At 46.0% G+C, this 144,179-nt stretch overlaps 1 long non-coding RNA gene across 1 annotated transcript; it reads right to left on the reverse strand.

Moving 5' to 3' along the window:
• Positions 1-6,970: 6,970 nt before the first annotated feature.
• On the reverse strand, positions 6,971-68,700 carry LOC138360863 (uncharacterized). The gene is made up of 2 exons (XR_011226694.1): positions 68,434-68,700; positions 6,971-7,307 (listed from the first exon to the last, which is right to left on the reverse strand). It is a non-coding gene; the product is annotated as an uncharacterized lncRNA (long non-coding RNA).
• Positions 68,701-144,179: the final 75,479 nt, after the last annotated feature.

The following is a 144,179-nucleotide window of genomic DNA, read 5'->3' on the forward strand; positions in this document are numbered from 1 at the left end:
GAGAATTGATTTTTGAATTACCACCAACAGTGAAAAGAAATGTATGAAAGATTGAGAAAATTCGTGTTAGAATTATTAATCTTACTTTTTCGGTCATATTTAATAATATATGTCTACAGGAAAGACTGCTACCAAAATATACTAATATATATATATATATATATATATATATATATATATATATATATATATATATATATATATATATATACATATATATATATATATATATATATATATATATATATATATATATATATATATATATATATATATATATATATATATATATATATATATAAAGAGAGAGAGAGAGAGAGAAGAAAGTATGTAATTATATGTCAGCAGTTTAGGTATATGTGCATTGTTGGAGATGGGAAAAATTATTACAGACTATTTTACCTGTGCTATGATGTGAATATAATGTATATGTAGGAGAAGTGTTGTGAGTCATGTCGGGGAAAATTTTAATTTATTTCATCGTGTGTATGATGAACTTATTGGATGATTTTTTAGTTGTACATATATGGTGGGTGCATCCTCCAGGTCCTTGCACTAATGGAACAATGATGCATATGGGGACATATGCGTGTTTAAGGAGGGGAGTGGTGTTGTAATCCACAAGTTAGTAGGAATTATTAGCTAGAGGATCATTACTACAACACTTAACGAATGATGATTGGAAGTACATGTTAAGTAGACAGACTATGGATCACATATCTAAGAAAATAAAATAAAATAAAAATAAAATAAAATGTTTATTTAGGTAAGGTACATACATACTATAAATTTTTACAAAGATTGGTTGACTTATAGGTAGAGCTAGTACATACAATGCCTAAAGTCACTATTACGCAAAGCGTTTCGGGCATGATAAACTTAAATGACAAGCTTAATACTAATTGAGCATAATGAGTAGAATGAAAACAAGAAATGAAAACATAGATGAAAAAGCAGCACAAATACAATTATGTCGACAAACTGCGCTCTTTAAAAAAACAGACATTGGTTGACAATAGAAGGGTAAGGTAGGTTACAGGGAATTTATTAGGTATAGCTTTGTTTGTAACTTAAACTGGTTGAGAGAGGTACAGTCTTTAACATGGTTGGAAGGTCATTCCACATTCTGGGCCCCTTGATTTGTAGAGCATTTCTAGTTTGATTAAGTCGTACTCTAGGAATATCAAAACTGTATTTATTTCTGGTGTGGTGCTCATGGGTTCTGTTACATCCTTCTATGAAGCTTTTGAGATCAGGATTGGCATTATAGTTTAGCGTTTTATATATGTATAATACACATGAGAGAATGTGCAGTGACTTAATGTCTAACATATTCAGAGATATGAGTAGGGGTACCGAGTGAAAGGTCAATGGATTAAGACCGAAGCTGTTTAGCCAAATTAATAATTCCTGGAAAGAGGAATTATTCTTCGTCAGGCTTCTAGGAACAAGATTACCGATTCTAGGGATAAGGTTAATCGGATTATACCTTCCTTGAGAGGCGTGGTGAAATGTTTGAGGCCATGGTTGGCTAAAGTCAGTCTGATTGTGGGAGTTGAACTGAGAAGTCCTCTGGATCTCCGTTGTGGCAGCAGCGAAGTGTACCAGACAGCTATGCGAGAACCAGAGTCTATTCTTTGTAATTAAATGACAAAACCCGACGGCCTTTAAATACCTTCCATATGTTCATTCATTGTGTTCCAGTACAAACCGAGTGGTACGCCTCAAGGGTCTGGTGTGTGTAGGAGTATAGGTGGTAGTAACGGTTGCTGAGGCAAGGTGTTATGTGTTGTGTAATCGCTGTGTTCGGAATGAACCGGGGTTCAGCGTCACGACACTCTTCCTTTTTTTTTTTTTTTTTTTTTTTTTGCTTTATTGTGTATTTAAAGGTTACAAAGCATACAAGACAAGTTACAAGACAAATGCCTAAAGGTTATGGATCTCTTGAAGCTCCTCCACTTCCGAACAGGAACCGAGGACGCAGCAAGCATTTCCCCTCTGGATCGCCACACTGAGGCGCTGAAACAAAAAACTGGAAGCCCTTGGGTCTCTGGTGACGTCAATGAGCTTGGAACCCAATTCCTTGAGAAATCCCAAGGCACTCTTGCCCCAGGGGTCATGCGTCTCAAACGCTATGGGAACAAAGAGGTATTGACCTTCCAGTCGCCTGTACTTGAGTGATTTTGCTGTTTCCCTGTGGTTGGCCGCCCCACCTGCTTGATCAGCTCCGAAGTGTACATAGGTGTCAGCCAGGGTGGATACACACGTGTACTCCCACACCAACTGTCTACCCTCCTTCCATGAGTATATGGTGATACCATCAGGGCGAAGTGCGGGGAAATCCGGGTTTTGGACCCCTAGGATGCGAGGTTCTCTCTCCGCTGGGCACCTAGCTGAGACGAGGCTTATTATATATATATATATATATATATATATATATATATATATATATATATATATATTATTAAATATGACCGAAAAAGTAAGATTAATAATTCTAACACGAATTTTCTCAATCTTTCGTACATTACGCTTCACTGTTGGAGGTAAATCAAAAATCACTTCTCCAAAATTCATTTTTATTTCTAGTCTGACGCGACACGGGCGCGTTTCGTAAAACTTATTACATTTTCAAAGACTTCACAAATACACAACTGATTAGAACTTACGTATCTCTGATTTTATATCTACATTTGAGTGAGGTGGGAGGGGTGATGTGGCATTAACACAAGACAGAACAAGAGGGGATATTAATAGGGTATTAAAAGTATCAACACAAGACAGAACAGAAACAATGGGTATTGAATAGAAGTGTTTGTAGAAAGCCTATTGGTCCATATTTCTTGATGCTTCTATATTGGAGCGGAGTCTTGAGGTGGGTAGAATATAGTTGTGCAATAATTGGCTGTTGATTGCTGGTGTTGACTTCTTGATGTGTAGTGCCTCGCAAACGTCAAGCCGCCTGCTATCGCTGTATCTATCGATGATTTCTGTGTTGTTTACTAGGATTTCTCTGGCGATGGTTTGGTTATGGGAAGAGATTATATGTTCCTTAATGGAGCCCTGTTGCTTATGCATCGTTAAACGCCTAGAAAGAGATGTTGTTGTCTTGCCTATATACTGGGTTTTTTGGAGCTTACAGTCCCCAAGTGGGCATTTGAAGGCATAGACGACGTTAGTCTCTTTTAAAGCGTTCTGTTTTGTGTCTGGAGAGTTTCTCATGAGTAGGCTGGCCGTTTTTCTGGTTTTATAGTAAATCGTCAGTTGTATCCTCTGATTTTTGTCTGTAGGGATAACGTTTCTATTAACAATATCTTTCAGGACCCTTTCCTCCGTTTTATGAGCTGTGGAAAAGAAGTTCCTGTAAAATAGTCTAATAGGGGGTATAGGTGTTGTGTTAGTTGTCTCTTCAGAGGTTGCATGGCTTTTCACTTTCCTTCTTATGATGTCTTCGATGAAACCATTGGAGAAGCCGTTATTGACTAGGACCTGCCTTACCCTACAGAGTTCTTCGTCGACTTGCTTCCATTCTGAGCTGTGGCTGAGAGCACGGTCGACGTATGCGTTAACAACACTCCTCTTGTACCTGTCAGGGCAGTCGCTGTTGGCATTTAGGCACATTCCTATGTTTGTTTCCTTAGTGTAGACTGCAGTGTGGAAACCTCCGCCCTTTTCCATGACTGTTACATCTAGAAAAGGCAGCTTCCCATCCTTTTCCGTCTCGTAAGTGAAACGCAGCACGGAACTCTGCTCAAATGCCTCCTTCAGCTCCTGCAGATGTCTAACATCAGGTACCTGTGTAAAAATGTCGTCAACATACCTGCAGTATATGGCCGGTTTCAAGTTCATGTCGACTAAGACTTTTTGCTCGATGGTACCCATGTAGAAGTTTGCAAACAGAACACCTAGGGGAGAACCCATGGCGACCCCATCTACTTGCTTATACATGTGCCCATCCGGGCTCAAGAAGGGTGCCTCTTTAGTACAAGCTTGGAGTAGTTTCCTCAGAATACTTTCTGGCATGTCAAGAGGAGTACAGGCTGGATCACGATACACTCTGTCGGCTATCATTCCGATTGTCTCGTCCACAGGTACGTTGGTAAACAGCGATTCTACGTCCAACGAGGCTCTTATCCCTGTGGCCCGTGTGCCCCGCAGTAAGTCCACAAATTCCTTTGGAGACTTCAGGCTGAAGGCGCAAGGAACATAAGGAGTCAGCAGGCCGTTGAGTCGCTTCGCCAGTCTGTACGTGGGTGTGGGTATCTGGCTAATGATTGGCCGAAGTGGGTTTCCAGGCTTGTGCGTCTTGACATTTCCATACGCATATCCAGGTTTATATTCCCCAATGATCTTTGGCAGGTGGAGTCCGGATTTCTTGGCGTTCACAGAAAATGAACATCATACTCTCTGACCAAACTAAGTTCCAAAGGGTAACGAAGGACACTACAGCCGAATTAAAAGCAAAGGTCAACAAACTGATCGAAACTGTGAACGCCAAGAAATCCGGACTCCACCTGCCAAAGATCATTGGGGAATATAAACCTGGATATGCATATGGAAATGTCAAGACGCACAAGCCTGGAAACCCACTTCGGCCAATCATTAGCCAGATACCCACACCCACGTACAGACTGGCGAAGCGACTCAACGGCCTGCTGACTCCTTATGTTCCTTGCGCCTTCAGCCTGAAGTCTCCAAAGGAATTTGTGGACTTACTGCGGGGCACACGGGCCACAGGGATAAGAGCCTCGTTGGACGTAGAATCGCTGTTTACCAACATACCTGTGGACGAGACAATCGGAATGATAGCCGACAGAGTGTATCGTGATCCAGCCTGTACTCCTCTTGACATGCCAGAAAGTATTCTGAGGAAACTACTCCAAGCTTGTACTAAAGAGGCACCCTTCTTGAGCCCGGATGGGCACATGTATAAGCAAGTAGATGGGGTCGCCATGGGTTCTCCCCTAGGTGTCCTGTTTGCAAACTTCTACATGGGTACCATCGAGCAAAAAGTCTTAGTCGACATGAACTTGAAACCGGCCATATACTGCAGGTATGTTGACGACATTTTTACACAGGTACCTGATGTCAGACATCTGCAGGAGCTGAAGGAGGCATTTGAGCAGAGTTCCGTGCTGCGTTTCACTTACGAGACGGAAAAGGATGGGAAGCTGCCTTTTCTAGATGTAACAGTCATGGAAAAGGGCGGAGGTTTCCACACTGCAGTCTACACTAAGGAAACAAACATAGGAATGTGCCTAAATGCCAACAGCGACTGCCCTGACAGGTACAAGAGGAGTGTTGTTAACGCATACGTCAACCGTGCTCTCAGCCACAGCTCAGAATGGAAGCAAGTCGATGAAGAACTCTGTAGGGTAAGGCAGGTCCTAGTCAATAACGGCTTCTCAAATGGTTTCATCGAAGACATCATAAGAATGAAAGTGAAAAGCCATGCAACCTCTGAAGAGACAACTAACACAACACCTATACCCCCTATTAGACTATTTTACAGGAACTTCTTTTCCACAGCTCATAAAACGGAGGAAAGGGTCCTGAAAGATATTGTTAATAGAAATGTTATCCCTACAGACAAAAATCAGAGGATACAACTGACGATTTACTATAAAACCAGAAAAACGGCCAGCCTACTCATGAGAAACTCTCCAGACACAAAACAGAACGCTTTAAAAGAGACTAACGTCGTCTATGCCTTCAAATGCCCACTTGGGGACTGTAAGCTCCAAAAAAACCAGTATATAGGCAAGACAACAACATCTCTTTCTAGGCGTTTAACGATGCATAAGCAACAGGGCTCCATTAAGGAACATATAATCTCTTCCCATAACCAAACCATCGCCAGAGAAATCCTAGTAAACAACACAGAAATCATCGATAGATACAGCGATAGCAGGCGGCTTGACGTTTGCGAGGCACTACACATCAAGAAGTCAACACCAGCAATCAACAGCCAATTATTGCACAACTATATTCTACCCACCTCAAGACTCCGCTCCAATATAGAAGCATCAAGAAATATGGACCAATAGGCTTTCTACAAACACTTCTATTCAATACCCATTGTTTCTGTTCTGTCTTGTGTTGATACTTTTAATACCCTATGTATATCCCCTCTTGTTCTGTCTTGTGTTAATGCCACATCACCCCTCCCACCTAACTCAAATGTAGATATAAAATCAGAGATACGTAAGTTCTAATCAGTTGTGTATTTGTGAAGTCTTTGAAAATGTAATAAGTTTTACAAAACGCGCCCGTGTCGCGTCAGACTAGAAATAAAAATGAATTTTGGAGAAGTGATTTTTGATTTACCTCCAACAGTGAAGCGTAATGTACGAAAGATTGAGAAAATTCGTGTTAGAATTATTAATCTTACTTTTTCGGTCATATTTAATAATATATGTCTACAGGAAAGACTGCTACCAAAATATACTAATATATATATATATATATATATATATATATATATATATATATATATATATATATATATGCGGGAAAACCACATTTGAAAAATAGAGAATACCTAATGCATTTTTGTCTAATTAGCCTTCATCAGAGCAAAGTAGAATCCTACTTTGGATTATTCCAAAGTTAGTCTACTTTGTTCTGATGAAGGCGAATTAGCCGAAAACGTGTTAAGCATTCTCTATTTTTCAAATGGGATTTTTCTTCATACTTGGATCAGTGTTTTTGTGATCACTGTTGCATATATATATATATATATATATATATATATATATATATATATATATCCTCAGAGGAAATCACACATAATGCAATAGAGGGAATGTTTATGTCCCCTTGAATACAGTTTCTGTGTGCTTTTCTCCTACCACCCTCTTCCTTTTGTGTTTTGTTGTCTTTTATTAGATATTTAAAGGTTACAATATGTACATTAGTTAATACAATTAGCGCTTAAAGGTCATGGATCTCTTGTTAAAAAACACATGGGTATTAATAGTTGTTTTATTATGTAAAATAAATATAAAAGGCCCAAGGGCCATGTAGGAACAAGAATGCAAGGCCGGCAGAAGCTGCCATAAGTCTGGGAAGACAGAAGATTCTTTTGCTTTGAAGAAATTAGAAGACCCTGCTTCTCCATCCTCCTGTTTCCAAGATGGCGGCCACACCCTGCTTGCCCTGGACAATCATCATATGGAGAAGGACTGTGTGTTTACTGTGAAGAGAAGGTCAACAAATGCAGTGCCAGCATGAGTCAGTCTTGAAAGGTAAACGGTGATGGCACCCTCCCAGTAACACAAAAACCAAGCAGGCCCAGTGAGGAAGACCTGTTGAAGGGAAAGAAGGAGAACTTGTAGTCATACATTTTTATTATATAAGATTCCTAAATATTAGAGTGATATAAATTTGTGAGAGTATTCTGAGCATTTTGAATCATCTTGAGTCTTCTCCTCCCTAAGCAAATAAACTGTCAAAAGATTAAACAACCCCTGGCTCACAAGTAGCATACCCATCAATGCTTACCAATATAATACAAGGAGCCAAAGCTTCCTTTTATGAGAATAGATTTAAAGAAGCAAAATGAAATATGAACATTACATGGAAAGCCATCTCTAACATCCTAGGGTCTAAACAACAATCACATACCAAGCAGATAAAACTCTCCAAAGACGGTTACACACTTGCAACAGACTTAGATATTGCAACTAATTCCAATAGCTTCTTTTCATCAATTGGTGCAAACCTTGCCAGAAAAATTCCGGAGACCCAGACACAATATACTACATATCTCATAGGTAGCTAACTCTCTATTCCTTTTACCAGTCTGCCTGACAGACATTATATCCATAATTCAATTACTTAAAACCAAAGCTTGGAACATTAATAAAATACCATCTATGATATATAAGAGTGCTGCCCCTGTTCTTGCAACACCCATTCCTCTGCTATTCAACAAATCTCTAGTATCTTACTTTTCCTGATATCCTTAAAAAAGCAAGAGTGGTGCCAGTTTATAAAGGAGGCGAGACAACTGACAATTACAGAATAATATCACATCTACCTATACTTTCAAAAATTGTTTTTTTTTAAACAGCTCTATTCCTACTTCGTAAAATCTATATACTAAGTCCCTGCCAGTTTGGCTTTTGTTTCCAAATGAGTATCAATGATGCCATCATTAGACTGATATAATCTACACTGCCCTTGACAAAAATGAGTTCTCAATTGGCCTCTTCATTGACTTGAGAAAAGCCTTTGATACTATAAACCATAATTACCTCTTATTTAAACTTCACCACTATGGTATTCAAGGCCTTGCTTTGGACTATATTCGTTCCTATCTAAGTGACAGGAACTAATATGTACTCATCAATAGCATAACTCCAACTTTTGGACAAAAGTCCAACTTTTGCCTTATTCAAAAATAAAACCAAAAAGTACCTAATTTCATCTTCATAGTTTTCTACCTAGTACTTTATGTTCACACTGTATCTAGTGCTACCTAATCCCCCAACTTTTGTACCTAAGCCATATTACTTTACCACTGTAATCTTAGATATCATCTGATATCATGGTTGTTGTATTGAGTGCATATTCTACTGCATTATTCCTTGAGATTTTTCCTTGAAACGATCCTCATATTATGCTTCAGTGAACCAACGTATAACCCTGAAATGTTATCCTCATGTACCTAGTAATCCTTGTTTTATTATTGTGTATTGTTATTATTGCGTATTGTTATTATTGTGTATTGTTATTAATAAAAATATTAAAAAATTATCCATTAATAAAAAACATGACCTTGAGAAGAAGTATAGGTTAGGAACCGTCTCCAAAGAATTCTCTAAGAATTACTCGTTATTGCTATCTAAAATAATTAGACGAGCCAAAACTAAATACTACGAAGATAAATTTACCCAAATAAAGAGCAACATTAAAAAAACTTGGAGCACAATTTCACAAATATTGGGATCAAAGAAGATTTTAAATAACAAACCAACAGTCCTGTCCAATAACGATGGTCAGCTTTCAGCCTCTGATTCTGCTATTGAGTTCAATAGGTTCTTCTCTTCCATTGGGTCATCCCTTGCAAATGATATTCCATCTTCCAGTACTGATGTTAAGGACTATCTTACAGGTAACTATCCACAGCCTCTGTACCTAAAGCCTACAAATTCCACTGACGTTAATGAGATAATCCTTTCCCTTAAAACCAAGTCTAGTGCCCTTGAGGAGATACCAACTTTAATTTACAAAAAAGCCTCCAGATTTTTAGCCTCTGCTATTGCATTGCTCTTCAACAAGTCACTTGAACTCCAAATCTTTCCAGATATTCTAAAAAAAACGAGAGTAACCCCTGTCCACAAATGTGGTGATCTCACAGATGTTAACAACTACAGACCTATATCAATCCTGCCTAACTTGTCAAAAATATTTGAAAAACTAATCTACAAGCAGATTTACTCTTATCTAGCCAAACACAATATACTTAGCTCTTGTCAATATGGCTTCAGACCCAAAAAAGCACTAACGATGCACTTATTAGTATGATTAACTTGATTCATGCAGCTCTTGATAAAAATGAGTTCCCTGTTGGGCTATTTGTGGACCTGCATAAGGCTTTTAACACTGTCAACCACCAACACCTTCTTAAATTACATCATTATGGAGTCAGAGGACGCTCCCTGCAATACCTCAAATCTTACCTTACTGACAGGCTCCAGTATGTTTCTGTGAATAATTAAATTTCTCCCACCCTACCCATCAACATTGGTGTTCCCCAGGGCAGCATACTTGGCCCTCTCCTCTTTCTCATCTACATTAATGACCTTCCAAATCCCTCCCAACACCTCAAACCAATTCTATTTGCTGACGACACAACCTTCATTTACTCCAGTCCTGACCCCCTTGCTCTAAATGCCACAGTAAATACTGAGTTAAATAAAGTCCATCTTTGGCTACCTGCCAACAAACTCACCCTTAACATTGACAAAACTTTCTATATTCTGTTTGGCAATAAATCCTCTAATCAAATAAATCTCAGAATAAACACTACCCAAATTTGTAACAAAATAGATGGCAAATTCCTAGGCGTTCTCATTGACCATAAGCTGAATTTCCAGGGACACATTCTAAATATATCAAAAAAAGTTTAAAAAACTGTTGCCATTCTTTCTAAGATCAGATATTATGTTCCCCGCCCTGCCCTGGTGACGCTCTATTACTCCCTCATCTATCCATATCTCAACTATGGTATTTGTGCTTGGGGTTCTACTACCCAAAATCATTTACGTCCTCTAATCACTCAACACAAAGCTGCTATTACGATAATATCCAACTCTGGCCCCAGACATCACTCGGTACCCCTACTCAAATCTCTGAATATGTTAGATATTAAGTCACTGCACATTCTCTCATATGCATTATACATATATAAAACGCTGAACTGTAATGCCAATCCTGACCTCAAAAGCTTCATTGAAGGTTGTAACAGAACCCATGAGCACCACACCAGAAACAAATACAGTTTTGATATTCCAAGAGTACGACTTAATCAAACTAGAAATGCTCTACAAATCAAGGGACTCAGAATGTGGAATGACCTTCCCAATCATGTTAAAGACTGTATCTCTCTCAACCAGATTAAGATAAAAGCGAAGCACTACCTAATAAATTCCCTGTAACTACCTTACCCCTATATTGTCAACCCATGTCTGTTTTTTTAAACAACGCTGTTTGTCGACCTAATTGTATTTGTGCTGCTTTTTCAGTCATGTTACCCCCCTTTTTTATCATTATTTTAATTTGTTCTCAACACATTCTATACTTTAAACTCAACTTGTATTAAGTTATAGTCTTTAATGTTTTTCCTTCCCGAAACGCTTTGCGTAATAGTGGCTTTAGGCATTGTATGTACTAGCCCTATCTATAAATCTAGAAATTTTTGTAAAATCTGTTGTATGTATGTACCTTACCTGAATAAACATTTATTTATTAATTATTTATTATTGTGTATTGTTGTTATTCTAATCTGCTTTTGTGTCAAATTTCTTCAATGTACCTGTAAACATTTTTTTGTTAATTTTACTGTAATTCTTCTACTTAAAATTATCTGTACAGGTAAAGTAAATCTGTAAAGTACCTGTAAACATTTTTTATCAATTTTACTGTTAATTTATGTAAAAAATTTCTGTTAGTTTAAGGACTTGCCCGAAACGCTATGCGTGCTAGTGGCTTTACAAGAATGTAAATTCAATTTAATTTCTGTATTCTCTGTTAACCCCCAATGTACCTTCTTGTATATAAATAAATAAATAGCCTCCCCCTACTCTACCATTGACAGTAGGGGGTGCCACAGGGCAGCATCTTGGGACCTCTCCTATTTCTTATACATTATATATATATATATATATATATATATATATATATATATATATATATATATATATATATATATAAGCCTATACTTGCATAAACCACAAGTGAAGATTAAATAATCTTTGGACAACACCCACCAGTGGGACTCGAACCCAGAAAGCACAACTACCTTCCAGTAGCAGGCATAACTAGTATGCTTTAACCCACTACACCATCAGACCTTTCAAAAGAAGTAGATAGTTCGAGATATATATATCTCAAACATCTCTACTTCCCGAAGGCACCAGATGAGTGTGGGGTCAGTCTGCATTTTCCATCAAGCCACTGTCAATGTGAGAGAACTCGTGTCCAGCTTATAAGCCTATACTTGCATAAACCACAAGTGAAGATTAAATAATCTTTGGACAACACCCACCAGTGGGACTCGAACCCAGAAAGCACAACTACCTTCCAGTAGCAGGCATAACTAGTATGCTTTAACCCACTACACCATCAGACCTTTCAAAAGAAGTAGATAGTTCGAGATATATATATCTCAAACATCTCTACTTCCCGAAGGCACCAGATGAGTGTGGGGTCAGTCTGCATTTTCCATCAAGCCACTGTCAATGTGAGAGAACTCGTGTCCAGCTTATAAGCCTATACTTGCATAAACCACAAGTGAAGATTAAATAATCTTTGGACAACACCCACCAGTGGGACTCGAACCCAGAAAGCACAACTACCTTCCAGTAGCAGGCATAACTAGTATGCTTTAACCCACTACACCATCAGACCTTTCAAAAGAAGTAGATAGTTCGAGATATATATATCTCAAACATCTCTACTTCCCGAAGGCACCAGATGAGTGTGGGGTCAGTCTGCATTTTCCATCAAGCCACTGTCAATGTGAGAGAACTCGTGTCCAGCTTATAAGCCTATACTTGCATAAACCACAAGTGAAGATTAAATAATCTTTGGACAACACCCACCAGTGGGACTCGAACCCAGAAAGCACAACTACCTTCCAGTAGCAGGCATAACTAGTATGCTTTAACCCACTACACCATCAGACCTTTCAAAAGAAGTAGATAGTTCGAGATATATATATCTCAAACATCTCTACTTCCCGAAGGCACCAGATGAGTGTGGGGTCAGTCTGCATTTTCCATCAAGCCACTGTCAATGTGAGAGAACTCGTGTCCAGCTTATAAGCCTATACTTGCATAAACCACAAGTGAAGATTAAATAATCTTTGGACAACACCCACCAGTGGGACTCGAACCCAGAAAGCACAACTACCTTCCAGTAGCAGGCATAACTAGTATGCTTTAACCCACTACACCATCAGACCTTTCAAAAGAAGTAGATAGTTCGAGATATATATATCTCAAACATCTCTACTTCCCGAAGGCACCAGATGAGTGTGGGGTCAGTCTGCATTTTCCATCAAGCCACTGTCAATGTGAGAGAACTCGTGTCCAGCTTATAAGCCTATACTTGCATAAACCACAAGTGAAGATTAAATAATCTTTGGACAACACCCACCAGTGGGACTCGAACCCAGAAAGCACAACTACCTTCCAGTAGCAGGCATAACTAGTATGCTTTAACCCACTACACCATCAGACCTTTCAAAAGAAGTAGATAGTTCGAGATATATATATCTCAAACATCTCTACTTCCCGAAGGCACCAGATGAGTGTGGGGTCAGTCTGCATTTTCCATCAAGCCACTGTCAATGTGAGAGAACTCGTGTCCAGCTTATAAGCCTATACTTGCATAAACCACAAGTGAAGATTAAATAATCTTTGGACAACACCCACCAGTGGGACTCGAACCCAGAAAGCACAACTACCTTCCAGTAGCAGGCATAACTAGTATGCTTTAACCCACTACACCATCAGACCTTTCAAAAGAAGTAGATAGTTCGAGATATATATATCTCAAGCATCTCTACTTCCCGAAGGCACCAGATGAGTGTGGGGTCAGTCTGCATTTTCCATCAAGCCACTGTCAATGTGAGAGAACTCGTGTCCAGCTTATAAGCCTATACTTGCATAAACCACAAGTGAAGATTAAATAATCTTTGGACAACACCCACCAGTGGGACTCGAACCCAGAAAGCACAACTACCTTCCAGTAGCAGGCATAACTAGTATGCTTTAACCCACTACACCATCAGACCTTTCAAAAGAAGTAGATAGTTCGAGATATATATATCTCAAACATCTCTACTTCCCGAAGGCACCAGATGAGTGTGGGGTCAGTCTGCATTTTCCATCAAGCCACTGTCAATGTGAGAGAACTCGTGTCCAGCTTATAAGCCTATACTTGCATAAACCACAAGTGAAGATTAAATAATCTTTGGACAACACCCACCAGTGGGACTCGAACCCAGAAAGCACAACTACCTTCCAGTAGCAGGCATAACTAGTATGCTTTAACCCACTACACCATCAGACCTTTCAAAAGAAGTAGATAGTTCGAGATATATATATCTCAAACATCTCTACTTCCCGAAGGCACCAGATGAGTGTGGGGTCAGTCTGCATTTTCCATCAAGCCACTGTCAATGTGAGAGAACTCGTGTCCAGCTTATAAGCCTATACTTGCATAAACCACAAGTGAAGATTAAATAATCTTTGGACAACACCCACCAGTGGGACTCGAACCCAGAAAGCACAACTACCTTCCAGTAGCAGGCATAACTAGTATGCTTTAACCCACTACACCATCAGACCTTTCAAAAGAAGTAGATAGTTCGAGATATATATATCTCAAACATCTCTACTTCCCGAAGGCACCAGATGAGTGTGGGGTCAGTCTGCATTTTCCATCAAGCCACTGTCAATGTGAGAGAACTCGTGTCCAGCTTATAAGCCTATACTTGCATAAACCACAAGTGAAGATTAAATAATCTTTGGACAACACCCACCAGTGGGACTCGAACCCAGAAAGCACAACTACCTTCCAGTAGCAGGCATAACTAGTATGCTTTAACCCACTACACCATCAGACCTTTCAAAAGAAGTAGATAGTTCGAGATATATATATCTCAAACATCTCTACTTCCCGAAGGCACCAGATGAGTGTGGGGTCAGTCTGCATTTTCCATCAAGCCACTGTCAATGTGAGAGAACTCGTGTCCAGCTTATAAGCCTATACTTGCATAAACCACAAGTGAAGATTAAATAATCTTTGGACAACACCCACCAGTGGGACTCGAACCCAGAAAGCACAACTACCTTCCAGTAGCAGGCATAACTAGTATGCTTTAACCCACTACACCATCAGACCTTTCAAAAGAAGTAGATAGTTCGAGATATATATATCTCAAACATCTCTACTTCCCGAAGGCACCAGATGAGTGTGGGGTCAGTCTGCATTTTCCATCAAGCCACTGTCAATGTGAGAGAACTCGTGTCCAGCTTATAAGCCTATACTTGCATAAACCACAAGTGAAGATTAAATAATCTTTGGACAACACCCACCAGTGGGACTCGAACCCAGAAAGCACAACTACCTTCCAGTAGCAGGCATAACTAGTATGCTTTAACCCACTACACCATCAGACCTTTCAAAAGAAGTAGATAGTTCGAGATATATATATCTCAAACATCTCTACTTCCCGAAGGCACCAGATGAGTGTGGGGTCAGTCTGCATTTTCCATCAAGCCACTGTCAATGTGAGAGAACTCGTGTCCAGCTTATAAGCCTATACTTGCATAAACCACAAGTGAAGATTAAATAATCTTTGGACAACACCCACCAGTGGGACTCGAACCCAGAAAGCACAACTACCTTCCAGTAGCAGGCATAACTAGTATGCTTTAACCCACTACACCATCAGACCTTTCAAAAGAAGTAGATAGTTCGAGATATATATATCTCAAACATCTCTACTTCCCGAAGGCACCAGATGAGTGTGGGGTCAGTCTGCATTTTCCATCAAGCCACTGTCAATGTGAGAGAACTCGTGTCCAGCTTATAAGCCTATACTTGCATAAACCACAAGTGAAGATTAAATAATCTTTGGACAACACCCACCAGTGGGACTCGAACCCAGAAAGCACAACTACCTTCCAGTAGCAGGCATAACTAGTATGCTTTAACCCACTACACCATCAGACCTTTCAAAAGAAGTAGATAGTTCGAGATATATATATCTCAAGCATCTCTACTTCCCGAAGGCACCAGATGAGTGTGGGGTCAGTCTGCATTTTCCATCAAGCCACTGTCAATGTGAGAGAACTCGTGTCCAGCTTATAAGCCTATACTTGCATAAACCACAAGTGAAGATTAAATAATCTTTGGACAACACCCACCAGTGGGACTCGAACCCAGAAAGCACAACTACCTTCCAGTAGCAGGCATAACTAGTATGCTTTAACCCACTACACCATCAGACCTTTCAAAAGAAGTAGATAGTTCGAGATATATATATCTCAAACATCTCTACTTCCCGAAGGCACCAGATGAGTGTGGGGTCAGTCTGCATTTTCCATCAAGCCACTGTCAATGTGAGAGAACTCGTGTCCAGCTTATAAGCCTATACTTGCATAAACCACAAGTGAAGATTAAATAATCTTTGGACAACACCCACCAGTGGGACTCGAACCCAGAAAGCACAACTACCTTCCAGTAGCAGGCATAACTAGTATGCTTTAACCCACTACACCATCAGACCTTTCAAAAGAAGTAGATAGTTCGAGATATATATATCTCAAGCATCTCTACTTCCCGAAGGCACCAGATGAGTGTGGGGTCAGTCTGCATTTTCCATCAAGCCACTGTCAATGTGAGAGAACTCGTGTCCAGCTTATAAGCCTATACTTGCATAAACCACAAGTGAAGATTAAATAATCTTTGGACAACACCCACCAGTGGGACTCGAACCCAGAAAGCACAACTACCTTCCAGTAGCAGGCATAACTAGTATGCTTTAACCCACTACACCATCAGACCTTTCAAAAGAAGTAGATAGTTCGAGATATATATATCTCAAACATCTCTACTTCCCGAAGGCACCAGATGAGTGTGGGGTCAGTCTGCATTTTCCATCAAGCCACTGTCAATGTGAGAGAACTCGTGTCCAGCTTATAAGCCTATACTTGCATAAACCACAAGTGAAGATTAAATAATCTTTGGACAACACCCACCAGTGGGACTCGAACCCAGAAAGCACAACTACCTTCCAGTAGCAGGCATAACTAGTATGCTTTAACCCACTACACCATCAGACCTTTCAAAAGAAGTAGATAGTTCGAGATATATATATCTCAAACATCTCTACTTCCCGAAGGCACCAGATGAGTGTGGGGTCAGTCTGCATTTTCCATCAAGCCACTGTCAATGTGAGAGAACTCGTGTCCAGCTTATAAGCCTATACTTGCATAAACCACAAGTGAAGATTAAATAATCTTTGGACAACACCCACCAGTGGGACTCGAACCCAGAAAGCACAACTACCTTCCAGTAGCAGGCATAACTAGTATGCTTTAACCCACTACACCATCAGACCTTTCAAAAGAAGTAGATAGTTCGAGATATATATATCTCAAACATCTCTACTTCCCGAAGGCACCAGATGAGTGTGGGGTCAGTCTGCATTTTCCATCAAGCCACTGTCAATGTGAGAGAACTCGTGTCCAGCTTATAAGCCTATACTTGCATAAACCACAAGTGAAGATTAAATAATCTTTGGACAACACCCACCAGTGGGACTCGAACCCAGAAAGCACAACTACCTTCCAGTAGCAGGCATAACTAGTATGCTTTAACCCACTACACCATCAGACCTTTCAAAAGAAGTAGATAGTTCGAGATATATATATCTCAAACATCTCTACTTCCCGAAGGCACCAGATGAGTGTGGGGTCAGTCTGCATTTTCCATCAAGCCACTGTCAATGTGAGAGAACTCGTGTCCAGCTTATAAGCCTATACTTGCATAAACCACAAGTGAAGATTAAATAATCTTTGGACAACACCCACCAGTGGGACTCGAACCCAGAAAGCACAACTACCTTCCAGTAGCAGGCATAACTAGTATGCTTTAACCCACTACACCATCAGACCTTTCAAAAGAAGTAGATAGTTCGAGATATATATATCTCAAACATCTCTACTTCCCGAAGGCACCAGATGAGTGTGGGGTCAGTCTGCATTTTCCATCAAGCCACTGTCAATGTGAGAGAACTCGTGTCCAGCTTATAAGCCTATACTTGCATAAACCACAAGTGAAGATTAAATAATCTTTGGACAACACCCACCAGTGGGACTCGAACCCAGAAAGCACAACTACCTTCCAGTAGCAGGCATAACTAGTATGCTTTAACCCACTACACCATCAGACCTTTCAAAAGAAGTAGATAGTTCGAGATATATATATCTCAAACATCTCTACTTCCCGAAGGCACCAGATGAGTGTGGGGTCAGTCTGCATTTTCCATCAAGCCACTGTCAATGTGAGAGAACTCGTGTCCAGCTTATAAGCCTATACTTGCATAAACCACAAGTGAAGATTAAATAATCTTTGGACAACACCCACCAGTGGGACTCGAACCCAGAAAGCACAACTACCTTCCAGTAGCAGGCATAACTAGTATGCTTTAACCCACTACACCATCAGACCTTTCAAAAGAAGTAGATAGTTCGAGATATATATATCTCAAACATCTCTACTTCCCGAAGGCACCAGATGAGTGTGGGGTCAGTCTGCATTTTCCATCAAGCCACTGTCAATGTGAGAGAACTCGTGTCCAGCTTATAAGCCTATACTTGCATAAACCACAAGTGAAGATTAAATAATCTTTGGACAACACCCACCAGTGGGACTCGAACCCAGAAAGCACAACTACCTTCCAGTAGCAGGCATAACTAGTATGCTTTAACCCACTACACCATCAGACCTTTCAAAAGAAGTAGATAGTTCGAGATATATATATCTCAAACATCTCTACTTCCCGAAGGCACCAGATGAGTGTGGGGTCAGTCTGCATTTTCCATCAAGCCACTGTCAATGTGAGAGAACTCGTGTCCAGCTTATAAGCCTATACTTGCATAAACCACAAGTGAAGATTAAATAATCTTTGGACAACACCCACCAGTGGGACTCGAACCCAGAAAGCACAACTACCTTCCAGTAGCAGGCATAACTAGTATGCTTTAACCCACTACACCATCAGACCTTTCAAAAGAAGTAGATAGTTCGAGATATATATATCTCAAACATCTCTACTTCCCGAAGGCACCAGATGAGTGTGGGGTCAGTCTGCATTTTCCATCAAGCCACTGTCAATGTGAGAGAACTCGTGTCCAGCTTATAAGCCTATACTTGCATAAACCACAAGTGAAGATTAAATAATCTTTGGACAACACCCACCAGTGGGACTCGAACCCAGAAAGCACAACTACCTTCCAGTAGCAGGCATAACTAGTATGCTTTAACCCACTACACCATCAGACCTTTCAAAAGAAGTAGATAGTTCGAGATATATATATCTCAAACATCTCTACTTCCCGAAGGCACCAGATGAGTGTGGGGTCAGTCTGCATTTTCCATCAAGCCACTGTCAATGTGAGAGAACTCGTGTCCAGCTTATAAGCCTATACTTGCATAAACCACAAGTGAAGATTAAATAATCTTTGGACAACACCCACCAGTGGGACTCGAACCCAGAAAGCACAACTACCTTCCAGTAGCAGGCATAACTAGTATGCTTTAACCCACTACACCATCAGACCTTTCAAAAGAAGTAGATAGTTCGAGATATATATATCTCAAACATCTCTACTTCCCGAAGGCACCAGATGAGTGTGGGGTCAGTCTGCATTTTCCATCAAGCCACTGTCAATGTGAGAGAACTCGTGTCCAGCTTATAAGCCTATACTTGCATAAACCACAAGTGAAGATTAAATAATCTTTGGACAACACCCACCAGTGGGACTCGAACCCAGAAAGCACAACTACCTTCCAGTAGCAGGCATAACTAGTATGCTTTAACCCACTACACCATCAGACCTTTCAAAAGAAGTAGATAGTTCGAGATATATATATCTCAAACATCTCTACTTCCCGAAGGCACCAGATGAGTGTGGGGTCAGTCTGCATTTTCCATCAAGCCACTGTCAATGTGAGAGAACTCGTGTCCAGCTTATAAGCCTATACTTGCATAAACCACAAGTGAAGATTAAATAATCTTTGGACAACACCCACCAGTGGGACTCGAACCCAGAAAGCACAACTACCTTCCAGTAGCAGGCATAACTAGTATGCTTTAACCCACTACACCATCAGACCTTTCAAAAGAAGTAGATAGTTCGAGATATATATATCTCAAACATCTCTACTTCCCGAAGGCACCAGATGAGTGTGGGGTCAGTCTGCATTTTCCATCAAGCCACTGTCAATGTGAGAGAACTCGTGTCCAGCTTATAAGCCTATACTTGCATAAACCACAAGTGAAGATTAAATAATCTTTGGACAACACCCACCAGTGGGACTCGAACCCAGAAAGCACAACTACCTTCCAGTAGCAGGCATAACTAGTATGCTTTAACCCACTACACCATCAGACCTTTCAAAAGAAGTAGATAGTTCGAGATATATATATCTCAAACATCTCTACTTCCCGAAGGCACCAGATGAGTGTGGGGTCAGTCTGCATTTTCCATCAAGCCACTGTCAATGTGAGAGAACTCGTGTCCAGCTTATAAGCCTATACTTGCATAAACCACAAGTGAAGATTAAATAATCTTTGGACAACACCCACCAGTGGGACTCGAACCCAGAAAGCACAACTACCTTCCAGTAGCAGGCATAACTAGTATGCTTTAACCCACTACACCATCAGACCTTTCAAAAGAAGTAGATAGTTCGAGATATATATATCTCAAACATCTCTACTTCCCGAAGGCACCAGATGAGTGTGGGGTCAGTCTGCATTTTCCATCAAGCCACTGTCAATGTGAGAGAACTCGTGTCCAGCTTATAAGCCTATACTTGCATAAACCACAAGTGAAGATTAAATAATCTTTGGACAACACCCACCAGTGGGACTCGAACCCAGAAAGCACAACTACCTTCCAGTAGCAGGCATAACTAGTATGCTTTAACCCACTACACCATCAGACCTTTCAAAAGAAGTAGATAGTTCGAGATATATATATCTCAAACATCTCTACTTCCCGAAGGCACCAGATGAGTGTGGGGTCAGTCTGCATTTTCCATCAAGCCACTGTCAATGTGAGAGAACTCGTGTCCAGCTTATAAGCCTATACTTGCATAAACCACAAGTGAAGATTAAATAATCTTTGGACAACACCCACCAGTGGGACTCGAACCCAGAAAGCACAACTACCTTCCAGTAGCAGGCATAACTAGTATGCTTTAACCCACTACACCATCAGACCTTTCAAAAGAAGTAGATAGTTCGAGATATATATATCTCAAACATCTCTACTTCCCGAAGGCACCAGATGAGTGTGGGGTCAGTCTGCATTTTCCATCAAGCCACTGTCAATGTGAGAGAACTCGTGTCCAGCTTATAAGCCTATACTTGCATAAACAAGTATAGTATCTCACATTGACAGTGGCTTGATGGAAAATGCAGACTGACCCCACACTCATCTGGTGCCTTCGGGAAGTAGAGATGTTTGAGATATATATATCTCGAACTATCTACTTCTTTTGAAAGGTCTGATGGTGTAGTGGGTTAAAGCATACTAGTTATGCCTGCTACTGGAAGGTAGTTGTGCTTTCTGGGTTCGAGTCCCACTGGTGGGTGTTGTCCAAAGATTATTTAATCTTCACTTGTGGTTTATGCAAGTATAGGCTTATAAGCTGGACACGAGTTCTCTCACATTGACAGTGGCTTGATGGAAAATGCAGACTGACCCCACACTCATCTGGTGCCTTCGGGAAGTAGAGATGTTTGAGATATATATATCTCGAACTATCTACTTCTTTTGAAAGGTCTGATGGTGTAGTGGGTTAAAGCATACTAGTTATGCCTGCTACTGGAAGGTAGTTGTGCTTTCTGGGTTCGAGTCCCACTGGTGGGTGTTGTCCAAAGATTATATATATATATATATATTTATATATATATATATATATATATATATATATATATATATATATATATATATATATATATATATATATATATATATATATATGTCGTACCTAGTAGCCAGAATGCACTTCTCGGCGTACTATACAAGGCCCGATTTGCCTAATAAGCCAAGTTTTCCTTAATTATTATATTTTCTCTAATTTTTTTCTTATGAAATGATAAAGCTACCCATTTCATTATGTATGAGGTCAATTTTTTTTATTCTTGTCTACATATCAATTCTTAAAATTGATAAGTAGACATATCAATATATGTCTACAGGAAAGACTGCTACCAAAATATACTAATATAAATATATATATATATATATATATATATATATATATATATATATATATATATATATATATATATATGTCGTACCTAGTAGCCAGAACGCACTTCTCAGCCTACTATGCAAGGCCAGATTTGCCTAATAAGCCAAGTTTTCATGAATTAATTGTTTTTCGACTATTTATTTATTTATTTATGCATATACAAGAATGTACATAAGGAATGTGAGGATACAATTATGGTAATTACAGTCTTGTAAAGCCACTAGCACGCGCAGCGTTTCGGGCAGGTCCTTAATCTAAGAAAATTTTAAGGAGGTAAATACTTGCAAAATTTATAGACAAAAAAATGATAACAGATTACATGGAATGAAAAAAAAAAAGATGAGAGAAAATTATAGGTACAGTATATTAAAGCACATAGGTAGCTATGATTGATTGCAATGACAGCTTAAAATGGTTGTTGACAACAAATTGGTAGGCACAATACAGCAGAAACAATATAAGATTGATTGCAATGACAGCTTGAATGGTAGTTGACAAAAATTGGTAGTCACAATACAGCATATGGCTAGCACATAAAAGAAGACAGCAATGAACACAATGATAAGGTTGTTTGATATTACATAAAAATTATGAGATTGGGTAACACTAGGTACAGAGCAAATTTAAAGCTCAGTGTAGGAAACTAAATAGATGAAGTTAGGTACTTTTTGGTTTTGCTTTTAAATAAGGCAAAAGTTTTACAGTTTTTCAATTCACTAGGGAGTGAGTTCCATAGACTAGGTCCCTTAATTTGCATAGAGTGTTTACACAGATTAAGTTTGACCCTGGGGATATCAAAGAGATATTTATTTCTGGTGTGGTGATAATGGGTCCTATTACATCTGTCCAGGGAGAGTTTCAGAGCATGGTTTGCATTTAAGAACAGGGTTTTGTAAATGTAGTTGACACAAGAGAATGTGTGGAGGGAGTTAATATTTAGCAAGTTTAGAGATTTAAACAAGGGAGCTGAGTGTTGTCTGAAAGCAGAGTTAGTTATTATTCTGATAGCAGATTTTTGCTGTGTGATGATGGGCTTAAGGTGGTTTGCAGTGGTAGACCCCCATGCACAGATACCATAATTAAGATAGGGGTAGATTAGTGCATAATATAGTGAGAGGAGAGCAGAGTTAGGAACATAATATCTGATTTTGGAGAGTATACCAACTGTCTTAGAGACTTTCTTAGTTATGTGTTGAATGTGGGTGCTGAAGTTGAGTCTCTTGTCTAGGAATAGGCCAAGAAACTTGCCATCATTTTTATTACTGATGTTAATGTTGTCTATCTGTAGCTGAATTGCATTTGATGATTTGCTTCCAAATAAGATGTAGTAAGTCTTTTCGATGTTTAATGTTAGTTTGTTCGTTGACATCCATAAGTGGACTTTTTTTAATTCATTATTCACAACATTATTTAGTGTATGTGGGTTGAGGTTTGAGTAGATAAGGGTAGTATCGTCAGCAAACAATATAGGTTTGAGAATATTAGAGACATTAGGCAGATCGTTTATATATATAAGAAATAGAAGAGGTCCTAAGATGCTGCCCTGTGGCACTCCAACGGTAATTGGTAGAGTGGAAGAAGTTGTATCATTGATGGTTACATATTGGTGTCTGTCACTAAGATAGGATCGGATGTAGTCAAGGGCAAGGCCTCGGATTCCATAATGCTGGAGTTTAAGTAAGAGGTAGTTGTGATTAACAGTATCAAAGGCTTTTCTTAGGTCAATGAAGAGTCCAATCGGAAACTCATTTTTGTCAAGGGCTAAGTAGATAATGTCAAGGAGACTAATGATTGCATCATTGGTACTCTTTTGGGACCGGAAGCCAAACTGGCAGGGGCTGAGTATGTCGAATTTTACGAGGTAGGAATAGAGCTGTTTGTAAATAATTTTTTCAAATATTTTTGATAGAATGGGTAAATTTGATATTGGTCTATAATTGTTTATGTCCGCCGGATTGCCTCCTTTATGGACTGGCGTTACTCTTGCTTTTTTGAGGATATCAGGGAAGGTGTGACACTCTATAGATTTGTTGAACAGTAGTGCTATGGGTGGGGCAAGGGCATGGGAGGCTCTCTTGTACACAATGGACGGAATTTCACTGGTGTTCCCTGCCTTGGTTTTTAGAGAGTGTATGATGGACACAACATCTGCCGGGCTGATTGGTGAAAGGAGAAGAGAGTTTGGATAGCTGCCTGAGAGATATGTGTTAATATGTGTCTGAGTCTGTGGGATTTTACTGGCAAGATTAGCACCAACCGATGAAAAGAAACTATTAAATTCATTTGCCATTTCTAAATCAGTTGACGGTATATCCCCATCCTTGTAGAGTTTTATTTGGTTATGTGAGTGTTGTTTAGTTCCTAGGATACTAGAGATAGTTTTCCAAGTGTTTTTCATGTTGCCTTTTGCTTCATTGAATCTATTCACATAATATGCAAGTTTTGCCTTTCTTATGATACTGGTAAGCATTGATGAGTACGTTTTAGCTACTTCCTTTGAAACTATGCCAATCCTAACTTTCTTTTCATATTCATGTTTCTTGTTGATTGAGTTGAGAATGCCACTTGTGAGCCATGGATTGTTTAATCTTTTGTCAGTTACTTGCTTTGTAAGAAGGGGACAATGAAGGTTGTAGAGGCTTAGAGTTTTGGAGAGGAAGAGGTTAGCTAATGAATTTATATCATGGGTATTATTGAATTCAGAATCCCAGTTAATATTGTGAAGTGCCTCTGTAAGATTGTCTAAAGCTGATTCACTGTGTAGCCTAAATGAAAGTTTCTTGCTTTTTGGTGGTGTTATGTCCATGTTCGCTATGAGAAAGGTAGGATAGTGGTCAGTTGTTCTGTCGTAGATTATACCAGATACAAGGGGAGCTGTTATGTTTGTCCATATGTGGTCCAATTAAGGTAGTGGCTGATGTTTGAGTGACTCGGGTAGGTTTGGTGATAGTGGGGATTAGCATACAGGAGTTCATGCTGTTAAGGAAATAGTCAACTTGAGAGCAGTTTTGTTGACCCAGGTCAATATTAAAGTCTCCTCCCAGAATGATGTGGTTTTTGTTGAGATTGTTGTTTATAATAAGATTCCTTAGGTTGTCTGAGAAAGAAGCTATGTTAGTATTAGGAAATCTATAGATGGCTCCAATAGTCAAAGAGGATTTAAGGGATTTAATTGTAAACTGAGCAAAAGTATATTCACAGTAGTCATCTCTGTCACTAATAACACTGTTGCAGATAAATGTATCTCTGTAATATATAGCTGTGCCACCACCTTTTTTATTAGGCCTACAGTTATGAATGGCTTTATAACCAGCTAAGTTGTAGAGTTGGGTATAGTCTTTATTTAGCCAAGTTTCTGTTAAAATAATGAACGATAGGTTAGTACCTAGTGCTGTGAGTAGTGCATTTAAATCGTCAAAATGTTTACCAAGTGATCTAACATTTTGGTTATAAACTGATAGACAGGTGCTATTTTGGAGTTTGTTTTTAGCCTGGTGTGCTGTGAAATACTTACAATAATGATGATCAATGTGCTGGTTGGTATAGATATGAGACAAGATTTTGATCAGGATCAATATCAGTGTGCATAGAGATGCAGAGGGATCACGATACAAGATACACGATAAAGCAAAACACAAGAATAAGAGCAGATACAATAAAATAGTAACAATTTAGAAGTAAAATAAAGATCCAATAGATAGCCAGGGAGGACACAGAAGTTACATAAAATAAAACACAAAAAATCAGTAGAGACTGACAATATAAATGTAAAATAAAAAATAATAAGAAAAATAATAATCATAAAAAAAAAATGATCTTGAAGATAATTAGCTTAGTAATGGTTAATTAACAGGGTAATAAAAAGCCCTAGGTTTAGTGACAAGGGGATTAACTAAGAACAAATAATTAAGAGTATAAAACAGGCAAAGATGACAAACAAAAAATAAAGTAAAAATTAAAATAAAAATAAAAATAAACACCTTTGGAAAGGAAAGGCAGAGCTTAAGTACACTTTGGTTGTATGTGAGACTACAAATTATGTTCTGGTTATTCAGCTGATATCCCACAGTCATCCAGGAAAGAAGTGAGGTGTGCTTCAGTGGTTATGACATAAGTTTTTCCAGAGTCAGTCTTCCTAGCTATTATTTTACCATCGCGCACAAAACAATGTTTAATAGCAGTGGATCTATTGCGAATTCCACGTAGTTTAAATAAGAGATTTTGTCTGAATCTGGTAAGACATTCGTTCACATAAACCTTGGATTTCCTAGCGACTGCAGCAGTGATAAGGTCTGACTTGCGGGAGCAGCTATCTAACTTCACGCGTATCCTTCTGTTGTTTGCCCCAGATGATTTGGTACCCACTCTATAAGCTGACTTAATGTCTCTTGCTTCGATTGAATAATTCAACTTAGTACGCAATTCCTGGATCACGATGGCAGTACAGTCTTCTCTGTCAGTTTCATGGGGAAAATCCTGTGATGAGATGATGACAGAATCAAGGAGCTTAAGTTGGTCTGATTCGTCTTGGGTTGCAGTGTGTTGCTGTTGTAGGGAGTTAAAGTGGTTCTCTAACTTTTGTAACATCTCTTCTTGCTTCTTAGAGGTTTCTGCTGGTTTAAAGTTAGTAACCGAGATCCGAAGAGATCTTAATTCATGTTCGAGGTGGCCGACTCTGGCAGACAGATCTTGGTTAGCCTTGTGCATTGCCAAAGCATCACTCTGAAGCTTCATTATCAGGTCCGACTGCTCTCGGATTATAGACTTTTGGTCATCATGTATTTGAGTCAATAATCTGAGCCATGGATTATCAGCGGGACGCTTAAAGTCAGTACATGGGGAGGCAGCTCGTTTAAGTTGCTCCATATGGTTACATAACTGTTGTAAGGCTCCAGTCAGTGACGACGCTTCAATCAGCTGGGAAGGTTTGTTATTGTTGACGCAGGGAGGGTCGGTACTCCCCCCGGTAGCCCCTAAGGGGGAGACAGCCGCATTATTCCTGTTGCTAGCTTGGCTGGTTGGGTTCATCCTGATAGGTGTGCTATCATTCTTTACGGCCTTGCCGAGCTTAGAATTGTTTAGCATGGTAGCAGCAGAGATGTATGCAGCAGATGGGGTAGACTTGTTGATATGGCAGCAGCAAACGTCAGGTTAGCTTCCTCCAGGGAGCAACACTAATGAGGTCGAGATGAGGTAGTAGGTTAGGTTTTGTCGAATATTTCGGTCACATTTAGGTCACTGGGTACTTAGCTGCCTTCTGGGGTTGTTACATCATGTTAGGGATGTTGTGGGCTCAAGGAGCAGCTGATAAAGTTGGAGGGGGAGCAGGGTCGTCAGGAGCGGATGAGCGTTCGAGCGTGAACAATTATAGACCAACTACCTAACCTAACCTAGCTTTTTCAGCTACATAACCTAACCTAACCTATAAAGATAGGTTAGGTTAGGTTAGGTAGGGTTGGTTAGGTTCGGTTGTATATCTACGTTAGTTTTAACTCCAATAAAAAAAAAATTGACCTCATACATAATGAAATGGGTAGCTTTATCATTTCATAAGAAAAAATTAGAGAAAAAAAATTAATTCAGGAAAACTTGGCTTATTAGGCAAATCGGGCCTTGCATAGTAGGCTGAGAAGTGCATTCTGGCTACTAGGTACGACATATATATATATATATATATAAATATATATAAATATATATATATATATATATATATATATATATATATATATATATATATATATATATATATATATATATATATTTATATTAGTATATTTTGGTAGCAGTCTTTCCTGTAGACATATATTATTAAATATGACCGAAAAAGTAAGATTAATAATTCTAACACAAATTTTCTCGATCTTTCGTACGTTTCTTTTCACTGTTGGTGGTAATTCAAAAGTCAATTCTCCAAAATTCATTTTTATTTCTAGTCTGACGCGACACTTGGGCGCGTTTCGTAAAACTTATTACATTTTCAAAGACTTTAGTTTACACATACACAACTGAATAGAACTTACACATCTTCGATTTGTTTATATCTACATTTGAGTGAGGTGGATGGGGTGAGGTGGTATTAATAGTGTATTAAATTCCTAAACACAAGACAGAACACGAAATAATGGGTATTGAATAGAAGTGATTGTAGAAAGCCTATTGGTCCATATTTCTTGATGCTTCTATATTGGAGCGGAGTCTTGAGGTGGGTAGAATATAGTTGTGCATTAATTGGCTGTTGATTGCTGGTGTTGACTTCTTGATGTGTAGTGCCTCGCAAACGTAAAGCCGCCTGCTATCGCTTTATCTATCGATGATTTCTGTGTTGTTTACTAGGATTTCTCTGGCGATGGTTTGGTTGTGGGAAGAGATTATATGTTCCTTAATGGAGCCCTGTTGCTTATGCATCGTTAAACGCCTAGAGAGATGTTGTTGTCTTGCCTATATACTGGTTTTTTTGGAGCTTACAGTCCCCAAGAGGGCATTTGAAGGCATAGACGACGTTGGTCTCTTTTAAAGCGTTCTGTTTTGTGTCTGGAGAGTTTCTCATGAGTAGGATGGCCGTATTTCTGGTTTTATAGTAAATCGTCAGTTGTATCCTCTGATTTTTGTCTGTAGCGATAACGTTCCTATTAACAATATCTTTCAGGACCCTTTCCTCCATTTTATGAGCTGTGGAAAAGAAGTTCCTGCAAAATAGTCTAATAGGGGGTATAGGTGTTGTGTTAGTTGTCTCTTCAGAGGTTGCATGGCGTTTCACTTTCCTTCTTATGATGTCTTCGACGAAACCATTGGAGAAGCCAATGTGTAAACTAAAGTCTTTGAAAATGTAAGTGTCGCGTCAGACTAGAAATAAAAATGAATTTTGGAGAATTGATTTTTGAATTACTACCAACAGTGAAAAGAAACGTACGAAAGATCGAGAAAACTCGTGTTAGAATTATTAATCTTACTTTTTCGGTCATATTTAATAATATATATATATATGTCGTACATATATATATATTGTTGGGGTTTCACCTCTCTATTCTTACTCTGGGGTGAGCTATAGTTATGCTCAAAGTCACTCACCGTAGCCCTGCGGGTCTTCACTCGATCCTCACGGCGCCACTGCACGCCAGGAGAGTCTCCCAGTCAATCTTAACGGCCTCTTATTGAGAAGGAGTGGGAACACGACTCGTTCACTTGACTGTCATGTGCCCTCCCCAACAATCGGGCTCTACGGTTAATCACAAGGTCACCAACTGGTGTTTTAGGTGGCCAGTAACACCTCAGTGGACGGGTGGAATTAGTGGTAACCTTGGCAAGGTCACACTCAAAAGATCAGGAATCAGGCAGGTACTTATTGTTATCACTCTATGCTTTCAGTATAATATAGCCACAAGACCAATGGAGGGAATGATAAAAACACAAAGGTGATTTTGTATTTTACTTAAAATGTATGAAAGATGTCACAAGGCTAAACAACAACAAATAAATCAACTGATCCTGACGCGGCCGGTAATTCCCACGATAGTTTGCGATCACTAAGTGGCAACACCTCCCCTCCTTGTCAAATGTCAAGAACACTGATCGTCTGGCCCCCGCGCGAAAGTTATTTGCTTGTTCCTAGATTCACGCGCGCTGTTTCTTTAAATTCTCCAATATTACTAGAAACTCGCACACTCGATATTGGCACAAATAAACCGTATTACTTAGTTACACTGTACTCAGGCTCAAACAGTCTTTTCTACAATCAATGCTACAATGACTCACTGTAATGGCTTTACATTGTTCTTCACTCAACAATATGTTATGAACTATTAACACTGGAGTTTTCAGTACTTTCTCTCGTGGGCGATAACGCAATAATTCACTGTACTCACAAATGACTAATCACTGCATGAACATAGCATATATAATGTAGATACATCAAATATCAATACATGGAAAATAAATAGTTTCTGGGCACACAGCCTAACTTCCAAATACTGGCGTAATATTATATATAATTTACCACTATATATTCACCGCAACATCTGTAGAAAGATATACAATACACAGTAAATTTATCACTTGTTCCGGGTGCCTGTACACACCAATAATAAACATGAATATTACAAGTACTCTTGATAGTACTGTCTCGCACCCTGGTGCTTCACCGTGCCATGGGTGAGACTTGCTCACGACATATAAAATCCTCAGGCTAGATAATATAGCCGAATAATATAGCTAACTAAAGGGGAATGGGGAGGGAAATAGAAACACCTACTTCAACCTATCCTCCGATGAGAGTCGAGATGTAGCTCCTGGTCCTCGTGTCGGGAACGCCCCCACACGACACGTCGTCGTGTCCTACCAGAGCCTCTCGTCGTCCCACCGTTTAGCGCGTCGTCTCCGTGCCTCTTCACTGCAGGTCCGTCCTCCTTCTTAACTTCTTGAAGGGTTGGAGTCGGTCTCCTGGCCGTCGTCTCCTCCCAGCACGGCTGTCGCCTACGTTTCAGCTACAGTCGTCCGGATTCCCAAATAGTCCTCTCCTTCCTCAGCTACCCAGTGGCTCTGTCAGCCACTACGCTGTCACGAACTGGTGAACTGCCACAGACGTCACTGCACGGCTTCACTGCTTCTGGCACAGTACCTGACTGGAGCACTTGTTGCTCAAATAACCGTCAATTCCCTCTCTGGTTCAACACATGAACTAGGGAAGACCTCTCAGAGTACTGGCTGACTTCAGGTGACGCGTAAATCCACGGGAGCGGGAAACAACTGTCAAACTGACAGGACCAATTGTCGCACGTCCGACCTCTTTGACGTGTCGTGTCTGACTGATGGCGCCAACTCGGCTCGCTGGCCGGACCCCCTTCCTTCGTGACGTCACTTTCGCCACGGGAGGTTTTCATTGGCTCCCGGTGCCACATTGCTGTCGGTGACCAATCCGGTGCCACTGACGTCACACGGTTTTGGCGGGAAATCAGGGAGGCAAGCGCCATCTTGGCTCCCTAAAGGGCCTATACCACAGGCCAAAATATTACTATTTCACAAATTTCTCGGCTCTCCGAGAACACTTCACTCTCTCCCATATATCAAATTGTAGCCTGCAATGTAGAGAACGCTTGGGAAAAGTAGACATGACTCTTACTGCAGGCGTGGGAGAATTATAAGGGGGGGAACTCCGTCACATACCCCTCCCCTTAAAATAAGAGTCATGTCTGGTTAGTGTATGCGGGATAGGGCATCCGCTACTACGTTGTCCTTCCCCTTGATGTGCTTGACCTTGATCCTTGTCAGACTCTCAGTGTCGGTGAGACGGGTACCGTCCGCCCTGGACCGCTTTCTTTCCTCCTCCGGGAGTTCTCGGTCCCCCTGTACACACAGAACCGTCTTCCGCTGGGTTTCTCGGATCATCATTCCTTCCTGCCTGGCGGCTCCTTCTTCCACAGTGAAGAAAGGTTTTAGGTGGTCTACGTGACACACCTGTTTCTTTCGGGGTCTGTCCGGCTTCCCAATCTCGTACGACACTGGACCCAACCGTCGCAGCACTCGGTATGGTCTCTCGAACCACGTCTTGGTCACCCTACCTTTACCTGGCAGCACAACCATTACTTGGGATCCGACCTGAAAATCCCTCTGCGCAGCTCTCCTGTCGTACCACTCCGACATCTTACGTTGCGCCTCCTTCAGGTGTTTCCCAGCCAGTTCCTTCGCTCTAGTGAGACGTTCTTTGAACTTCTGGACATATTTATTCACCGTTCCCACGGTCGCTCCTGGTGTCCATCGTTCCTTCATCATGGATAGCATGGCATATATAATATAGATAAATGGAAAGTAAGCCTTCTCAGGACCCACACGTCCTCCTTCGGCCTCACTAACCAATTCGGGGAACTCCTCCTGCTGTAACTCTCCGAGACGAGCGCGGTCTACCCCTAGAGAACCGGCGAGTGTCACCTGCAACTCACCATTCGGGCTACTTTCGCCCTCCACTCGTTCTCTGGGTCCTACGCAGAGGTGATCTGTTCCCAGGCTGTCAGTCGTCTCCTCAGCCCCATCAGATCCACAACCTCCTTGTTCTTCGCGCTGTCTCGGCCTTACAGCACAAACTGGGATCGCCACCGGTGCGATTCCCTTCTCGTCCCCACAGGCGTTCAACTCTCCACCTGTCTCCTTGTATTGTTCTAGGCACTCTTCGCCCTTCACGAGATGCGGGAGGACGTATCCTCCACATGCGTCATTCCCCAAGATGACCTGCGCCTCCATCTTGGGCATTGATGTACAGACTCCCACCACAAGGGTCTGGCAGCCATAGTCGGAATTTAAAGTTACCTGGTGTAGGGGCATCCTCACTGGGCCTCCCACAGTGGTCACACTTGCCACCCCCACACTGGTACTTTCGTAACCCTCGGGGAACAGGGTTTCACTCACCAGGGCATAGCATTTTATCAAATCACCTCATTCTTTGGGGCACACGTGAGGAACACAAATGCAAACAAGCCTGAATGGTCCCCAGGACTATATACAACTGAAAACTCACACCCCAGAAATGACTCGAACCCATACTGCCAGGAGCAACGCAACTGGTATGTACAGGGACGCCTTAATCCGCTTGAAAATCACGACCGGACAATAAGGAAGTGATAGCCGAAGCTATTTGAACCACTTCCCCGCGGCACTCGGATGGTAATCTTGGGCATAGCATTTTATCAAATCACCTCATTCTTTGGGGCACACGTGAGGAACACAAATGCAAACAAGCCTGAATGGTCCCCAGGACTATATACAACTGAAAACTCACACCCCAGAAGTGACTCGAACCCATACTGCCAGGAGCAACGCAACTGGTATGTACAGGGACGCCTTAATCATGCTTGACCATCACGACCGGACAATAAGGAAGTGATAGCCGAAGCTATTTGAACCACTTCCCCGCCGGCACTCGGATGGTAATCTTGGGCATAACATTTTATGAAATCACCTCATTCTTTGGGGCACACGTGAGGAACACAAATGCAAACAAGCCTGAATGGTCCCCAGGACTATATACAACTGAAAACTCACACCCCAGAAGTGACTCGAACCCATACTGCCAGGAGCAACGCAACAGGTATGTACAGGGACGCCTTAATAATGCTTGAACATCACGACCGGACAATAAGGAAGTGATAGCCGAAGCTATTTGAACCACTTCCCCGCCGGCACTCGGATGGTAATCTTGGGCATAGCATTTTATCAAATCACCTCATTCTTTGGGGCACACGTGAGGAACACAAATGCAAACAAGCCTGAATGGTCCCCAGGACTATATACAACTGAAAACTCACACCCCAGAAGTGACTCGAACCCATACTGCCAGGAGCAACGCAACTGGTATGTACAGGGACGCCTTAATCATGCTTGACCATCACGACCGGACAATAAGGAAGTGATAGCCGAAGCTATTTGAACCACTTCCCCGCCGGCACTCGGATGGTAATCTTGGGCATAGCATTTTATCAAATCACCTCATTCTTTGGGGCACACTTGAGGAACACAAATGCAAACAAGCCTGAATGGTCCCCAGGACTATATACAACTGAAAACTCACACCCCAGAAGTGACTCGAACCCATACTGCCAGGAGCAACGCAACTGGTATGTTCAAGGACGCCTTAATCCGCTTGACCATCACGACCGGACAATAAGGAAGTGATAGCCGAAGCTATTTGAACCACTTCCCCGCCGGCACTCGGATGGTAATCTTGGGCATAGCATTTTATCAAATCACCTCATTCTTTGGGGCACACGTGAGGAACACAAATGCAAACAAGCCTGAATGGTCCCCAGGACTATATACAACTGAAAACTCACACCCCAGAAGTGACTCGAACCCATACTGCCAGGAGCAACGCAACTGGTATGTACAGGGACGCCTTAATCCGCTTGACCATCACGACCGGACAATAAGGAAGTGACAGCCGAAGCTATTTGAACAACTTCCCCGCCGGCACTCGGATGGTAATCTTGGGCATAGCATTTTATGAAATCACCTCATTCTTTGGGGCACACGTGAGGAACACAAATGCAAACAAGCCTGAATGGTCCCCAGGACTATATACAACTGAAAACTCACACCCCAGAAGTGACTCGAACCCACACTGCCAGCAGCAACGCAACTGGTATGTACAGGGACGCCTTAATCATGCTTGACCATCATGACCGGACAATAAGGAAGTGATAGCCGAAGCTATTTGAACCACTTCCCCGCCGGCACTCAGATGGTAATCTTGGGCATAGCATTTTATCAAATCACCTCATTCTTTGGGGCACACGTGAGGAACACAAATGCAAACAAGCCTGAATGGTCCCCAGGACTATATACAACTGAAAACTCGCACCCCAGAAGTGACTCGAACCCATACTGCCAGGAGCAACGCAACTGGTATGTACAGGGACGCCTTAATCCGCTTGACCATCACGACCGGACAATAAGGAAGTGATAGCCGAAGCTATTTGAACCACTTCCCCGCCGGCACTCGGATGGTAATCTTGGGCATAGCATTTTATCAAATCACCTCATTCTTTGGGGCACACGTGAGGAACACAAATGCAAACAAGCCTGAATGGTCCCCAGGACTATTTACAACTGAAAACTCACACCCCAGAAGTGACTCAAACCCATAGATTACCCAAGATTACCATCCGAGTGTCGGCGGGGAAGTGGTTCAAATAGCTTCAGCTATCACTTCCTTTTGTCCGGTCGTGATGGTCAAGCGGATTAAGGCGTCCTTGTACATACCAGTTGCGTTGCTCCTGGCAGTATGGGTTCGAGTCACTTCTGGGGTGTGAGTTTTCAGTTGTATATAGTCCTGGGGACCATTCAGGCTTGTTTGCATTTATAATAATAATAATAATAATTTTTATTTAGGTAAAGGTACATACATAAAGAGATTTTACAAAGTTTGTTGGCTTTATAGATAGAGCTAGTACATACAATGCCTAAAGCCACTATTACACAAAGCGTTTCGGGCAGGAAAAAACACTAATGACTAAAGCTTAAAACTAATGGGTAAAAAGAATAAAATGTGTTGAATACAAATAAAAATAGAGGTAAAAGAGGGGGGGAACATTGTTGAAAAAGCCGCACAAATACAATTACAAATTATTACAGAAAATTACATTCAAACAGCGTTGATTTGAAAAAAAAAAAAACAAAAAAAAAAAAACATGGGTTGACAACAGAGGGGTAAGGTAGGTTACAGGGAATTTATTAGGTATAGCTTCGTTTTTAACTTAAACTGGTTGAGAGAGGTACAGTCTTTAACATGGTTGGGAAGGTCATTCCACATTCTGGTCCCCTTGATTTGTAGAGCATTTCTGGTTTGATTAAGTCGTACTCTAGGAATATCAAAACTGTATTTATTTCTGGTGTGGTGCTCATGGGTTCTGTTACAACCTTCTATGAAGCTTTTGAGATCAGGATTGGCATTATAGTTTAGCGTTTTATATATGTATAATACACATGAGAGAATGTGCAGTGACTTAATGTTTAACATATTCAGAGATTTGAGTAGGGGTACCGAGTGATGTCTGGGGCCAGAATTGGATATTGTCCTAATAGCAGCTTTGTGTTGAGTAATTAGAGGACGTAAGTGATTTTGGGTAGTAGAGCCCCAAGCACAAATACCATAGTTGAGATATGGATAGATAAGGGAGTAATAGAGAGTCACCAGGGCAGGGCGTGGTACATAATATCTGATCTTAGAAAGAATGCCCACAGTTTTTGAAACTTTTTTTGATATGTTTAGAATGTGTCCCTGGAAATTCAGCTTGTGGTCAATGAGAATGCCAAGGAATTTGCCATCTAATTTGTTACAAATTTGGGTATTGTTTATTTTGAGATTTATTTGATTAGAGGATTTATTGCCAAACAGAATATAGACAGTTTTGTCAATGTTAAGGGTGAGTTTGTTGGCAGTTAGCCACAGATGGACTTTATTTAGCTCAGTATTTACTGTGGCATTTAGAGCAAGGGGATAAGGACTGGAGTAAATGAAGGTTGTGTCGTCAGCAAATTGAATTGGTTTGAGGTGTTGGGAGGCATTTGGAAGGTCATTAATGTAGATGAGAAAGAGGAGAGAGCCAAGTATGCTGCCCTGGGGAACACCAATGTTGATGGGTAGGGTGGGAGAAATTGTATTATTCACAGAAACACATTGGAGCCTGTCCACATTGGATTTGTGTTCCTCACATGTGCCCCAAAGAATGAGGTGATTTGATAAAACGCTATGCCCAAGATTACCATCCGAGTGCCGGCGGGGAAGTGGTTCAAATAGCTTCGGCTATCACTTCCTTTTGTCCGGTCGTGATGGTCAAGCGGATTAAGGCATCCCTGTACATACCAATTGCGTTGCTTCTGGCAGTATGGGTTCGAGTCACTTCTGGGGTGTGAGTTTTCAGTTGTATATAGTCCTGGGGACCATTCAGGCTTGTTTGCATTTGTGTTCCTCACGTGTGCCCCAAAGAATGAGGTGATTTGATAAAATGCTATGCCCAAGATTACCATTCGAGTGCCGGCGGGGAAGTGGTTCAAATAGCTTCGGCTATCACTTCCTTTTGTCCGGTCGTGATGGTCAAGCGGATTAAGGCGTCCCTGTACATACCAGTTGCGTTGCTCCTGGCAGTATGGGTTCGAGTCACTTCTGGGGTGTGAGTTTTCAGTTGTATATAGTCCTGGGGACCATTCAGGCTTGTTTGCATTTGTGTTCCTCATGTGTGCCCCAAAGAATGAGGTGATTTGATAAAATGCTATGCCCAAGATTACCATCCGAGTGCCGGCGGGGAAGTGGTTCAAATAGCTTCGGCTATCACTTCCTTATTGTCCGGTCGTGATGGTCAAGCGGATTAAGGCATCCCTGTACATACCAGTTGCGTTGCTCCTGGCAGTATGGGTTCGAGTCAATTCTGGGGTGTGAGTTTTCAGTTATATATATATATATATATATATATATATATATATATATATATATATATATATATATATATATATATATATATATATGTCGTACCTAGTTGCCAGAACACAGTCCTCGGCCTACTATGCAAGGCCCGATTTGTTAAATAAGCCAAGTTTTCCAGAATTTACATATTTTTCGATTTTTTTGTAATGAAATGATAAAGCTAACCATTTCATTATGTATGAGTTAAGTTTTTAATATGATTTAAAACTAAAGTAGGTACGTGACCGAACCTAACTAACCCTACCTAACCTAAACTAGTATAACTAAGTCAATAATTTATGTTCTTAATATACAGACCATCTTCAGAATAGACAGTACGTTTTAATACTAAATGTAATAAGTACAATCCTGAATATCGGCATAGTACATAAATGCACTTAATCGCCAGCATTGCACCAAAATAATGTGAATATTAGTTTACCTAAAGAGCTGTATAGAAAACCACGACCTAAACTTACCTTGGTTATGTAGGAGGACAAATATGTAAATAGCATTTATTGCTTATTAATTACAATTAATACCTAACCTATATCTATATGGATATTACAGTTTTATAGAACTAATAAAACAAAACTAAAGTCTTTCAATAAATTATAAAGTATCTCAGGATATTTCCCTTTTTTTTTTAAATATCTATTGTTTAAAACAACGGAAAAAGAAATTCTTTATATTTAAAACTTGTGTGCATAGAATTGAACACAAAAACTTCAACCTAAAAATTTTGAGTGTATTAACAAGAAATAAGGAGAATATATGGGGAGGTAAATGTAACAGCATAATTAAGTGTAATGATATACTATTTAGACAGTCAGGAATGTACTTATTACATTTAGTTTTAGAGGGTACTGTCTATTCGAAAGAAGGGTTGCACTCACAAGATGAGTATAGGGTGCCCAATAAACTACAACTTGCATGATGAGTATAATATTCATGCTATATATTACAGTAAATAAAATATAACATTTTATCTGTGGCGTACCAAAGGTAAAATGGTAAATTTTAAGGGTTAACTGGAGAAGATCATCACGACAAATGGGGGGACCATCGACACGCCGCCAGCTTCTTGTCCTCGTCGATGCCACTAATGTAAGTGGCCCTCAGGTATATAAATGCTTTAATGACAAAAATTTGAAAATATATAGTATAGTTCCGAATGTCTGATGATATAGAACATATTAAGGTTTAAAATCAAAATAAGAGCTCTACTTGTGGCTGACATTCCCCAGCTTGGCGCCTTCTTTTGGTAATTACTTGCTTGTGGCTGACATACAGTAAATAATCAGACTATTTCAGCCATAATTCAGCTAAACATCAGTCATGCATCATAGTTAGCATATGCATATCTCAACCCGTTCTCACACAAGACAGCACATATATGACTTAATGCTTAAAGTCAATATGTTGAATATGAATTAGTAAATATGTGATATATTCCCAGTTACTTTTTTTTCCAAGGCCCAAACTCTTCCTCACGTACCAACTTGCTTCTCACAGTACCCGTCCGTCAACCTAGATAGCAGAATAGTCGTGATTGGTTCAATTATAAGGAAAATTGTACTTTTCAGGTCCCACATGGGTTGTGAAATTTACCTACTATTGTCCTTGCTCTTAGAATATTATAGATCAGCTACTTCCTATTGAAGGTTCGTAGTTTTGTTTTGAGAAATATTAGTTGTTCTTAGTAAATTATAATAAGCACTAAAAATTATTACATAGAATAACAGTCCTTCACCAATCAATATTATATACCATAGTTGGTGCTTTACAAATCTTTAAAGGATGTTTTGTAGGAACGGTAACAAAAAACGATGGTTCATTGGAATGTCTATGGGGTAAACTACTCTAAACAGGATGGTATTGTGTCTACTATACCAACTACAGGATCGGTATATTGTCCACTACCACCTGTTAGGTGAGTAAGAGGTGCAATACCACCCACAGGATGGGTATGAGGGTCACATCCACCCAGAGGATGAGTATGGGGATCACATCCACCCACAGGAAGGGTATGGGGTCCAATACCACCCACAGGATGAGTATGGCGTCCACTACAACCCACAGGATGGGTATGGGGCTCCAACCACCCATAGAATGGGTATGGGGCTCCAACCACCCATAAAATGGGTATGGGGTCCAATAACACCCACTGGATGTGTATATGGCGTCCATTGCCGCGCGTCGAGCTCGAAAACCGCAGCATTCATCTCAGAACCATGCCTATTTCACGCAGATTCCTTAATAAACGTAAAAGTTTTATATGTCACAAGAAAGATAGAAATATAAGCTTCATTCTAAATACCTTACCATGGGCATATTTAAATTTAAACCGAAGATACGTGTACTTTTATAATAGCCGAGCTCCGACCCCGGACAGATCGATCGACCGAGCAACTCTCTCTCAGAACAATGTTTATTTCACGTGAATTCGTTAGTAAACATATATGTTTTATATGTCACAAGAAAGACAGACATATAAGCTTCACTTTAAACACTTTACTATAGACATATTTAAATTTCTAATGAAGATTATTGTATTTTAAAAATTACGGAGCTCCCACCCCGTACAGACTGAACGACAGAGCAACTCTCTCTCAGATCAATGTTTATTTCACGTAAATTCGTTAATAAACACAAATGTTTTATAAGTCTTAAGCAAGATAGAAATAAGAGCTTCATTTTAAATACATTACAATAGACATATTTATAGCTCAAGTGAAGATACATATGTTTTTATAGTAGCGCTCAGTAGCTTGTCGGGCATGGAGTGCAGACGCCTACGCACTTTTTTTTTTTTTTTTTTTTTTAAGATATATACAAGAGTTGTTACATTCTTGTACAGCCACTAGTACGCGTAGCGTTTCGGGCAGGTCCCTGGAATACGATCCCCTGCCGCGAAGAATCGTTTTTTCATCCAAGTACACATTTTACTGTTGCGTTAAACAGAGGCTACAGTTAAGGAATTGCGCCCAGTAAATCCTCCCCGGCCAGGATACGAACCCATGACATAGCGCTCGCGGAACGCCAGGCGAGTGTCTTACCACTACACCCGATATATTGTATAATTAACAAAGATACGCTAATAAAGCCTAAAATCTTATATGCCTCCAGAAAGACCGATATATGAACATTATTATAATTGCACCAAATGAAATATATCATGTTCGAGAACAAAGATATATCAATTTTAAATTAAGTTTCGACTCTCTCTCGGGTGAGAGAGATGGGGCGACTCTCGCCCCATCTATTGCAGATTCTGTGCACTAAATACCCAAAGCTACTCAAACCCTCCTAGCATTATTTAAGTAATGAAGTAATATGGTATATTTACTCACTATAATGTGGGTGCTGAATGCAGAACATGAGAAAACATATATTTACTCCAAACTAATATAATTTCATTATGAAATAAGTAGCATCAAAGGAAGTCGATGGTCCAAGCAGCAATGTTGTGGAGCGACTTATCCAAGATATATCATTGTTTGGAAAGTGTTTGTTGGCATATCCAGTTGTCGCACTTCTCTGCTCAAATTATCACAAATTTAAATTATAATGTTAACAAGTAGAATACGTATTTTTAATAAAATCTAACATAACTAGCCAGAAAACATTTAACATTAATTAAAAAATATATGTTTGGAAGTTAAATCGACTTCATAGGACAATGGTTTTGTTATATATACTCTTTATTCGTTGACATGCGTTCGCTACTTAAACTACCATGTACTGTACTTATGTAAAATCTCCCATGTCTCTTCGCTCATCTCACCGAACCCTACAGGCTCTGTGATATATTGTTTAATTAATTGAGATTCACAAATAAAGCTTATAATTGTATATGTTATCAAAAAGGCAGAGCTTAGTTTAGTTCATTTATTATGCACTCCATACCCATCCTATGGACGATAGTGGAGTGTTACAGAGGCACATAATGGGCTCAGGGAATGAGCCCCACAATTCATATAGCCAAGCAAGTTATAATCTTGATAAGCTAGTTACAAAAGTCAATACACATTGTCACATCAACAATGGGCTCGAGTCCGACCACAAGTACAGTTTATAATTTAAGCAACTGACATATATGGAGGGCTAGTGTCACAATTGATATGTTTATCCTACACATAACCCCCTCTCCCCCATCCAATGGGCAGCGGTGGATAGGTTACAATCAAGTCGTTTTTTGCGTTTTATTCAGAGATTAGATCTTATTGGGTGAGGAAAGATATTCATATTTTAAAGAAGGCTTCTTGGCTGATGCTCTCCATTGATGGAAAATATACAACCTTTTGAAAATCAATGTTAGTTTGATCTAGATATTGTAATTAACGAAAGTATTTATGTCATCTGAAAGGTAGAAATATAGGCTACATTTAAAATCCTTTGTCATAAATATAACTGAAGTGAAAACGAAGATATATGCGTTTTGATAGTTACTTGATGGCTTGCTCTGAGAGTGTGAAGCCCTGCACACCAGCCAATAAATTGTATAATTAGTTTCCATATATTTTAATTAATCTTAAAAATCTATATGTCAGAAGAAAGGAAGATGTAGCCGTTAATGTGACAACATTTAAAAATATATATATCTTAAGTTAAATAAATAATACCACCTTATTGCCGGTGTCCTGACACATGAAAATTACCTAGGTATCAGTATCCAGCCAGGCGGGGATCACAGGCTGCACAATACTGATAAATTTATGTAATGCACTACTTGTGGTCGATCTCGAACCCATTTATGATGTGACGACTTATAGTGAATTTTGTAAGTAGCTCATTAAGATTGTAACTTGCTTAGCTAAATGAATTGTGGGGTTCGGTCCATTCATTTTCTTTCTTTATTATGCACCCCATAATACACATCCCGTGGGCGGTGGTGTAAAGGATTACAGAGGCACATAATCGGTTCAGGAACTGAACCCTCTAGTTCGTTTAGCTAAGCAAATAACAATCTTTTGACGCTAGTTACAAAATTATTAATGTACACATACTTATGCATACATGTACATATTCATACGTATACATATATACATACACATACATATTTAATCACCACCACAAATACACACATCAGTAATCTTTTGTGTCACAAGTGATTCAACAAGAGGCTCACAACAGTCACTATACAAGGCACTTTACATTTATGGTGAGTCACACAGTTACTAGTCTTGCTGCACACCCACCCAACTGGGCGGCAGCTTTACAGTCATGTGCTCCACACCCACCCAACTGGGCGGCAGCTTTACAGTCATGTGCTCCACACCCACCCAACTGGGCGGCAGCTTTACAGTCATGTGCTCCACACCCACCCAACTGGGCGGCAGCTTTACAGTCATGTGCTCCACACCCACCCAACTGGGCGGCTGCTTTACAGTCATGTGCTCCACACCCACCCAACTGGGCGGCAGCTTTACAGTCATGTGCTCCACACCCACCCAACTGGGCGGCAGCTTTACAGTCATGTGCTCCACACCCACCCAACTGGGCGGCAGCTTTACAGTCATGTGCTCCACACCCACCCAACTGGGAGGCAGCTTTACAGTCATGTGCTCCACACCCACCCAACTGGGCGGCAGCTTTACAGTCATGTGCTCCACACCCACCCAACTGGGCGGCAGCTTTACAGTCATGTGTATGCATTACCTACAGTAAGCAAATTTTGGATACTTCGCTAAGATTTCGAGCAGCACATCATTATGAATGAAGTACTTACACATTTCATGGACACTATTGATGTTGTTATCTTTAAATTCCGCGATTTTTCACATTCCATTATATAATGACGCAAAGTATGCGAATAGTTCTGCTGACAGAGTTTACATTTAGTCAAATCTACATCATCAGATGTTACAAACTTCCAGAGGTACTTGTAGCTGAGCCTAAACCTAGCAGTGGTAACATCTAGAAGTCTGCTAACATTATTGGATGACCCATAGACGAGCGATTCATCAAAGTTTATACAATATTGTGAAATTGACAGTCAGTGTAGTAACATAAATTGGTAAATCATAAATATTGTAAGTTAAGAATCTGATGCATGTGTGTGTGTTGGGAGGGGCGGGGGTTATACCCTTGGTAAGCGAGAGTGGAAAGTAACCTTAGACGTACTGCGGTCAATGTGTGGGGGGGGGGGGGGGGAGTTGGAGGGAGGGTGGGAGAGTCAAATCCACCCTCCAACATCTGGGCATAGTACCACCAGCCTCCACAACACTCCATCAGCCTCCAGCTGATGCTTGTAGATGCCTCATCTAACCTCAGCTATGTCACACATTAACCTACAGTTCCTGTGATATTTAAACTCCTCATCACAGTGGCGTCTCACCAATATAAACTGTATTGGATTTTGTCCCGAAATAGCTATATGCTGGCTGGACGTGTATGTATGTATGTATGTATGTATGTATGTATGTATGTATGTATGTATGGATGGATGGATGGATGGATGGATGGATGTATGTACGCATGCATGTATGTATGGATGTATGTATGTACGCATGTATGTATGTATGTATGTATGTATGTATGTATGTATGTATGTATGTATGTATGTACGCATGTATGTATGTATGTATGTATGTATGTATGTATGTATGTATGTATGCATGTATGTATGTATGGATAGATGGATGGATGTATGTATGTACGCATGCATGTATGTATGTATGCATGTATGTATGGATGTATGTATGTACGCATGTATGTATGTATGTATGTATGTATGTATGTATGTATGTATGTATGTACGCATGTATGTATGTATGTATGTATGTATGTATGTATGTATGTATGTATGTATGTATGTATGCATGTATGTATGTATGTATGTATGTATGGATAGATGGATGGATGTATGTATGTACGCATGCATGTATGTATGTATGCATGTATGTATGTATGTATGTATGTATGTATGTATGTATGTATGTATGCATGCATGCATGCATGCATGTATGTATGTATGCATGTATGTATGTATGTATGTATGTATGTATGTATGTATGCATGCATGCATGTATGTATGTATGTATGTATGTATGTATGTATGCATGTATGAATGGATAGATGGATGGATGTATGTATGTACGCATGCATGTATGTATGTATGTATGTATGTATGTATGTATGTATGTATGTATGTATGTATGTATGCATGTATGTATGTATGTATGTATGGATAGATGGATGGATGTATGTATGTACGCATGCATGTATGTATGTATGTATGTAATGTATGTATGTATGTATTTATATACGCATGTATATACGCATGTATTTATATACGCATGTATGTATGTATGTATGTATGTATGCATGTATGCATGTATGCATGTATGTATGTATGTATGTATGTATGTATGTATGTATGTATGTATGTATGTATGTATGTATGTATGAATGGATGTACGCATGCATGTATGTATGGATGTATGTATGTATGTATTCCCAATCACGTTAAAGACTCCCCCTCTATCATCCAGTTTAAGTGAAAAACAACTATGTACTAAATAATCGACTCCTTGTAACTTTAATTATGCTGACCTTCCTATCTCTATTCAGACTGAGCCTACCATCATTAAAGGTGATTATAACGCTAGACATAGGAATATTGGTAATTCGCAGTTCAGTAATCGTAACGGCAACCATCTGTTGTCACTATTAGGTAGTCACGATGATGCACAGATTGTGGGTGACCTTGAACCGACGCATATCTACGGAGGTATTCCTGATCTATGTCTCGGTTTCAACGTCTCCCACACCGTGTGCGCCTCGTCAATAGTGCCAGTTATGGCGTCTGATCATCTGCCCATATTAGCCACTGTAAGCATTGGCAGCTCTATCCTCCCTGGTGGAGTGTTCAAGCGGAAGAGGCTGGCTGTGCCCATCGATCAACGAGACAATCTTGTTGCTCATGTGTCAGAATGGTGCAGTCATCTGAGCCTTCATCAGTTGAAGATTTTAACAATGAGCTCACAGGTACTCTCGAACAGTTTATAGAATCACTTGATCCATCGTCCAGGCCACGTAACCCAAATTACACTGGTCATAGCACTTATGTTTATTATAATGATTCTAAATTGCAGACACTAAAACGCACTGCCAGAATAATTGGACTAGCTTGTAGAAGGACCCGCACTGCTGAAATGCTTCGGCTCTTTCAAGCGGCTCTGGCTAAGGCCAGGGAACGTATGGTGGAGCTGAGGCAGACAGACTGGGAAACTTTTGTCCGTGGTCTCAATTCTCACACGCCACTAAGTCGGGCATGGAAGGATATCAACAAGATCAAAGGGAAAAATGCTGCAGAGATCTCGTACCCTAATCCTTTGCACAGAGCAAATGAGCTTGTTGATGCTTGGGCCACGACTTCCAGCTTTGACAGTCTTCCTCTACCCTCAAAGAATGAATTAAATAATAGATATACTGATAGGGCAAGGCTCCTTGACTTCATGCGTCATCAAGAGGATGACTGTGACATGCTTTTTACTGAATACAAACTAGATTCTGCTCTACATAAAGGCAAAGCTACATCACCCGGGAAGGATGGAGTTACTGACGGCATACTGCATATGCTTCTGCTAGTTCCAGGGAATACCTTTCTTCAATTGTATAATATGAGCTATGTAACTGGGGAGCTTCCTAAGTCATGGACCAACAGTGTTATTATTCCCATTCCTAAACCTCACCAGCCGAGTGCTTTTCGCCCAATCTCCCTCACTAGTTGTCTCTATAAGTGTCTTGAGAGGATGGTTCTCAACCGTCTCCTTTACAAAATTATTAATATGTTGTCTCCCCAGATATATGGCTTTATGCATGGAAAGAGTGTACATCACTGTATTACCACATTCCTCACCCTGCATACTGATAGATCATACACCACTTTCCTAGATCTTAAGTCAGCCTTTGACATTGCTAACCCACACGTCATTCTGAGAGAACTTGCTAAAATAAATGTTGGAGGATGGCTTCTACGGTGGATAAGAGGCTATCTATCCAACAGGAAGTCATCTGTACTGTTCCATGGGCATAGGAGTGTAACGAGATTTTTTGAACTTGGCACTCCACAGGGAGGTGTCCTCAGTCCTACTCTGTTCAATGTGTTAATCAGTGCACTTTTAAACTTTGTAACTAGAAGGTCCAGCGAACACATCATTAGCTATGTGGATGATATACTGATCCACACCAATGGGTATACCAACACCCAAAATGTTCTGAACTCTGTATTGTCCACATGTCAGGAACTATGCTTAGTCATCTCAGTAGAGAAAACAAAGATCCTGAACCGACACCCACCCAGACGGGGTGGGGCCGATCGCAAAATGCAGTTGGATGATGGCTCTCTGCTCGACTAGTTACCAGATACAAATACCTTGGTCTTGAGGTTCTACTGTACCGCAATGTTTAGCCAGACTGGGTCGCCAATGTAGAGAGAGGCTCCGTGCTCTCAAGGCTGTGGCAGGCTGTGGCAGGCAAACACAACTGTACTGTACAGTGTTATATATTTATTTCAATTTGAACAATTTTTAACATTAAAGGATACCTGGTTGATGGGGTTCTGGGAGTTCTTCTACTCCCCAAGCCCGGCCCGAGGCCAGGCTTGACTTGTGAGAGTTTGGTCCACTAGGCTGTTGCTTGGAGCGGCCCGCAGGCCCACATACCCACCACAGCCCGGTTGGTCCGGCACTCCTTGGAGGAATAAATCTAGTTTCCTCTTGAAAATGTCCCCGGTTGTTCCGGCAATATTTCTTATGCTTGCTGGGAGGACGTTGAACAACCGCGGACCTCTGATGTTTATACAGTGTTCTCTGATTGTGCCTATGGCACCTCTGCTCTTCACTGGTTCTATTCTACATTTTCTTCCATATCGTTCACTCCAGTACGTTGTTATTTTACTGTGTAGATTTGGTACTTGGCCCTCCAGTATCTTCCAGGTGTATATTATTTGATATCTCTCTCGTCTTCTTTCTAGTGAGTACATTTGGAGGGCTTTGAGACGATCCCAATAATTTAGGTGCTTTATTGCGTCTATGCGTGCCGTATATGTTCTCTGTATTCCCTCTATTTCAGCAATCTCTCCTGCTCTGAAGGGGGAAGTGAGTACTGAGCAGTACTCAAGACGGGACAACACAAGTGACTTGAAGAGTACAGCCATTGTGATGGGATCCCTGGATTTGAAAGTTCTCGTAATCTATCCTATCATTTTTCTGGCTGTCGCAATATTTGCTTGGTTATGCTCCTTAAACGTTAGGTCGTCAGACATTATTATTCCCAAATCCATTACATGCTGTTTTAATACTATGGGTACATTTGATTGTGTTTTGTACTCTGTATTATGTTTAAGGTCCTCATTTTTACCGTACCTGAGTACCTGGAATTTATCACTGTTAAACATCATGTTATTTTCTGATGCCCAGTCGAAAACTTTATTAATATCAGCTTGAAGTTTTTCAATATCCTCAGCCGAGGTAATTTTCATACTGATTTTTGTGTCAAATCCTTTAATTAAATCCTTTAAAAAGGATAAATCCTTTAATTGGTTGAAATTGGTTTTAACATTTGAAATCTAATTTGTTGATGTTAAATAATATAATATGTTGATGTTGATAATATAAGGTTCAAATTTATTAAGATACATACTTTAAAAACTATTTCTATTTGATACCAACAGTATCACGTTAAGAGAAGCGTCTCGCCTTGCTAACCCAAGTATAAAATATATAAAGAAACGGTGCAACTGTACTGGTATCTGCAGTACAAATTTATGTCCCTATTTAAAAAAAAAAATAAACTGAACCAATCACTGCCACTCCTCACACCAATGCAACAATAAGGAGAGTGATAACAGTGCTTCACATTCGACAATGTTAAATTATTTAACAAATGACGAGATAATGAACATTGGAACAAATGTACAGCTCTCTGACCTTCATATAAAATCTGCATGTGACCTCATCAAACAAACTGTGCCAAGCCTAGAAGGCCTTCATGACCCAGCGTGGTAGCGGGACCTCTCCTGGCCAGTTACAATTGGTGAATTTATTCAAATTATCCAAGTTGATGGTTGTCACTGGGCCACCGTTTCCAACATTGGAGTAACTGGACAAATTAACATATACGACACCAGGCATAAATTACCATCCAAATCTACTGAAGTTATCTTGTATGCTCTTGCTAATTGCCAGGATGATAAGCTGATATGCAATATAATGAATGTCAGCAGACACAAGGACTCAAGTATGAGTGGGGTATATGCTGTGGCGTTTGCTGCATCACTTGCAAGTGGTGTAGATCCGGTGAACCTCGTATGATATGCAGAATGAGACAACATCTTCAAGAGAACTTTAAAGGAAAGTGTCTCATCTCATTCCCTGCAGCTCAGACACTGAGAAGAAAACGAATCATCCGGTCATGCTCGATGGAAGTGTACTGCATTTGCAGAAAGCTAAATGATTTGAAGCTGATGGTATGCTGTGAACGTTGCAATATTTGGCACCATGGATCATGTGTAGGTGTTACAGAATGTAATGATGATTCGTGGATTTGTTTCTTGTGCGCTAGCAAGTTGTAAATTATAATTTAAAATACTTAATTAATACATTATTATTATTATTATTATTATTATTATTATCATTATTATTATTATTATTATTATAACCTTACCAAATGCTTTGCTGAATCATATAATGTTATTACTTTCAATGTGTTACAATAGCATAATTAAGTGCTGCAACTATCAGGTCTTTTATATAGTCGGTATTTGTTATATTCTGTACTCTTTGAATGTTATTTAAATTTCAAATAGAAATAGTTTTTAAAGTATGTATCTTAATAAATTTGAACCTTATATTATTTAACATCAACAAATTAGATTTCGAATATTAAAACCAATTTCAACCAATTAAAGGATTTATTCTTTAATGTTAAAAATTGTTCAAACTGAAATAAATATATAACACTGTACGGTACAGTTGTGTTTAATTATGTTTTGCGATTCCTTTGGAAAAGGTATTTGTGCACCAAGTACTACTAGGTCATTATGAGATATGCTGAATGTTGTCAATATACCATCTGAATACGCTTCACTTTGCGTTAATCATTGAACGTCCTAATGATTAAGGTCCCCAAAAGGACTTAATCAGACCTCAGTGGATATTTTTACTCTCCCTCTCTCTCTCTCTCTCTCTCTCTCTCTCTCTCTCTCTCTCTCTCTCTCTCTCTCTCTCTCTCTCTCTCTCTCTCTCTCTCTCTCTCTCTCTCTCTCTCAGAGCATCCCTTTATGTGTTGTATGTGGGTGCTGAAGTTCAGTCTCTTGTCTATGTACCCAAGAAACCCAAGCAAACTACTGTGGAAATGTGCAGGACAAACATATCAATTGTGACACTAGCTCTCCACATATAGCATTTGCTTAATTTAGAAACTGTACTTGTGGTCGATCTCGAACACATGTTGTTGATGTGACGATGTGTTATGAATTTTGTGGCTAGCTCCTCAAGATTGTAACTTGCTTAGATAAATAAATTGTGTGTTCAGTCCCTGAACCCATTATGTGATAAATTAACTAAACTAAAAACTATAGTATGGCGACGAAACCTGAACTGCATAATGTAAATAGGGATTAACCAGAAAAAGATATAGGCGAAGAATAACACCAGGTAACTGTAAAGCTGCCGCCCAGTTGGGTGGGTGTGGAGAACATGACTGTAAAGCTGCCGCCCAGTTGGGTGGGTGTGGAGCACATGACTGTAAAGCTGCCGCCCAGTTGGGTGGGTGTGGAGCAAGACTAGTAACTGTGCGACTCCTCATAGATGTAAAGTGCCTTGTATAGTGACTGTTGTGAGCCTCTTGTTGAATCACTTGTGACACAAAAAATTACTGATGTGTGTATTTGTGTGGGTGATTAAATATGTATGTGTATTTATATATGTATACGTATGTATATGTACATGTATGCATAAGTATGTGTACATTAATAATTTTGTAACTAGCGTCAAAAGATTGTTATTTGCTTAGCTAAACGAACTAGAGGGTTCAGTTCCTGAACCGATTATGTGCCTCTGTAATCCTTTACACCACCGCCCACAGGATGGGTATTATGGGGTGCATAATAAAGAAAGAAAATGAATGGACCGAACCCCACAATTCATTTAGCTAAGCAAGATACAATCTTAATGAGCTAGTTACAAAATTCACTATAAGTCGTCAAATCATAAATGGGTTCGAGATCGACCACAAGTAGTGCATTATATAATTTATCAGTATTGTGCAGCCTGTGATCCCCGCCTGGCTGGATACTGATACCTAGGTAATTTTCATGTGTCCGGACACCGGCGATAAGGTGGTATTATTTATTTACCTTAAGAGATATATATTTTTAAATGTTGTCACATTAACGACTACATCTTCCTTTCTTCTGACATATAGATTTTTAAGATTAATTAAAATATATGGAAACTAATTATACAATTTATTGGCTGGTGTGCAGAGCTTCACACTCTCAGAGCAAGCCATCAAGTAACTATCAAAACGCATATATCTTCGTTTTCACTTCAGTTATATTTATGACAAAGGATTTTAAATGTATCCTATATTTCTACCTTTCTGATGACATAAATACTTTCGTTAATTACAATATCTAGATCAAACTAATATTGATTTTCAAAGGTTGTATATTTTCCATCAATGTGTAAGTTTGTTACAAATGGAGAGCCAAGAAACCTTCTTTAAAATATGAATATCTTTCCTCACCTAATAAGACCTAATCTCTGAATAAAACGCAAAAAAAAACTTGATTGTAACCTATCCACCGCTGCCCATTGGATGGGGGAGAGGGGGTTATGTGTAGGATAAACATATCAATTGTGACACTAGCCCTCCATATATGTCAGTTGCTTAAATTATAAACTGTACTTGTGGTCGGACTCGAGCCCATTGTTGATGTGACAATGTGTATTGACTTTTGTAACTAGCTTATCAAGATTATAACTTGCTTGGCTATATGAATTGTGGGGCTCATTCCCTGAGCCCATTATGTGCCTCTGTAACACTCCACTATCGTCCATAGGATGGGTATGGAGTGCATAATAAATGAACTAAACTAAGCTCTGCCTTTTTGATAACATATACAATTATTAGCTTTATTTGTGAATCTCAATTAATTAAACAATATATCACAGAGCCTGTAGGGTTCGGTGAGATGAGCGAAGAGACATGGGAGATTTTACATAAGTACAGTACATGGTAGTTTAAGTAGCGAACGCATGTCAACGAATAACGAGTATATATAACAAAACCATTGTCCTATGAAGTCGATTTAACTTCCAAACATATATTTTTTAATTAATGTTAAATGTTTTCTGGCTAGTTATGTTAGATTATATTAAAAATACGTATTCTACTTGTTAACATTATAATTTAAATTTGTGATAATTTGAGCAGAGAAGTGCGACAACTGGATATGCCAACAAACACTTTCCAAACAACGATATATCTTGGATAAGTCGCTCCACAACATTGCTGCTTGGACCATCGACTTCCTTTGATGCTACTTATTTCATAATGAAATTATATTAGTTTGGAGTAAATATATGTTTTCTCATGTTCTGCATTCAGCACCCACATTATAGTGAGTAAATATACCATATTACTTCATTACTTAAATAATGCTAGGAGGGTTTGAGTAGCTTTGGGTATTTAGTGCACAGAATCTGCAATAGATGGGGCGAGAGTCGCCCCATCTCTCTCACCCGAGAGAGAGTCGAAACTTAATTTAAAATTGATATATCTTTGTTCTCGAACATGATATATTTCATTTGGTGCAATTATAATAATGTTCATATATCGGTCTTTCTGGAGGCATATAAGATTTTAGGCTTTATTAGCGTATCTTTGTTAATTATACAATATATCGGGTGTAGTGGTAAGACACTCGCCTGGCGTTCCGCGAGCGCTATGTCATGGGTTCGTATCCTGGCCGGGGAGGATTTACTGGGCGCAATTCCTTAACTGTAGCCTCTGTTTAACGCAACAGTAAAATGTGTACTTGGATGAAAAAACGATTCTTCGCGGCAGGGGATCGTATTCCAGGGACCTGCCCGAAACGCTACGCGTACTAGTGGCTGTACAAGAATGTAACAACTCTTGTATATATCTTAAAAAAAAAAAAAAAAAAAAAAAAGTGCGTAGGCGTCTGCACTCCATGCCCGACAAGCTACTGAGCGCTACTATAAAAACATATGTATCTTCACTTGAGCTATAAATATGTCTATTGTAATGTATTTAAAATGAAGCTCTTATTTCTATCTTGCTTAAGACTTATAAAACATTTGTGTTTATTAACGAATTTACGTGAAATAAACATTGATCTGAGAGAGAGTTGCTCTGTCGTTCAGTCTGTACGGGGTGGGAGCTCCGTAATTTTTAAAATACAATAATCTTCATTAGAAATTTAAATATGTCTATAGTAAAGTGTTTAAAGTGAAGCTTATATATGTCTGTCTTTCTTGAGACATATAAAACATATATGTTTACTAACGAATTCACGTGAAATAAACATTGTTCTGAGAGAGAGTTGCTCGGTCGATCGATCTGTCCGGGGTCGGAGCTCGGCTATTATAAAAGTACACGTATCTTCGGTTTAAATTTAAATATGCCCATGGTAAGGTATTTAGAATGAAGCTTATATTTCTATCTTTCTTGTGACATAAAACTTTTACGTTTATTAAGGAATCTGCGTGAAATAGGCATGGTTCTGAGATGAATGCTGCGGTTTTCGAGCTCGACGCGCGGCAATGGACGCCATATACACATCTAGTGGGTGTTATTGGACCCCATACCCATTTTATGGGTGGTTGGAGCCCCATACCCATTCTATGGGTGGTTGGAGCCCCATACCCATCCTGTGGGTTGTAGTGGACGCCATACTCATCCTGTGGGTGGTATTGGACCCCATACCCTTCCTGTGGGTGGATGTGATCCCCATACTCATCCTCTGGGTGGATGTGACCCTCATACCCATCCTGTGGGTGGTATTGCACCCCTTACTCACCTAACAGGTGGTAGTGGACAATATACCGATCCTGTAGTTGGTATAGTAGACACAATACCATCCTGTTTAGAGTAGTTTACCCCATAGACATTCCAATGAACCATCGTTTTCTGTTAGCGTTCCTACAAAACATCCTTTAAAGATTTGTAAAGCACCAACTATGGTATATAATATTGATTGGTGAAGGACTGTTATTCTATGTAATAATTTTTAGTGCTTATTATAATTTACTAAGAACAACTAATATTTCTCAAAACAAAACTACGAACCTTCAATAGGAAGTAGCTGATCTATAATATTCTAAGAGCATGGACAATAGTAGGTAAATTTCACAACCCATGTGGGACCTGAAAAGTACAATTTTCCTTATAATTGAACCAATCACGACTATTCTGCTATCTAGGTTGACGGACGGGTACTGTGAGACGCAAGTTGGTACGTGAGGAAGAGTTTGGGCCTTGGAAAAAAAGTAACTGGGAATATATCACATATTTACTAATTCATATTCAACATATTGACTTTAAGCATTAAGTCATATATGTGCTGTCTTGTGTGAGAATGGGTTGGCATATCTTTACTGCTGTTTTGTGTATTAACGCAAGTAAGTAATTATCAAAGAAGGCTCCAAACCGGGAAGGTTATGTAGCACCATCAAATGTGTGGAATAATCAGAGGGCACTACATATCACTAAGAATGCCAATACGAGAACAAACGCTTAAGGCGAACGATATCAAAAGTATCTGATTCTTGGTGAATCCTATCGAGGGACAAGTGACCGCGAGGGACGGTCGGAAAGCAAGACACGCTCGTCCTGGAAGTGAAGACATTCAACAAGGATATGCACAACTGTAAGAGGGATAATGCAGTTAGGACAATAAGGAGCAGGGCGGCGCTCCATTAAGTGTCCATGAGACACTTAAGCTCGTATGGCCAATACGCAACCTCGCCAGAACCGTTTCCCACTCGTTACGGTGGTAGGAGGAAGGCCACGGGGACACACTACTCTTAAGAGTATGCAGTTTGTTACCAGTATCAGAAGACCAACAACTCTGCCATTGGGCAAGGATGGAGGAATGAATAACTGGGTAAAAGTCAGAATAAAGAATACCTTTATGGGAGATAGGATAGGTGCGGAGAGCTTCCTGAGCGGCAGCATCCACACGCTCATTGAAAGAGACACCAATATGGCTGGGAACCCAGCAAAACTCAATTGTCTTAAATCTACTGGAGATAAGAAACAGTCAATGTTGAACCTCGACGACCACCAGATTGACTGGATTAAAGGACTCCAGAGCCATAAAGGCACTGCGAGAGTCAACTACAACCACAAAGGAGGATTGACAGCGAGAAAGCAGGAGACGAAGAGCATAGAGAATAGCATAAAGTTCTGCAGTGAAGATGCTAGTCTGGAAGCAGGCGACACATATAGGTGTGGTCAGGAAAAACAACAGAGTTGCCTATACCATGCACAGATTTAGACCAAATGGTGAAGATGGAAACGGAGTGGGAGTGTGAAGATAAGTGTTCAAGGAAAAGGCGTTTTAGAACTGTAGAAGGGGTAAAAGCGTTAGTGATGTGAGTCAGAGATTTACAATATTTAGGAAGGGGGACCCTCCACAGAGGCATGCACGGAACAACACGAGGAGAAATGTTAATAATACTAACTGAAAGAGAATGTTGCAGGAGAGACAACCAGACAGAAAGAGGGAGATGGTGAAGGGGAACAGGAACTATAGGACTGGGGAAAAGTCAAAGCACGACACAGGCAAGAGTGAGGGTGTTGTAAGGACCACGCAAGGTAGCGAAGATAGTAGCGGTCTCGGCGGTCCTGGAGAGACAGGAAGCGAGTGTCAACATACAAGCTGAGGGTAGGAGTTGAACGAAAGGCACCAGAGCTGAGGTGCAACCCAGTATGGTGCCAAGGATCAAGACGGCGAAGAGTAGAAGGAGAAGCAGAAGAGTAAGCAATGCAACCATAATCGAGATTGAACAGTACGAGAGAGGAATGTAAAGAGAGGAGTGTACTCCTATCCGGTCCCCAAGAAGTATGGGACAAAACCTTAAGTAGGTTAAGGGCCTTAGAGCATTCAACACGGAGGTAAGAAATATGGGGTGACCAAGACAAACGAGTGTCAAAGATTAACCCCAAAAGCTTAGGAAAATCTTTGTACACATGGGGATGACCATAAAGCGACAAAGAGGGACGGAGAACGACATGCTCCGAGTAAAAGTCACAGCAAAAGTCTTAGTTGCAGAGAACTTGAAGTCATGATTGGAGGCCCAAGACAACACGGCATCAATCGCAAGTTGAAGCCGCCGTTGAAGGATAGGTGAATCATCACTTCGACAGCAGAGGGCAAGATCGTTGATATAGAGAGCGGAGAAGACGCCAGAAGGGAGGGAAGAAGACCATTGAGGGCAACCAGAAAAAGATTAGTACTCAGAACACTACCTTGGGGTACACCTTCGTATTGTCGAAAAGAGGCAGAGAGAGTGGCACCAAGCCTCACTCTAAAGGAACGATGAGAGAGGAAGCTTCGGAGGAAGAGAGGGAGATTACCACGAAGGCCAAAATAACGAAGTTGGGACAGAATATGGTATCTCCAGGTGGTGTCGTAGCCTTTTCCAGGTCAAAAAGGAAAGCTACAATGAAGGTCTTCACAGCAAAAGCAGTGCGAATATGAACGTCCAAGTTCACCAGAACATAAGTCGTGCTGCGGCACTTGTGAAAACCAAATTCAGAAGGGAAGACGAGGTGAAAGCATTCCAAGTACTACATCAGACACACATTGTCCACTCATTCAAAGAGTTTGTTAACACAACTCGGTGAGGGAAATAGGGCGGAAGTCCTTAGGGAATGTCCCGAGAGACCCCGGTTTCCGAATAGGGCAGTACAACGGCATTGAGCCAGTCCTCAGAGACTGACGACGACTCCCAGACCTGATTATACAGACTCAGTAAATACCGAGACGTGCAAAGAGGGGGATGCCGAAGCATCTCATAATGAATTTCATCTTAACCCCCTGCCGTAGAACCGCAGAGGGCCAGGGCAGACTGCAGTTCAAAGAGAGAGAGAGAGAAGGCATCTTTATAGGGAAGGTGGAGATGAGTGCAGAAATCTAAGGGATGAGATTCAAGAGCGGGCTTAAGAAGAAGGAAGGATTGAGGAAGATGAGAACCAGAGCTAACAGTAGAAAAGTGGGAACCCAGTTCGGTTACGACCTTCACTGGGTCCGCCACAAGAGTACCTGGAGGTGAAGGACCGTGAGACATCTGGAACGAACTTACTTCTTGCGGACTTTCTTCCAGATTTGCGGTAGAGGAGTTTCGGATGTAATGGTGGAAACATAAGATTGCCAACTCTCACGTTTAGCTGTACGGATGGTCCTATGGGCCACTGCTCTTGCCTTCCGAAACAAAATAAAAGAATCAGCCGTCTGCCGACGTTGGTATTTATTCCAGGCTGCACGCTTACAGCGGACACAGTCCGCATTCCACCAGAGAACGCACTTCTACGTGCCCCGGAAGGAAGAGCGAGGAATAAAGAGGAAGGCAGTGTCGAAGACAGTATCATGAAAAAGGAGGAGGGCGTGAGGGAAAGGCAGAGCGGAGAGGTCGGAGAGAGTAGCATGGAGGGTGAATAGATTCCAGTCAGCCTTGGCAAACTACCACCTAGGGAAGGAAAAGGGAGGGTGAAAAGAGAAAAAGATAACAAGGATGGGGAAATGGTCACTGTTATGGAGGTCATTAAAAACCCGTCACGTGAAATCTAAGTAAAGAGACGACAAACAAAGAAAAAGATCAAGACATGAAAGGGTGCGAGTGCGAGAGTTCACTTGAGTGGTTTCACCAGGATTCAGAAGAGACGGAAGAAGAGAGGACAAATGGTTCCAGAAGGCGGCCTCGGGTGTTTGTCAGAACATCACCCCAGAGGATATTGTTGGAAATTTCCAACACTGATACATCTCTATTGTATCACAATACACTACTGTTGTATATTAATTACAGTATCAATTAACTTTACCTAATGTAGTACTAATATAAATTAATATTTCTATCTGCGCGTCATTTGCTGACATTCTCACCACATCGAGAGGCAGGATTGCATCAGATATTGTCTAGCAAGACATATTTATTACCAATATGTTAGAGAATTGAGTAAGGTTCTCTACTTTTATCAGTATTCTGTATAATAATTAATTATGTGAGGATTGGCGTGGCTGGCGAGTCGCACAGCAAGACGTGAGGATTGGCGTGGCTGACGAGTCGCACAGCGAGACGTGAGGATTGGCGTGGCTGACGAGTCGCACAGCGAGACGTGAGGATTGGCGTGGCTGACGAGTCGCACAGCGAGACGTGAGGATTGGCGTGGCTGACGAGTCGCACAGCGAGACGTGAGGATTGGCGTGGCTGACGAGTCGCACAGCGAGACGTGAGGATTGGCGTGGCTGACGAGTCGCACAGCGAGACGGTAGGATTGGCGTGGCTGACGAGTCGCACAGCGAGACGTGAGGATTGGCGTGGCTGACAAGTCGCACAGCATTAGTTGCGTGGTAGCTCAACAGACGGCCGCCATTCAATACCATCACGTGGTCTACAGTGCTCAACAGTTTAATAATGCGTCTACAATTATAGTCATGACCTGTTATTACGCGTACACAGCAGTGGACGCCAGGGACTGACAGATGCGATACCGGCAGACCTTAGTGTTCTCGCACGCTCACGTTAAGTATACTTTTCTGGTTTGATACATCATTCAAGATTGTGTATTTGTGGGTAGTCTGTCGTTATATTACAAGAAGACCTATACTACAATGTTAGTTGATTTTCCCTTTTTATTTCAATTTCAATTAATATTTAAATAATTCATAGCCTAATCAAATGCTACTCAAATTTCCATGATTGCAGCGTGTAGGCGAGGATGTAACAAGTTGTCTCTCTTCACCTATGATGTTCACTGCTGGTTTCTTCATTATTGGAATCTTGTGATCACGTGGGCGAGTAACGAAACGGACTTAGTGAAGTCGTCTTACAGCTAAGACATATGTTTTTGTAGAAATTTGAATAAGATTATTAGTAGTTTCTATATATAAATTCATATAGGATAGTTAAGAGGAATAATCTAACGCAAGAATTTATCACTCGGTGTTTAATGAACCTACATTTATTATTTCTTAAGATTTAATAATCTTTCATTATTAATTATTTAATATGTCATATCTTGAATCTACATTCTAGTTCAGTTTTTGCCATGTTACTGACTGTTACGAACCCGGATCCAGCGTCCGAGCCTGGAGCAGTGACAACCACGCCATCTGTGGGTCAGCTCCCGAAACCCCCGCCAAACGGACGACGACACCTGGTGAGGACAGCGTGTACTGGCCTCGAGGACCAGTTTCCAGTCTGGTGCAGCTCACAACACAGCCGCTCCTGACCTCTGGTGAGGTGGTGCTCCGACGACAGCGCCATCTATGGACTGGATACGTCAGGTGTTCGTGTCTGAGCCTGTAAGTGTGGTGTTTTAGTGTCCCTGTTATTGATGACGTGTCTGCTTACAGAGCCGACCTGGGACCACTGTGATGGAAGTGGAGTCAGTCTACCCGAGGCAGCCAGTCTCCATACTGTGAAGTTTGCTGCAGCTGTTGTGACGTCGTCCCCCCGGAAGAACACTGTGGTGTGTTAGCCTGCCATTGGAGTGGCAGTGAAAGGATTTACCCGGGACCGACTGTTGGAGACGATAATCCACTGGGGTATTGAGGACAGGAGGGTGATTGGTGATATCACACGAGACTCCTGTCTAGGGCGTACCCCTTTTATCGTTCGTGGAGTGGCCGTACCAGCCTTGGTGGCTCAGTACCTGCCAGCAGACCTGCTGGACGTGTGGTTGACGGCCTCCACGACGGTGCCCCCAGTGGACCTGTGTTGTGGCTGACCTGTGGCCAGGGTAGGCTCGGCGTTCTCAGAGGACACGTCTTGAGGCCACGAAGAAAGCACCGCGGACTCGGCACCTAGCTTCTTGATCAAGAGTCTTCAGCAGAAGACTAGATTGTGCATGATCCCCTTGTAAAGTGTTAATGCCCCTCCCCCTTGTGTACTCTTTTATTCTATATATTTAATCGGTGATGGTGAACATTATAATATTAAGTTCTTAACTTTCTTTCCCTACTCCCTTTTAAGTTACTTGCGTCACGGATCTCATCCCTTGATAGCCACTACTGGCTCGGGAACGGATACATATATCTTCCTCTAACAACATCAGAGAAAGGACCCCGTTGCGTCCCGAGAGGGCCGTAACACTGACCTTTTAATGACCTAGTGACGAACCACACTGGTTCCTAGATATATATGAACGTCTAGAAATAACCCCCCAAATGATGATATTTGAGGCTTTAACTTTAATCAATTAACAATACAGTCTATTCATTGTCTTTAAGTGATTGTTAAATCAATTACCATACATAGGCACTGGTTCTATAGTGTTAAATTCATACTCACCTTTATTTGTTTTCCCTCTTTTCTCAAAAGTGGGTGGTCTTTCGATTTATGTTAATTATCATTATTAAATAATTCAATATGCGAGTAAAGCCCCAGATACCCAACAGGTATGTCAACAGTTGAAATCACTCAACAGGAGCACAGGCTCCGGCAAGGAGTCCAGTAGGTCCTTAAGATCAGGAAGAGAAAGTGGGACATTTGGGGGGGGGGGGGAAGATAAATGGAACAAACCGTATACCATTTACTCTGACAAAGACATGGGCAGCAGAACATTGGATAGGGATGGAAAATGTAGGGGGACGAAGGGAATATTAGTACGAATCGAGAGAGCAGTAGAGTTATGAGCCCCAGAAAAAGTTTGGGGAAGGGGGGAGAGAAAAAGTAATAACCACGGAAGTGACCAGGACGAGCACCAAGCATTGGCTCCTGGAGACATACAAAAAGGGGTGAAAACTGTGTAATCATGAGTTGGAGTTCATGGAAGTTGGCATAAAATCCACGAATAATCCATTGAAGCATTGAAGAATAGACATCGGCAAAAAGAGAAAGGACAGCAACAGAGAATAATGAAGAAACAAAGGTAAAGAAGAACACAATATATTAAATAAGCTCAGGATCAGGATCAGAGTCAGCAAAGTCAGGGTTAAGGGGGCATTTATAAACTGAGTAAGGATGGAGTGAAGGGAGTGGGAGGACAGACCAGAGGCGGACGGGTAGATTCCGGAGGAGGAGAAGACAACTGAGAGGGGTGGTCTGGGACAGCAGGAGGAGGGGGTGGGGCAGAAACAGGGGAGGGAATCAGGGGCTAAAGTAACCTCCATGGCTGGGACAGGGGGCACGACCACCGAAATGGGAGGGGATGGAGTGAGAGAGTCAGGGGTAGGGGGGGGGGGGAAGGAAGAGAGTGTTGCCTTCTTACCCGCCGGGGAGGACAAAAGAGAGGAGCCAGGCTTATGTTTCAGACTCGAAGAGACAGGTGTTCCAGCAACAACGTACTGGGTGACAGACTCAATTGTCTTAACAGGAGAAGATGAATGGGAGTGAACAACATGGAGATTGCAGGGAGGATGATGTATATCAGCCTGGACAGACAGGCGGTGTGGAGGGCCAAGAGACTGGGGGGAGGGATGGGAAGAAGGATCGGGGAAAGAAGACACAGGAGACATGGCAGACTGGGTAGGAAGGGGGAAAACTCCAGATGGAGAACCAGGAGGGGGGCCCCTTCAGGACAGAACGTAAAGGAACAGAGGAGGAGGTGGGCGTGTCCGTGTCTAAGGCCTGGAAACGGTTGAGACTGAGTAAGGTGGGAAGGACGAGGAGAGGTAGAACGCAACACGCGAGCACAAGATACGCCAGTGAAAGGGGTGAGACAGTGAACTTGGCGTCTCGCTTCATTAAAAAGACAGACGATCCCAGTGTTTCAAGTGGAGGACGACTTCCTTAAGATTGTAGTGAACATACGCGCGGGAGAAGGTTCACCGCAATTGAGGTAGCGAGCCTGAGGGGAAGAGCACTCTGACTTAGAGTGATCATCATCCCTACACAAGGGGCATAGATACACAGTACTTGTGCATTTGAGAGCACCATGCCTGAACTTTCAGCACTTATTGCAAAGTCTAGGAGAGGGAATGTACTCCTGAACGTAGCATCTGGCACCAGCAAGAATGATAGAGGGCGGAAGGCTCCTATTATCAAAGGTGATTTTTTACAACTCGAAGGGGCTGACGGCGATGACCACGAGGGGGTCGAGTAAACGTGCCCACCTGGAGGACAGAATGGCCTTAGGCTTTGAGGATATATTTAATATTCAAATTCAAATTCAAATGTATATATAGGTAAAGTACATACATACAAGGGGTGATACAAATATTGATGAATTTATAGATAGAGCTAGTACATACAATGCCTAAAGCCTCTATTACGCAAAGCGTTTCGGGCAGGTAAAACACTAAAGACTAAAACTTAATACTAATTGAGATTAAAGTATAAAATGTGTTGAGAAAATACAAAAATAAAAAAAGGGGGGAACATAGCAGAAAAACAGCAAAAATACAGTATGGTCGACAAACAATATTGTTTCCGAGACGGAAAAGGATGGGAAGCTGCCTTTTCTAGATGTAACAGTCATGGAAAAGGGCGGAGGTTTCCACACTGCAGTCTACACTAAGGAAACAAACATAGGAATGTGCCTAAATGCCAACAGCGACTGCCCTGAGAGGTACAAGAGGAGTGTTGTTAACGCATACGTCGACCGTGCTCTCAGCCACAGCTCAGAATGGAAGCAAGTCGACGAAGAACTCTGTAGGGTAAGGCAGGTCCTAGTCAATAACGGCTTCTCCAATGGTTTCATCGAAGACATCATAAGAAGGAAAGTGAAAAGCCATGCAACCTCCGAAGAGACAACTAACACAACACCTATTCCCCCTATTAGACTATTTTACAGGAACTTCTTTTCCACAGCTCATAAAACAGAGGAAAGGGTCCTGAAAGATATTGTTAATAGAAACGTTATCCCTACAGACAAAAATCAGAGGATACAACTGACGATTTACTATAAAACCAGAAAAACGGCCAGGACGATTTACTATAAAACCAGAAAAACGGCCAGCCTACTCATGAGAAACTCTCCAGACACAAAACAGAACGCTTTAAAAGAGACTAACGTCGTCTATGCCTTCAAATGCCCACTTGGGGACTGCAAGCTCCAAAAAACCCAGTATATAGGCAAGACAACAACATCTCTTTCTAGGCGTTTAACGATGCATAAACAACAGGGCTCCATTAAGGAACATATAATCTCTTCCCATAACCAAACCATCGCCAGAGAAATCCTAGTAAACAACACAGAAATCATCGATAGATACAGCGATAGCAGGCGGCTTGACGTTTGCGAGGCACTACACATCAAGAAGTCAACACCAGCAATCAACAGCCAATTATTGCACAACTATATTCTACCCACCTCAAGACTCCGCTCCAATATAGAAGCATCAAGAAATATGGACCAATAGGCTTTCTACAAACACTTCTATTCAATACCCATTGTTTCTGTTCTGTCTTGTGTTGATACTTTTAATACCCTATTAATATCCCCTAGTGTTCTGTCTTGTGTTAATGCCACATCACCCTTCCCACCTCACTCAAATGTAATGCCACATCACCCTTCCCACCTCACTCAAATGTAGATATAAAATCAGGGAAACGCAAGTTCTAATCAGTTGTGTATTTGTGAAGTCTTTGAAAATGTAATAAGTTTTACGAAACGCGCCCGTGTCGCGTCAGACTAGAAATAAAAATGAATTTTGGAGAAGTGATTTTTGATTTACCTCCAACAGTGAAGCGTAATGTACGAAAGATTGAGAAAATTCGTGTTAGAATTATTAATCTTACTTTTTCGGTCATATTTAATAATATATGTCTACAGGAAAGACTGCTACCAAAATATACTAATATATATATATATATATATATATATATATATATATATATATATATATATATATATATATATATATATATATATTATTGGCGTTATATATATTATATATATATATATATATATATATATATATATATATATATATATATATGTCGTACCTAATAGCCAGAATGCACTTCTCGGCCTACTATGCAAGGCCCGATTTGCCTAATAAGCCAAGTTTTCCTGAATTAATATATTTTCTCAAATGTTTTTCTTATGAAATGATAAAGCTACCCATTTCATTATGTATGAGATCATTTTTTTTATTGGCGTTAAAATTAACGTAGATATATGACCGAACCTAACCAACCCTACCTAACCTAACCTAACCTATCTTTATAGGTTAGGTTAGGTAGCCGAAAAAGTTAGGTTAGGTTAGGTTAGGTTAGGTTAGGTTAGGTAGGTTAGGTAGTCGAAAAAACATTAATTCGTGAAAACTTGGCATATTAGGCAAATCGGGCCTTGCATAGTAGGCCGAGAAGTGCGTTCTGGCTACTAGGTACGACATATATATATATATATATATATATATATATATATATATATATATATATATATATATATATATATATATATATATATATATATATATATATATATATATAGAAGGGAGTACCACCTCTAGCTGGAAGAAGGGGGACCCATAGCCTCGGAGGAAACCACGCATAACGCATTAGAGGGAATGTTTAGATCCCCTCCAATACAGTTTCTGTGTGCTTTTCTCCTACCACCCCCTTCCTTTTTTATTTTTTGTGCTTTATTATGCATTTGATGGTTACAAGATATACATGGGTTGATACAAAAATAATAATGCAAAAAGGTGATTAAAGGTTATGGATCTCTTGAAAAACACAACAATGGGAAACATTGATGAATGTCACAGACGGGTTCGATCATTGTTGCAAGTCAAACACTTCTTCGAATTCCTCTGAAGTTGGACTAGTGCCCAAGACGCAACAGGCATTTCCCCTCTGAATCGCAACACTGAGGCGCTGGAACAAGAAACTTTTTGCTCTCTGTGGTCTTTTGTAGCGCTGATCAATTTGTCCCCCAATTCCTTTAGGAACTTCAATGCACATTTTCCCCACGAACCGAGGGTCTCCGAGCCGATCGGAACAAAGCTGTAGCAGTGTGCTAGGCCTCTGTATTTAATAATTTTCTGCGATTCCCTGAAAGAAGCAGCACCACCGCTTTCACGTGTGCTGTAGTGGAGGTAGGTACTGGCCAGTGTGGCAGCGCACGTGTAGTCCCATACCACTTGCTTACCATCCTTCCAAGGTAGCAAGGTGACCCCATCAGGGCGCTTCTGAGGGTCGTTAGGTCTGGATAAGTGTGGTTCTCTTTGTGCCGGGCAGCGGGCTGTGGCGAGGCTCCTCTTTTATGATGTCGTTGACTTCTTCATGTCTTGCAATTTTACCCTGTGATTTACGACATACCAGACCATGACGACCATATTGGTCTGCCATCGCAGTTCCGCAGATGCACCTATGTTCGGTGAGAATGGGGGCGGCAAGGCGAAGGGCAACTCCAATGCGGAGAGCGTCATGACTGAGGCGAGTTATATATATATATATATATATATATATATATATATATATATATATATATATATATATATATATATATATATATATATATATATATATATATATATATATATATAGTTATATATATATATATATATATATATATATATATATATATATATATATATATATATATATATATATATATATAGTTATATATATATATATATATATATATATATATATATATATATATATATATATATATATAGTTATATATATATATATATATATATATATATATATATATATATATATATATATATATATATATATATATATATATATATATATATATATATATATATGTCGTACCTAGTAGCCAGAACGCACTTCTCAGCCTACTATGCAAGGCCCGATTTGCCTAATAAGCCAAGTTTTCATGAATTAATTGTTTTTCGATTACCTAACCTACCTAACCTAACCTAACCTAACTTTTTCGGCTACCTAACCTAACCTAACCTATAAAGATAGGTTAGGTTAGGTTAGGTAGGGTTGGTTAGGTTCGGTCATATATCTACGTTAATTTTAACTCCAATAAAGAAAAATTGACCTCATACATAATGAAAAGGGTAGATTTATCATTTCATAAGAAAAAAATTAGAGAAAATATATTAATTCAGGAAAACTTGGCTTATTAGGCAAATCGGGCCATGAATAGTAGGCCAAAAAGTGCGTTCTGGCTACTAGGTACGACATATATATATATATATATATATATATATATATATATATATATATATATATATATATATATATATATATATATATATATATATATATATATATGCAACAATGATCACAAAAACACTGATCCAAGTATGCAGAATAACCACATATGAAAAATAGAAAATGCTTAACGCGTTTTCGGCTAATTCGCCTTCATCAGAGCAAAGTAGAATGAAGATAAGATTGCTGATCAGACCTTTATATCCGCCTGGGCAGATCACCTGACCACCAAAAATAAGTGGAGGAAAGGAATTATAAGAAAGAAGGTAACTGCAGAAGGCCTATTGGCCCATACAAGGCAGCTCCTATTAATATCTCCAAGTGCCATACGTGTTTAAATGATTGCTATATTGTTTTGACGTGCTATATTGAGGCTTAAATAGGGATCCAACTTGTACATACCGGGGCTCACATTAAGGCTGTTGTTACAATGTTTGATCAGAGCAGACTCGATCACGTTTCGTTCAACAAAATCCTTACTTTTAACAATACAATTCTACTTTGCTCTGATGAAGGCGAATTAGCCGAAAACGCGTTAAGCATTTTCTATTTTTCATATGTGGTTATTCTGCATACTTGGATCAGTGTTTTTGTGATCATTGTTGCATATATATATATATATATATATATATATATATATATATATATATATATATATATATATATATGTGTGTGTGTGTGTATATCACGAAAATAAACACGTGATTAAAAACACGAAAATAAACACGTGATTGGTCTGACTTTGTCATATATATATATATATATATATATATATATATATATATATATATATATATATATATATATATATATATATATATATATAATACACATGAGAGGATGTGCAGTGACTTAATATCTAACATATTCAGAGATTTGAGTAGGGGTACCGAGTGATGTCTGGGGCCAGAGTTGGATATTGTCCTAACAGCAGCTTTGTGTTGAGTAATTAGAGGACGTAAATGATTTTGGGTAGTAGAACCCCAAGCACAAATACCATAGTTGAGATAAGGATAGATGAGGGAGTAATAGTGTGTCACCAGGACAGGGCGAGGTACATAATATCTGATCTTAGAAAGAGTGCCAACAGTTTTTGAATCTTTTTTTGATATATTAAAAATGTGTCCCTGGAAATTTAGTTTGTGGTCAATGAGAATGCCAAGGAATTTGCCATCTATTTTGTTACAAATTTGGGTATTATTTATCCTGAGATTTATTTGATTTGAGGATTTATTGCCAAACAAAATATAGAAAGTTTTGTTTGGCAATAAATCCTCAAATCAAATAAATCTCAGGATAAATAATATCCTCGTGGCAGTCATTTAGGTCTCTAACACCAGTTGGAACATAGCGTAGGAGAACAGAGCCAACACTGAGGTTCTGCATTGGGGTCTCCCCAATGCAGAACGATGCGGCTAAGCAGGTAGCTGCATCCTGAGAAGGAGCTGCGACGACACGTGTACCGAGACGGGCGGGGTTAAAAGTAACAGAGGCATCTGTGGGTGGGGACGAGGACAGGTTGACGAGTTTAGCAGTTACCAGGGAGGATGTTCTTAAACAAATAGTAAAACTCAAACCAAACAAATCCCCAGGGCCGGATGAAGTGTTTGCTAGGGTGCTTAAAGAATGCAAAGAGGAGCTTTGTGACCCACTGTCAACCATATTTAATAAATCAATAGAGTCAGGCAGAGTGCCAGAGTTTTGGAAAGTTGCTAATGTGATACCAGTTTTTAAGAAAGGAGATAGATCACTTGCGTCTAACTATCGACCAATTAGCCTAACGTCTATTGTGGGAAAGTTACTCGAATCTATAATAGCAAATAAAATTCGTCTTCATCTTGAAAAACATAAATTAATAATTGAGTCGCAACATGGTTTTATAAATGGCCGTTCATGTTTAACAAATTTGTTATCTTTTTATTCTAGCATTGTTGAGGCAGTTGATAGTGGTAAGGATTGCGATGTTGTATACCTTGACTTTAGCAAAGCTTTTGATACAGTGCCACATGAAAGACTGATTAAAAAAATAGAGTCTCATGGTATTGGGGGTGCTATATTAAGCTGGATTAGGGCATGGCTATACCAAAGGAAACAGAGAGTTAGTATAAATGGAATCAAGTCAGAGTGGGAAAATGTTGTAAGTGGAGTGCCTCAAGGCTCTGTCCTGGGACCTCTGTTGTTTATAATATATATAAATGATTTAGATTCAGGTTTGAGTAGCAACATTTGCAAATTTGCCGATGATACGAAAATCGGTAGGGAAATTCATTCGGAGGAGGACTCACTATCACTTCAAGTTGATCTAGATAGGGTTTTGAAATGGTCAAAGGATTGGCAGATGCAGTTTAATGCTGATAAATGTAAAGTTCTGAGGTTAGGTAATGATGATAGAGTTACAAGATACGAGCTAGATGGTGTTGTGATTGCGAAGTCGGATTGCGAAAGGGATCTGGGAGTTATGATTAGTAAGAATTTAAAACAAAAGGATCAATGCATAAATGTTCGTAATAAGGCAAATCGGACACTTGGATTTATTAATCGCAGCGTTAGTAACAAGACACCTGGTGTGGTTCTCAAGCTATATCTTGCTCTAGTTAGGCCCCATTTAGATTATGCAGTTCAGTTTTGGTCGCCATATTATAGAATGGATATAAATTCACTTGAACGTGTTCAGCGTAGGATGACTAAGTTAATTCCCCAAATTAGAAATCTTTCACATGAAGAAAGATTGACAAAGCTTAAGTTGCATTCACTGGAAAGGCGAAGAGTTAGGGGTGACATGATAGAGGTTTACAAGTGGATGAATGGACATAACCGGGGGGATATTAATAGGGTATTAAAAGTATCAACACAGGACAGAACACGAAACAATGGATATAAATTGGATAAGTTTAGATTTAGGAAAGACTTGGGTAAATACTGGTTCAGTAACAGGGTTGTTGATTTGTGGAACCAATTGCCGCGTAACATTGTGGAGGTGGGGTCCCTCGACTGTTTCAAGCACGGGTTGGACAAGTATATGAGTGGGATTGGGTGGTTATAGAATAGGAGCTGCCTCGTATGGGCCAATAGGCCTTCTGCAGTTACCTTTGTTCTTATGTTCTTATGTTCTTACCGAATCAATAAGGTGTTTGTGGAGGGAGAAATCGTCAGGAAAAGTTGAATCAAGATGATGTAGATCAAGTGTGGCCGTGGTGGGGACGGCATTGAGAACCCCCAGAGAGAGAGGGGGTTAAAAGGTGGTGTCGAAAATCGTCTTCTACAGTCAATACATTATTGAATTTCACATCATAAAGTTTGTGAGACACTATTACATTACATAAAAATATTTAATTTTAACAATCGTACCTAACACAAGTGATCACATCCTCGTTGTTTTGATCAGTCCGGAAGTCGGTGGAATGTGAGTCCAGTCTCCTCCTGCAAGAAGAAATATTCACATTAATTTTGGGAAAATCAGTGAGTGATGCTACAGAAATAAGGAACGGAGGACAACATTGTATAACAGCTTAAGTTTTCTGCCTATTGACATCATCTTGTTAGATGTTGAGAGTCATTCACTAATGACCTGCTGGAAGATATAAAATATCTAGTTATAGTCAGCTCTCACCGGCAGCAAACCATTCAAAAACCCAAAAGAAATTTATGGATGAAGTTCTAGAGCTAATGCCCGTCAAACACACACCGAAACTACGACGTTGGTACAACGTTCGAACAAGTTTTAACACCTCCTAACTAGTTATAACAACCAATATAGCAAGTTGTAACAACGATCTAATACGTCATAAACACGTTAAGCCAAGATGTAACAACTTTATTACACGTTGTAACAAGCGGAAAATAGAGACAGTTTTGGTTTGTGTTTCCAGGGTGAAGGTAATGGAACCATGCCCCAGGTATCATGCCATAATGGAACCATGCCCCTGGTATCATGCCATAATGGAACCATGCCCCTGGTATCATGCCATAATGGAACCATGCCCCTGGTATCATGCCATAATGGAACCATGCCCCTGGTATCATGCCATAATGGAACCATGCCCCAGGTATCATACCATAATGGAACCATGCCCCAGGTATCATGCCATAATGGAACCATGCCCCAGGTATCATACCATACTGGAACCATGCCCCAGGAATCATGCCATAATGGAACCATGCCCCAGGTATCATACCATAATGGAACCATGCCCCAGATATCATGCCATAATGGAACCATGCCCCAGGTATCATACCATAATGGAACCATGCCCCAGGTATCATACCATAATGGAACCATGCCCCTGGTATCATGCCATAATGGAACCATGCCCCTGGTATCATGCCATAATGGAACCATGCCCCAGGTATCATACCATAATGGAACCATGCCCCAGGTATCATGCCATAATGGAACCATGCCCCAGGTATCATACCATAATGGAACCATGCCCCAGGTATCATACCATAATGGAACCATGCCCCTGGTATCATGCCATAATGGAACCATGCCCCTGGTATCATGCCATAATGGAACCATGCCCCAGGTATCATACCATAATGGAACCATGCCGCTGGTATCATGCCATAATGGAACCATGCCCCAGGTATCATGCCATAATGGAACCATGCCCCAGGTATCATACCATAATGGAACCATGCCCCAGGTATCATGCCATAATGGAACCATGCCCCTGGTATCATGCCATAATGGAACCATGCCCCTGGTATCATGCCATAATGGAACCATGCCCCAGGTATCATGCCATAATGGAACCATGCCCCTGGTATCATACCATAATGGAACCATGCCCCAGGTATCATACCATAATGGAACCATGTCCCTGGTATCATGCCATAATGGAACCATGCCCCTGGTATCATGCCATAATGGAACCATGCCCCTGGTATACCATATTGGAACCATGCCCCAGGTATCATACCATAATGGAACCATGCCCCTGGTATCATGCCATAATGGAACCATGCCCCAGGTATCATACCATAATGGAACCATGCCCCTGGTATCATGCCATAATAGAACCATGCCCCTGGTATCATACCATAATGGAACCATGCCCCAGGTATCATGCCATAATGGAACCATGTCCCTGGTATCATACCATAATGGAACCATGCCCCTGGTATGCCATAATGGAACCATGCCCCTGTTATCATACCATAATGGAACCATGCCCCTGGTATGCCATAATGGAACCATGCCCCTGGTATCATGCCATAATGGAACCATGCCCCTGGTATCATACCATAATGGAACCATGCCCCTGGTATGCCATAATGGAACCATGCCCCTGGTATCATGCCATAATGGAACCATGCCCCAGGTATCATGCCATAATGGAACCATGCCCCAGGTATCATGCCATAATGGAACCATGCCCCTGGTATCATGCCATAATGAAACCATGCCGCTGGTATCATGCCATAATGGAACCATGCCCCTGTTATCATGCCATATTGGAACCATGTCCCTGGTATCATGCCATAATGGAACCATGCCCCTGGTATCATGCCATAATGGAACCATGCCCCTGGTATCATGCCATAATGGAACCATGCCCCTGGTATCATACCATAATGGAACCATGCCCCTGGTATCATGCCATAATGGAACCATGCCCCTGGTATCATGCCATAATGGAACCATGCCCCTGGTATCATACCATAATGGAACCATGCCCCTGTTATCATGCCATTTTGGAACCATGTCCCTGGTATCATGCCATAATGGAACCATGCCCCTGGTATCATGCCATAATGGAACCATGCCCCAGGTATCATGCCATAATGGAACCATGCCCCTGGTATCATGCCATAATGAAACCATGCCGCTGGTATCATGCCATAATGGAACCATGCCCCTGGTATCATGCCATATTGGAACCATGCCCCTGGTATCATGCCATAATGGAACCATGCCCCTGGTATCACGCCATAATGGAACCATGCCCCTGGTATCATGCCATAATGGAACCATGCCCCTGGTATCATACCATAATGGAACCATGCCCCTGGTATCATGCCATAATGGAACCATGCCCCTGGTATCATGCCATAATGGAACCATGCCCCTGGTATCATACCATAATGGAACCATGCCCCTGGTATCATGCCATAATGGAACCATGCCCCAGGTATCATGCCATAATGGAACCATGCCCCAGGAATCATACCATAATGGAACCATGCCCCAGGTATCATGCCATAATGGAACCATGCCCCAGGTATTATACCATAATGGAACCATGCCCCAGGTATCATGCCATATTAGAACCATGCCCCAGGTATCATACCATAATGGAACCATGCCCCAGGTATCATGCCATAATGGAACCATGCCCCAGGAATCATACCATAATGGAACTATGCCCCAGGTATCATGCCATAATAGAACCATGCCCCAGGTATCATGCCATAATAGAACCATGCCCCAGGTATCATGCCATAATGGAACCATGCCCCAGGTATCATACCATAATGGAACTATGCCCCAGGTATCATACCATAATGGAACCATGCCCCTGGTATCATGCCATAATGGAACCATGCCCCAGGTATCATGCCATAATGGAACCATGCCCCAGGTATCATACCATAATGGAACCATGCCCCAGGTATCATGCCATAATGGAACCATGCCCCAGGTATCATACCATAATGGAACCATGCCCCAGGTATCATGCCATAATGGAACCATGCCCCTGGTATCATACCATAATGGAACCATGCCCCAGGTATCATACCATAATGGAACCATGCCCCTGGTATCATGCCATAATGGAACCATGCCCCTGGTATCATGCCGTAATGGAACCATGCCCCTGGTATCATGCCATAATGGAACCATGCCGCTGGTATCATGCCATAATGGAACCATGCCCCAGGTATCATGTCATAATGGAACCATGCCCCAGGTATCATACCATAATGGAACCATGCCCCAGGTATCATGCCATAATGGAACCATGCCCCAGGTATCATGTCATAATGGAACCATGCCCCAGGTATCATACCATAATGGAACCATGCCCCAGGTATCATGCCATAATGGAACCATGCCCCTGGTATCATGCCATAATGGAACCATGCCCCTGGTATCATGCCTAATGGAACCATGCCCCAGGTATCATGTCATAATGGAACCATGCCCCTGATATCATACCATAATGGAACCATGCCCCAGGTATCATACCATAATTGAACCATGCCCCTGGTATCATGCCATAATGGAACCATGCCCCTGGTATCATGCCATAATGGAACCATGCCCCTGGTATCATACCATAATGGAACCATGCCCCAGGTATCATACCATAATGGAACCATGCCCCTGGTATCATGCCATAATGGAACCATGCCCCAGGTATCATACCATAATGGAACCATGCCACTGGTATCATGCCATAATGGAACCATGCCCCTGGTATCATACCATAATGGAACCATGCCCCAGGTATCATGCCATAATGGAACCATGCCCCTGGTATCATACCATAATGGAACCATGCCCCTGGTATGCCATAATGGAACCATGCCCCTGGTAGCATACCATAATGGAACCATGCCCCTGGTATGCCATAATGGAACCATGCCCCTGGTATCATGCTATAATGGAACCATGCCCCTAGTACCATACCATAATGGAACCATGCCCCTGGTATGCCATAATGAAACCATGCCCCTGGTATCATGCCATAATGGAACCATGCCCCAGGTATCATGCCACAATGGAACCATGCCCCAGGTATCATGCCATAATGGAACCATGCCCCTGGTATCATGCCATAATGGAACCATGCCCCTGGTATCATACCATAATGGAACCATACCCCTGGTATCATACCATAATGGAACCATGCCCCAGGTATCATACCATAATGGAACCATGCCCCAGGTATCATACCATAATGGAACCATGCCCCAGGTATCATGCCATATTGGAACCATGCCCCAGGTATCATACCATAATGGAACCATGCCCCAGGTATCATACCATAATGTAACCATGCCCCAGGTATCATACCATAATGGAACCATGCCCCAGGTATCATGCCATATTGGAACCATGCCCCAGGTATCATACAATAATGGAACCATGCCCCAGGTATCATGCCATATTGGAACCATGCCCCTGGTATCATACCATAATGGAACCATGCCCCAGGTATCATGCCATAATGGAACCATGCCCCAGGAATCATACCATAATGGAACCATGCCCCAGGTATCATGCCATAATGGAACCATGCCCCAGGTATCATGCCATAATGGAACCATGCCCCAGGTATCATGCCATAATGGAACCATGCCCCAGGAATCATACCATAATGGAACCATGCCCCAGGTATCATGCCATAATGGAACCATGCCCCAGGTATCATGCCATAATGGAACCATGCCCCAGGTATCATACCATATTGGAACCATGCCCCAGGTATCATACCATAATGGAACCATGCCCCTGGTATCATGCCATAATGGAACCATGCCCCAGGTATCATGCCATAATGGAACCATGCCCCAGGTATCATACCATAATGGAACCATGCCCCAGGTATCATGCCATAATGGAACCATGCCCCAGGTATCATACCATAATGGAACCATGCCCCAGGTATCATGCCATAATGGAACCATGCCCCTGGTATCATACCATAATGGAACCATGCCCCAGGTATCATACCATAATGGAACCATGCCCCCGGTATCATGCCATAATGGAACTATGCCCCTGGTATCATGCCATAATGGAACCATGCCCCTGGTAACATGCCATAATGGAACCATGCCCCTGGTATCATGCCATAATGGAACCATGCCCTAGGTATCATGTCATAATGGAACCATGCCCCAGGTATCATGCCATAATGGAACCATGCCCCAGGTATCATGCCATAATGGAACCATGCCCCAGGTATCATGTCATAATGGAACCATGCCCCAGGTATCATGCCATAATGGAACCATGCCCCAGGTATCATGTCATAATGGAACCATGCCCCAGGTATCATACCATAATGGAACCATGCCCCAGGTATCATGCCATAATGGAACCATGCCCCTGGTATCATGCCATAATGGAACCATGCCCCTGGTATCATGCCATAATGGAACCATGCCCCAGGTATCATGCCATAATGGAACCATGCCCCTGGTATCATACCATAATGGAACCATGCCCCAGGTATCATACCATAACGGAACCATGCCCCTGGTATCATGCCATAATGGAATCATGCCCCTGGTATCATGCCATAATGGAACCATGCCCCTGGTATCATGCCATAATGAAACCATGCCGCTGGTATCATGCCATAATGGAACCATGCCCCTGTTATCATGCCATTTTGGAACCATGTCCCTGGTATCATGCCATAATGGAACCATGCCCCTGGTATCATGCCATAATGGAACCATGCCCCAGGTATCATGCCATAATGGAACCATGCCCCTGGTATCATGCCATAATGAAACCATGCCGCTGGTATCATGCCATAATGGAACCATGCCCCTGGTATCATGCCATATTGGAACCATGCCCCTGGTATCATGCCATAATGGAACCATGCCCCTGGTATCACGCCATAATGGAACCATGCCCCTGGTATCATGCCATAATGGAACCATGCCCCTGGTATCATACCATAATGGAACCATGCCCCTGGTATCATGCCATAATGGAACCATGCCCCTGGTATCATGCCATAATGGAACCATGCCCCTGGTATCATACCATAATGGAACCATGCCCCTGGTATCATGCCATAATGGAACCATGCCCCTGGTATCATGCCATAATGGAACCATGCCCCTGGTATCATGCCATAATGGAACCATGCCCCTGGTATCATACCATAATGGAACCATGCCCCTGGTATCATACCATAATGGAACCATGCCCCTGGTATCATGTCATAATGGAACCATGACCCTGGTATCATGCCATAATGGAACCATGCCCCTGGTATCATGCCATAATGGAACCATGCCCCTGGTATCATGCCATAATGGAACCATGCCCCTGGTATCATACCATAATGGAACCATGCCCCAGGTATCATACCATAATGGAACCATGCCCCAGGTATCATACCATAATGGAACCATGCCCCAGGTATCATGCCATATTGGAACCATGCCCCAGGTATCATACCATAATGGAACCATGCCCCAGGTATCATACCATAATGTAACCATGCCCCAGGTATCATACCATAATGGAACCATGCCCCAGGTATCATGCCATATTGGAACCATGCCCCAGGTATCATACAATAATGGAACCATGCCCCAGGTATCATGCCATATTGGAACCATGCCCCTGGTATCATACCATAATGGAACCATGCCCCAGGTATCATGCCATAATGGAACCATGCCCCAGGAATCATACCATAATGGAACCATGCCCCAGGTATCATGCCATAATGGAACCATGCCCCAGGTATCATACCATAATGGAACCATGCCCCAGGTATCATGCCATAATGGAGCTATGCCCCAGGAATCATACCATAATGGAACCATGCCCCAGGTATCATGCCATAATGGAACCATGCCCCAGGTATCATGCCATAATGGAACCATGCCCCAGGTATCATACCATAATGGAACCATGCCCCAGGTATCATACCATAATGGAACCATGCCCCTGGTATCATGCCATAATGGAACCATGCCCCAGGTATCATGCCATAATGGAACCATGCCCCAGGTATCATACCATAATGGAACCATGCCCCAGGTATCATGCCATAATGGAACCATGCCCCAGGTATCATACCATAATGGAACCATGCCCCAGGTATCATGCCATAATGGAACCATGCCCCTGGTATCATACCATAATGGAACCATGCCCCAGGTATCATACCATAATGGAACCATGCCCCCGGTATCATGCCATAATGGAACCATGCCCCTGGTATCATGCCATAATGGAACCATGCCCCTGGTAACATGCCATAATGGAACCATGCCCCTGGTATCATGCCATAATGGAACCATGCCCCTGGTATCATACCATAATGGAACCATGCCCCAGGTATCATACCATAACGGAACCATGCCCCTGGTATCATGCCATAATGGAATCATGCCCCTGGTATCATGCCATAATGGAACCATGCCCCTGGTATCATGCCATAATGAAACCATGCCGCTGGTATCATGCCATAATGGAACCATGCCCCTGTTATCATGCCATTTTGGAACCATGTCCCTGGTATCATGCCATAATGGAACCATGCCCCTGGTATCATGCCATAATGGAACCATGCCCCAGGTATCATGCCATAATGGAACCATGCCCCTGGTATCATGCCATAATGAAACCATGCCGCTGGTATCATGCCATAATGGAACCATGCCCCTGGTATCATGCCATATTGGAACCATGCCCCTGGTATCATGCCATAATGGAACCATGCCCCTGGTATCACGCCATAATGGAACCATGCCCCTGGTATCATGCCATAATGGAACCATGCCCCTGGTATCATACCATAATGGAACCATGCCCCTGGTATCATGCCATAATGGAACCATGCCCCTGGTATCATGCCATAATGGAACCATGCCCCTGGTATCATACCATAATGGAACCATGCCCCTGGTATCATGCCATAATGGAACCATGCCCCTGGTATCATGCCATAATGGAACCATGCCCCTGGTATCATGCCATAATGGAACCATGCCCCTGGTATCATACCATAATGGAACCATGCCCCTGGTATCATACCATAATGGAACCATGCCCCTGGTATCATGTCATAATGGAACCATGACCCTGGTATCATGCCATAATGGAACCATGCCCCTGGTATCATGCCATAATGGAACCATGCCCCTGGTATCATGCCATAATGGAACCATGCCCCTGGTATCATACCATAATGGAACCATGCCCCAGGTATCATACCATAATGGAACCATGCCCCAGGTATCATACCATAATGGAACCATGCCCCAGGTATCATGCCATATTGGAACCATGCCCCAGGTATCATACCATAATGGAACCATGCCCCAGGTATCATACCATAATGTAACCATGCCCCAGGTATCATACCATAATGGAACCATGCCCCAGGTATCATGCCATATTGGAACCATGCCCCAGGTATCATACAATAATGGAACCATGCCCCAGGTATCATGCCATATTGGAACCATGCCCCTGGTATCATACCATAATGGAACCATGCCCCAGGTATCATGCCATAATGGAACCATGCCCCAGGAATCATACCATAATGGAACCATGCCCCAGGTATCATGCCATAATGGAACCATGCCCCAGGTATCATACCATAATGGAACCATGCCCCAGGTATCATGCCATAATGGAGCTATGCCCCAGGAATCATACCATAATGGAACCATGCCCCAGGTATCATGCCATAATGGAACCATGCCCCAGGTATCATGCCATAATGGAACCATGCCCCAGGTATCATACCATAATGGAACCATGCCCCAGGTATCATACCATAATGGAACCATGCCCCTGGTATCATGCCATAATGGAACCATGCCCCAGGTATCATGCCATAATGGAACCATGCCCCAGGTATCATACCATAATGGAACCATGCCCCAGGTATCATGCCATAATGGAACCATGCCCCAGGTATCATACCATAATGGAACCATGCCCCAGGTATCATGCCATAATGGAACCATGCCCCTGGTATCATACCATAATGGAACCATGCCCCAGGTATCATACCATAATGGAACCATGCCCCCGGTATCATGCCATAATGGAACCATGCCCCTGGTATCATGCCATAATGGAACCATGCCCCTGGTAACATGCCATAATGGAACCATGCCCCTGGTATCATGCCATAATGGAACCATGCCCCTGGTATCATACCATAATGGAACCATGCCCCAGGTATCATACCATAACGGAACCATGCCCCTGGTATCATGCCATAATGGAATCATGCCCCTGGTATCATGCCATAATGGAACCATGCCCCTGGTATCATGCCATAATGAAACCATGCCGCTGGTATCATGCCATAATGGAACCATGCCCCTGTTATCATGCCATTTTGGAACCATGTCCCTGGTATCATGCCATAATGGAACCATGCCCCTGGTATCATGCCATAATGGAACCATGCCCCAGGTATCATGCCATAATGGAACCATGCCCCTGGTATCATGCCATAATGAAACCATGCCGCTGGTATCATGCCATAATGGAACCATGCCCCTGGTATCATGCCATATTGGAACCATGCCCCTGGTATCATGCCATAATGGAACCATGCCCCTGGTATCACGCCATAATGGAACCATGCCCCTGGTATCATGCCATAATGGAACCATGCCCCTGGTATCATACCATAATGGAACCATGCCCCTGGTATCATGCCATAATGGAACCATGCCCCTGGTATCATGCCATAATGGAACCATGCCCCTGGTATCATACCATAATGGAACCATGCCCCTGGTATCATGCCATAATGGAACCATGCCCCTGGTATCATGCCATAATGGAACCATGCCCCTGGTATCATACCATAATGGAACCATGCCCCTGGTATCATACCATAATGGAACCATGCCCCTGGTATCATGCCATAATGGAACCATGCCCCTGGTATCATGCCATAATGGAACCATGCCCCTGGTATCATGCCATAATGGAACCATGCCCCTGGTATCATGCCATAATGGAACCATGCCCCTGGTATCATACCATAATGGAACCATGCCCCTAGGTATCATACCATAATGGAACCATGCCCCAGGTATCATAGCCATAATTGGAACCATGCCCCAGGTATCATACCATAATGGAACCATGCCCCAGGTATCATACCATAATGGAACCATGCCCCAGGTATCATACCATAATGGAACCATGCCCCAGGTATCATGCCATATTGGAACCATGCCCCAGGTATCATACCATAATGGAACCATGCCCCAGGTATCATGCCATATTGGAACCATGCCCCTGGTATCATACCATAATGGAACCATGCCCCAGGTATCATGCCATAATGGAACCATGCCCCAGGAATCATACCATAATGGAACCATGCCCCAGGTATCATGCCATAATGGAACCATGCCCCAGGTATCATACCATAATGGAACCATGCCCCAGGTATCATGCCATAATGGAGCTATGCCCCAGGAATCATACCATAATGGAACCATGCCCCAGGTATCATGCCATAATGGAACCATGCCCCAGGTATCATGCCATAATGGAACCATGCCCCAGGTATCATACCATAATGGAACCATGCCCCAGGTATCATACCATAATGGAACCATGCCCCAGGTATCATGCCATAATGGAACCATGCCCCAGGTATCATACCATAATGGAACCATGCCCCAGGTATCATGCCATAATGGAACCATGCCCCTGGTATCATACCATAATGGAACCATGCCCCAGGTATCATACCATAATGGAACCATGCCCCCGGTATCATGCCATAATGGAACCATGCCCCTGGTATCATGCCATAATGGAACCATGCCCCTGGTAACATGCCATAATGGAACCATGCCCCTGGTATCATGCCATAATGGAACCATGCCCTAGGTATCATGTCATAATGGAACCATGCCCCAGGTATCATACCATAATGGAACCATGCCCCAGGTATCATGCCATAATGGAACCATGCCCCAGGTATCATACCATAATGGAACCATGCCCCAGGTATCATACCATAATGGAACCATGCCCCTGGTATCATGCCATAATGGAACCATGCCCCAGGTATCATGCCATAATGGAACCATGCCCCAGGTATCATACCATAATGGAACCATGCCCCAGGTATCATGCCATAATGGAACCATGCCCCAGGTATCATACCATAATGGAACCATGCCCCAGGTATCATGCCATAATGGAACCATGCCCCTGGTATCATACCATAATGGAACCATGCCCCAGGTATCATACTATAATGGAACCATGCCCCCGGTATCATGCCATAATGGAACCATGCCCCTGGTATCATGCCATAATGGAACCATGCCCCTGGTAACATGCCATAATGGAACCATGCCCCTGGTATCATGCCATAATGGAACCATGCCCTAGGTATCATGTCATAATGGAACCATGCCCCAGGTATCATACCATAATGGAACCATGCCCCAGGTATCATGCCATAATGGAACCATGCCCCAGGTATCATGTCATAATGGAACCATGCCCCAGGTATCATGCCATAATGGAACCATGCCCCAGGTATCATGTCATAATGGAACCATGCCCCAGGTATCATACCATAATGGAACCATGCCCCAGGTATCATGCCATAATGGAACCATGCCCCTGGTATCATGCCATAATGGAACCATGCCCCTGGTATCATGCCATAATGGAACCATGCCCCAGGTATCATGCCATAATGGAGCCATGCCCCTGGTATCATACCATAATGGAACCATGCCCCAGGTATCATACCATAAAGGAACCATGCCCCTGGTATCATGCCATAATGGAATCATGCCCCTGGTATCATGCCATAATGGAACCATGCCCCTGGTATCATGCCATAATGAAACCATGCCGCTGGTATCATGCCATAATGGAACCATGCCCCTGTTATCATGCCATATTGGAACCATGTCCCTGGTATCATGCCATAATGGAACCATGCCCCTGGTATCATGCCATAATGGAACCATGCCCCTGGTATCATGCCATAATGGAACCATGCCCCTGGTATCATACCATAATGGAACCATAACCCTGGTATCATACCATAATGGAACCATGCCCCAGGTATCATACCATAATGGAACCATGCCCCAGGTATCATACCATATTGGAACCATGCCCCAGGTATCATCCCATATTGGAACCATGCCCCAGGTATCATACCATAATGGAACCATGCCCCAGGTATCATGCCATAATGGAACCATGCCCCAGGAATCATACCATAATGGAACCATGCCCCAGGTATCATGCCATAATGGAACCATGCCCCAGGTATCATACCATAATGGAACCATGCCCCAGGTATCATGCCATATTGGAACCATGCCCCAGGTATCATACCATAATGGAACCATGCCCCAGGTATCATGCCATAATGGAACCATGCCCCAGGAATCATACCATAATGGAACCATGCCCCAGGTATCATGCCATAATAGAACCATGCCCCAGGTATCAAGCCATAATGGAACCATGCCCCAGGTATCATACCATAATGGAACCATGCCCCAGGTATCATACCATAATGGAACCATGCCCCTGGTATCATGCCATAATGGAACCATGCCCCAGGTATCATGCCATAATGGAACCATGCCCCAGGTATCATACCATAATGGAAACATGCCCCAGGTATCATGCCATAATGGAACCATGCCCCAGGTCCCATACCATAATGGAACCATGCCCCAGGTATCATGCCATAATGGAACCATGCCCCTGGTATTATACCATAATGGAACCATGCCCAAGGTATCATACCATAATGGAACCATGCCCCTGGTATCATGCCATAATGGAACCATGCCCCTGGTATCATGCCATAATGGAACCATGCCCCTGGTATCATGCCATAATGGAACCATGCCGCTGGTATCATGCCATAATGGAACCATGCCCCAGGTATCATGTAATAATGGAACCATGCCCCAGGTATCATACCATAATGGAACCATGCCCCAGGTATTATGCCATAATGGAACCATGCCCCAGGTGTCATGTCATAATGGAACCATGCCCCAGGTATCATACCATAATGGAACCATGCCCCAGGTATCATGCTATAATGGAACCATGCCCCTGGTATCATGCCATAATGGAACCATGCCCCTGGTATCATGCCTAATGGAACCATGCCCCAGGTATCATGTCATAATGGAACCATGCCCCTGGTATCATACCATAATGGAACCATGCCCCAGGTATCATACCATAATTGAACCATGCCCCTGGTATCATGCCATAATGGAACCATGCCCCTGGTATCATGCCATAATGGAACCATGCCCCTGGTATCATACCATAATGGAACCATGCCCCAGGTATCATACCATAATGGAACCATGCCCCTGGTATCATGCCATAATGGAACCATGCCCCAGGTATCATACCATAATGGAACCATGCCCCTGGTATCATGCCATAATGGAACCATGCCCCTGGTATCATACCATAATGGAACCATGCCCCAGGTATCATGCCATAATGGAACCATGCCCCTGGTATCATACCATAATGGAACCATGCCCCTGGTATCATACCATAATGGAACCATGCCCCTGGTATGCCATAATGGAACTATGCCCCTGGTAGCATACCATAATGGAACCATGCCCCTGGTATGCCATAATGGAACCATGCCCCTGGTATCATGCTATAATGGAACCATGCCCCTGGTACCATACCATAATGGAACCATGCCCCTGGTATGCCATAATGGAACCATGCCCCTGGTATCATGCCATAATGGAACCATGCCCCAGGTATCATGCCATAATGGAACCATGCCCCAGGTATCATGCCACAATGGAACCATGCCCCTGGTATCATGCCATAATGGAACCATGCCGCTGGTATCATGCCATAATGGAACCATGCCCCTGGTATCATGCCATATTGGAACCATGCCCCTGGTATCATGCCATAATGGAACCATGCCCCTGGTATCATGCCATAATGGAACCATGCCCCTGGTATCATGCCATAATGGAACCTTGCCCCAGGTATCATGCTATAATGGAACCATGCCCCAGGTATCATGCCATAATGGAACCATGCCCCTGGTATCATGCCATAATGGAACCATGCCGCTGGTATCATGCCATAATGGAACCATGCCCCTGGTATCATGCCATAATGGAACCATGCCCCTGGTATCATGCCATAATGGAACCATGCCATTAATATGCCATAATGGAACCATGCCCCTAGTAGCATACCATAATGGAACCATGCCCCTGGTATGCCATAATGGAACCATGCCCCTGGTATCATGCTATAATGGAACCATGCCCCTGGTACCATACCATAATGGAACCATGCCCCTGGTATGCCATAATGGAACCATGCCCCTGGTATCATGCCATAATGGAACCATGCCCCAGGTATCATGCCATAATGGAACCATGCCCCAGGTATCATGCCACAATGGAACCATGCCCCTGGTATCATGCCATAATGGAACCATGCCGCTGGTATCATGCCATAATGGAACCATGCCCCTGGTATCATGCCATATTGGAACCATGCCCCTGGTATCATGCCATAATGGAACCATGCCCCTGGTATCATGCCATAATGGAACCATGCCCCTGGTATCATGCCATAATGGAACCTTGCCCCAGGTATCATGCTATAATGGAACCATGCCCCAGGTATCATGCCATAATGGAACCATGCCCCTGGTATCATGCCATAATGGAACCATGCCGCTGGTATCATGCCATAATGGAACCATGCCCCTGGTATCATGCCATAATGGAACCATGCCCCTGGTATCATGCCATAATGGAACCATGCCCCTGGTATCATGCCATAATGGAACCATGCCCCTGGTATCATGCCATAATGGAACCATGCCCCTGGTATCATGCCATAATGAACCATGCCCCTGGTATCATGCCATAATAGAACCATGCCCCAGGTATCATGCCATAATGGAACCATGCATGCCCCTGGTATCATGCCATAATGGAACCATGCCCCTGGTAACATGCCATAATGGAACCATGTCCCTGGTAACATGCCATAATGGAACCATGCCTCTGGTATCATGCCATAATGGAACCATGCCCCTGGTATTATGCCATAATGGAACCATGCCCCTGGTATCATGCCATAATGGAACCATGCCCCTGGTATCATGCCATAATGGAACCATGCCCCAGGAATTATGCCATAATGGAACCATGCCCCTGGTATCATGCCATAATGGAACAATGCCCCTGGTATCATGCTATAATGGAACCATGCCCCAGGTATCATGCCATAATGGAACCATGCCCCAGGTATCATACCATAATGGAACCATGCCCCAGGTATCATGCCATAATGGAACCATGCCCCTGGTATCATACCATAATGGAACCATGCCCTAGGTATCATACCATAATGAAACCATGCCCCTGGTATCATGCCATAATGGAACCATGCCCCTGGTATCATGCCATAATGGAACCATGCCCCTGGTATCATGCCATAATGGAACCATGCCGCTGGTATCATGCCATAATGGAACCATGCCCCAGGTATCATGCCATAATGGAACCATGCCCCAGGTATCACACCATAATGGAACCATGCCCCAGGTATCATGCCATAATGGAACCATGCCCCTGGTATCATGCCATAATGGAACCATGCCATAATGGAACCATGCCCCTGGCATCATGCCATAATGGAACCATGCCCCAGGTATCATGCCATAATGGAACCATGCCCGTGGTATCATACCATAATGGAACCATGCCCCAGGTATCATACCATAATGGAACCATGCCCCTGGTATCATGCCATAATGGAACCATGCCCATGGTATCATACAATAATGGAACCATGCCCCAGGTATCATACCATAATGGAACCATGCCCCTGGTATCATGCCATAATGGAACCATGCCCCAGGTATCATACCATAATGGAATAATGCCCCTGGTATCATTCCATAATGGAACCATGCCCCTGGTATCATACCATAATGGAACCATGCCCCAGGTATCATGCCATAATGGAACCATGCCCCTGGTATCATACCATAATGGAACCATGCCCCTGGTATGCCATAATGGAACAATGCCCCTGGTATCATACCATAATGGAACCATGCCCCTGGTATGCCATAATGGAACCATGCCCCTGGTATCATGCCATAATGGAACCATGCCCCTGGTATCATACCATAATGGAACCATGCCCCTGGTATCATACCATAATGGAACCATGCCCCTGGTATGCCATAATGGAACCATGCCCCTGGTATCATGCCATAATGGAACCATGCCCCAGGTATCATGCCATAATGGAACCATGCCCCTGGTATCATGCCATAATGGAACCATGCCCCTGGTATCATACCATAATGGAACCATGCCCCAGGTATCATGCCATAATGGAACCATGCCCCTGGTATCATACCATAATGGAACCATGCCCCTGGTATCATACCATAATGGAACCATGCCCCTGGTATGCCATAATGGAACCATGCCCCTGGTAGCATACCATAATGGAACCATGCCCCTGGTATGCCATAATGGAACCATGCCCCTGGTATCATGCTATAATTGAACCATGCCCCTGGTACCATACCATAATGGAACCATGCCCCTGGTATGCCATAATGGAACCATGCCCCTGGTATCATGCCATAATGGAACCATGCCCCAGGTATCATGCCATAATGGAACCATGCCCCAGGTATCATGCCACAATGGAACCATGCCCCTGGTATCATGCCATAATGGAACCATGCCGCTGGTATCATACCATAATGGAACCATGCCCCTGGTATCATGCCATATTGGAACCATGCCCCTGGTATCATGCCATAATGGAACCATGCCCCTGGTATCATGCCATAATGGAACCATGCCCCTGGTATCATGCCATAATGGAACCTTGCCCCAGGTATCATGCTATAATGGAACCATGCCCCAGGTATCATGCCATAATGGAACCATGCCCCTGGTATCATGCCATAATGGAACCATGCCGCTGGTATCATGCCATAATGGAACCATGCCCCTGGTATCATGCCATAATGGAACCATGCCCCTGGTATCATGCCATAATGGAACCATGACCCTGGTATCATGCCATAATGGAACCATGCCCCTGGTATCATGCCATAATGGAACCATGCCCCTGGTATCATGCCATAATGAACCATGCCCCTGGTATCATGCCATAATAGAACCATGCCCCAGGTATCATGCCATAATGGAACCATGCATGCCCCTGGTATCATGCCATAATGGAACCATGCCCCTGGTAACATGCCATAATGGAACCATGTCCCTGGTAACATGCCATAATGGAACCATGCCTCTGGTATCATGCCATAATGGAACCATGCCCCTGGTATTATGCCATAATGGAACCATGCCCCTGGTATCATGCCATAATGGAACCATGCCCCTGGTATCATGCCATAATGGAACCATGCCCCAGGAATTATGCCATAATGGAACCATGCCCCTGGTATCATGCCATAATGGAACAATGCCCCTGGTATCATGCTATAATGGAACCATGCCCCAGGTATCATGCCATAATGGAACCATGCCCCAGGTATCATACCATAATGAACCATGCCCCAGGTATCATGCCATAATGGAACCATGCCCCTGGTATCATACCATAATGGAACCATGCCCTAGGTATCATACCATAATGAAACCATGCCCCTGGTATCATGCCATAATGGAACCATGCCCCTGGTATCATGCCATAATGGAACCATGCCCCTGGTATCATGCCATAATGGAACCATGCCCCTGGTATCATGCCATAATGGAACCATGCCCCAGGTATCATGCCATAATGGAACCATGCCCCAGGTATCACACCATAATGGAACCATGCCCCAGGTATCATGCCATAATGGAACCATGCCCGTGGTATCATACCATAATGGAACCATGCCCCAGGTATCATACCATAATGGAACCATGCCCTGGTATCATGCCATAATGGAACCATGCCCATGGTATCATACAATAATGGAACCATGCCCCAGGTATCATACCATAATGGAACCATGCCCCTGGTATCATGCCATAATGGAACCATGCCCCAGGTATCATACCATAATGGAATAATGCCCCTGGTATCATTCCATAATGGAACCATGCCCCTGGTATCATACCATAATGGAACCATGCCCCAGGTATCATGCCATAATGGAACCATGCCCCTGGTATCATACCATAATGGAACCATGCCCCTGGTATGCCATAATGGAACAATGCCAGCCCTGGTATCATACCATAATGGAACCATGCCCCTGGTATGCCATAATGGAACCATGCCCCTGGTATCATGCCATAATGGAACCATGCCCCAGGTATCATGCCATAATGGAACCATGCCCCTGGTATCATACCATAATGGAACCATGCCCCTGGTATGCCATAATGGAACAATGCCCCTGGTATCATACCATAATGGAACCATGCCCCTGGTATGCCATAATGGAACCATGCCCCTGGTATCATGCCATAATGGAACCATGCCCCTGGTATCATACCATAATGGAACCATGCCCCTGGTATCATACCATAATGGAACCATGCCCCTGGTATGCCATAATGGAACCATGCCCCTGGTATCATGCCATAATGGAACCATGCCCCAGGTATCATGCCATAATGGAACCATGCCCCTGGTATCATGCCATAATGGAACCATGCCCCTGGTATCATACCATAATGGAACCATGCCCCAGGTATCATGCCATAATGGAACCATGCCCCTGGTATCATACCATAATGGAACCATGCCCCTGGTATCATACCATAATGGAACCATGCCCCTGGTATGCCATAATGGAACCATGCCCCTGGTAGCATACCATAATGGAACCATGCCCCTGGTATGCCATAATGGAACCATGCCCCTGGTATCATGCTATAATTGAACCATGCCCCTGGTACCATACCATAATGGAACCATGCCCCTGGTATGCCATAATGGAACCATGCCCCTGGTATCATGCCATAATGGAACCATGCCCCAGGTATCATGCCATAATGGAACCATGCCCCAGGTATCATGCCACAATGGAACCATGCCCCTGGTATCATGCCATAATGGAACCATGCCGCTGGTATCATACCATAATGGAACCATGCCCCTGGTATCATGCCATAATTGGAACCATGCCCCTGGTATCATGCCATAATGGAACCATGCCCCTGGTATCATGCCATAATGGAACCATGCCCCTGGTATCATGCCATAATGGAACCATGCCCCAGGTATCATGCTATAATGGAACCATGCCCCAGGTATCATGCCATAATGGAACCATGCCCCTGGTATCATGCCATAATGGAACCATGCCGCTGGTATCATGCCATAATGGAACCATGCCCCTGGTATCATGCCATAATGGAACCATGCCCCTGGTATCATGCCATAATGGAACCATGCCCCTGGTATCATGCCATAATGGAACCATGCCCCTGGTATCATGCCATAATGGAACCATGCCCCTGGTATCATGCCATAATGGAACCATGCCCCTGGTATCATGCCATAATGGAACCATGCCCCTAGGTATCATGCCATAATGGAACCATGCCCCTGGTATCATGCCATAATGGAACCATGCCCCTGGTATCATGCCATAATGGAACCATGCCGCTGGTATCATGCCATAATGGAACCATGCCCCTGGTATCATGCCATAATGGAACCATGCCCCTGGTATCATGCCATAATGGAACCATGCCCCTGGTATCATGCCATAATGGAACCATGCCCCTGGTATCATGCCATAATGGAACCATGCCCCTGGTATCATGCCATAATGGAACCATGCCCCTGGTATCATGCCATAATAGAACCATGCCCCAGGTATCATGCCATAATGGAACCATGCATGCCCCTGGTATCATGCCATAATGGAACCATGCCCCTGGTAATCATGCCATAATGGAACCATGTCCCCTGGTAACATGCCATAATGGAACCATGCCTCTGGTATCATGCCATAATGGAACCATGCCCCTGGTATTATGCCATAATGGAACCATGCCCCTGGTATCATGCCATAATGGAACCATGCCCCTGGTATCATGCCATAATGGAACCATGCCCAGGAATTATGCCATAATGGAACCATGCCCCTGGTATCATGCCATAATGGAACAATGCCCCTGGTATCATGCCTATAATGGAACCATGCCCCAGGTATCATGCCATAATGGAACCATGCCCCAGGTATCATACCATAATGGAACCATGCCCCAGGTATCATGCCATAATGGAACCATGCCCCTGGTATCATACCATAATGGAACCATGCCCTAGGTATCATGCCATAATGGAACCATGCCCCTGGTATCATGCCATAATGGAACCATGCCGCTGGTATCATGCCATAATGGAACCATGCCCCAGGTATCATGCCATAATGGAACCATGCCCCAGGTATCACACCATAATGGAACCATGCCCCAGGTATCATGCCATAATGGAACCATGCCCCTGGTATCATGCCATAATGGAACCATGCCATAATGGAACCATGCCCCTGGTATCATGCCATAATGGAACCATGCCCCAGGTATCATGCCATAATGGAACCATGCCCGTGGTATCATACCATAATGGAACCATGCCCCAGGTATCATACCATAATGGAACCATGCCCCTGGTAAAATCATGCCATAATGGAACCATGCCCATGGTATCATACAATAATGGAACCATGCCCCAGGTATCATACCATAATGGAACCATGCCCCTGGTATCATGCCATAATGGAACCATGCCCCAGGTATCATACCATAATGGAATAATGCCCCTGGTATCATTCCATAATGGAACCATGCCCCTGGTATCATACCATAATGGAACCATGCCCCAGGTATCATGCCATAATGGAACCATGCCCCTGGTATCATACCATAATGGAACCATGCCCCTGGTATGCCATAATGGAACAATGCCCCTGGTATCATACCATAATGGAACCATGCCCCTGGTATGCCATAATGGAACCATGCCCCTGGTATCATGCCATAATGGAACCATGCCCCTGGTATCATACCATAATGGAACCATGCCCCTGGTATCATACCATAATGGAACCATGCCCCTGGTATGCCATAATGGAACCATGCCCCTGGTATCATGCCATAATGGAACCATGTCCCAGGTATCATGCCATAATGGAACCATGCCCCTGGTATCATGCCATAATGGAACCATGCCCCTGGTATCATACCATAATAGAACCATGCCCCAGGTATCATGCCATAATGGAACCATGCCCCTGGTATCATACCATAATGGAACCATGCCCCTGGTATCATACCATAATGGAACCATGCCCCTGGTATGCCATAATGGAACCATGCCCCTGGTAGCATACCATAATGGAACCATGCCCCTGGTATGCCATAATGGAACCATGCCCCTGGTATCATGCTATAATTGAACCATGCCCCTGGTACCATACCATAATGGAACCATGCCCCTGGTATGCCATAATGGAACCATGCCCCTGGTATCATGCCATAATGGAACCATGCCCCAGGTATCATGCCATAATGGAACCATGCCCCAGGTATCATGCCACAATGGAACCATGCCCCTGGTATCATGCCATAATGGAACCATGCCGCTGGTATCATACCATAATGGAACCATGCCCCTGGTATCATGCCATATTGGAACCATGCCCCTGGTATCATGCCATAATGGAACCATGCCCCTGGTATCATGCCATAATGGAACCATGCCCCTGGTATCATGCCATAATGGAACCTTGCCCCAGGTATCATGCTATAATGGAACCATGCCCCAGGTATCATGCCATAATGGAACCATGCCCCTGGTATCATGCCATAATGGAACCATGCCGCTGGTATCATGCCATAATGGAACCATGCCCCTGGTATCATGCCATAATGGAACCATGCCCCTGGTATCATGCCATAATGGAACCATGCCCCTGGTATCATGCCATAATGGAACCATGCCCCTGGTATCATGCAATAATGGAACCATGCCCCTGGTATCATGCCATAATGAACCATGCCCCTGGTATCATGCCATAATAGAACCATGCCCCAGGTATCATGCCATAATGGAACCATGCATGCCCCTGGTATCATGCCATAATGGAACCATGCCCCTGGTAACATGCCATAATGGAACCATGTCCCTGGTAACATGCCATAATGGAACCATGCCTCTGGTATCATGCCATAATGGAACCATGCCCCTGGTATTATGCCATAATGGAACCATGCCCCTGGTATCATGCCATAATGGAACCATGCCCCTGGTATCATGCCATAATGGAACCATGCCCCAGGAATTATGCCATAATGGAACCATGTCCCTGGTATCATGCCATAATGGAACAATGCCCCTGGTATCATGCTATAATGGAACCATGCCCCAGGTATCATGCCATAATGGAACCATGCCCCAGGTATCATACCATAATGGAACCATGCCCCAGGTATCATGCCATAATGGAACCATGCCCCTGGTATCATACCATAATGGAACCATGCCCTAGGTATCATACCATAATGAAACCATGCCCCTGGTATCATGCCATAATGGAACCATGCCCCTGGTATCATGCCATAATGGAACCATGCCCCTGGTATCATGCCATAATGGAACCATGCCGCTGGTATCATGCCATAATGGAACCATGCCCCAGGTATCATGCCATAATGGAACCATGCCCCAGGTATCACACCATAATGGAACCATGCCCCAGGTATCATGCCATAATGGAACCATGCCCCTGGTATCATGCCATAATGGAACCATGCCATAATGGAACCATGCCCCTGGTATCATGCCATAATGGAACCATGCCCCAGGTATCATGCCATAATGGAACCATGCCCGTGGTATCATACCATAATGGAACCATGCCCCAGGTATCATACCATAATGGAACCATGCCCCTGGTATCATGCCATAATGGAACCATGCCCATGGTATCATACAATAATGGAACCATGCCCCAGGTATCATACCATAATGGAACCATGCCCCTGGTATCATGCCATAATGGAACCATGCCCCAGGTATCATACCATAATGGAATAATGCCCCTGGTATCATTCCATAATGGAACCATGCCCCTGGTATCATACCATAATGGAACCATGCCCCAGGTATCATGCCATAATGGAACCATGCCCCTGGTATCATACCATAATGGAACCATGCCCCTGGTATGCCATAATGGAACAATGCCCCTGGTATCATACCATAATGGAACCATGCCCCTGGTATGCCATAATGGAACCATGCCCCTGGTATCATGCCATAATGGAACCATGCCCCTGGTATCATACCATAATGGAACCATGCCCCTGGTATCATACCATAATGGAACCATGCCCCTGGTATGCCATAATGGAACCATGCCCCTGGTATCATGCCATAATGGAACCATGCCCCAGGTATCATGCCATAATGGAACCATGCCCCAGGTATCATGCCATAATGGAACCATGCCCCAGGTATCATGCCATAATGGAACCATGCCCCTGGTATCATGCCATAATGGAACCATGCCGCTGGTATCATGCCATAATGGAACCATGCCCCTGGTATCATGCCATAATGGAACCATGCCCCTGGTATCATGCCATAATGGAACCATGCCCCTGGTATCATGCCATAATGGAACCATGCCCCTGGTATCATGCCATAATGGAACCTTGCCCCAGGCATCATGCCATAATGGAACCATGCCCCAGGTATCATGCCATAATGGAACCATGCCCCTGGTATCATGCCATAATGGAACCATGCCGCTGGTATCATGCCATAATGGAACCATGCCCCTGGTATCATGCCATAATGGAACCATGCCCCTGGTATCATGCCATAATGGAACCATGCCCCTGGTATCATGCCATAATTGAACCATGCCCCTGGTATCATGCCATAATGGAACCATGCCCCTGGTAACATGCCATAATGGAACCATATCCCTGGTATCATGCCATAATGGAACCATGCCCCTGGTACCATGCCGCTGGTATCATGCCATAATGGAACCATGCCCCTGGTATCATGCCATAATGGAACCATGCCCCAGGTATCATGCCATAATGGAACCATGCCCCAGGTATCATGCCATAATGGAACCATGCCCCTGGTATCATGCCATAATGGAACCATGCCCCTGGTATCATGCCATAATGGAATCATGCCCCTGGTATCATGCCATAATGGAACCATGCCCCAGGTATCATGCCATAATGAAACCATGCCCCTGGTATCATGCCATAATGGAACCATGCCCCTGGTATCATGCTATAATGAAACCATGCCCCAGGTATCATGCCATAATGGAACCATGCCCCAGGTATCATGCCATAATGGAACCATGCCCCTGGTATCATGCCATAATGGAACCATGCCCCAGGTATCATGCCATAATGGAACCATGCCCCTGGTATCATACCATAATGGAACCATGCCCCAGGTATCATACCATAATGGAACCATGTCCCTGGTATCATGCCATAATGGAACCATGCCCCTGGTATCATGCCATAATGGAACCATGCCCCTGGTATACCATAATGGAACCATGCCCCAGGTATCATACCATAATGGAACCATGCCCCTGGTATCATGCCATAATGGAACCATGCCCCAGGTATCATACCATAATGGAACCATGCCCCTGGTATCATGCCATAATAGAACCATGCCCCTGGTATCATACCATAATGGAACCATGCCCCAGGTATCATGCCATAATGGAACCATGTCCCTGGTATCATACCATAATGGAACCATGCCCCTGGTATGCCATAATGGAACCAAGCCCCTGTTATCATACCATAATGGAACCATGCCCCTGGTATGCCATAATGGAACCATGCCCCTGGTATCATGCCATAATGGAACCATGCCCCTGGTATCATACCATAATGGAACCATGCCCCTGGTATGCCATAATGGAACCATGCCCCTGGTATCATGCCATAATGGAACCATGCCCCAGGTATCATGCCATAATGGAACCATGCCCCAGGTATCATGCCATAATGGAACCATGCCCCTGGTATCATGCCATAATGAAACCATGCCGCTGGTATCATGCCATAATGGAACCATGCCCCTGGTATCATGCCATATTGGAACCATGCCCCTGGTATCATGCCATAATGGAACCATGCCCCTGGTATCACCCCATAATGGAACCATGCCCCTGGTATCATGCCATAATGGAACCATGCCCCTGGTATCATACCATAATGGAACCATGCCCCTGGTATCATGCCATAATGGAACCATGCCCCTGGTATCATGCCATAATGGAACCATGTCCCTGGTATCATACCATAATGGAACCATGCCCCTGGTATCATGCCATAATGGAACCATGCCCCTGGTATCATGCCATAATGGAACCATGCCCCTGGTATCATGCCATAATGGAACCATGCCCCTGGTATCATGCCATAATGGAACCATGCCCCTATTATCATGCCATAATGGAACCATGACCCTGGTATCATGCCATAATGGAACCATGCCCCTGGTATCATGCCATAATGGAACCATGCCCCTGGTATCATGCCATAATGGAACCATGCCCCTGGTATCATACCATAATGGAACCATACCCCTGGTATCATACCATAATGGAACCATGCCCCAGGTATCATACCATAATGGAACCATGCCCCAGGTATCATACCATAATGGAACCATGCCCCAGGTATCATGCCATATTGGAACCATGCCCCAGGTATCATACCATAATGGAACCATGCCCCAGGTATCATACCATAATGGAACCATGCCCCAGGTATCATACCATAATGGAACCATGCCCCAGGTATCATGCTGTTACGAACCCGGATCCAGCGTCCGAGCCGGGAGCAGTGACAACCACGCCATCTGTGGGTCAGCTCCCGAAACCCCCGCCAAACGGACGACGACACCTGGTGAGGACAGCGTGTACTGGCCTCGAGGACCAGTTTCCAGTCTGGTTCAGCGCTCAACACCGCCGCTCCTGACCCCTGGTGAGGTGGTGCTCCGACGACAGCGCCATCTATGGACTGGATACGTCAGGTGTTTGTGCCCTAGCCTGTGAGTGTGGTGTATTAGTGTCCCAGTTATTGATGACGTGTCTGCTTACAGAGCCGACCTGGGACCACTGTGTTGAAGGTGGAGTCTGTCTACCCGAGGCAGCCAGTCTCCATACTGTGAAGTTTGCTGCAGCTGTTGTGACGTCGTCCCCCCGGAAGAACACTGTGGTGTGTTAGCCTGCCATTGGAGTGGCAGTGAAAGGATTTACCCGGGACCGACTGTTGGAGACGATCATCCACTGGGGTATTGAGGACAGGAGGGTGATTTGTGATATCACACGAGACTCCTGTCTAGGGCATACCCCTTTTATCGTTCGTGGAGTGGCCGTACCAGCCTTGGTGGCTCAGTACCTGCCAGCAGACCTGCTGGACGTGTGGTTGACGGCCTCCACGACGGTGCCCCCAGTGGACCTGTGTTGTGGCTGACCTGTGGCCAGGGTAGGCTCGGCGTTCTCAGAGGACACGTCTTGAGGCCACGAAGAAAGCACCGCGGACTCGGCACCTAGCTTCTTGATCAAGAGTCTTCAGCAGAAGACTAGATTGTGCACGATCCCCTTGCAAAGTGTTAATACCCCTCCCCTTTGTGTACTCTTTTATTCTATATATTTAAACGGTGATGGTGAACATTATATTATATTAAGTTCTTAACTTTCTTTCCCTACTCCCTTTAAGTTACTTGCGTCACGGATCTCATCCCTTGATAGCCACTACTGGCTTGGGAGCGGATACATATATCTTCCTCTAACAACATCAGAGCAAGAACCCCGTTGCGTCCCGAGAGGGCCGTAACATAATTGGCATCCCCAGCGGGATCCGTCCCCTTGTTAAGTATGTTTGACAGGGGTGGTGAAGTGGCGTAATCCCTGTATATAATTCCCCCTGTGTGACGATTGTGACGTTATACGTCCTGTGCGGTGCTCAGAGTGACTAAGTGCGATATTGTGCAGTGCGGTGCACGCTGTGATTAAGCGATTAAGTGCAATATTGACTGGTGCGGTGCTCAGTGATTCAGTGTACTATTGTAGAGCGAAGTGTTCGCTTGGATTAAGTGCAATATTGGCGTAGAACAGTGCTCGGTGTGTTAAGTGCTAACGTGTAAGCAGTGTGTTAAGTGCAAAGTGTTCCATCTGTGACAATGGCAGACAAAGCTACCATCGATGATCTGGACGATGTTCAGGCTTTTCTGAACAGAGTGGACTGTCTTGCCAGATTAAAGTATCTGAGCAAACCGGAACTTGTACTAGTGAGCGCCTACCTGGAGATCAAGATCCGTGCCAGTGATTCCCGTGTGGAGATCTTGTCCAAGGTTCACCGGCACCTGAAGGCAGAAGAGAAACAGGAAGGCGAGACTCCTAGTACAAGGGAAGGTGAGGAAATAGCTTCCACAGAAAAGGAAGATAAGGGCAGTGACATTGACAGTGATGCAGGTGAGCTTAATATCAGCTTCCTAACAGTCAAAATGCGTGCCCTAGAGATCAATCGCGAGATAGAGTGGAAGAAGTTAGAAGTAGAACGAGAATTAAAAGATAAAGAAGTGGAGATGAAAAATAAAGAAATGGAGATGAAAGAAAAAGAATTGGCGATGAGGCGTTTAGAATTAGAAAGAGAAGAAAGAAGAGAAGAACGAGAAAGAGAGAGAGAAGAACGAGAAAGAGAAGAAAAAGAAAGACAGAGACAACATGAACTAGAAGTATTACGACTAGGCGCTGGACAGAGACAAACTGGAGTAAGCAGTTTCGATCCGGTAAGGAATATCAAAATGGTCCCCAAATTCAACGAGAGAGAAGTTTCGAAGTTCTTCGCAGCCTTCGAGAAAGTCGCTGCCTCTTTGGAGTGGCCAAGGGAGAATTGGGCCATCATGATACAGTCAGTCTTGACTGGGAAGGCCCAAATCGCCTACTCTACGTTATCCCTTGACGACTCCGGCGATTACGATATGGTGAAGAAAGTGGTGCTCATGGCGTACCAATTGGTACCTGAGGCATATAGGCAAAAGTTCAGAAACCTGAAGAAGACCTCAGAGCACACTTTCACCGAATTCGCCACCATCAAGGAGCGACTTTTTCAAGAATGGTGTGCCTCTCGGAAGGTGGAGACCAAGGAAGACCTCGAGCAGCTGATTCTGCTCGAGGACTTCAAGGATTGTTTGTCTGGAGACCTGAAGACATACTTAGAAGAGCAGCAGGTGGAGACCTTGAGTGCAGCAGCCACCATGGCTGAAGAGTATATCCTGACTCATAGGCCGTCTGCTAAGTACGTCCCGAGGAATTACCAGCGCCGGTTTGACAGACCTCACGACGAAGAAGAAGAAAGACCCGTCACACGAAGCGCTAAGAAGACGCCCCCAAGTAGCCCCCGAAGAACAAGTCCTAGTAGTCCGAAACACCGGAGCCCGAGGAGGAATATGGTGTGCTGGACTTGTGGGCAGAAAGGGCACATAGCTGCTAGGTGCCGAGGCAGAAGAGGTGGCAGCGCACGAAGGGAGGTGATGTTGATGAGCTGTGTTACACCACCAGTAGGAAACCAGTCGACGACGACGCAGGAAGGACCAAGTTTGTTGGCCCCTCACACTTCCACCGGGTATGTAACGAGTGATCATACTGGTACATCAATTGTAGTGCTCAGAGATAGTGGAGCAGCCCAGTCCCTGATCGTGAAGAGCTCGTTACCCGAGGGAGTAAGTGTGGATGGGAGACCAGAGGTTATCCTGGTTGGGTTTCCAAGGACGCAGTACATCGCCCCCTTAGTGCCAGTACATCTCGACTCGCCTTATTTCAGCGGCACATGTGCGTTGGCAGTAGTCGATACCCTCCCTGTGGCTGGGATTGACGTGGTAATAGCCAACGACTTGATGATAGATTGGAGCATCAATCTTCCCAAGGTTGCGGACGAGTCTACCGGAACAGCAAAGTCTGAGGTATCTACAGGCAATGGTAATGTCCAGGTAAAGACAGACCCGGATGTAAACATATTTAATTTGTCCTCTCACCCGCAGATCGACGATATTCTAGCAGTGTCTCCTGATTCTCTCGACGAGGAACATGAAGTTAAGAAGGCAGAGGTACCTGAGCAAGAAGAGAGGCCTTGTGTGCGGGCACCCACGGATACCAACGAGTCTGGAGCGAAGGCGGACATGTGCTTGCGGTATGGCAAGTTACAGCGTGTAGTGAACCAGCCAGAGATTCCCCAGACGTCAGAGGTAGGTGCGGTGTGTTCAAAAGGTCTAGTGCCCTCTTCGGTCCAAGCCAGGCGTGTGGATGTTGCCGGCTATGGACATGACTGGCTCGGGAAGCTTATCCCTCAATTGGCCTCATGTTTCTTAGCAGTATTTTGTTTTGTTCTCCTATGCGCTCTCTGTGTTCTCAGTAAGGATCAGTGTACGACCCGAAGGATGGTGGCTCCCGTGAACATCGTGAAGAGGTCCCAGGGATTGGCGATTTGTACTGCAGGTGTTGCAGTTGAAGAAGGGACCTGGAAGGTGATGGTTGATACAGGAGGTACGACAGATGATAATATGAGTGACTGTTTCCGACAGGTTGACACCCCCCGCGTGATTGCTGAGCCTCAATACAGCGTTATACGGAACGTTGGTCGACCTGACGGGGGCAGAGCGAATGCCATCTTCGGTGAGCAAGCAGCCCTGTTGGAACTAGGTGTGGGGCCTAGTAGAAGAGTGTATAGTAAGTACTGACTTGCCCATTGTCGCTATCACTCTGAATTATCAGACCCCTGTATTCCAGGTTCCTGTCTCCCTGAAGGACCATTGGACTGGCACCAGAAATGCCGTCTGTGGTCAGCCATCATCGGTGCCACGACATAGGAAAGTGTCGAGTCACCCCAGATCGTGTCGAAACCAATCCGTACTCGAGAGATGTGAGATGACGCCCCTGCTTGACATCGCAGTGGAGACGTGGAAGATTACGTCAGGCAGGTCATCGTCTGCCATGTTCAAGCTCCCTTTGTGCCAGGGTTTCTCAGTAGAAAAGTTCTGTGGACAAGACAGCCTCATCTCTCCAGTTCATAGTATAAGTAAGTCCATTTGGAGTTGTGTCGCCCTGCTAATTTGGTTTGTGTTTTTTATTTGGTTGTTTTTAACCCCAAACCAAATTCTTTTTGGTGGGGAGGTGTTACGAACCCGGATCCAGCGTCCGAGCCGGGAGCAGTGACAACCACGCCATCTGTGGGTCAGCTCCCGAAACCCCCGCCAAACGGACGACGACACCTGGTGAGGACAGCGTGTACTGGCCTCGAGGACCAGTTTCCAGTCTGGTTCAGCGCTCAACACCGCCGCTCCTGACCCCTGGTGAGGTGGTGCTCCGACGACAGCGCCATCTATGGACTGGATACGTCAGGTGTTTGTGCCCTAGCCTGTGAGTGTGGTGTATTAGTGTCCCAGTTATTGATGACGTGTCTGCTTACAGAGCCGACCTGGGACCACTGTGTTGAAGGTGGAGTCTGTCTACCCGAGGCAGCCAGTCTCCATACTGTGAAGTTTGCTGCAGCTGTTGTGACGTCGTCCCCCCGGAAGAACACTGTGGTGTGTTAGCCTGCCATTGGAGTGGCAGTGAAAGGATTTACCCGGGACCGACTGTTGGAGACGATCATCCACTGGGGTATTGAGGACAGGAGGGTGATTTGTGATATCACACGAGACTCCTGTCTAGGGCATACCCCTTTTATCGTTCGTGGAGTGGCCGTACCAGCCTTGGTGGCTCAGTACCTGCCAGCAGACCTTCTGGACGTGTGGTTGACGGCCTCCACGACGGTGCCCCCAGTGGACCTGTGTTGTGGCTGACCTGTGGCCAGGGTAGGCTCGGCGTTCTCAGAGGACACGTCTTGAGGCCACGAAGAAAGCACCGCGGACTCGGCACCTAGCTTCTTGATCAAGAGTCTTCAGCAGAAGACTAGATTGTGCACGATCCCCTTGCAAAGTGTTAATACCCCTCCCCTTTGTGTACTCTTTTATTCTATATATTTAAACGGTGATGGTGAACATTATATTATATTAAGTTCTTAACTTTCTTTCCCTACTCCCTTTAAGTTACTTGCGTCACGGATCTCATCCCTTGATAGCCACTACTGGCTTGGGAGCGGATACATATATCTTCCTCTAACAACATCAGAGCAAGAACCCCGTTGCGTCCCGAGAGGGCCGTAACACATGCCATATTGGAACCATGCCCCAGGTATCATACAATAATGGAACCATGCCCCAGGTATCATGCCATATTGGAACCATGCCCCAGGTATCATACCATAATGGAACCATGCCCCAGGTATCATGCCATAATGGAACCATGCCCCAGGAATCATACCATAATGGAACCATGCCCCAGGTATCATGCCATAATGGAACCATGCCCCAGGTATCATGCCATAATGGAACCATGCCCCAGGTATCATGCCATAATGGAACCATGCCCCAGGTATCATGCCATAATGGAACCATGCCCCAGGTATCATACCATAATGGAACCATGCCCCAGGTATCATACCATAATGGAACCATGCCCCTGGTATCATGCCATAATGGAACCATGCCCCAGGTATCATGCCATAATGGAACCATGCCCCAGGTATCATGCCATAATGGAACCATGCCCCAGGTATCATGCCATAATGGAACCATGCCCCAGGTATCATACCATAATGGAACCATGCCCCAGGTATCATGCCATAATGGAACCATGCCCCTGGTATCATGCCATAATGGAACCATGCCCCAGGTATCATACCATAATGGAACCATGCCCCAGGTATCATGCCATAATGGAACCATGCCCCTGGTATCATACCATAATGGAACCATGCCCCTGGTATCATACCATAATGGAACCAAGCCCCTGGTATGCCATAATGGAACCATGCCCCTGGTATCATGCCATAATGGAACCATGCCCCAGGTATCATGCCATAATGGAACCATGCCATAATGGAACCATGCCCCAGGTATCATGCCATAATGGAACCATGCCCCTGGTATCATGCCATAATGGAACCATGCCGCTGGTATCATGCCATAATGGAACCATGCCCCTGGTATCATGCCATATTGGAACCATGCCCCTGGTATCATGCCATAATGGAACCATGCCCCTGGTATCATGCCATAATGGAACCATGCCCCTGGTATCATGCCATAATGGAACCTTGCCCCAGTTATCATGCCATAATGGAACCATGCCCCAGGTATCATGCCATAATGGAACCATGCCCCTGGTATCATGCCATAATGGAACCATGCCGCTGGTATCATGCCATAATGGAACCATGCCCCTGGTATCATGCCATAATGGAACCATGCCCCTGGTATCATGCCATAATGGAACCATGCCCCTGGTATCATGCCATAATGGAACCATGCCCCTGGTATCATGCCATAATGGAACCTTGCCCCTGGTAACATGCCATAATGGAACCATGCCCCTGGTATTATGCCATAATGGAACCATGCCCCTGGTATCATGCCATAATGGAACCATTCCGCTGGTATCATGCCATAATGGAACCATGCCCCTGGTATCATGCCATAATGGAACCATGCCCCAGGTATCATGCCATAATGGAACCATGCCCCAGGTATCATACCATAATGGAACCATGCCCCAGGTATCATACCATAATGGAACCATTCCCCTGGTATCATGCCATAATGGAACCATGCCCCAGGTATCATGCCATAATGGAACCATGCCCCAGGTATCATACCATAATGGAACCATGCCCCAGGTATCATGCCATAATGGAACCATGCCCCAGGTATCATACCATAATGGAACCATGCCCCAGGTATCATGCCATAATGGAACCATGCCCCTGGTATCATACCATATTGGAACCATGCCCCAGGTATCATACCATAATGGAACCATGCCCCCGGTATCATGCCATAATGGAACCATGCCCCTGGTATCATGCCATAATGGAACCATGCCCCTGGTAACATGCCATAATGGAACCATGCCCCTGGTATCATGCCATAATGGAACCATGCCCCAGGTATCATGTCATAATGGAACCATGCCCCAGGTATCATACCATAATGGAACAATGCCCCAGGTATCATGCCATAATGGAACCATGCCCCAGGTATCATGTCATAATGGAACCATGCCCCAGGTATCATACCATAATGGAACCATGCCCCAGGTATCATGCCATAATGGAACCATGCCCCTGGTATCATGCCATAATGGAACCATGCCCCTGGTATCATGCCATAATGGAACCATGCCCCAGGTATCATGCCATAATGGAACCATGCCCCTGGTATCATACCATAATGGAACCATGCCCCAGGTATCATACCATAAAGGAACCATGCCCCTGGTATCATGCCATAATGGAATCATGCCCCTGGTATCATGCCATAATGGAACCATGCCCCTGGTATCATACCATAATGGAACCATGCCCCAGGTATCATACCATAATGGAACCATGCCCCTGGTATCATGCCATAATGGAACCATGCCCCAGGTATCATACCATAATGGAACCATGCCCCTGGTATCATGCCATAATGGAACCATGCCCCTGGTATCATACAATAATGGAACCATGCCCCAGGTATCATGCCATAATGGAACCATGCCCCTGGTATCATACCATAATGGAACCATGCCCCTGGTATGCCATAATGGAACCATGCCCCTGGTAGCATACCATAATAAAACCATGCCCCTGGTATGCCATAATGGAACCATGCCCCTGGTATCATGCTATAATGGAACCATGCCCCTGGTACCATACCATAATGGAACCATGCCCCTGGTATGCCATAATGGAACCATGCCCCTGGTATCATGCCATAATGGAACCATGCCCCAGGTATCATGCCATATTGGAACCATGCCCCTGGTATCATGCCATAATGGAACCATGCCCCTGGTATCATGCCATAATGGAACCATGCCCCTGGTATCATGCCATAATGGAACCATGCCCCTGGTATCATGCCATATTGGAACCATGCCCCTGGTATCATGCCATAATGGAACCATGCCCCTGGTATCATGCCATAATGGAACCATGCCCCAGGTATCATGCCATAATGGAACCATGCATGCCCCTGGTATCATGCCATAATGGAACCATGCCCCTGGTAACATGCCATAATGGAACCATGTCCCTGGTAACATGCCATAATGGAACCATGCCTCTGGTATCATGCCATAATGGAACCATGCCCCTGGTATTATGCCATAATGGAACCATGCCCTGGTATCATGCCATAATGGAACCTTGCCCCTGGTATCATGCCATAATGGAACCATGCCCCAGGTATCATGCCATAATGGAACCATGCCCCTGGTATCATGCCATAATGGAACCATGCCCCTGGTATCATGCTATAATGGAACCATGCCCCAGGTATCATGCCATAGTGGAACCATGCCCCAGGTATCATACCATAATGGAACCATGCCCCAGGTATCATGCCATAATGGAACCATGCCCCTGGAATCATACCATAATGGAACCATGCCCCAGGTATCATACCATAATGGAATCATGCCCCTGGTATCATGCCATAATGGAACCATGCCCCTGGTATCATGCCATAATGGAACCATGCCCCTGGTATCATGCCATAATGGAACCATGCCGCTGGTATCATGCCATAATGGAACCATGCCCCAGGTATCATGCCATAATGGAACCATGCCCCAGGTATCACACCATAATGGAACCATGCCCCAGGTATCATGCCATAATGGAACCATGCCCCTGGTATCATGCCATAATGGAACCATGCCCCTGGTATCATGCCATAATGGAACCATGCCCCTGGTATCATGCCATAATGGAAACATGCCCCAGGTATCATGCCATAATGGAACCATGCCCGTGGTATCATACCATAATGGAACCATGCCCCAGGTATCATACCATAATGGAACCATGCCCCTGGTATTATGCCATAATGGAACCATGCCCCTGGTATCATGCCATAATGGAACCATGCCCCTGGTATCATACCATAATGAAACCATGCCCCAGGTATCATACCATAATGGAACCATGCCCCTGGTATCATGCCATAATGGAACCATGCCCCAGGTATCATACCATAATGGAACCATGCCCCTGGTATCATGCCATAATGGAACCATGCCCCTGGTATCATTCAATAATGGAACCATGCCCCAGGTATCATGCCATAATGGAACCATGCCCCTGGTATCATACCATAATGGAACCATGCCCCTGGTATGCCATAATGGAACCATGCCCCTGGTAGCATACCATAATAAAACCATGCCCCTGGTATGCCATAATGGAACCATGCCCCTGGTATCATGCTATAATGGAACCATGCCCCTGGTACCATACCATAATGGAACCATGCCCCTGGTATGCCATAATGGAACCATGCCCCTGGTATCATGCCATAATGGAACCATGCCCCAGGTATCATGCCATATTGGAACCATGCCCCTGGTATCATGCCATAATGGAACCATGCCCCTGGTATCATGCCATAATGGAACCATGCCCCTGGTATCATGCCATAATGGAACCTTGCCCCTGGTATCATGCCATATTGGAACCATGCCCCTGGTATCATGCCATAATGGAACCATGCCCCTGGTATCATGCCATAATGGAACCATGCCCCAGGTATCATGCCATAATGGAACCATGCATGCCCCTGGTATCATGCCATAATGGAACCATGCCCCTGGTAACATGCCATAATGGAACCATGTCCCTGGTAACATGCCATAATGGAACCATGCCTCTGGTATCATGCCATAATGGAACCATGCCCCTGGTATTATGCCATAATGGAACCATGCCCCTGGTATCATGCCATAATGGAACCTTGCCCCTGGTATCATGCCATAATGGAACCATGCCCCAGGTATCATGCCATAATGGAACCATGCCCCTGGTATCATGCCATAATGGAACCATGCCCCTGGTATCATGCTATAATGGAACCATGCCCCAGGTATCATGCCATAGTGGAACCATGCCCCAGGTATCATACCATAATGGAACCATGCCCCAGGTATCATGCCATAATGGAACCATGCCCCTGGAATCATACCATAATGGAACCATGCCCCAGGTATCATACCATAATGGAATCATGCCCCTGGTGTCATGCCATAATGGAACCATGCCCCTGGTATCATGCCATAATGGAACCATGCCCCTGGTATCATGCCATAATGGAACCATGCCGCTGGTATCATGCCATAATGGAACCATGCCCCAGGTATCATGCCATAATGGAACCATGCCCCAGGTATCACACCATAATGGAACCATGCCCCAGGTATCATGCCATAATGGAACCATGCCCCTGGTATCATGCCATAATGGAACCATGCCCCTGGTATCATGCCATAATGGAACCATGCCCCTGGTATCATGCCATAATGGAAACATGCCCCAGGTATCATGCCATAATGGAACCATGCCCGTGGTATCATACCATAATGGAACCATGCCCCAGGTATCATACCATAATGGAACCATGCCCCTGGTATTATGCCATAATGGAACCATGCCCCTGGTATCATGCCATAATGGAACCATGCCCCTGGTATCATACCATAATGGAACCATGCCCCAGGTATCATACCATAATGGAACCATGCCCCTGGTATCATGCCATAATGGAACCATGCCCCAGGTATCATACCATAATGGAATAATGCCCCTGGTATCATTCCATAATGGAACCATGCCCCTGGTATCATACCATAATGGAACCATGCCCCAGGTATCATGCCATAATGGAACCATGCCCCTGGTATCATACCATAATGGAACCATGCCCCTGGTATGCCATAATGGAACAATGCCCCTGGTATCATACCATAATGGAACCATGCCCCTGGTATGCCATAATGGAACCATGCCCCTGGTATCATGCCATAATGGAACCATGCCCCTGGTATCATACCATAATGGAACTATGCCCCTGGTATCATACCATAATGGAACCATGCCCCTGGTATCATGCCATAATGGAACCATGCCCCTGGTATCATGCCATAATGGAACCATGCCCCTGGTAACATGCCATAATGGAACCATGCCCCTGGTATCATGCCATAATGGAACCATGCCCCTGGTATCATGCCATAATGGAACCATGCCGCTGGTATCATGCCATAATGGAACCATGCCCCTGGTATCATGCCATAATGGAACCATGCCCCAGGTATCATGCCATAATGGAACCATGCCCCAGGTATCATGCCATAATGGAACCATGCCCCTGGTATCATGCCATAATGGAACCATGCCCCTGGTATCATGCCATAATGGAACCATGCCCCTGGTATCATGCCATAATGGAACCATGCCCCAGGTATCATGCTATAATGAAACCATGCCCCTGGTATCATGCCATAATGGAACCATGCCCCTGGTATCATGCTATAATGGAACCATGCCCCAGGTATCATGCCATAATGGAACCATGCCCCAGGTATCATGCCATAATGGAACCATGCCCCTGGTATCATGCCATAATGGAACCATGCCCCAGGTATCATGCCATAATGGAACCATGCCCCTGGTATCATACCATAATGGAACCATGCCCCAGGTATCATGCCATAATGGAACCATGCCCCTGGTATACCATAATGGAACCATGCCCCAGGTATCATACCATAATGGAACCATGCCCCTGGTATCAGGCCATAATGGAACCATGCCTCAGGTATCATACCATAATGGAACCATGCCCCTGGTATCATGCCATAATAGAACCATGCCCCTGGTATCATACCATAATGGAACCATGCCCCAGGTATCATGCCATAATGGAACCATGTCCCTGGTATCATACCATAATGGAACCATGCCCCTGGTATGCCATAATGGAACCATGCCCCTGTTATCATACCATAATGGAACCATGCCCCTGGTATGCCATAATGGAACCATGCCCCTGGTATCATGCCATAATGGAACCATGTCCCTGGTATCATACCATAATGGAACCATGCCCCTGGTATGCCATAATGGAACCATGCCCCTGGTATCATGCCATAATGGAACCATGCCCCAGGTATCATGCCATAATGGAACCATGCCCCAGGTATCATGCCATAATGGAACCATGCCCCTGGTATCATGCCATAATGGAACCATGCCGCTGGTATCATGCCATAATGGAACCATGCCCCTGGTATCATGCCATATTGGAACCATGCTCCTGGTATCATGCCATAATGGAACCATGCCCCTGGTATCACGCCATAATGGAACCATGCCCCTGGTATCATGCCTTAATGGAACCATGCCCCTGGTATCACGCCATAATGGAACCATGCCCCTGGTATCATGCCATAATGGAACCATGCCCCTGGTATCATACCATAATGGAACCATGCCCCTGGTATCATGCCATAATGGAACCATGCCCCTGGTATCATGCCATATGGAACCATGCCCCTGGTATCATACCATAATGGAACCATGCCCCTGGTATCATGCCATAATGGAACAATGCCCCTGGTATCAATGCCATAATGGAACCATGCCCCTGGTATCATGCCATAATGGAACCATGCCCCTGGTATCATACCATAATGGAACCATGCCCCTGGTATCATACCATAATGGAACCATGCCCCTGGTATCATGCCATAATGGAACCATGACCCTGGTATCATGCCATAATGGAACCATGCCCCAGGTATCATACCATAATGGAACCATGCCCCAGGTATCATGCCATAATGGAACCATGCCCCAGGTATCATACCATAATGGAACCATGCCCCAGGTATCATGCCATAATGGAACCATGCCCCTGGTATCATACCATAATGGAACCATGCCCCAGGTATCATACCATAATGGAACCATGCCCCAGGTATCATGCCATAATGGAACCATGCCCCTGGTATCATACCATAATGGAACCATGCCCCAGGTATCATACCATAATGGAACCATGCCCCTGGTATCATGCCATGATGGAACCATGCCCCTGGTATCATGCCATAATGGAACCATGCCGCTGGTATCATGCCATAATGGAACCATGCCCCAGGTATCATGTCATAATGGAACCATGCCCCTGGTATCATGCCATAATGGAACCATGCCCCAGGTATCATGTCATAATGGAACCATGCCCCAGGTATCATACCATAATGGAACCATGCCTCAGGTATCATGTAATAATGGAACCATGCCCCTGGTATCATGCCATAATGGAACCATGCCCCTGGTATCATGCCATAATGGAACCATGCCCCAGGTATCATGCCATAATGGAACCATGCCCCTGGTATCATACCATAATGGAACCATGCCCCAGGTATCATACCATACAGGAACCATGCCCCTGGTATCATGCCATAATGGAATCATGCCCCTGGTATCATGCCATAATGGAACCATGCCCCTGGTATCATACCATAATGGAACCATGCCCCAGGTATCATACCATAATGGAACCATGCCCCTGGTATCATGCCATAATGGAACCATGCCCCAGGTATCATACCATAATGGAACCATGCCCTGGTATCATGCCATAATGGAACAATGCCCCTGGTATCATACCATAATGGAACCATGCCCCAGGTATCATGCCATAATGGAACCATGCCCCTGGTATCATACCATAATGGAACCATGCCCCTGGTATGCCATAATGGAACCATGCCCCTGGTATCATACCATAATGGAACCATGCCCCTGGTATGCCATAATGGAACCGTGCCCCTGGTATCATGCTATAATGGAACCATGCCCCTGGTACCATACCATAATGGAACAATGCCCCTGGTATCATGCCATAATGGAACCATGCCCCAGGTATCATGCCATATTGGAACCATGCCCCTGGTATCATGCCATAATGGAACCATGCCCCTGGTATAATGCCATAATGGAACCATGCCCCTGGTATCATGCCATAATGGAACCATGCCCCTGGTATCATGCCATATTGGAACCATGCCCCTGGTATCATGCCATAATGGAACCATGCCCCTGGTATCATGCCATAATGGAACCATGCCCCAGGTATCATGCCATAATGGAACCATGCATGCCCCTGGTATCATGCTATAATGGAACCATGCCCCTGGTAACATGCCATAATGGAACCATGCATGCCCCTGGTATCATGCCATAATGGAACCATGCCCCTGGTAACATGCCATAATGGAACCATGTCCCTGGTAACATGTCATAATGGAACCATGCCTCTGGTATCATGCCATAATGGAACCATGCCCATGGTATTATGCCATAATGGAACCATGCCCCTGGTATCATGCCATAATGGAACCATGCCCCTGGTATCATGCCATAATGGAACCAATGCCCCTGGTATCATGCAATAATGGAACCATGCCCCAGGTATCATGCCATAATGGAACCATGCCCCAGGTATCATACCATAATGGAACCATGCCCCAGGTATCATGCCATAATGGAACCATGCCCCTGGTATCATACCATAATGGAACCATGCCCCAGGTATCATACCATAATGGAACCATGCCCCTGGTATCATGCCATAATGGAACCATGCCCCTGGTATCATGCCATAATGGAACCATGCCCCTGGTATCATGCCATAATGGAACCATGCCGCTGGTATCATGCCATAATGGAACCATGCCCCAGGTATCATGCAATAATGGAACCATGCCCCAGGTATCACACCATAATGGAACCATGCCCCAGGTATCATGCCATAATGGAACCATGCCCCTGGTATCATGCCATAATGGAACCATGCCCGTGGTATCATGTCATAATGGAACCATGCCCCTGGTATCATGCCATAATGGAACCATGCCCCAGGTATCATGCCATAATGGAACCATGCCCGTGGTATCATACCATAATGGAACCATGCCCCAGGTATCATACCATAATGGAACCATGCCCCTGGTATTATGCCATAATGGAACCATGCCCCTGGTATCATGCCATAATGGAACCATGCCCCTGGTATCATACCATAATGGAACCATGCCCCAGGTATCATACCATAATGGAACCATGCCCCTGGTATCATGCCATAATGGAACCATGCCCCAGGAATCATACCATAATGGAATAATGCCCCTGGTATCATTCCATAATGGAACCATGCCCCTGGTATCATACCATAATGGAACCATGCCCCAGGTATCATGCCATAATGGAACCATGCCCCTGTTATCATACCATAATGGAACCATGCCCCTGGTATGCCATAATGGAACAATGCCCCTGGTATCATACCATAATGGAACCATGCCCCTGGTATCATGCCATAATGGAACCATGCCCCTGGTATCATGCCATAATGGAACCATGCCCCTGGTATCATACCATAATGGAACCATGCCCCTGGTATCATACCATAATGGAACCAAGCCCCTGGTATGCCATAATGGAACCATGCCCCTGGTATCATGCCATAATGGAACCATGCCCCAGGTATCATGCCATAATGGAACCATGCCCCAGGTATCATGCCATAATGGAACCATGCCCCAGGTATCATGCCATAATGGAACTATGCCCCTGGTATCATGCCATAATGGAACCATGCTGCTGGTATCGTGCCATAATGGAACCATGCCCCTGGTATCATGCCATATTGGAACCATGCCCCTGGTATCATGCCACAATGGAACCATGCCCCTGGTATCATGCCATAATGGAACCATGCCCCTGGTATCATGCCATAATGGAACCTTGCCCCAGGTATCATGCCATAATGGAACCATGCCCCAGGTATCATGCCATAATGGAACCATGCCCCTGGTATCATGCCATAATGGAACCATGCCGCTGGTATCATGCCATAATGGAACCATGCCCCTGGTATCATGCCATAATGGAACCATGCCCCTGGTATCATGCCATAATGGAACCATGCCCCTGGTATCATGCCATAATGGAACCATGCCCCTGGTATCATGCCATAATGGAACCTTGCCCCTGGTAACATGCCATAATGGAACCATGCCCCTGGTATTATGCCATAATGGAACCATGCCCCTGGTATCATGCCATAATGGAACCATTCCGCTGGTATCATGCCATAATGGAACCATGCCCCTGGTATCATGCCATAATGGAACCATGCCCCAGGTATCATGCCATAATGGAACCATGCCCCAGGTATCATACCATAATGGAACCATGCCCCAGGTATCATACCATAATGGAACCATTCCCCTGGTATCATGCCATAATGGAACCATGCCCCAGGTATCATGCCATAATGGAACCATGCCCCAGGTATCATACCATAATGGAACCATGCCCCAGGTATCATGCCATAATGGAACCATGCCCCAGGTATCATACCATAATGGAACCATGCCCCAGGTATCATGCCATAATGGAACCATGCCCCTGGTATCATACCATATTGGAACCATGCCCCAGGTATCATACCATAATGGAACCATGCCCCCGGTATCATGCCATAATGGAACCATGCCCCTGGTATCATGCCATAATGGAACCATGCCCCTGGTAACATGCCATAATGGAACCATGCCCCTGGTATCATGCCATAATGGAACCATGCCCCAGGTATCATGTCATAATGGAACCATGCCCCAGGTATCATACCATAATGGAACAATGCCCCAGGTATCATGCCATAATGGAACCATGCCCCAGGTATCATGTCATAATGGAACCATGCCCCAGGTATCATACCATAATGGAACCATGCCCCAGGTATCATGGCATAATGGAACCATGCCCCTGGTATCATGCCATAATGGAACCATGCCCCTGGTATCATGCCATAATGGAACCATGCCCCAGGTATCATGCCATAATGGAACCATGCCCCTGGTATCATACCATAATGGAACCATGCCCCAGGTATCATACCATAAAGGAACCATGCCCCTGGTATCATGCCATAATGGAATCATGCCCCTGGTATCATGCCATAATGGAACCATGCCCCTGGTATCATACCATAATGGAACCATGCCCCAGGTATCATACCATAATGGAACCATGCCCCTGGTATCATGCCATAATGGAACCATGCCCCAGGTATCATACCATAATGGAACCAAGCCCCTGGTATCATGCCATAATGGAACCATGCCCCTGGTATCATACTGTTACGAACCCGGATCCAGCGTCCGAGCCTGGAGCAGTGACAAGCACGCCATCTGTGGGTCAGCTCCCGAAACCCCCGCCAAACGAACGACGACACCTAGTGAGGACAGCGTGTACTGGCCTCGAGGACCAGTTTCCAGTCTGGTTCAGCGCTCAACACCGCCGCCCCTGACCTCTGGTGAGGTGGTGCTCCGACGACAGCGCCATCTATGGACTGGATGCGTCAGGTGTTAGTATCTGAGCCTGTGAGTGTGGTGTATTAGTGTCCCAGTTATTGATGACGTGTCTGCTTACAGAGCCGACCTGGGACCACTGTGTTGAAGGTGGAGTCAGTCTACCCGAGGCAGCCAGTCTCCATACTGTGAAGTTTGCTGCAGCTGTTGTGACGTCGTTCCCCCGGAAGAACACTGTGGTGTGTTAAGCCTGCCAGTGGAGTGGCAGTGGAAGGATTTACCCGGGACCGACGGTTGGAGACGATAATCCACTGGGGTATTGAGGACAGGAGGGTGATTGGTGATATCACACGAGACTCCTGTCTAGGGCGTACCCTTTTTATCGTTCGTGGAGTGGCCGTACCAGCCTTGGTGGCTCAGTACCTGCCAGCAGACCTGCTGGACGTGTGGTTGACGGCCTCCACGACGGTGCCCCCAGTGGACCTGTGTTGTGGCTGACCTGTGGCCAGGGTAGGCTCGGCGTTCTCAGAGGACACGTCTTGAGGCCACGAAGAAAGCACCGCGGACTCAGCACCTAGCTTCGAGGATCCATAGTCTCCAGCAGAAGACTACAGTGTTGATCCCCTTTGTAAAGTGTTAATACCCCTCCCCCTTGTGTACGTTTTAATTTTATATATTTAAATGGTGATGGTGAACATTATAATATTAAGTTCTTAACTTTCTTTCCCTACTCCCTTTTAAGTTACTTGCGTCACGGATCTCATCCCTTGATAGCCACTACTGGCTTGGGAACGGATACATATATCTTCCTCTAACAACATCAGAGCAAGAACCCCGTTGCGTCCCGAGAGGGCCGTAACACATACAATAATGGAACCATGCCCCAGGTATCATGCCATAATGGAACCATGCCCCTGGTATCATACCATAATGGAACCATGCCCCTAGTATGCCATAATGGAACCATGCCCCTGGTAGCATACCATAATAAAACCATGCCCCTGGTATGCCATAATGGAACCATGCCCCTGGTATCATGCTATAATGGAACCATGCCCCTGGTACCATACCATAATGGAACCATGCCCCTGGTATGCCATAATGGAACCATGCCCCTGGTATCATGCCATAATGGAACCATGCCCCAGGTATCATGCCATATTGGAACCATGCCCCTGGTATCATGCCATAATGGAACCATGCCCCTGGTATCATGCCATAATGGAACCATGCCCCTGGTATCATGCCATAATGGAACCATGCCCCTGGTATCATGCCATATTGGAACCATGCCCCTGGTATCACGCCATAATGGAACCATGCCCCTGGTATCATGCCATAATGGAACCATGCCCCAGGTATCATGCCATAATGGAACCATGCATGCCCCTGGTATCATGCCATAATGGAACCATGCCCCTGGTAACATGCCATAATGGAACCATGTCCCTGGTAACATGCCATAATGGAACCATGCCTCTGGTATCATGCCATAATGGAACCATGCCCCTGGTATTATGCCATAATGGAACCATGCCCCTGGTATCATGCCATAATGGAACCATGCCCCTGGTATCATGCCATAATGGAACCTTGCCCCTGGTATCATGCCATAATGGAACCATGCCCCAGGTATCATGCCATAATGGAACCATGCCCCTGGTATCATGCCATAATGGAACCATGCCCCTGGTATCATGCTATAATGGAACCATGCCCCAGGTATCATGCCATAGTGGAACCATGCCCCAGGTATCATACCATAATGGAACCATGCCCCAGGTATCATGCCATAATGGAACCATGCCCCTGGTATCATACCATAATGGAACCATGCCCCAGGTATCATACCATAATGGAACCATGCCCCTGGTATCATGCCATAATGGAACCATGCCCCTGGTATCATGCCATAATGGAACCATGCCCCTGGTATCATGCCATAATGGAACCATGCCGCTGGTATCATGCCATAATGGAACCATGCCCCAGGTATCATGCCATAATGGAACCATGCCCCAGGTATCACACCATAATGGAACCATGCCCCAGGTATCATGCCATAATGGAACCATGCCCCTGGTATCATGCCATAATGGAACCATGCCCTTGGTATCATGCCATAATGGAACCATGCCCCTGGTATCATGCCATAATGGAACAATGCCCCTGGTATCATACCATAATGGAACCATGCCCCTGGTATCATGCCATAATGGAACCATGCCCCTGGTATCATGCCATAATGGAACCATGCCCCTGGTATCATACCATAATGGAACCATGCCCCTGGTATCATACCATAATGGAACCAAGCCCCTGGTATGCCATAATGGAACCATGCCCCTGGTATCATGCCATAATGGAACCATGCCCCAGGTATCATGCCATAATGGAACCATGCCCCAGGTATCATGCCATAATGGAACCATGCCCCAGGTATCATGCCATAATGGAACTATGCCCCTGGTATCATGCCATAATGGAACCATGCTGCTGGTATCGTGCCATAATGGAACCATGCCCCTGGTATCATGCCATATTGGAACCATGCCCCTGGTATCATGCCATAATGGAACCATGCCCCTGGTATCATGCCATAATGGAACCATGCCCCTGGTATCATGCCATAATGGAACCTTGCCCCAGGTATCATGCCATAATGGAACCATGCCCCAGGTATCATGCCATAATGGAACCATGCCCCTGGTATGCCATAATGGAACCATGCCCCTGGTATCATGCCATAATGGAACCATGCCCCAGGTATCATGCCATAATGGAACCATGCCCCAGGTATCATGCCATAATGGAACCATGCCCCTGGTATCATGCCATAATGGAACCATGCCGCTGGTATCATGCCATAATGGAACCATGCCCCTGGTATCATGCCATATTGGAACCATGCCCCTGGCATCATGCCATAATGGAACCATGCCCCTGGTATCATGCCATAATGGAACCATGACCCTGGTATCATACCATAATGGAACCTTGCCCCAGGTATCATGCCATAATGGAACCATGCCCCTGGTATCATGCCATAATGGAACCATGCCGCTGGTATCATGCCATAATGGAACCATGCCCCTGGTATCATGCCATAATGGAACCATGCCCCTGGTATCATGCCATAATGGAACCATGCCCCTGGTATCATGCCATAATGGAACCATGCCCCTGGTATCATGCCATAATGGAACCATACCACCCCTGGTAACATGCCATAATGGAACCATGCCCCTGGTATCATGCCATAATGGAACCATGCCCCTGGTATCATGCCATAATGGAACCATGCCGCTGGTATCATGCCATAATGGAACCATGCCCCTGGTATCATGCCATAATGGAACCATGCCCCAGGTATCATGCCATAATGGAACCACGCCCCAGGTATCATGCCATAATGGAACCATGCCCCTGGTATCATGCCATAATGGAACCATGCCCCTGGTATCATGCCATAATGGAACCATGCCCCTGGTATCATGCCATAATGGAACCATGCCCCAGGTATCATACCATAATGAAACCATGCCCCTGGTATCATGCCATAATGGAACCATGCCCCTGGTATCATGCTATAATGGAATAATGCCCCAGGTATCATGCCATAATGGAACCATGCCCCAGGTATCATGCCATAATGGAACCATGCCCCTGGTATCATGCCATAATGGAACCATGCCCCAGGTATCATGCCATAATGGAACCATGCCCCTGGTATCATACCATAATGTAACCATGCCCCAGGTATCATGCCATAATGGAACCATGCCCCTGGTATACCATAATGGAACCATGCCCCAGGTATCATACCATAATGGAACCATGCCCCTGGTATCAGGCCATAATGGAACCATGCCCCAGGTATCATACCATAATGGAACCATGCCCCTGGTATCATGCCATAATAGAACCATGCCCCTGGTATCATACCATAATGGAACCATGCCCCAGGTATCATGCCATAATGGAACCATGTCCCTGGTATCATACCATAATGGAACCATGCCCCTGGTATGCCATAATGGAACCATGCCCCTGTTATCATACCATAATGGAACCATGCCCCTGGTATGCCATAATGGAACCATGCCCCTGGTATCATGCCATAATGGAACCATGTCCCTGGTATCATACCATAATGGAACCATGCCCCTGGTATGCCATAATGGAACCATGCCCCTGGTATCATGCCATAATGGAACCATGCCCCAGGTATCATGCCATAATGGAACCATGCCCCAGGTATCATGCCATAATGGAACCATGCCCTGGTATCATGCCATAATGGAACCATGCCGCTGGTATCATGCCATAATGGAACCATGCCCCTGGTATCATGCCATATTGGAACCATGCTCCTGGTATCATGCCATAATGGAACCATGCCCCTGGTATCACGCCATAATGGAACCATGTCCCTGGTATCATGCCATAATGGAACCATGCCCCTGGTATCACGCCATAATGGAACCATAACCACTGGTATCATGCCATAATGGAACCATGCCCCTGGTATCATGCCATAATGGAACCATGCCCCTGGTATCATACCATAATGGAACCATGCCCCTGGTATCATGCCATAATGGAACAATGCCCCTGGTATCAATGCCATAATGGAACCATGCCCCTGGTATCATGCCATAATGGAACCATGCCCCTGGTATCATACCATAATGGAACCATGCCCCTGGTATCATACCATAATGGAACCATGCCCCTGGTATCATGCCATAATGGAACCATGACCCTGGTATCATGCCATAATGGAACCATGCCCCTGGTATCATGCCATAATGGAACCATGCCCCTGGTATCATGCCATAATGGAACCATGCCCCTGGTATCATACCATAATGGAACCATACCCCTGGTATCATACCATAATGGAACCATGCCCCAGGTATCATACCATAATGGAACCATGCCCCAGGTATCATACCATAATGGAACCATGCCCCAGGTATCATGCCATATTGGAACCATGCCCCAGGTATCATACCATAATGGAACCATGCCCCAGGTATCATACCATAATGGAACCATGCCCCAGGTATCATACCATAATGGAACCATGCCCCAGGTATCATGCCATATTGGAACCATGCCCCAGGTATCATACAATAATGGAACCGTGACCCACGTATCATGCCATATTGGAACCATGCCCCAGGTATCATACCATAATGGAACCATGCCCCAGGTATCATGCCATAATGGAACCATGCCCCAGGAATCATACCATAATGGAACCATCCCCCAGGTATCATGCCATAATGGAACCATGCCCCAGGTATCATACCATAATGGAACCATGCCCCAGGTATCATGCCATAATGGAACCATGCCCCAGGAATCATACCATAATGGAACCATGCCCCAGGTATCATGCCATAATGGAACCATGCCCCAGGTATCATGCCATAATGGAACCATGCCAGAGGTATCATACCATAATGGAACCATGCCCCAGGTATCATACCATAATGGAACCATGCCCCTGGTATCATGCCATAATGGAACCATGCCCCAGGTATCATGCCATAATGGAACCATGCCCCAGGTATCATACCATAATGGAACCATGCCCCAGGTATCATGCCATAATGGAACCATGCCCCAGGTATCATACCATAATGGAACCATGCCCCAGGTATCATGCCATAATGGAACCATGCCCCTGGTATCATACCATAATGGAACCATGCCCCAGGTATCATACCATAATGGAACCATGCCCCCGGTATCATGCCATAATGGAACCATGCCCCTGGTATCATGACATAATGGAACCATGCCCCTGGTAACATGCCATAATGGAACCATGCCCCTGGTATCATGCCATAATGGAACCATGCCCCAGGTATCATGTCATAATGGAACCATGCCCCAGGTATCATACCATAATGGAACCATGCCCCAGGTATCATGCCATAATGGAACCATGCCCCAGGTATCATGTCATAATGGAACCATGCCCCAGGTATCATACCATAATGGAACCATGCCCCAGGTATCATGCCATAATGGAACCATGCCCCTGGCATCATGCCATAATGGAACCATGCCCCTGGTATCATGCCATAATGGAACCATGCCCCAGGTATCATGCCATAATGGAACCATGCCCCTGGTATCATACCATAATGGAACCATGCCCCAGGTATCATACCATAAAGGAACCATGCCCCTGGTATCATGCCATAATGGAATCATGCCCCTGGTATCATGCCATAATGGAACCATGCCCCTGGTATCATACCATAATGGATCCATGTCCCAGGTATCATACCATAATGGAATCATGCCCCTGGTATCATGCCATAATGGAACCATGCCCCAGGTATCATACCATAATGGAACCATGCCCCTGGTATCATGCCATAATGGAACCATGCCCCTGGTATCATACCATAATGGAACCATGCCCCAGGTATCATGCCATAATGGAACCATGCCCCTGGTATCATACCATAATGGAACCATGCCCCTGGTATGCCATAATGGAACCATGCCCCTGGTAGCATACCATAATGGAACCATGCCCCTGGTATGCCATAATGGAACCATGCCCCTGGTATCATGCTATAATGGAACCATGCCCCTGGTACCATACCATAATGGAACCATGCCCCTGGTATGCCATAATGGAACCATGCCCCTGGTATCATGCCATAATGGAACCATGCCCCAGGTATCATGCCATATTGGAACCATGCCCCTGGTATCATGCCATAATGGAACCATGCCCCTGGTATCATGCCATAATGGAACCATGCCCCTGGTATCATGCCATAATGGAACCATGCCCCTGGTATCATGCCATATTGGAACCATGCCCCTGGTATCATGCCATAATGGAACCATGCCCCTGGTATCATGCCATAATGGAACCATGCCCCTGGCATCATGCCATAATGGAACCTTGCCCCAGGTATCATGCCATAATGGAACCATGCCGCAGGTATCATGCCATAATGGAACCATGCCCCTGGTATTATGCCATAATGGAACCATGCCCCTGGTATCATGCCATAATGGAACCATGCCCCTGGTATCATGCCATAATGGAACAATGCCCCTGGTATCATGCCATAATGGAACCATGCCCCAGGTACCATGCCATAATGGAACCATGCATGCCCCTGGTATCATGCCATAATTGAACCATGCCACTGGTAACATGCCATAATGGAACCATGTCCCTGGTAACATGCCATAATGGAACCATGCCTCTGGTATCATGCCATAATGGAACCATGCCCCTGGTATTATGCCATAATGGAACCATGCCCCTGGTATCATGCCATAATGGAACCATGCCCCTGGTATCATGCCATAATGGAACCATGCCCCAGGTATCATGCCATAATGGAACCATGCCCCTGGTATCATGCCATAATGGAACCATGCCCCTGGTATCATGCTATAATGGAACCATGCCCCAGGTATCATGCCATAATGGAACCATGCCCCAGGTATCATGCCATAATGGAACCATGCCCCTGGTATCATACCATAATGGAACCATGCCCCAGGTATCATGCCATAATGGAACCATGCCCCTGGTATCATACCATAATGGAACCATGCCCCAGGTATCATGCCATAATGGAACCATGCCCCTGGTATCATACCATAATGGAACCATGTCCCAGGTATCATACCATAATGGAACCATGCCCCAGGTATCATACCATAATGGAACCATGCCCCAGGTATCATGCCATAATGGAACCATGCCCCAGGTATCATACCATAATGGAACCATGCCCCTGGTATCATGCCATAATGGAACCATGCCCCTGGTATCATGCCATAATGGAACCATGCCCCTGGTATCATGCCATAATGGAACCATGACCCAGGTATCATGCCATAATGGAACCATGCCCCTGGTATCATACCATAATGGAACCATGCCCCAGGTATCATACCATAATGGAACCATACCCCTGGTATCATGCCATAATGGAACCATGCCCCAGGTATCATGCCATATTGGAACCATGCCCCTGGTATCATGCCATAATGGAACCATGCCCCTGGTATCATGCCATAATGGAACCATGCCCCTGGTATAATGCCATAATGGAACCATGCCCCTGGTATCATGCCATATTGGAACCATGCCCCTGGTATCATGCCATAATGGAACCATGCCCCTGGTATCATGCCATAATGGAACCATGCCCCTGGCATCATGCCATAATGGAACCTTGCCCCAGGTATCATGCCATAATGGAACCATGCCGCAGGTATCATGCCATAATGGAACCATGCCCCTGGTATTATGCCATAATGGAACCATGCCCCTGGTATCATGCCATAATGGAACCATGCCCCTGGTATCATGCCATAATGGAACAATGCCCCTGGTATCATGCCATAATGGAACCATGCCCAAGGTACCATGCCATAATGGAACCATGCATGCCCCTGGTATCATGCCATAATTGAACCATGCCCCTGGTAACATGCCATAATGGAACCATGTCCCTGGTAACATGCCATAATGGAACCATGCCTCTGGTATCATGCCATAATGGAACCATGCCCCTGGTATTATGCCATAATGGAACCATGCCCCTGGTATCATGCCATAATGGAACCATGCCCCTGGTATCATGCCATAATGGAACCATGCCCCAGGTATCATGCCATAATGGAACCATGCCCCTGGTATCATGCCATAATGGAACCATGCCCCTGGTATCATGCTATAATGGAACCATGCCCCAGGTATCATGCCATAATGGAACCATGCCCCAGGTATCATGCCATAATGGAACCATGCCCCTGGTATCATACCATAATGGAACCATGCCCCAGGTATCATGCCATAATGGAACCATGCCCCTGGTATCATACCATAATGGAACCATGCCCCAGGTATCATGCCATAATGGAACCATGCCCCTGGTATCATACCATAATGGAACCATGCCCCAGGTATCATACCATAATGGAACCATGCCCCAGGTATCATACCATAATGGAACCATGCCCCAGGTATCATGCCATAATGGAACCATGCCCCAGGTATCATACCATAATGGAACCATGCCCCTGGTATCATGCCATAATGGAACCATGCCCCTGGTATCATGCCATAATGGAACCATGCCCCTGGTATCATGCCATAATGGAACCATGACCCAGGTATCATGCCATAATGGAACCATGCCCCTGGTATCATACCATAATGGAACCATGCCCCAGGTATCATACCATAATGGAACCATGCCCCTGGTATCATGCCATAATGGAACCATGCCCCTGGTATCATGCCATAATGGAACCATGCCCCTGGTATCATACCATAATGGAACCATGCCCCAGGTATCATACCATAATGGAACCATGCCCCTGGTATCATGCCATAATGGAACCATGCCCCAGGTATCATACCATAATGGAACCATGCCCCTGGTATCATGCCATAATGGAACCATGCCCCTGGTATCATACCATAATGGAACCATGCCCCAGGTTCATGCCGCTGGTATCGCCATTATGCCATAATGGAACCATGCCCCTGGTATCATGCCATAATGGAACCATGCCCCAGGTATCATGCCATAATGGAACCATGCATGCCCCTGGTATCATGCCATAATGGAACCATGCCCCTGGTAACATGCCATGTAACATGCCCCAGGTATCATACCATAATGGAACCATGCCCCTGGTATCATGCCATAATGGAACCATGCCCCTGGTATCATGCCATAATGGAACCATGCCCCTGGTATCATACCATAATGGAACCATGCCCCAGGTATCATACCATAATGGAACCATGCCCCTGGTATCATGCCATAATGGAACCATGCCCCTGGTATCATGCCATAATGGAACAATGCCCCTGGTATCATACCATAATGGAACCATGCCCCAGGTTCATGCCGCTGGTATCGCGATTATGCCATAATGGAACCATGCCCCTGGTAACATGCCATAATGGAACATGCCATAATGGAACCATGTCCCTGGTAACATGCCATAATGGAACCATGCCCCAGGTATCATGCCATAATGGAACCATGCCCCAGGTATCATGCCATAATGAAACCATGCCCCTGGTATCATGCCATAATGGAACCATGCCCCTGGTATCATGCTATAATGGAACCATGCCCCAGGTATCATGCCATAATGGAACCATGCCCCTGGTATCATGCCATAATGGAACCATGCCCCAGGTATCATGCCATAATGGAACCATGCCCCTGGTATCATGCCATAATGGAACCATGCCCCTGGTATCATGCCATAATGGAACCATGCCCCTGGCATCATGCCATAATGGAACCATGCCCCTGGTATCATGCCATAATGGAACCATGCCCCTGGTATCATGCCATAATGGAACCATGTCCCAGGTATTTTGCCATAATGGAACCATGCCCCTGGTATCATGCCATAATGGAACCATGCCCCTGGTATCATGCCATAATGGAACCATGCCCCTGGTATCATGCCATAATGGAACCATTCCCCTGGTATTATGCCATAATGGAACCATGCCCCTGGTATCATGCCATAATGGAACCATGCCCCTGGTATCATGCCATAATGGAATCATGCCCCTGGTATCATGCCATAATGGAACCATGCCCCTGGTATTATGCCATAATGGAACCATGTTCCAGGACGTATGGTCTCTGTCATTATATTCCCCATTTTCCAAGATTGACTGTTTCTGGCACATGTCCCATGACGGTCACCAGAACCTGACGTGTCGCGGGTTTGTCTACTTTTGTGTGCCATCGTTCCGCATTCAGGATTTGCTTGTGTTCTAGAACCAGAGTTAAGTCAGTTGGGTATCCCAAAAGCACGACTCTTGTGCGTCTTTCTGAAAGGTCCAGCTACTCCAAGCATACAGCTTTCCCTTGCAGAACTGTTAATTTTTCTAAGTAATTTGCAGTCCGTTGGTCTTGTAGTGTCATTATTATTTCTCCTTTCAGGTTGACTGTGATGGAAAGTTTAACTCAGGTTGTTCTTTTTCCATTGCCGTTACCACTCCAGGTGCTGTAGGAAAGTGGTCTGTCTGCATTATCTTTAATGTTGGAAGATGTGCAGAGTGACGATGTCTGCTGTGTGACTGGTGGTGTCACATGCTGGCTGGTGGTGTCACATGCTGGCTGGTGGTGTCACATGCTGGCTGGTGGTGTCACATGCTGGCTGGTGTGAGACTGGTGGTGTCACATGCTGGCTGGTGGTGTCACATGCTGGCTGGTGGTGTCACATGCTGGTTGGTGGTGTCACATGCTGGCTGGTGTGAGACTGGTGGTGTCACATGCTGGCTGGTGGTGTCACATGCTGGCTGGTGGTGTCACATGCTGGCTGGTGTGAGACTGGTGGTGTCACATGCTGGCTGGTGGTGTCACATGCTGGCTGGTGTGAGACTGGTGGTGTCACATGCTGGCTGGTGGTGTCACATGCTAGCTGGTGTGAGACTGGTGGTGTCACATGCTAGCTGATGGTGTCATGTGCTGGCTGGTTTGAGACTGGTGGTGTCACATGCTGGCTGGTGTGAGACTGGTGGTGTCACATGCTGGCTGGTGGTGTCATATGCTGGCTGGTGGTGTCACATGCTGGCTGGTGGTGTCACATGCTGGCTAGTGTGAGACTGGTGGTGTCACATGCTGGCTGGTGTGTGACTGGTGGTGTCACATGCTGGCTGGTGTGTGACTGGTGGTGTCACATGCTGGCTGGTGTGTGACTGGTGGTGTCACATGCTGGCTAGTGTGTGACTGGTGGTGTCACATGCTGGCTGGTGGTGTCATATGCAGGCTGGTGGTGTCAAATGCTGGCTGGTGGTGTCATATGCTGGCTGGTGGTGTCACATGCTGGCTGGTGGTGTCACATGCTGGCTGTTGTGAAACTGGTAGTGTCACATGCTGGCTGGTGTGTGACTGGTGGTGTCACATGCTGGCTGGTGGTGTCACATGCTGGCTGGTGTGAAACTGGTAGTGTCACATGCTGGCTGGTGTGTGACTGGTGGTGTCACATGCTGGCTGGTGTGAGACTGGTGGTGTCACATGCTGGCTGGTGTGTGACTGGTGGTGTCACATGCTGGCTGGTGTGTGACTGGTGGTGTCACATGCTGGCTGGTGTGAGACTGGTGGTGTCACATGCTGGCCGGTGTGAGACTGGTGGTGTCACATGCTGGCTGGTGTGAGACTGGTGGTGTCACATGCTGGCTGCTGTGAGACTGGTGGTCACATGCTGGCTGGTGTGAGACTGGTGGTGTCACATGCTGGCTGGTGTGTGACTGGTGGTGTCACATGCTGCCTGGTGACTGGTGGTGTCACATGCTGGGTGGTATGTGACTGGTGGTGTCATATGATGGCTGGTGTGAGACTGGTGGTGTCACATGCTGGCTGCTGTGAGACTGGTGGTGTCACATGCTGGCTGGTGTGAGACTGGTGGTGTCACATGCTGGCTGGAGTATGACTGGTGTCACAAACTGGCTGGTGTGAGACTGGTGGTGTCACATGCTGGCTGGTGTGTGACTGGTGGTGTCACATGCTGGGTGGTGTGTGACTGGTGGTGTCACATGCTGGCTGGTGTGAGACTGGTGGTGTCACATGCTGGTTGGTGTGTGACTGGTGATGTCACATGCTAGCTGGGGTGTGACTGGTGGTGTCACCTGCTGGCTGGTGTGAGACTGGTGGTGTCACATGCTGGTTGGTGGTGTCACATGCTGGCTGGTGTGTGACTGGTGGTGTCACATGCTGGCCGATGTGAGACTGGTGGTGTCACATGCTGGCTGTTGTGAGACTGGTGGTGTCACATGCTGGCTGGTGTGAGACTGGTGGTGTCACTTACTGGCTGCTGTGAGACTGGTGGTGTCACATGCTGGCTGCTGTGAGACTGGTGGTGTCACATGCTGGCTGGTGTGTGACTTGTGGTGTCACATGCTGCCTGGTGACTGGTGGTGTCACGTGCTGGCTGGTATGTGACTAGTGGTGTCACATGAAGGCTGGTGTGAGACTGGTGGTGTCACATGCTGGCTGCTGTGAGACTGGTGGTGTCACATGCTGGCTGGTGACTGGTGGTGTCACATGCTGGCTGGTGTGTGACTGGTGGTGTCACATGCTGGGTGGTGTGAGACTGGTGGTGTCACATGCTGGCTGGTTTGAGACTGGTGGTGTCACATGCTGGCTAGTGGTGTCACATGCTGGCTGGTGTGAGACTGGTGGTGTCCCATGCTGGCTGGTGTGTGACTGGTGGTGTCACATGCTGGCTGGTGCGAGACTGAAGGTGTCACATGCTGGCTGGTGTGACTGGTGGTGTCACATGCTGGTTGGTGTGCGACTGGTGGTGTCACATGCTGGCTGGTGTGAGATTGGTGTCACATGCTGGCTGGTGATGTCACATGCTGGCTGGTGGTGTCACATGCTGGCTGGTGGTGTCACATGCTGGCTGGTGTGACTGGTGGTGTCACATGCTGGCTGGTGTGAGACTGGTGGTGTCACATGCTGGCTGGTGTGAGACTGGTGGTGTCACATGCTGGCTGGTGTGTGACTGGTGGTGTCACATGCTGGCTGGTGTGTGACTGGTGGTGTCACATGCTGGCTGGTGTGTGACTGGTGGTGTCACATGCTGGCTGGTGTGAGACTGGTGGTGTCACATGCTGGCTGGTGTGTGACTGATGGTGTCACATGCTGGCTGGTGGTGTCACATGCTGGCTGGTGTAACTGGTGGTGTCACATGCTGGCTGGTGTGAGACTGGTGGTGTCACATGCTGGTTTGTGTGAGCCTGGTGGTGTCACAAGCTGGCTGCTGTGAGACTGGTGGTGTCATATGCTGGATGGTGTGAGACTGGTGTCACATGCTGGCTGCTGTGTGACTGGTGGTGTCACATGATGGCTGGTGTGAGACTGGTGGTGTCACAAGCTGGCTGCTGTGTGACTGGTGGTGTCAAATGCTGGGTAGTGTGTGACTGGTGGTGTCAAATGCTGGGTGGTGTGTGACTGGTGGTGTCACATGCTGGCTGGTGGTGCCACATGCTGGCTGGTGTGAGACTGGTGGTGTCACATGCTGGCTGGAGCGAGACTGAAGGTGTCACATGCTGGCTGGTGTGTGACTGATGGTGTCACATGCTGGTTGGTGTGCGACTGGTGGTGTCACATGCTGGCTGGTGTGTGACTGGTGGTGTCACATGCTGGCTGGTGTGTGACTGGTGGTGTCACATGCTGGCTGGTGTGTGACTGGTGGTGTCACATGCTGGCTGGTGTGAGACTGGTGTCACATGCTGGCTGGTGTGACTGGCGGTGTCACATGCTGGCTGGTGTGTGACTGGTGGTGTCACATGCTGGCAGGTGTGTGACTGGTGGTGTCACATGCTGGCTGGTGTGTGACTGGTGGTGTCACATGCTGGCTGGTATGTGACTGGTGGTGTCACATGCTGGCAGGTGTGTGACTGGTGGTGTCACATGCTGGCTGGTGTGTGACTGGTGGTGTCACATGCTGGCTGCTGTGAGACTGGTGGTGTCACATGCTGGCTGCTGTGAGACTGGTGGTGTCACATGCTGGCTGGTGTGAGACTGGTGGTGTCACATGCTGGCTGGTGTGTGACTGTTGGTGTCACAAACTGGCTGGTGTGAGACTGGTGGTGTCACATGCTGGCTGGTGTGTGACTGGTGGTGTCACATGCTGGCTGGTGTGTGACTGGTGGTGTCACATGCTGGCTGGTGTGAGACTGGTGTCACATGCTGGTTGGTGGTGTCACATGCTGGCTGGTGTGTGACTGGTGGTGTCACATGCTGGCCGGTGTGTGAGTGGTGGTGTCACATGCTGGTTGGTGTGTGACTGGTGATGTCACATGCTAGCTGGGGTGTGACTGGTGGTGTCACCTGCTGGCTGGTGTGAGACTGGTGGTGTCACATGCTGGTTGGTGGTGTCACATGCTGGTTGGTGGTGTCACATGCTGGCTGGTGTGTGACTGGTGGTGTCACATGCTGGCCGGTGTGAGACTGGTGGTGTCACATGCTGGCTGTTGTGAGACTGGTGGTGTCACATGCTGGCTGGTGTGAGACTGGTGGTGTCACATGCTGGCTGCTGTGAGACTGGTGGTGTCACATGCTGGCTGGTGTGAGACTGGTGGTGTCACATGCTGGCTGGTGTGTGACTGGTGGTGTCACATGCTGCCTGGTGACTGGTGGTGTCACATGCTGGCTGGTATGTGACTGGTGGTGTCACATGATGGCTGGTGTGAGACTGGTGGTGTCACATGCTGGCTGCTGTGAGACTGGTGGTGTCACATGCTGGCTGGTGACTGGTGGTGTCACATGCTGGCTGGTGTGTGACTGGTGTCACATGCTGGGTGGTGTGAGACTGGTGGTGTCACATACTGGCTGGTGTGAGACTGGTGGTGTCACATGCTGGCTAGTGGTGTCACATGCTGGCTGGTGTGAGACTGGTGGTGTCCCATGCTGGCTGGTGTGTGACTGGTGGTGTCACATGCTGGCTGGTGCGAGACTGAAGGTGTCACATGCTGGCTGGTGTGACTGGTGGTGTCACATGCTGGTTGGTGTGCGACTGGTGGTGTCACATGCTGGCTGGTGTGAGACTGGTGTCACATGCTGGCTGGTGATGTTACATGCTGGCTGGTGGTGTCACAGGCTGACTGGTGTCACATGCTGGCTGGTGTGACTGGTGGTGTCACATGCTGGCTGGTGTGAGACTGGTGGTGTCACATGCTGGCTGGTGTGAGACTGGTGGTGTCACATGCTGGCTGGTTTGTGACTGGTGGTGTCACATGCTGGCTGGTGTGTGACTGGTGGTGTCACATGCTGGCTGGTGTGTGACTGGTGGTGTTACATGCTGGCTGGTGTGTGACTGGTGGTGTCACATGCTGGCTGGTGTGTGACTGGTGGTGTCACATGCTGGCTGGTGTGAGACTGGTGGTGTCACATGCTGGCTGGTGTGAGACTGGTGGTGTCACATGCTGGCTGGTGTGTGACTGGTGGTGTCACATGCTGGCTGGTGTGTGACTGGTGGTGTCACATGCTGGCTGGTGTGTGACTGATGGTGTCACATGCTGGCTGGTGGTGTCACATGCTGGCTGGTGTAACTGGTGGTGTCACATGCTGGCTGGTGTGAGACTGGTGGTGTCACATGCTGGTTGGTGTGAGACTGGTGGTGTCACAAGCTGGCTGCTGTGAGACTGGTGGTGTCACATGCTGGCTGGTGTGACTGGTGGTGTCACATGCTGGCTGGTGTGAGACTGGTGGTGTCACATGCTGGCTGGTGTGTGACTGGTGGTGTCACATGCTGGCTGGTGTGTGCCTGGTGGTGTCACATGCTGGCTGGTGTGAGACTGGCGGTGTCACATGCTGGCTGGTGTGTGACTGATGGTGTCACATGCTGGCTGGTGGTGTCACATGCTGGCTGGTGTAATTGGTGGTGTCACATGCTGTCTGGTGTGAGACTGGTGGTGTCACATGCTGGCTGGTGTGAGACTGGTGGTGTCACAAGCTGGCTGCTGTGAGACTGGTGAGGTCACATGCTGGCTGGTGTGAGACTGGTGTCACATGCTGGCTGCTGTGTGACTGGTGGTGTCACATGATGGCTGGTGTGAGACTGGTGGTGTCACAAGCTGGCTGCTGTGTGACTGGTGGTGTCAAATGCTGGGTGGTGTGTGACTGGTGGTGCCACATGCTGGCTGGTGTGAGACTGGTGTCACATGCTGGCTGCTGTGTGATTGGTGGTGTCACATGATGGCTGGTGTGAGACTGGTGGTGTCACATGATGGCTGGTGTGAGACTGCTGGTGTCACAAGCTGGCTGCTGTGTGACTGGTGGTGTCAAATGCTGGGTGGTGTGTGACTGGTGGTGTCACATGCTGGCTGGTGGTGCCACATGCTGGCTGGTGTGAGACTGGTGGTGTCACATGCTGGCTGGAGCGAGACTGAAGGTGTCACATGCTGGCTGGTGTGAGACTGGTGTCACATGCTGGCTGGTGTGTGACTGGTGGTGTCACATGCTGGTTGGTGTGCGACTGGTGGTGTCACATGCTGGCTGGTGTGTGACTGGTGGTGTCACATGCTGGCTGGTGTGTGACTGGTGGTGTCACATGCTGGCTGGTGTGAGACTGGTGTCACATGCTGGCTGGTGTGACTGGTGGTGTCACATGCTGGCTGGTGTGTGACTGGTGGTGTCACATGCTGGCGGGTGTGTGACTGGTGGTGTCACATGCTGGCTGGTGTGAGACTGGTGGTGTCACATGCTGGCTGGTGTGACTGGTGGTGTCACATGCTGGCTGGTGTGTGACTGGTTGTGTCACATGCTGGCTGGTGTGAGACTGGTGGTGTCACATGCTGGCTGGTGGTGTCACATGCTGGCTGGTGTGAGACTGGTTGTGTCACATGCTAGCTGGTGTGAGACTGGTTGTGTCACATGCTGGCTGGTGTGTGACTGGTGGTGTCACATGCTGGCTGGTGGTGTCACATGCTGGCTGGTGTGACACTGGTGGTGTCATATGCTGGCTGGTGTGAGACTACTAGTGTCACATGCTGGCTGGTGGTGTCATATGCCGGCTGGTGTGGGACTGGTGGTGTCACATGCTGGCTGGTGACTGGTGGTGTCACATGCTGGCTGGTATGTGACTGGTGGTGTCACATGATAGCTGGTGTGAGACTGGTGGTGTCACATGCTGGCTGCTGTGATACTGGTGGTGTCACATGCTGGCTGGTGACTGGTGGTGTCACATGCTGGCTGGTGTGTGACTGGTGGTGTCACATGCTGGCTGGAGGTGTCACATGCTGGCTGGTGGTGTCATATGCTGGCTGGTGGTGTCACATGCTGGCTGGTGGTGTCACATGCTGGCTGGTGGTGTCACATGCTGGCTGGTGTGAAACTGTTAGTGTCACATGCTGGCTGGTGTGTGACTGGTGGTTTCACATGCTGGCTGGTGGTGTCACATGCTGGCTGGTGTGAAACTGGTAGTGTCACATGCTGGCTGGTGTGTGACTGGTGGTGTCACATGCTGGGTGGTGTGTGACTGGTGGTGTCACATGCTGGCTGGTGTGTGACTGGTGGTGTCACATGCTGGCTGGTGTGAGACTCGTGGTGTCACATGCTGGCTGGTGTGTGACTAGTGGTGTCACATGCTGGCTAGTGGTGTCACATGCTGGCTGGTGGTGTCACATGCTGGCTGGTGTGACTGGTGGTGTCACATGCTGGCTGGTGTGAGACTGGTGGTGTCACATGCTGGTTGGTGGTGTCACATGCTGGTTGGTGGTGTCACATGCTGGCTGGTGTGTGAATGGTGGTGTCACATGCTGGCCGGTGTGAGACTGGTGGTGTCACATGCTGGCTGTTGTGAGACTGGTGGTGTCACATGCTGGCTGGTGTGAGACTGGTGGTGTCACATGCTGGCTGCTGTGACTGGTAGTGTCACATGCTGGCTGGTGTGAGACTGGTGGTGTCACATGCTGGCTGGTGTGTGACTGGTGGTGTCACATGCTGGCTGGTGTGTGGCTGGTGGTGTCACATGCTGGCTGGTGTGAGACTGGCGGTGTCACATGCTGGCTGGTGTGTGACTGATGGTGTCACATGCTGGCTGGTGGTGTCACATGCTGGCTGGTGTAATTGGTGGTGTCACATGCTGTCTGGTGTGAGACTGGTGGTGTCACATGCTGGCTGGTGTGAGACTGGTGGTGTCACAAGCTGGCTGCTGTGAGACTGGTGAGGTCACATGCTGGCTGGTGTGAGACTGGTGTCACATACTGGCTGCTGTGTGACTGGTGGTGTCACATGATGGCTGGTGTGAGACTGGTGGTGTCACAAGCTGGCTGCTGTGTGACTGGTGGTGTCAATTGCTGGCTGGTGTGTGACTGGTGGTGCCACATGCTGGCTGGTGTGAGACTGGTGTCACATGCTGGCTGCTGTGTGATTGGTGGTGTCACATGATGGCTGGTGTGAGACTGGTGTCACATGATGGCTGGTGTGAGACTGGTGGTGTCACAAGCTGGCTGCTGTGTGACTGGTGGTGTCAAATGCTGGGTGGTGTGTGACTGGTGGTGTCACATGCTGGCTGGTGTGAGACTGGTGGTGTCACATGCTGGCTGGAGCGAGACTGAAGGTGTCACATGCTGGCTGGTGTGAGACTGGTGTCACATGCTGGCTGGTGTGTGACTGGTGGTGTCACATGCTGGTTGGTGTGCGACTGGTGGTGTCACATGCTGGCTGGTGTGTGACTGGTGGTGTCACATGCTGGCTGGTGTGTGACTGGTGGTGTCACATGCTGGCTGGTGTGAGACTGGTGTCACATGCTGGCTGGTGTGACTGGTGGTGTCACATGCTGGCTGGTGTAACTGGTGGTGTCACATGCTGGCTGGTGTGAGACTGGTGGTGTCACATGCTGGTTGGTGTGAGCCTGGTGGTGTCACAAGCTGGCTGCTGTGAGACTGGTGGTGTCATATGCTGGATGGTGTGAGACTGGTGTCACATGCTGGCTGCTGTGTGACTGGTGGTGTCACATGATGGCTGGTGTGAGACTGGTGGTGTCACAAGCTGGCTGCTGTGTGACTGGTGGTGTCAAATGCTGGGTAGTGTGTGACTGGTGGTGTCAAATGCTGGGTGGTGTGTGACTGGTGGTGTCACATGCTGGCTGGTGGTGCCACATGCTGGCTGGTGTGAGACTGGTGGTGTCACATGCTGGCTGGAGCGAGACTGAAGGTGTCACATGCTGGCTGGTGTGTGACTGATGGTGTCACATGCTGGTTGGTGTGCGACTGGTGGTGTCACATGCTGGCTGGTGTGTGACTGGTGGTGTCACATGCTGGCTGGTGTGTGACTGGTGGTGTCACATGCTGGCTGGTGTGTGACTGGTGGTGTCACATGCTGGCTGGTGTGAGACTGGTGTCACATGCTGGCTGGTGTGACTGGCGGTGTCACATGCTGGCTGGTGTGTGACTGGTGGTGTCACATGCTGGCAGGTGTGTGACTGGTGGTGTCACATGCTGGCTGGTGTGTGACTGGTGGTGTCACATGCTGGCTGGTATGTGACTGGTGGTGTCACATGCTGGCAGGTGTGTGACTGGTGGTGTCACATGCTGGCTGGTGTGTGACTGGTGGTGTCACATGCTGGCTGCTGTGAGACTGGTGGTGTCACATGCTGGCTGCTGTGAGACTGGTGGTGTCACATGCTGGCTGGTGTGAGACTGGTGGTGTCACATGCTGGCTGGTGTGTGACTGTTGGTGTCACAAACTGGCTGGTGTGAGACTGGTGGTGTCACATGCTGGCTGGTGTGTGACTGGTGGTGTCACATGCTGGCTGGTGTGTGACTGGTGGTGTCACATGCTGGCTGGTGTGAGACTGGTGTCACATGCTGGTTGGTGGTGTCACATGCTGGCTGGTGTGTGACTGGTGGTGTCACATGCTGGCCGGTGTGTGAGTGGTGGTGTCACATGCTGGTTGGAGTGTGACTGGTGGTGTCACATGCTGGCTGGTGTGAGACTGGTGGTGTCACATGCTGGTTGGTGTGTGACTGGTGATGTCACATGCTAGCTGGGGTGTGACTGGTGGTGTCACCTGCTGGCTGGTGTGAGACTGGTGGTGTCACATGCTGGTTGGTGGTGTCACATGCTGGTTGGTGGTGTCACATGCTGGCTGGTGTGTGACTGGTGGTGTCACATGCTGGCCGGTGTGAGACTGGTGGTGTCACATGCTGGCTGTTGTGAGACTGGTGGTGTCACATGCTGGCTGGTGTGGGACTGGTGGTGTCACATGCTGGCTGCTGTGAGACTGGTGGTGTCACATGCTGGCTGGTGTGAGACTGGTGGTGTCACATGCTGGCTGGTGTGTGACTGGTGGTGTCACATGCTGCCTGGTGACTGGTGGTGTCACATGCTGGCTGGTATGTGACTGGTGGTGTCACATGATGGCTGGTGTGAGACTGGTGGTGTCACATGCTGGCTGCTGTGAGACTGGTGGTGTCACATGCTGGCTGGTGACTGGTGGTGTCACATGCTGGCTGGTGTGTGACTGGTGTCACATGCTGGGTGGTGTGAGACTGGTGGTGTCACATACTGGCTGGTGTGAGACTGGTGGTGTCACATGCTGGCTAGTGGTGTCACATGCTGGCTGGTGTGAGACTGGTGGTGTCCCATGCTGGCTGGTGTGTGACTGGTGGTGTCACATGCTGGCTGGTGCGAGACTGAAGGTGTCACATGCTGGCTGGTGTGACTGGTGGTGTCACATGCTGGTTGGTGTGCGACTGGTGGTGTCACATGCTGGCTGGTGTGAGACTGGTGTCACATGCTGGCTGGTGATGTCACATGCTGGCTGGTGGTGTCACAGGTTGACTGGTGTCACATGCTGGCTGGTGTGACTGGTGGTGTCACATGCTGGCTGGTGTGAGACTGGTGGTGTCACATGCTGGCTGGTGTGAGACTGGTGGTGTCACATGCTGGCTGGTGTGTGACTGGTGGTGTCACATGCTGGCTGGTGTGTGACTGGTGGTGTCACATGCTGGCTGGTGTGTGACTGGTGGTGTTACATGCTGGCTGGTGTGTGACTGGTGGTGTCACATGCTGGCTGGTGTGTGACTGGTGGTGTCACATGCTGGCTGGTGTGAGACTGGTGGTGTCACATGCTGGCTGGTGTGAGACTGGTGGTGTCACATGCTGGCTGGTGTGTGACTGGTGGTGTCACATGCTGGCTGGTGTGTGACTGGTGGTGTCACATGCTGGCTGGTGTGTGACTGATGGTGTCACATGCTGGCTGGTGGTGTCACATGCTGGCTGGTGTAACTGGTGGTGTCACATGCTGGCTGGTGTGAGACTGGTGGTGTCACATGCTGGTTGGTGTGAGACTGGTGGTGTCACAAGCTGGCTGCTGTGAGACTGGTGGTGTCACATGCTGGCTGGTGTGACTGGTGGTGTCACATGCTGGCTGGTGTGAGACTGGTGGTGTCACATGCTGGCTGGTGTGTGACTGGTGGTGTCACATGCTGGCTGGTGTGTGCCTGGTGGTGTCACATGCTGGCTGGTGTGAGACTGGCGGTGTCACATGCTGGCTGGTGTGTGACTGATGGTGTCACATGCTGGCTGGTGGTGTCACATGCTGGCTGGTGTAATTGGTGGTGTCACATGCTGTCTGGTGTGAGACTGGTGGTGTCACATGCTGGCTGGTGTGAGACTGGTGGTGTCACAAGCTGGCTGCTGTGAGACTGGTGAGGTCACATGCTGGCTGGTGTGAGACTGGTGTCACATGCTGGCTGCTGTGTGACTGGTGGTGTCACATGATGGCTGGTGTGAGACTGGTGGTGTCACAAGCTGGCTGCTGTGTGACTGGTGGTGTCAAATGCTGGGTGGTGTGTGACTGGTGGTGCCACATGCTGGCTGGTGTGAGACTGGTGTCACATGCTGGCTGCTGTGTGATTGGTGGTGTCACATGATGGCTGGTGTGAGACTGGTGGTGTCACATGATGGCTGGTGTGAGACTGCTGGTGTCACAAGCTGGCTGCTGTGTGACTGGTGGTGTCAAATGCTGGGTGGTGTGTGACTGGTGGTGTCACATGCTGGCTGGTGGTGCCACATGCTGGCTGGTGTGAGACTGGTGGTGTCACATGCTGGCTGGAGCGAGACTGAAGGTGTCACATGCTGGCTGGTGTGAGACTGGTGTCACATGCTGGCTGGTGTGTGACTGGTGGTGTCACATGCTGGTTGGTGTGCGACTGGTGGTGTCACATGCTGGCTGGTGTGTGACTGGTGGTGTCACATGCTGGCTGGTGTGTGACTGGTGGTGTCACATGCTGGCTGGTGTGAGACTGGTGTCACATGCTGGCTGGTGTGACTGGTGGTGTCACATGCTGGCTGGTGTGTGACTGGTGGTGTCACATGCTGGCGGGTGTGTGACTGGTGGTGTCACATGCTGGCTGGTGTGAGACTGGTGGTGTCACATGCTGGCTGGTGTGACTGGTGGTGTCACATGCTGGCTGGTGTGTGACTGGTTGTGTCACATGCTGGCTGGTGTGAGACTGGTGGTGTCACATGCTGGCTGGTGGTGTCACATGCTGGCTGGTGTGAGACTGGTTGTGTCACATGCTAGCTGGTGTGAGACTGGTTGTGTCACATGCTGGCTGGTGTGTGACTGGTGGTGTCACATGCTGGCTGGTGGTGTCACATGCTGGCTGGTGTGACACTGGTGGTGTCATATGCTGGCTGGTGTGAGACTACTAGTGTCACATGCTGGCTGGTGGTGTCATATGCCGGCTGGTGTGGGACTGGTGGTGTCACATGCTGGCTGGTGACTGGTGGTGTCACATGCTGGCTGGTATGTGACTGGTGGTGTCACATGATAGCTGGTGTGAGACTGGTGGTGTCACATGCTGGCTGCTGTGATACTGGTGGTGTCACATGCTGGCTGGTGACTGGTGGTGTCACATGCTGGCTGGTGTGTGACTGGTGGTGTCACATGCTGGCTGGAGGTGTCACATGCTGGCTGGTGGTGTCATATGCTGGCTGGTGGTGTCACATGCTGGCTGGTGGTGTCACATGCTGGCTGGTGGTGTCACATGCTGGCTGGTGTGAAACTGTTAGTGTCACATGCTGGCTGGTGTGTGACTGGTGGTTTCACATGCTGGCTGGTGGTGTCACATGCTGGCTGGTGTGAAACTGGTAGTGTCACATGCTGGCTGGTGTGTGACTGGTGGTGTCACATGCTGGGTGGTGTGTGACTGGTGGTGTCACATGCTGGCTGGTGTGTGACTGGTGGTGTCACATGCTGGCTGGTGTGAGACTCGTGGTGTCACATGCTGGCTGGTGTGTGACTAGTGGTGTCACATGCTGGCTAGTGGTGTCACATGCTGGCTGGTGGTGTCACATGCTGGCTGGTGTGACTGGTGGTGTCACATGCTGGCTGGTGTGAGACTGGTGGTGTCACATGCTGGTTGGTGGTGTCACATGCTGGTTGGTGGTGTCACATGCTGGCTGGTGTGTGAATGGTGGTGTCACATGCTGGCCGGTGTGAGACTGGTGGTGTCACATGCTGGCTGTTGTGAGACTGGTGGTGTCACATGCTGGCTGGTGTGAGACTGGTGGTGTCACATGCTGGCTGCTGTGACTGGTGGTGTCACATGCTGGCTGGTGTGAGACTGGTGGTGTCACATGCTGGCTGGTGTGTGACTGGTGGTGTCACATGCTGGCTGGTGTGTGGCTGGTGGTGTCACATGCTGGCTGGTGTGAGACTGGCGGTGTCACATGCTGGCTGGTGTGTGACTGATGGTGTCACATGCTGGCTGGTGGTGTCAAATGCTGGCTGGTGTAATTGGTGGTGTCACATGCTGTCTGGTGTGAGACTGGTGGTGTCACATGCTGGCTGGTGTGAGACTGGTGGTGTCACAAGCTGGCTGCTGTGAGACTGGTGAGGTCACATGCAGGCTGGTGTGAGACTGGTGTCACATGCTGGCTGCTGTGTGACTGGTGGTGTCACATGATGGCTGGTGTGAGACTGGTGGTGTCACAAGCTGGCTGCTGTGTGACTGGTGGTGTCAAATGCTGGCTGGTGTGTGACTGGTGGTGCCACATGCTGGCTGGTGTGAGACTGGTGTCACATGCTGGCTGCTGTGTGATTGGTGGTGTCACATGATGGCTGGTGTGAGACTGGTGGTGTCACATGATGGCTGGTGTGAGACTGGTGGTGTCACAAGCTGGCTGCTGTGTGACTGGTGGTGTCAAATGCTGGGTGGTGTGTGACTGGTGGTGTCACATGCTGGCTGGTGTGAGACTGGTGGTGTCACATGCTGGCTGGAGCGAGACTGAAGGTGTCACATGCTGGCTGGTGTGAGACTGGTGTCACATGCTGGCTGGTGTGTGACTGGTGGTGTCACATGCTGGTTGGTGTGCGACTGGTGGTGTCACATGCTGGCTGGTGTGTGACTGGTGGTGTCACATGCTGGCTGGTGTGTGACTGGTGGTGTCACATGCTGGCTGGTGTGAGACTGGTGTCACATGCTGGCTGGTGTGACTGGTGGTGTCACATGCTGGCTGGTGTGTGACTGGTGGTGTCACATGCTGGCGGGTGTGTGACTGGTGGTGTCACATGCTGGCTGGTGTGAGACTGGTGGTGTCACATGCTGGCTGGTGTGACTGGTGGTGTCACATGCTGGCTGGTGTGTGACTGGTTGTGTCACATGCTGGCTGGTGTGAGACTGGTGGTGTCACATGCTGGCTGGTGGTGTCACATGCTGGCTGGTGTGAGACTGGTTGTGTCACATGCTAGCTGGTGTGAGACTGGTTGTGTCACATGCTGGCTGGTGTGTGACTGGTGGTGTCACATGCTGGCTGGTGGTGTCACATGCTGGCTGGTGTGACACTGGTGGTGTCATATGCTGGCTGGTGTGAGACTACTAGTGTCACATGCTGGCTGGTGGTGTCATATGCCGGCTGGTGTGGGACTGGTGGTGTCACATGCAGGCTGGTGACTGGTGGTGTCACATGCTGGCTGGTATGTGACTGGTGGTGTCACATGATAGCTGGTGTGAGACTGGTGGTGTCACATGCTGGCTGCTGTGATACTGGTGGTGTCACATGCTGGCTGGTGACTGGTGGTGTCACATGCTGGCTGGTGTGTGACTGGTGGTGTCACATGCTGGCTGGAGGTGTCACATGCTGGCTGGTGGTGTCATATGCTGGCTGGTGGTGTCACATGCTGGCTGGTGGTGTCACATGCTGGCTGGTGTGAAACTGTTAGTGTCACATGCTGGCTGGTGTGTGACTGGTGGTTTCACATGCTGGCTGGTGGTGTCACATGCTGGCTGGTGTGAAACTGGTAGTGTCACATGCTGGCTGGTGTGTGACTGGTGGTGTCACATGCTGGGTGGTGTGTGACTGGTGGTGTCACATGCTAGCTGGTGTGTGACTGGTGGTGTCACATGCTGGCTGGTGTGAGACTCGTGGTGTCACATGCTGGCTGGTGTGTGACTAGTGGTGTCACATGCTGGCTAGTGGTGTCACATGCTGGCTGGTGGTGTCACATGCTGGCTGGTGTGACTGGTGGTGTCACATGCTGGCTGGTGTGAGACTGGTGGTGTCACATGCTGGTTGGTGGTGTCACATGCTGGTTGGTGGTGTCACATGCTGGCTGGTGTGTGACTGGTGGTGTCACATGCTGGCCGGTGTGAGACTGGTGGTGTCACATGCTGGCTGTTGTGAGACTGAGTGGTGTCACATGCTGGCTGGTGTGAGACTGGTGGTGTCACATGCTGGCTGCTGTGAGACTGGTGGTGTCACATGCTGGCTGGTGTGAGACTGGTGGTGTCACATGCTGGCTGGTGTGTGACTGGTGGTGTCACATGCTGCCTGGTGACTGGTGGTGTCACATGCTGGCTGGTATGTGACTGGTGGTGTCACATGATGGCTGGTGTGAGACTGGTGGTGTCACATGCCGGCTGCTGTGAGACTGGTGGTGTCACACGCTGGCTGGTGACTGGTGGTGTCACATGCTGGCTGGTGTGTGACTGGTGGTGTCACATGCTGGGTGGTGTGAGACTGGTGGTGTCACATACTGGCTGGTGTGAGACTGGTGGTGTCACATGCTGGCTAGTGGTGTCACATGCTGGCTGTTGTGAGACTGGTGGTGTCCCATGCTGGCTGGTGTGTGACTGGTGGTGTCACATGCTGGCTGGTGCGAGACTGAAGGTGTCACATGCTGGCTGGTGTGACTGGTGGTGTCACATGCTGGTTGGTGTGCGACTGGTGGTGTCACATGCTGGCTGGTGTGAGACTGGTGTCACATGCTGGCTGGTGATGTCACATGCTGGCTGGTGGTGTCACAGGCTGACTGGTGGTGTCACATGCTGGCTGGTGTGACTGGTGGTGTCACATGCTGGCTGGTGTGAGACTGGTGGTGTCACATGCTGGCTGGTGTGAGACTGGTGGTGTCACATGCTGGCTGGTGTGTGACTGGTGGTATCACATGCTGGCTGGTGTGTGACTGGTGGTGTCACATGCTGGCTGGTGTGTGACTGGTGGTGTCACATGCTGGCTGGAGTGTGACTGGTGGTGTCACATGCTGGCTGGTGTGAGACTGGTGGTGTCACATGCTGGCTAGTGTGAGACTGGTGGTGTCACATGCTGGCTGGTGTGTGACTGGTGGTGTCACATGCTGGCTGGTGTGTGACTGGTGGTGTCACATGCTGGCTGGTGTGTGACTGATGGTGTCACATGCTGGCTGGTGGTGTCACATGCTGGCTGGTGTAACTGGTGGTGTCACATGCTGGCTGGTGTGAGACTGGTGGTGTCACATGCTGGTTGGTGTGAGACTGGTGGTGTCACAAGCTGGCTGCTGTGAGACTGGTGGTGTCACATGCTGGCTGGTGTGACTGGTGGTGTCACATGCTGGCTGGTGTGAGACTGGTGGTGTCACATGCTGGCTGGTGTGTGACTGGTGGTGTCACATGCTGGCTGGTGTGTGACTGGTGGTGTCACATGCTGGCTGGTGTGAGACTGGCGGTGTCACATGCTGGCTGGTGTGTGACTGATGGTGTCACATGCTGGCTGGTGGTGTCACATGCTGGCTGGTGTAACTGGTGGTGTCACATGCTGTCTGGTGTGAGACTGGTGGTGTCACATGCTGGCTGGTGTGAGACTGGTGGTGTCACAAGCTGGCTGCTGTGAGACTGGTGAGGTCACATGCTGGCTGGTGTGAGACTGGTGACACATGCTGGCTGCTGTGTGACTGGTGGTGTCACATGATGGCTGGTGTGAGACTGGTGGTGTCACAAGCTGGCTGCTGTGTGACTGGTGGTGTCAAATGCTGGGTGGTGTGTGACTGGTGGTGCCACATGCTGGCTGGTGTGAGACTGGTGTCACATGCTGGCTGCTGTGTGATTGGTGGTGTCACATGATGGCTGGTGTGGGACTGGTGGTGTCACATGATGGCTGGTGTGAGACTGGTGGTGTCACAAGCTGGCTGCTGTGTGACTGGTGGTGTCAAATGCTGGGTGGTGTGTGACTGGTGGTGTCAAATGCTGGCTGGTGTGAGACTGGTGGTGTCACATGCTGGCTGGAGCGAGACTGAAGGTGTCACATGCTGGCTGGTGTGAGACTGGTGTCACATGCTGGCTGGTGTGTGACTGGTGGTGTCACATGCTGGTTGGTGTGCGACTGGTGGTGTCACATGCTGGCTGGTGTGTGACTGGTGGTGTCACATGCTGGCTGGTGTGTGACTGGTGGTGTCACATGCTGGCTGGTGTGAGACTGGTGTCACATGCTGGCTGGTGTGACTGGTGGTGTCACATGCTGGCTGGTGTGTGACTGGTGGTGTCACATGCTGGCGGGTGTGTGACTGGTGGTGTCACATGCTGGCTGGTGTGAGACTGGTGGTGTCACATGCTGGCTGGTGTGACTGGTGGTGTCACATGCTGGCTGGTGTGTGACTGGTTGTGTCACATGCTGGCTGGTGTGAGACTGGTGGTGTCACATGCTGGCTGGTGGTGTCACATGCTGGCTGGTGTGAGACTGGTTGTGTCACATGCTAGCTGGTGTGAGACTGGTTGTGTCACATGCTGGCTGGTGTGTGACTGGTGGTGTCACATGCTGGCTGGTGGTGTCACATGCTGGCTGGTGTGACACTGGTGGTGTCATATGCTGGCTGCTGTGAGACTACTAGTGTCACATGCTGGCTGGTGGTGTCACATGCTGGCTGGTGTGAGACTGGTGGTGTCCCATGCTGGCTGGTGTGTGACTGGTGGTGTCACATGCTGGCTGGTGCGAGACTGAAGGTGTCACATGCTGGCTGGTGTGACTGGTGGTGTCACATGCTGGTTGGTGTGCGACTGGTGGTGTCACATGCTGGCTGGTGTGAGACTGGTGTCACATGCTGGCTGGTGATGTCACATGCTGGCTGGTGGTGTCACATGCTGGCTGGTGGTGTCACATGCTGGCTGGTGTGACTGGTGGTGTCACATGCTGGCTGGTGTGAGACTGGTGGTGTCACATGCTGGCTGGTGTGAGACTGGTGGTGTCACATGCTGGCTGGTGTGTGACTGGTGGTGTCACATGCTGGCTGGTGTGTGACTGGTGGTGTCACATGCTGGCTGGTGTGTGACTGGTGGTGTCACATGCTGGCTGGTGTGAGACTGGTGGTGTCACATGCTGGCTGGTGTGTGACTGATGGTGTCACATGCTGGCTGGTGGTGTCACATGCTGGCTGGTGTAACTGGTGGTGTCACATGCTGGCTGGTGTGAGACTGGTGGTGTCACATGCTGGTTGGTGTGAGCCTGGTGGTGTCACAAGCTGGCTGCTGTGAGACTGGTGGTGTCACATGCTGGATGGTGGGAGACTGGTGTCACATGCTGGCTGCTGTGTGACTGGTGGTGTCACATGATGGCTGGTGTGAGACTGGTGGTGTCACAAGCTGGCTGCTGTGTGACTGGTGGTGTCAAATGCTGGGTGGTGTGTGACTGGTGTCAAATGCTGGGTGGTGTGTGACTGGTGGTGTCACATGCTGGCTGGTGGTGCCACATGCTGGCTGGTGTGAGACTGGTGGTGTCACATGCTGGCTGGAGCGAGACTGAAGGTGTCACATGCTGGCTGGTGTGTGACTGATGTTGTCACATGCTGGTTGGTGTGCGACTGGTGGTGTCACATGCTGGCTGGTGTGTGACTGGTGGTGTCACATGCTGGCTGGTTTGTGACTGGTGGTGTCACATGCTGGCTGGTGTGTGACTGGTGGTGTCACATGCTGGCTGGTGTGAGACTGGTGTCACATGCTGGCTGGTGTGACTGGCGGTGTCACATGCTGGCTGGTGTGTGACTGGTGGTGTCACATGCTGGCAGGTCTGTGACTGGTGGTGTCACATGCTGGCTGGTGTGTGACTGGTGGTGTCACATGCTGGCTGGTATGTGACTGGTGGTGTCACATGCTGGCAGGTGTGTGACTGGTGGTGTCACATGCTGGCTGGTGTGTGACTGGTGGTGTCACATGCTGGCTGCTGTGAGACTGGTGGTGTCACATGCTGGCTGCTGTGAGACTGGTGGTGTCACATGCTGGCTGGTGTGAGACTGGTGGTGTCACATGCTGGCTGGTGTGTGACTGTTGGTGTCACAAACTGGCTGGTGTGAGACTGGTGGTGTCACATGCTGGCTGGTGTGTGACTGGTGGTGTCACATGCTGGCTGGTGTGTGACTGGTGGTGTCACATGCTGGCTGGTGTGAGACTGGTGTCACATGCTGGTTGGTGGTGTCACATGCTGGCTGGTGTGTGACTGGTGGTGTCACATGCTGGCCGGTGTGTGACTGGTGGTGTCACATGCTGGTTGGAGTGTGACTGGTGGTGTCACATGCTGGCTGGTGTGAGACTGGTGGTGTCACATGCTGGTTGGTGTGTGACTGGTGATGTCATATGCTAGCTGGGGTGACTGGTGGTGTCACCTGCTGGCTGGTGTGAGACTGGTGGTGTCACATGCTGGTTGGTGGTGTCACATGCTGGTTGGTGGTGTCACATGCTGGCTGGTGTGTGACTGGTGGTGTCACATGCTGGCCGGTGTGAGACTGGTGGTGTCACATGCTGGCTGTTGTGAGACTGGTGGTGTCACATGCTGGCTGGTGTGAGACTGGTGGTGTCACATGCTGGCTGCTGTGAGACTGGTGGTGTCACATGCTGGCTGGTGTGAGACTGGTGGTGTCACATGCTGGCTGGTGTGTGACTGGTGGTGTCACATGCTGCCTGGTGACTGGTGGTGTCACATGCTGGCTGGTATGTGACTGGTGGTGTCACATGATGGCTGGTGTGAGACTGGTGGTGTCACATGCTGGCTGCTGTGAGACTGGTGGTGTCACATGCTGGCTGGTGACTGGTGGTGTCACATGCTGGCTGGTGTGTGACTGGTGGTGTCACATGCTGGGTGGTGTGAGACTGGTGGTGTCACATACTGGCTGGTGTGAGACTGGTGGTGTCACATGCTGGCTAGTGGTGTCACATGCTGGCTGGTGTGAGACTGGTGGTGTCCCATGCTGGCTGGTGTGTGACTGGTGGTGTCACATGCTGGCTGGTGCGAGACTGAAGGTGTCACATGCTGGTTGGTGTGCGACTGGTGGTGTCACATGCTGGCTGGTGTGAGACTGGTGTCACATGCTGGCTGGTGATGTCACATGCTGGCTGGTGGTGTCACAGGCTGACTGGTGGTGTCACATGCTGGCTGGTGTGACTGGTGGTGTCACATGCTGGCTGGTGTGAGACTGGTGGTGTCACATGCTGGCTGGTGTGAGACTGGTGGTGTCACATGCTGGCTGGTGTGTGACTGGTGGTGTCACATGCTGGCTGGTGTGTGACTGGTGGTGTCACATGCTGGCTGGTGTGTGACTGGTGGTGTCACATGCTGGCTGGTGTGTGACTGGTGGTGTCACATGCTGGCTGGTGTGAGACTGGTGGTGTCACATGCTGGCTGGTGTGAGACTGGTGGTGTCACATGCTGGCTGGTGTGTGACTGGTGGTGTCACATGCTGGCTGGTGTGTGACTGGTGGTGTCACATGCTGACTGGTGTGTGACAGATGGTGTCACATGCTGGCTGGTGGTGTCACATGCTGGCTGGTGTAACTGGTGGTGTCACATGCTGGCTGGTGTGAGACTGGTGGTGTCACATGCTGGTTGGTGTGAGACTGGTGGTGTCACAAGCTGGCTGCTGTGAGACTGGTGGTGTCACATGCTGGCTGGTGTGACTGGTGGTGTCACATGCTGGCTGGTGTGAGACTGGTGGTGTCACATGCTGGCTGGTGTGTGACTGGTGGTGTCACATGCTGGCTGGTGTGTGCCTGGTGGTGTCACATGCTGGCTGGTGTGAGACTGGCGGTGTCACATGCTGGCTGGTGTGTGACTGATGGTGTCACATGCTGGCTGGTGGTGTCACATGCTGGCTGGTGTAATTGGTGGTGTCACATGCTGTCTGGTGTGAGACTGGTGGTGTCACATGCTGGCTGGTGTGAGACTGGTGGTGTCACAAGCTGGCTGCTGTGAGACTGGTGAGGTCACATGC

The sequence above is a fragment of the Procambarus clarkii genome, unplaced genomic scaffold (assembly GCF_040958095.1).
Source record: "Procambarus clarkii isolate CNS0578487 unplaced genomic scaffold, FALCON_Pclarkii_2.0 HiC_scaffold_124, whole genome shotgun sequence".
NCBI classification, from domain to species: Eukaryota; Metazoa; Arthropoda; class Malacostraca; order Decapoda; family Cambaridae; genus Procambarus; species Procambarus clarkii.